Consider the following 126,026-nt stretch of genomic DNA (forward strand, 5'->3'; position numbering starts at 1 on the left):
ATCTAAAAGTTCAAGTCTTTCTTATATTCACACGATGCAGACAAGATTTTAAAAATAAACATTGAGCATAAAACAAAAGTAAAATAAATAATTACCCAATATGCATAGTATTGTATGTACTTTATTTTACACAAAAACCATGTAAAAATCGTTAAAAATCACATATCGTTACATTTGTCTAGAGAGAGAAAACGGCTATATCCAATTTTTTTCTTTACAATAATAAATTGTTATAAAAATTCGTGGGTTATATTATAATATAATTGTATCAAAATATACTATTACATTTACATATGTTAATATGAAAATAGCGTGAGACAAGCGAGAACAAACTATATTTCGGTAACTTGTTTAAAACACATAATACAATGTATAATTGTTGTTATGGACACAAACTTTTGTAAACGTTTATATAATCATTTTCAAAATATACTGAACATATCGAATCATCGTCATCATACACACTTCTGCACGGTTTTAAGCTGGCAAATGGATTGTTATAACAGCGATTTTCTAGTGCGTTACCTAACTCAGTATTTATTATCTGATCTAAATTATTCTTTCGTGAGTAACATAAAAGAAAAGGACAATTGTGTTGAGCTATATGCTTAAGAGATGATTTCCATATAGATTGAAGTGTTTCGTAATAATCGTCATAAAAAGTATTATTATAAAATCTTATAACTAAATCTGGTCTTTTAAAAGTCGGAGCCTTTTGTACATAATCTGCGTACGATGAATTGCGCCACTCTACCATATATATTTTTTTACTTCGGTTACAAATATCACAAACCTCTTGTTTTTTCAAAAACGTAACGTGTGGTCCTATCAGGACAAGTTTTAAATATTTTAGTTTGGGAAATACGTGGTGTAGAATTTCCCACTCTTCCAAATATCTTAATTCATTAATATGCGCAGCAATAATATGAATAACTAATTCTGTCTTATTTTCCTTATACATCGGAATATAATCTAATACGCGCATTCCGTATACTATTGTCAATGGTTTGGTGAGACGAGCTGATAGGTCAATTTCAAAGAACTCAGGAGATATTTCAGGAGAGAATTCTTCCGTTTGAATATCTTTTATACCACCATAAATACTAATAAACTCCTTTATGTTAAAAAATTCCTTTTCGTAAGAAGGAACTTTCATATAAGCGCTGGTTAGAAGTGAAGTTAGCTTAACACGTAATACGTCAGTTAAGCAGCACAATCGCAGAAGGCCACAACTGTTACTATCGTGATTGTGTTGTGCACATAACCACACAGCCACGCATTCCGAACATCGTAGTAATTCATTTCTTTTGTAGCAAACTATACACATCCTTGAATATTTAAACATCTGTACTTCGTACAATTGTAAACGACGTCCCAATTTGTCCGTCACCATCTGTTTTAAAAACTCCATCATATATGGTCCTGTAAGTGCGGATAATTCACTCTTGTATGTTTCATTTACATGTTGTATAGCTTTGCATAAATCTTTATGTTTTGGCCAGTGTTCTTTCTGATGATTGCGATCACAATAGAAGATCATTTTGCATCCGCTACACTGTTTCAAATCGTTATCACCAAGTGTCTTGCAGACGTGACACGTAGTTGAATAGAAAAATTCATTTAACTCTATTGCCAACGAATAAAATTTGGAGAACATTGACAGATAATCCATTTTTGTATATTTTTACGTACACACGTGTCTGATGTTTTGCAAAAGATTAATGTTTTCAGAGGAAAACTGCGCGATAAGATATACTTGTTCTTCTACAAACGTGTCGAGCTAGCTAACAGCTATCAAAAGACAGTAGAAGAAGGTGTGCAAAGTCCGTTATTCGTTACCCCAACAAGAATGATGATATTTCAAATATCGTCGTATCTTTTCAGTATGCCAATTGACTATTAAATAGGGAATTTTAGAGCTTCAAAATTCTCTATTTAATAGCACGTATAAAAACGTGTTTTATTGTACAAATATAACGTTTAGATAATGTGTCAGTTAAGAAAAGTACCATGCAAGTAAATGAATACACGTAATCCGAAAAAAATCGAAGACAATTGTAGCGACATAATAAATTTATATCGAAGTATTTACTACAAGTATTTTAAAGAATAAATAGCGATTTGGAAGATAACTGCGACTAAAACAGCGTATTAGAAATTCCGCATTTATAAGTTACAGCACTTCATTTAAAATATAACATTAACGCTTCATTAAAAAATGTAAGAAGAAATGTATATTGCTGTAATGAACATAAATTGCTTTGTAATTTCGCATCAAGGATACAAAATTCCTATCCTAGATCATCATTCTGCATTCCGTTACACTGTTTCAAAACGATGTTATCACCGAATTTCTTGCAGATGTGACATACAGTTGCATAGAAAAATTTATTTAAGTAGCATCGGCATTGTTTACCGAAGTATTCATTTGTTTTTAATATGATTACATGTGTACAGGGTGTCTGACATTTAGTGTAAAATCTCTCGTAGGCAGGTAGAAGGAGTAAAATCGAGTCGAAAAGTTCTGAACCATTTTTTTCTATTACATATAATAAAGGAGTAATAATTGAATAAATCAAGCCAATGAGTGCCGGCCTTTAGCCGAACGCACGTCAGTGAACCACGTGATTTTCGTGTTTTTCGTTCATAACAGCATAATTGAAAAATTTTTAGAATCGTGAAAATGATCTCATAGGGTAGTTCGACGCGTCTTGACGAGCTCTATAAGTAACCAGTTTTACTTTTTTTGATATTTCGCTTAAAACTTATCGATTTTCGCGTTCAAAAGTGTGTGCTTGTACATTTTCGGCTTTAGTGGCTAAGATGTAATTGTAATACAGCCTATATAAGGCGATTTTTGGCGATCGTATGGTGTACGTATACCAAAGTGTACCAAACTATAGTTCGAGTGACTTCAAATTATAGTTTGGTACACTTTGGTATATGTACCATACGATCGCCAAAAATCGCCTATAGACTTCGTTCCGATGTTAACTGGGGTACGTTCCAAAAATCCTACCTTAGTAATTAAAACCTATAATACACGTGACGTAAAATATAGCATTTTAATCAAGGTAGTATTTTGGGACGTAATCCCGTCAGTACTAAAAATCTATAGCACGTGTGACGTGAAATATAGATTTTTAGTACTGACGGTGAATATCGGGTCACAGCCCTATTAAAGAGAAAGTCAGTACATCGGGGTGATTATATTTTTGTATATTTGTCTATTCACTTCAAGCCAATTATTTTTTTGCTGTGAAAAGTGCACAATAAAATTTATAAACCTCAGAGATGGAGTAATCTCTGAGCTCTTATGTGACGCTAAAATGAATCGCATCCTATAGGATGACCGCAACTGTTGTGTGTAACTGTTGTTTGAGGTTAAGGTTCTAAGAGAAACTGTCAGATCGAGGAAGGTCTTCGTCTATTTGACATTTCAAGAAGCTGACGGATTACGCGATAAAAAGAAACGATGGCGGGTTCAGCTCTCAGACGACTGATGGCAGAATATAAACGTAAAATTCGACTTTTTTTTTATGAGTTTCTCAGTACATTACGGTAGCGTATTAGTTTGCTTAGCGATATTATTACATAAAGTTTTCCTTGTTTTTTGTGACATCTTTCCTGTGGATTATTAATATCTGGTCTATATACTTGGTCATATGTCATGAACTTGCAGAGCTAACCTTGAATCCACCTGAGGGTATTATAGCCGGCCCGATTAACGAAGAAAACTTCTTTGAATGGGAGGCTCTCATTACGTGAGTTGTTAATATTGTTTCTTCAGAATATTTTGATTGTGTGATGTGCTATTTGTTGTGCCTCATTTTGGTGCATAATTTTATTAATCTAAGAGACTTAAATACATACATATTGTTTACATTTCAATGCAATGTAATGTTACATGATAATGAATAAACAACACTTGTTTATACGGTTGAGACGAAACTTGTAGTAATTTACCAATGATTGTTTAAATCCCAGTCTTGATATTGATGTTGAATTTTTAGTGGACCAGAAGGAACATGTTTTGAGGGTGGAGTGTTCCCAGCAAAGTTAATATTTCCTCCAGATTATCCATTGAGTCCTCCAAAGATGCAGTTCACCTGTGAGATGTTTCATCCTAACAGTAAGATTTTACACGATAAAATTTAGAAGAGACCTCTGGTTAAATTGATTCAATTTTCTGATTGTGTTCTTTCTACCTAGTATATGCAGATGGAAGAGTTTGTATAAGTATATTACATGCTCCTGGTGATGATCCAATGGGTTACGAAAGCAGTGCGGAAAGATGGAGTCCGGTACAAAGTGTGGAGAAGATATTGTTGAGTGTGGTAAGTATGTTGGCAGAGCCGAATGACGAAAGTGGAGCCAATGTAGATGCGGCTAAAATGTGGCGAGAAGATCGCAGCGAATTTGAGAGAATAGCACAGAAGCTAGTGAGAAAGACTCTGGGTATTCCGCCTTAGAGCAAAGTGATAAAATAAATTTATTAAATAAGAGAAGGAAGAAAAAAATATGACAACTGTTACGTTTATGCGACTGAGTAGCGCTTTCCTGTGTAAAGTAATAAAATTTTTATCTGTGTGTAGCACATCACAATCTTGTTAATTATTATTTCTCCTTCAACATATTTTGTTGATTATTTATATTAAATATTAAACTTAGAAGAGATTCTCTGATTCTTTCTTTGGTGTTTTCGAGCGTTACAAAAATCAGCGGATGTTAATCTCAAAAAATGTATTTTAGTTTCAACATTGCAGTACAAACATGGGTAATCAAATACGTATGCTGTTACCTCATACGCTTACATATACCATTCCATCGTGACAAACCGATAACGAAGGACAGGATTCACTTCTTATGTTTGGATGCGTGATTGACGCGTTTAAGTGTTAGCACTTAAAATTACCAACTGATCCCACGAATTACTCTACAGCGATGTTAAAGTAATTATCACATTTTTTTCGCAGGTGTTGTGTGGTTTTTACGTTATATAACCGCGTTGTAAATTTACATCGGTGAGAAACTTAATACTAATTAATCGACTAATATATTTGAATATATATCCTTTCTCTGTGAAAAGAGGATATAAAAATTAAAAATAATGATATTTATATAATATTTTACAAAGATGTGTGTATTACGCGTGTGTGTTTACAAAATAACAAGCGGAGCAGTTATTTGTATTCTCTCACTGAAAATGTTTGTCAGAAAACTCATGATTTTTATTAACACAAAACAAAAGAAAACGAGCTAAACTCGCAGTCTGTTACTCCTACTGTTATTTCTACAGAATGATGAGCGTCGATCGAGAGAAATATCGACGCGCGATTGCAGTAGAAATTCCGGAACGTATATAAATTTGTCGCATTATATGTACAAAATCAAAACATCCACAGCAGACGTCTGATTATCGTGCACATTCCACTCTGATAACAATCGAACTTGGTGACAAAAATGCGGGGTATCTCGCCTAAAGCGACGTAATTCAAAGCGATCAAACGATTTAGTTGAAAAGAAAGCGATTGGATTTTTAAGAAAGTTTTAAGAATAAAATTCTTTTCGAGAAGATTTTTCACGCAGTGAATTTAACTCGCATTCTCTCAGATACTGGCGTCAAAAATTGCTTTGCGCAAAACACCCCGCACGTTAGACTAGAATAAATCAATTAATACACTTTATATTATCGTATACGATAATTGATCATTGCGATCGAATTGTGGATCTGACATCAAGGATCAAACAAGTCTATGTTTTAAAGTGATTATAGATTTTATTGAGTCCGTTCGTGTCTAGATTATACGCACAAGAAGCACAACTGAAGAGGTTTTTTTTTTTTTTGCCAATTCGGCAGAACTTGAATCAGTGACAAAACTTCATCTTTTTTTTTTTTTTTTCGCTCTCTCCTTTCGCACTCAAAACTTTAAAAAGTACACTCGCTTGTTCCTTGCTCACTTCCCTGTTCACTTTCTTCCTTTGTTCTTGGATCAAAAACGTTAGAATAAATAGAAAAAACTTCGCATGGTAATTGATATTTTATTAGTAAACAATACTGAAGTCCAACTAAAAAGAAAATGCGGTATTTGTGACTAGCATTCAGCAATTATTCATAAATAAGATTTTTTTTATGTTAACTGGGGTTTGTACAGCCGAAGTACAACATCTCGTGAGTTTCTCTATCAAGTTTTTCAATCTCCTTGACCAACGTTACTCCGTAAAACAATTTTGTTTTCTTTCGCAAACTTCGAATATTTCTATCTAAACGGGGAACACACAAAAATTCGTACACGATACTAAACTTGTGTGTGAATTAAAAAAAAAAAAAAAAAAAAAAAACAGTTACAACAATAAAAAACTTTGTACGTTCGACGCGAGATCGCACAGATGTTGTACTCTGGATACAGCTGCATATACTTTGGCATACGAGAGAGGATGCAAATTTTGTTGCATTTACATTCTGTGCCAAGCGATTGTATCACCGATCTCTGGATCCAACTTGGATCTCTCGATCGGATATCGGAACGAATTTTTACAAGCATTTCTCACAACCAGAATCGGAAAGCTTCTCGTTTTTTTTTTCTTTCGCGCTTATAATTATCCCGCAGATTTAAGCATTAAATATTTTATTACTAGTTTAGTCGGAGAACTTAGAGCACAAGATTTATATACGCGCGCAACAGAGAGTGTCGGGATATATTCCTTACGCGAACATTCGATTCGTCTTAAAAAGTTTGTAAATGTGTTTCGCTCGACGCGAGACTGATTTTTAATCACTCGCACGTCCGTCCGTTTATCAGTAATATCACATTTCGCTGAAAGAAGTGTACATTCAAAAGCAATCGCACCTCGCCAGTGCCGACGATCACAAATGTTACAAATATACAAAAACATTTGACACGTACACTTCCCTAATTCACACGCAGTATTTGTGATCGACAATAACGAAGACGGGGATTTGAGCTACTTGGACGAGTCTCGCTCGGACTGCGAACGTGTCGCTAATTACGTTTAACGAATGCGAGAATTCGAAGTTTCTTATCTCATTTCAATGCCGATTGTTTTAGTCTCAAAAATAGCACGCTTCGATTTTGCTGCACGGTTTGCGTGCTTGTCACGCGAGTTCGTACTTGACAAAGACGAATATTCTCTTCAGTCTTGGACACGTCGCAGCCTTCGAGGGCTCCCGCTTGGCGCAGAACGCTGTCTGTTCTTACAATTAATTTTTTAGAGCCAGTTGCACCAACTCTGGTTAACATCCGATCGTAGCGTTTATCTGCGATTAAATAAACATTCTTTATTTACACATTATTGGCTAGGGCTACTATATTTGTAAGCAATTAACCAAGATATTAATTTGAACTAAACGTTAAAGATCTAAAATTGCACTAACATTAGCTTTACCGGTTCTTGATTAAAACCTATTTTGTAAAATATATAATTCTAATTGATCAATTTAATAAACAAATAAGAGTTACCTTACTTAAAATACTTAATACTAATTAAATTACTTAAAATTTAAACATATTTTAACATAATTGATTTGAATAACGTAAGTTAATTAACATTTATTAAATTTAATGGAAACTTTTTTTCTATTTCTACTTCTATCAATTAACCAAGTCTGTTAATGCAACTGACTCTTAAAACATAATCTTATTAAATAAGACACGCTCCATTATATAACAACTAGAATTTTTTCACAGACGAGGACGCAAGTCTCTCTCGCTCTCTCTTTCACACATATGCGCTCTTTCTTTCTCCCTGTGTTTATTTTGTGTGTGTCTATGTGTTGTGCGCCCAACTTTTATATATATATATATACACATATATTTATATATATGTATATATATATATATATATATATATGTATGTATATGCCCACGTAAATATGTTCATTATAAAACCTTACTAATTCTGCTTTATATGTATATATATACCTCCTTCTGTGACTATGAGGTATTGTGCCATTATTAACTATATGCACATGCCTTACACATTCCACGAAGGACTTTCCCTGGACGATCTCGTTAATATTAATAGTAATCGTGTAATTGTAAAATCTACCTGGTGGATATAAAATTTGTCCATGTACGCGTATACATGCGTTTTTGTGTAGTGCATGCGTATGTATGTGTGTATGTATGTGTGCGTGTCACTTTACCAAAGCGCAAAAATCCGAATTCCAAACGACACACTTTCTGATTAAACCTACTTATATCCGTATATCATATATATATATATATATATCTCAAAAACTCAGTTAACAAACCACTTCTCGATGTCAATGTAATATATACGAAAAAGAAAGCAGAAACAAAAATTAAAATAAAAACAGAGGACTTTTACGTAAAACATATCTTCTCTCACGACACTCGGCTACAAATTGCGAGAGGAAAAACTTGCTTTTTGGAAAAGATCCAATATACTAATGCCACGTTATTTAAGCTCTAGGAAATATTGAAGGATGAAAATTGGTCGGAGTAAATTTCTCGACTTCTCCAAAAAAAGTTTTGGAAAATTTATGTCACTTTTTCAGTTTTCCCTCGAGAAAACATACATAGAAATAAAACAATAAAATTATTCGTAAGAAATTACAATGAAAATACAAAAATAATTATTCGATTCTGATATTTTCCCTACGGCCCGATTGATTTCTCGACGAGTGTCTTGTTTGACTTGAAACCTCAAGTATAAAACCACGAATACTCTAAATGAAAAGTTATTATTGTAATATTCAATTTCACATAGCACCAGTCACTAATACGTTTCACTAGTTCCCGCGTTCAATTAAATATTAATTAGTTTTAAAATTAGCTAGTCAAACGAACAAGAAATCAATGCAATGCTGAAAATTGTGCATTACATATTTTTTTTTTTTTTTATTATTTTTTTTTTATTTTTTTTTATAGCTAAACCCTTTACATATTGCCAGAATTCCCTTTGGTTATATATATGTACATGTAAGAGCTTTTGTAATGGAGAGACCACTTTCACTAATTTCACATGATCGATTCGTAAAAGCAGACCAAAAATTCTCGCAAAAATGTGTGTATGGCACACGCACTCTTTTCAAATTTGTAGTATGATTAAGCAACGCAAGTTCCACAATACAAATCTTATTCTTGTTCAGAAAGGAGATACAAATATTTTGTAAGTGTCGCAAACAACATTTAGGCAATTCGCTAGTTCTGTCGGAAAGCGCGAAAAAATCGATTGTTCTTTTTTTCGATTAAATTAGGTAATTTGAAATACACACACGAACAATGATATTGCAGCTCTAGATATACGGTACACACTAAATTTTCCTATTTTGTTTTTTTGTTTTTTTTTTTTTTTTGCATTGACATTTAACAATATTTGTTTTACGAATCGATACGCGTCGTCAAAATCAAAATCACAGCAAAATTGTTAACTTTATATTATGTTATGTTGACGCAAGTAAAAGCTTAATTACGTCAAAAAATCAAAGTTTTAATAAAATGTAAGTAAAACTTCCATAAAAAATTTAATTGATGCGAGTTACTGCAATAATTAATTAAACCATTGATTATGTAACGAACAAATAACAAAATTAAATTGTTGCACGATAGATAAAACTTTGATTATACAATGTGTACAAGTATAATAAAAAGATTCTCGTACTTAAGCAAAATAATAATTATATTATGAAAATAAATTATTGCACGCGTCAGTCATCCAAAGTCACAAAGACAAAATTCCGCGTTCAAGCAGAACTTTGCTCAAGTAACTATTGAATTCTTGAGCGTCAACAAGTTTAAGTTGAACAAAAACTTATGTTTTGTTGAAAATTCAATTAACCTGTGAGTTAAATTCGCGCTAAAGTCGGTGCCGGCGTTCAACGCGAGTGTCTGTACAGGGAGCAGATTGGAGGAAAACAATCACACAGCTGTGCCTCACGAGAGGCCTTGCGGTGTGAAGCAGATCTTTTCGAGTTCACCGGTCGACGAACTGACCGGTGACTCGGCTCGGTCGTCTTGCTCGGCCGCGAGTTGCTCGCTGTAGTAATGCGGCGTGCTTAGATAGTCAATAAGCCGGCGAGGTAGCGGCAATGTCGGTATCAAATCCCTACGCACCATTTTCAGAATAACAAATCTGCAGGTGTGCTGCAAACTTTGCACTTGCTTGAAACGCGATACTGGATGGAGCAGTTGCACTCGCATTGGACCCAAGACCGGTCGGCGGTGCAGGAAGAAGAGGTAGCGACCGCTACGTGAGTGCTCGACCGCGTTCTCAATGAAATCAACAATCGTGTGTGACTTGAACTTGGTGCAACTGCCAAAGCTGAAATTACCTGCCATCGAAAGAAATCAATTTAAAATGAACGTATTTAGAACACCGGCTTTGAAAACAAAATTTTGCACGTAATAAAACTTACCCTGATCATGTTCTATTCTTACGTGTCGCACGCAACTGTTGAGTCTGAACGACAAAGAGAAGATATAGTGATCATCGCTACTGTCCCGTACGATGAACGAGCCGTCCGGCTCATTGGACAATATTTTCTCCGCTGCTTCGCCGGATATGGGTCCCCAGTACCATCCGTACTATATTAAAAAAGAAATATTACTTAAAAATAAAATATATATGAATGTTTTCGACACTCAAGTGCTCTATAAGAAAGAAAATCTTACATCCTTCACTTTCTCAATACTGGCGGCAAAGTCCATACTGGTATCCTCTACGGTCTCCTCTTCGGGTCGCGCGATGGACGGCGGGACTTGTTGTTGCACCGAGCTCGGAGACTCGCACTTGGGCGCCATTGCCGTGAGGGCTTCCTCCGCCTGTTCTACGCCCACTTGACTGTTACTCTTCGGTAGAGGTGGCAAGGCGCGTTTGAAGAACGGCAACTTCTGCGCGGACGGCTCCGTCTCAGACGTAGCGGTATTGTTGTTGTTCGCATGTTGATCGGAATCGACGCTCTCCTCCTCCTCGACGATCTCTCCTTGCACGATGCTGTTACGTTTCTCCACAAAGTGATCCGGCGACCCCAGCCGTCGAAATCGAAAGATGTTGCAAAGCGTCTGTTTGAGATTCAATGAGAAATTACGCTGGCTCTTCTTCATTTTTTCCCGCTCGGATTCGCTCTTTTCCTTGTGCGATTCGTCGCGGGCTTTTTTGTGCCTGATACCGACGAACGCGTTCCTCTTGTGCTTTTTCGCATTATTGGAATTATTGTTGTGATTGTTATTATTGTTGTGATGATGAATCATCAGCCCGTTGCTGGTGCTCTTGTTGGACACCGGCGTGTCCGTGGACGAGTCTATGTGCGCGTTATTATTATACCTATTTATTAAATATCTCATTAGAGATTATTTATAGATATATAGATTATTTATAAATATACTGTTAAATCGCTATTTTAACATCAATTTAGCAATAATGGAAAATCTATATTGAAACGTAAAATTTAACCGTAAAACCTGATTATGACTTTTGTAGAATAATAAGCAAATTATTTTTCTCCAAACAAGAAGAAAATAATATACTTTTCTTAAAAAGCTTTTGCACCCACCTATTATTATTATTTACACTAAGAGGTTTGGGTGTAGCAGCCAGATGCACCGGTGTATGACCTAGCATCGGTGCTTTGTCTCGCTTGATCTTGTTCTCGCTGGAATCGCTCGAGCTCGAGTACAGCGTCTGCAGGTACTGTCGCACCTCGTGCAACGTCATGTGAATCGGCTCGCCGATATTGTGAGCGTGACCGTTCGATGTTCTGACACTGTGACGACCAGAAGTACCCGGCACACTGTGCCGTTTGCCACCGCCGCTCCCGCCAGTGCCACCGCCGCCACCACCGCCACTATTACCGATACCGGGATTGCCCTCGTTGCAGCACACGTCAGCCAGCAAACGCTGCGATTTAATCACATGCGTGATGGCACGGGACTTGCCGCAATAATGGCGCGCTTGCTGGATGTGCGCTTCCAGCTCGCTCTGCGAACTCGCGGAAACATTTCGCCGTCTTTTGCGATGATGCCGATGCCGTTTAGGCCGTTGCGGGGTCCGCAAATCGTGCAACGGTCGCACCACGTCAATCGGCACCGTGTAGATGTCCGAATCAAACGGCACGTTGTACATGTCGCTGATCTCGCTGGTAGTCAATACGTCGTGCGACATTGCGGACGTGATAAAGCTACTGTCATCGACTTTGTGACCGAGTCCGGTAGTGTTGATAGAATTGTGCGAGCTGGACAACCGCGAGGAGGCCAGGGAGCACCGTGAGTTCGGTCGGTTTAGCGTGTTGTACGGAGTGATGGTGATGGTAGCGGCACTTTGACACACCGGCGGCGTTATCAAGTCCCACATACGCTTAGGATTGGTCTGTTGGACCCGCGTCACTACTGGAATCGCGATTGTCGCTTGTGCAATTCTTCCCTCAGGCCAAGAGATACGGCAAGAAATAGCTAATGCTTCTTCCACTATTGACTGCATCAGATTTTCAGCGTAATCGTCGATCCAACTTGGCGTTTTGCGTCTCATCAGACGTGCGTAGCTAAGAATCGGCGCCGATAGAGACTCCGAGTCCGGTGGCGATGGACTATCCTGAAATTCTGGTGGGGGTTTGATCGCAACATCAACCACTTCAACCTCCAACTTGCCGTCTCCGTCGCCCCAACCTGGGCCTTTCTTCAGAGTGTTGAAGTTCTCGCCGCACATGCCGTCTGAATAATCAAAGGAATCTTGCGATAGAGATTTACTCTCTATGTCACTTTCCTGCATCTGAAATAAATTTTTATCATTACATTTTCGTATTGTTCGCGATGTTGTTTTCGCGTGTTATGAAAATTTTGATGACATTTGAAAATTTTCCAAAATCCGAAGCAATCAAAACTACCTCCATCACAAGATGCGCTCGAACGGAATCACTGGAAATTGAACCCCCCAAACCACTGCTACCAAGATCACTGAGAGGCCCAGCGCTTAGTGAACATGACGGTGGGGAGTCCATCTCAGATTTCGTTTGGCTTAACTGCGCACTGAAAAGTTTACAGCAGACGCAAGTCTTTATATTTCCATATCGCTCCCTGCAAATTTACAACATGAATGTTAATTTTTTTTTTTTTTTTTTTTACATTTTCTTCATCTTTCAGATTTACGCTGTAGATACTTAACCTGGAACAAGATGCTATAGGCGATAAACGACTGCTTTGCGATATCCATATTCATACATTCACTTGTACTTCTTGCATGGTCCATTATTAAGGAAACCCGGCAATAATATAAATTATTTCAAAATTAACACAGTCGACAAACCTACAATCATACAAAACAAGATAAAATGCATTTTGTAAGTTCTCAATGACGCACGTGTGTATATACCGCAGATTAAATCCTTATATAAATGCGTGCAACTACAGATATGAATCATAACAATTGATCCTTTTAAATCATTTTGTCCTTGATCACAGCAGCACATTGAAGGTCTCAATAAAAGAGTCAGACATATCAAAAAAAAAAAAAAAATCCACCAATTAAACAAACTTTCCGGTGTTGCACATTACGTGCGAATCGCACTCTATCGAACAGGCTCCGGATCTGTTAATAAATTAACTGGAATTTTTGGCATATATTAACATTTTTACTCGACAGCTAACCAAAACTGCGGATTCGATGACGTGAGACCGCCGAATGAGACCAAACTCGCGTGTGGATGTCGACGTCGAGAGACAGTTCGGGACGACCGAGGAAGACGAAGACACGAGGAGAAAGAAAGAGAACGTGGGAACGTGGCGTTTTTTAGCCACGTTAAATCTGAAATATCTCTGTCGACGAGAAATCGTTCGGCGAACGGCGGCTGAAACTTGCGCCCGGCGAACGGGAATTTGATTCCGCGTTTGATATAAAATCGCGTCGCGCTCTCGTCGAGAGATAGACGTCGGTGTCGTTTCAGGTTCGACACGGAGACAGAAGTGAGGCGGGTGCCTCGGCGACGTCGTAGCGCTTACCTCCGCGCTAAATTGGCCGCCACGGCACGCTCGCGAGTCCAGGACCTTCGTCGTAAATTTGTCGCGCAAGGGTATTGCCGCTCATGATCGCCGCATGACGCGCGCGGACCCACGCCGGGCTCCAATCGATATCTGCGAGACAACACGGAGCACCCTCACGTTTCGCCTCGCACCATGTTCGGTTCGGTCCGGTTCGCCGTGTTCCGGAGCGTCACGCCTAGGCAACCGGCGTTACCAACCCTCGATTCGCCAGAAAGAGACCGAGGGGTATTTTAACGGTCACCCTCCAAACACATAACCTCGAACTCTCGTTTTCCTCTTCTCTCTCCCGTTCTCTCCGCACACTCGGCTAGCTGCAAAAAAAGGGAGAACGAGAAGGACGACAGATCGAGATATCTCGAGAGAGAGAGAGAGAGAGAGAGAAAGCGACCCTTTTAAAATCCCTCGATCTCCCGACACGCCGTACCAATATCGCCGCGCAAAATGTCCTGCCAACGTTCTTTCCTCGGGTTTACCATCGATCTGTAATACAGAACTCTACGTGAACCCCGTTTGGTAAAAACACAACACCGTTCAATAATTCGCACATTCATCGTGAATGTAAAAAAAAAAAAAAAGGGTATAAGGTGAGAGCAAGGTCGGGTGGAAGAAGGGGAGTGGGAATCGGTAGGAGGCAATATAACATATGTGTTTTTTTCACGCAGGTGGAGTGAAGGAAGGAGCGCAGAGAAGAGAATGAGGGTGGAAGAAGGAGACCCCGGGTAAAAGCGACACCAATGTGGTATTTGGTCTCTCGTCGAGCTCGGAGGAGGCAATGTGCGGAGCTCGCGCGACACGAGTGTACACGTTCTCAAAGACGGACCGAAAGAGATTTGGCAAGTTTAGCTCGGCGGTGAAACGTGACTGATTGCACAAGCGCGGTGAGATAATAGACAGAGCAAAAGACCTTTTGAACTCTTTGATTGATTTTGTGTCGTGCTTGACAGGTGTCAAGCGAGTTTCGCGCCTCGCTCTTGGAATAAATAATCCAAATACAAATAGGATGACGTAAAACAGAACAATATTATATTGAGTCGAATGTACATATGTAAAGAGTGTATTAGAAGTTAAAAAAAAAAAAAAAAGAAACAAATCAAAGAAAATTACACAACGATGACGTTGCTGCGACAGTTTGCGGATTTGCTGAGTTTGATAACAATAGCTATGTGCTTCGTGCTGAAAATTCCGCAAATATTGAAATTAATTTCCGTGAAATCGACCGACGGAATTTCCATGACGGGACTGATTTTGGAACTGACGAGGTAATTTTTCAATAATTCTTTGTTAATTTTTTATTTTGCTTTTGTTTTTTTTTAATTTAGTCCTTTCTCGAGAGAAAGGAGAATAAATAATCAACTTGACTCTCTCTTTCGTCTCCAGTTACACCGTGATGACCGGTTACAATTACACTAATGGATATTCGGTACTGTCTTACTTGGAATATCCGATAATATTGGCGCAGGAATACGTACTGATATTTTTCGTACTGAAGTATAAGAACAAGCTCAACATGTGGTCTCTCGCGTGCGCCGTAATATACTTTCAATTAACTGGCTGTTTGTTGTTGAAAATTATCCCAAAAATTGTACTTACGTTTTTGGCGGTCAGTATGAGAACAATTAAAAAAAAAAAAAAAAAAAACGTCCCGCTAATACCGTTCGCGAGACGTAATTTTAACGAAGAATGCAATTGAATTTTTTAGCCGATGTGCACTCCAATTTCCGCTTCCAGTAAAATGGTCCAGCTGCTAGCGATACTCAGAGCCAAAAACGCGGACTCGGTATCGCCTCTTACGTGGTTCATATCTACCTTCACAAACTTAAGTAAGTTTTTGATTTTTTTTTTTTTTTTTGAAGAACATGATGATGATAAGACAAAAAATAAATATCACACAGTACTCAAAAAAAAAAAAAAATTAAATTAATTTACTAATTTCCAGCGAGGGTGTTTACGATATGGATGGACTCGGCCGACGTGCTCTTGCTGGGAAACTTCGTTATCTCGGTGCTTCTGAGTTCCAGCATCATGTTCTCCGCGATTTATTACAGAAACCGCGCGGTGAAACAGGATTGAACGAGCGGAAAATTGCGCGACACTGTTTTCTAGTCAGAAACGTACGATCTATTGAAATTTATCAAATACATATATATTTTATCTTATCCGCATTCTGTCTCGCGCGCAAATTTTTTGTCCTCGATTTTGTTCCCACGTTCCCCCCTTTCCCCCCATCGCCTCCTCGAGAAAGAGATATTTCGAGAGATTTGTAAAAATTATGCGCACGATTGTTTAAAATATTTATCTTATATTTTTTTTTTAGATTAAATTGTCAAATACGACAAAGTAATTTGCAAGAGAAAAAAAACTGAGATTTTTTTTTACTCGAAAGACGATCGTCGCTCAATGTCGCTTTTGTATCTGACAGATCGATCTAAGCTGCGAGATAATCATTTGAAACCCGCTAACAAGATTCTATTCTGTGAGTATATTATGCACATCCGTGTGTGTATACGAAGAATGCCATGTGGTCTCCATCTACACGGACTATTCCTTCCAAATCAGTGATCTTCAAAGTTTCGCTTCGATCGCATTAATTTCAATCAGAAAATAACAAGCAATGTAGAGGTAAATTGCACACAAAAAATGTTTACATTTGTTTTAAAAACAATATTTAAAACTTGTGTGTAAATCGCACAAAAGTATGTGTAATCTTTGTTTGTGCGACAATTATTTGTAAACAGTTGTCATTTGGGGAAAAATATTTAAAAAAAATGTACATAAAAGCGCGTAAGCATATACGCGTGAAAATATTGTGATAAAGTTTGATCTGTCACCTTTCTATTTGTTTTCAATTTTTAATTTATCTCTCTTTCAAAAACCTGTTTGAACGAAACAATACAGGGTGTTTGAGCTGCGGTCCAAGGGAGTCTCGTGATCCGGCTTGAAGACCACTGATCTGTTCCGCCCCCACCGAGCCTTCTCCTTCTCATCTCGACGGCGTTGGGTGAATTCCTCGGTCGGGACAGTCGACACCGAAAAGGCGTGCTGGCATCATCGCCTCTCTCACGATAGAAAAAGAGAGTGAGAGAGGGACGGAGAGGCGGAGAACGTGGAGTGAAGAGAAGAAGAAGAAGAAGAAGAGAAAAAAAAGGAACAGTGAAGCATATAAATTTTTCGAGGAAAAAGTAGCTGTGTCGAACTTCCTTCTGACGGTCAGAATGCAGTTACCGGCAATTCTTGCCGGTGTTCTGCTCGTCGTTCGACTGTCCGGCGGTGAGATCCTGACGCCGCCATACTTCAATCTGGCCGAGGGCAAGGAGATCGTCGCCTCGGCTACGTGCGGCGTCGACACCCCTGGACCAGAACTCTACTGCAAGCTTGTCGGCGCGAACGCCGATCAGGACGAGAATATCAATCTGATTCAGGGTCAGGTGAGCGCGCGAGCGACATGTGTACCTGAAAAAAAAAAAAAACAAAAAAAAACAGCCGGTGTTTCAAAAAAATTTTATGTAGAATCATTTGTTGAATTATATATTATAAATTTTGGAGTACTCGTCAAACTTTCCATCGAAATTTAAATTAATCAAATCTGCATAATTTTCTTAAATGTGTGAGAATGTTAAACTAAAACAGATTGTTTATATTAAAAAAAAAAAAAAAAAAGAAACCAGACTTTCTTGCGCGCACGCGCTCTCCGAATTAATATTTGAGAATACAAGTGTGTTGTATGTTGATATTAAATTTTTACAACGTACAAATAACGCGCCGCGGTTTGATATGAATAATCGTGTGCCGCGGATAAGTCACACGATATTTTTGTCTTCATTATATATACGCGCCGAATTTTATCTACTATCATTAGATTCCGTGAGTCCAAGAGTTTATCAGTCCCGAGACATCGACCCGCTTTAACTTAAGTAATATACTTCCTTTTCTTATTCTTTTTCGTGTGTTAAGAAACTACATCTCATCGGAATGTGATACTCGTATAAACATTTATAAATATAACCGTGCGCTCTTTCTGTTTCTTTTTATCTCTCTTTCTGTCTCTCTCTGTCTCTCGGGAATTACGAGATGATAAGGAACAAGTAATTGCCTTTCTGTGCCCCTTGAGAAACGTGAATAAAATCATTCATGAAGAAGTCAAATCTCGTCACAATTTTGCACATGAGAAATTTTGACGATGAACAGTTTCGCCGTTTTGTCTCACACGTTACCTTTTCACCGGTTGAATGAAATAATTAACAATTAAGTGTTTGTTAGTTACAAAATTACGATACGCTCAATTCTCGTAAATATCATCTCACATTGTGCGTTTATGCGAGTTAGAGAAACCGACACACGAACCAGAAGCAGAATGTCCGATAAAGCGGAAGATAAGGGGATGACCCCTTAATGACTCGCGATCGTGCATTCGAAATTAGAGACTTTGTATGTTTCACGGATGACCTACATAAATCATATCTTATCTTTTGGTGATCATTCATTAAATATTATATTGTAGAAGATTAAAATTTTAAATAGATATTTTATTACAAAAGGAAGAATTAAATAATTGTATTAAATAATTTTCTCTCGCGCGCGCGCGCGCGAAAGAAATTTTTCTTACGCGAAGCTCTTATGTAAATTAGATATTTAAAATTACTTAGATTCGATTGATCTATCAGTCTTTAAACCTCATAAGAGACAATGAATTTTATATCTTGTGTTTTGAGAATGAAAAGATTTTTATCTTTTTAATAAATAAAATCTTCACAAAAAAAATATGTTGTTACGGCAAGTGCACAGGCAGCAATCGGCGAAGCGTTCGACGAACGTGGTAGGTCCGCTTTAATTAATCAATTTTTTGTGATTTTTCCGACAGGTGTGCGATTATTGCGATCCCGATAATCCCGAAAAGAAGCATCCGCCCGAATATGCGGTGGACGGCATGGAAACCTGGTGGCAGTCGCCACCTTTGTCCAGAGGAATGAAATATAACGAAGTGAATTTGACGATCAACCTGGGACAAGTGAGAGTTTTCGTTAAATATTATTATTTAGATTATTGTGTTTGACAAAAAAGAGCTCGTCTACCAAAGCGCGTTAAAAAAAGAATTTGTGTGATTTAGAGAGTAACCGTATGCATATATAGAAACTGCAGGAAACGATGAGACACGATGATTCTTTTATCGGCGACATAAACATTCTATCGCGTAGGTAGGCGTTTTCCTGCAAGTAGGAAGATTTATCGTCCGGTTGCTTCCGGAGAAACAATGAGAAATTTGCAGCCTGAAGACAAACTCTAGAAAATGAAACTTCGAACGATACGAGATGTTCTTTTCGTTGTCGAAAATTTTGTTTCGCAACGGTTTCTTCAACAATTTTCTCCCGCATCTTATCTACTTGTCAACAAAATATTGGTTTTTGTCAAACATTTGTTATTTGCGCGGAGAGAGATTGTTGTATAATTTATAACGATGATGCAAACACATTGTCTTGAACGCGTTGCAAATAGTACTGAAACTTTCTCAATATCGATCTTAATACCTGATGCAAAGCAAGCCGTCGAACGAAGAGTCGACAATGTTAGTCGCAGTCTGTTTCTCGCGGCGCACGACAAAAACGTCTGTTTTCCGCTAATCATCTTTCTAGGAAGAACTCATTTGCACTATCATTTCGCCGTGCGCGTAACTCTTTCTCTTCTCTCCGTCTCTCCTCTTCTCTTTCTTCTCCTCTTCCTTCTTCAATAACGTAATTGCAAACTTTTGTAAAATATCACGCATCTTCTTTTTCGTATTTTTTTCTACGATCCTTTCTCGTCTGTTTTTTCTTCCTATTAAGAAAAAAAAAAAACAGAGCAAAGAATGAAAAAATAATTGTTTCGATTAAAAATTACCGCAGGAGTTTCACGTCGCTTACGTTTACATACGGATGGGCAATGCGCCCCGTCCGGGGCTCTGGGTTCTGGAGAAGTCCAAGGATTACGGCAACACTTGGTCACCCTGGCAATATTTCTCAGATTCCGCCAGCGATTGTCTGACGTACTTCGGTGTGGACAGCCACACGCCGATCACACGTGACGACAGCGTGATCTGCACCACGGAGTACTCGCAAGTGGTTCCGCTCGAAGGCGGTGAGATTCCGATCTCGATTTTGAACAATCGGCCGTCGGCGAAGCACTACTTCAACTCGACCCTCCTGCAGGAATGGACGCGGGCGACCAACGTCCGCTTTCGCTTTCTCAGAACGAAGAATCTGTTGGGCCATTTGATGTCCGTCGCCCGTCAGGATCCAACTGTTACCAGAAGAGTAAGTGATACTGATACGCGATAAGAGCAACGTTATATTTGTCATTTGTTAACACGAGTCTTTGTTTGTTAGCGAGCGGAGGAAATTCGGTAAGCGCGTTTCGAGAGATACGATTTCTGTTCGATTTTTCGTTTTTTATTGAAATTTTATTGATGTATTCTTGTAGTTCAAGCCGATTCTTCACAAGCAAATCAATCTGTTCGCAGTATTTCTATTCGATCAAGGACATCAGTATCGGCGGTCGCTGCATGTGCAACGGACACGCGGACACTTGCGACATTCAGGATCCCAACATGCCGAAGAAGCTGGTCTGTCGCTGCCAGCACAACACATGCGGGCCTCAGTGCGCGACGTGTTGCAAGGGCTTCGAGCAGAAGAAATGGCGACAGTCCACGGCGTTCCAGAAATTCACGTGCGAACGTAAGAACAATTCGCTTCCTCATTGTCATCGAGAAGAAAGATTTCGCGCGCTCGTACGTATTAAAGAAACTGTCAAAAATCACTCTTTTGCAGCCTGTAACTGTTTTGGACATTCGGACGAGTGCGTCTACGATCCGGAAATCGACGAGAAACACTTGTCGCTGGACATTCACGGTAATTACGACGGCGGTGGGATCTGTAAGAATTGCAGACATAACACCGAGGGTATCAACTGCAACCGCTGCATGCCCAGGTTCTACAGGCCTCACGACAAACCGCTCAACGCAACTGACGTGTGTCAACGTAAGTTTGTTTCGAATTTGAACTCTTTCGATATTTCTCGAAACTTTTTTAAACATTTGTTTTCTCATTGAATCAGCTTGCAACTGCGACTTCTTTTATTCGACCGGGAATTGCGCCGATTCCACCGGGAAGTGCGAGTGCCGGAAAGAATTCACGCCGCCAAACTGCGACTCCTGCAACTACGGATACTTCGGCTATCCCGATTGCCGACCGTGCGAGTGCAATTTGCAAGGCACTGATGGTTATCACTGCGAAGCGACGGACGGCTACTGCCCTTGCAAGCTAAATTACGCCGGTCATTACTGCAACCTCTGCGCGGAGGGATATTACAACTTCCCCGACTGCTTACGTGAGTTCAATTTTTATCTCGAGATAAAAGATCGAAAAATAATGTTATAACCGTTTTTTTTTGCTTTGCATTTCAGCTTGCAATTGCAATCCTCTGGGTGCTTTGAGCGACGTCTGCGACGTTGTGTCGGGCAACTGCACGTGCAAGAACAACTACGGAGACAGAACATGCGACATTTGCGAGGATGGTTACTTCAATTATCCACTTTGCACATGTACGAAAATATTTGATATCTGTTGGTATTTATATCTTGAGAAAATGCAGCGTATTGGAATATCACCGTTTGATCGAGATTGCATGTGACTTAAAAAACGAAACTAAACAAACAAACGTATCGTTAAATCTATGTTTTATCCGATAACAGACACATGGTGTTTTTGTACAGTTTGTAATTGCGATGCGCGTGGAACAGAACCCGGTATTTGTGACAAGAGAGATGGCGTTTGTCTGTGCAAGGAGGGATACGGCGGCAGCAGATGCGACCAATGCATTCCTGGCTACTACGGTTATCCCAATTGCAGACCGTGCAACTGCAGCACCGTTGGCTCGTCATCTGTCAGCTGTGACGCCACGGGCAAGTGCTCGTGTCTCGCCAGCTTCGCCGGGAGAACGTGCAATCAGTGCAGTCCAGGATACTACAAATATCCGGAATGCATCGGTGCGTGATGTACATCAATTACATTCCTCTTGTTGGAATGTCTCCAGCTGAATCGTATTTTTACAACAACATTTGTGTTTTTTCCTGTTTATCTTTTCTTCTTCCTTTTGAGTGTAGCTTGCAATTGCGATAGTCACGGCTCGATTGGTGTGTCCTGTGACGGCGAGGGCAAATGCCAGTGCCGCGAGAATTTCGACGGTATCAGATGCGAACAGTGTAAAGAAGGCTATTACAATTTCCCCACTTGCGAAGGTTGCAATTGCGATCCGGCTGGTATAGTCGCGACCTTTCAAGGTTGCGGCTCTCTGCCACCCGGCGAGCTTTGCCAGTGCAAGGATCGGGTTGAGGGCAGGATATGCAATCAGTGCAAACCGCTCTATTGGAATCTGCAACCTTACAATCCAGACGGTTGCGAAGGTTGGAAATTATTAATATGTACATTTCGTGACGTACTTTTTTATGTGAGGAATGATCGTTTTTTTTCTATCATAAAGCATTATTTGTATTCAAGAGTGCCAGTGCAATATTCCCGGAGTTATCGGCGGCATCGGTGAGTGCGATACGAAGAGTGGACAATGCATATGCAAACCTGGTGTGACCGACAGAGGATGCACACGGTGCATCGATGGAACATATAATCTTCAGGAAAACAATCTCTTCGGCTGTTCCGGTAAGTTACAGTGTCGTACGAATCTTAAGTTACGTTCAATATTATACTTTTAACAGCGCTGTGATCTTTTGATGCAGATTGCGCTTGCGACGTCGGAGGTTCTGTGAATTCAATATGCGACAAGCAGACCGGTCAGTGTCCTTGCCAACCGCGAGTAACCGGACTGACGTGCAAAGAACCCCTGAAAGCGCATTACTTCCCTACTCTTCATCAATATCAGTACGAAGCTGAGGACGGCAGAACTCCCAGCGGTAGCGCCGTACGTTATGATTTCGCGGAAGACCTGTTTCCGGACTTCAGTTGGAAAGGTTACGCCGTGTTCGACTCGACTTTGCAAAACAAAATCGTACTGGGTGTGGACATCAGCAAGTCCTCGCTTTACCGTATGGTCTTGCGCTACGTGAATCCCAATAACGAGCCGATTCTCGGCACCATCACTATCATTCCCGACAATCCGTCTGAAGTGGAGCAAGTGTTTAAAGTGAACTTCAAACCTTCGACTAAACGACCGTCGTTTGTAACCGTTGCCGGAGCGCATGGAAACCATCCGTCACCCATGGTCATGAATCCTGGACACTGGTCCATCAACATTGCCACAGAGAAGAGTTTATTCCTCGATTATTTTGTTCTACTGCCGTCGGAATATTATGAAGGTGGCATACTTACGCAAGATGTGAACGTGCCCTGCGAAATCGGTTATAAGGGACTTTGCAGACACTACGGATATCCGAATCTGATGCGGTTTGACTCAGTCCACGGCGACGGTGGCTTCCTTAACGAGAACAATGCTCGAATTCCGTTAAGCGAGTACTTCACTGATCGCGAGACCTTGCAAGAAATCGGCGAGGACGAGGTACCGCTTATCAACGATCAACAAGAGGAAATCCACTTCGATCTGAGGATTAGCAAGCCCGGTCCCCATGTTCTTGTGGTGACTTATATTACTCCGAAATATGAGGAAACTACGTCGGTGTTACTGATTGAGGCCAATACTATTGGCAAAGGCAAAGTTACCTTGAATCCTTGTAGGTATACCAGCCTATGCCGACAAGTTGTCACCGATACTTATGGCAAAGTGGCCGTTATGAACTTCTTATCGAATTACATCAGCCTTGTACTGACCGGCGAGCCAATCGCGAATGTTGCGATTGATTCGATAGTGGCGATTCCCTATCATGAGTGGTCGCTCGATTATGTGAAGCCTAAATCCGTTTGTGTGAGGAAAGACGGCAAATGTGTGCAGGGACACTTCCCCGATGCCGCTGATGCCAAGAAGATTGAGTTTGAAACATCCAGTGGTGTTCCTGAATCAGAATATCGTCCTTCTGGTATTTATGATAACGCTACTAAGTTGATTTACTTGAAGGACGGCGATACAATGGTGGATATTCATGCGAAAGTGTCTCAGCCGGGAGACTACGTCTTTGTGATACAGTATTATCAGCCAGATTATCCTGAATTTGAACTTGACGTGTTAGTTCAAAACGGAAAATTTTACGAAGCGAAGATTCCGGTTCCTCATTGTCCCAGTAATAGCGGCTGCCGTAGCATTGTACGTCAGATCGATGGCGGTAGTACCATATTTCAGCTGATCGAGAACTTTATGTTAACTCTGAAGGAACCCAGCGATGGACGCGGTATCTGGTTGGATTATGTTTTAGTGATTCCTGCTGATCTGTACAACGAAAAGATTCTCAGCAAGGTGCAGTTTGATCAGACCAAGGAGTTCATCAAGCGTTGCGGCAATAATCATTTCCGTATTAACATCACAGAAGACGGTTTTTGTCGCGATTCCAGTTTTTCTCTGACAACCAATTACAATAACGGAGCGTTGCCCTGTAATTGCGACGTCGAGGGCTCTACCAGTTTCGAGTGCGACAAGTTCGGTGGCCAGTGTCCCTGTCGGCCAAATATTATCGGTAGACGATGCGAAATCTGCAAGACTGGCTTCTACGGGTTCCCTAGATGCAGACCGTGTAACTGTCCCGCTCTTTGTGAACCGGATACCGGCAGATGTATTTGTCCGCCTCGCGTAACGGGTGAACGGTGTGATCAGTGCGAGGTCGGCACCTATGGTTTCCATCAGATTATCGGCTGCGAGGAGTGCAACTGCTCGCCCTTAGGTGTTATAGACGGTGATTTGCAGTGTCACTTGCAAGACGGCAGCTGCCGTTGCAAGGAAAACGTGGTGGGCCGTCAGTGCGATCGCTGCCGTGCCGGTTATTCGCAATTTCCGCATTGCGAGCGCTGCGATTGCGATTTGCGCGGTACTACCAATGAAATTTGCGATCAGTACACGGCCGAATGCTTCTGCAAAGCAAACGTGCAGGGCCAGGCGTGCGACGTATGCCGCGAGGGCACCTTCGACATTCAGGCCGCGAACGAGGACGGCTGTACCAAGTGTTTCTGCTTCGGCAAAACTACCAGATGCGCCTCTGCGAATCTCTACTGGACTTACCTCATAGACATGGTCAACTGGGAAATGGTCGTGCCCATTGACAAGAACGGCAATTTTACCACTATGTCAATCTATCCGGAAGGAAATGATACTGCAACAGAAATAAATCTTACCACCGACGACGAAAACGTCAATTCGTTGGTTTATTTCTCGGCGCCTGACACGTATCTCAACAAGAAGTTAACTTCCTACGGCGGATATTTCAACTTCACTATCCATTACATCACGGGACCCTTCGGTAAGGCTATCAGCGCCGCTGACGTTGTTCTTCAGGGGGCCGATACCACATTATTTTACTATTCCGATGAGCAACCGCCATCCTTCGTAAACTACAAGTTATCCGTTCGTCTCGTCGAGACCAATTTTCTGACTAGCAATCGACTTAGTGCAACGAGAGAACAAATTATGGTTGTTCTTGAAGATCTACGTGGAATATACGTTCGTGCTACGTACTGGGATCCTACATTCAGGGCTTCATTGTCATATGTAACTTTGGACGTCACAACGGAACAATACTCGGCTCAGTACAGCGTCCCGGCTAGCAGCGTGGAGCAGTGTCAGTGTCCGCCCAATTATCAAGGTCTTTCGTGCGAGGAGTGCGCTCCGGGATACTACAGAGTTCAGTCAGGACCTTACGGAGGATATTGCGCGCCCTGTCAGTGCAACGGTCACGCGACCACATGTGACGTGAATACCGGGATCTGTGAGGATTGCAAGAACGGCACTACCGGCGACCACTGCGAGTTCTGCGAGCAAGGCTACTACGGCAACGCCACTGTAGGCACACCGACGGACTGTCTGATCTGTGCGTGTCCGTTACCAATTGCCTCAAACAACTTCGCCACCGGTTGCGAGGTGAACGAGGAAGGTAACAAGATCAGCTGTGACTGCCTGCCTGGATATTACGGTGCTCGTTGCGAAGCTTGTGCCGCTGGCTATTACGGTACTCCCGAGACGTATGGCGAATATTGCAAACCGTGCGAATGTTCCGGCAATATCGACACCAATCAGATCGGCTCGTGTGACAGTATAACCGGTGAGTGTCTACAATGTTTGAACAACACCTACGGCGAAGCGTGCAACTTGTGCGCACCCGGCTACTTCGGCGATGCCGTGGAACGGAAGGATTGCCGTAGTTGTACGTGTGACGACTGCGGAATGGAACGCTGCGACAGCTACAGCGGTCAGTGCTTCTGTCAGGAGAATGTAATCGGTGAGCATTGCGATAGTTGTGAACCCTATCATTACGGTTTCAACAGCTGCGAGGGTTGCAAACCCTGTGATTGCGGATTGGCCTCTGAAAGCAGTCAGTGCGACGACGAGACTGGACAATGTAAATGCATGCCGGGTGTCACCGGTCGCAGATGCGATCAATGCATTCCGGGTTATTGGGACTACGGGCCGGACGGATGTACATCGTGCGAATGTCACACCGGTTACTCCGTCGGTGTATCGTGCAACACAACCACCGGCCAGTGCACTTGTCTGCCAGGTGTGATTGGCGAAAAGTGCGATCACTGTCCGTATCGACATGTGCTAATTCCAGCACAAGGTTGTTTTGCCTGTGATTCTTGCACGGGAAATCTTCTGGATGTCACGGACGATCTAGCACGTTCATTAGAACCTGTTTTAAGCGAGTACAGTACGGTTGCGGAAAGTTACTTTACAAATCAACGACTCAAGTTTATCAACGACATGGTCAATGAGCTTCATCCGAAAGTTCAATTGTTGGATCCAAACCGAGTAAATCTGTTGCCGTTGCAAGAAAAATTGGAACGATTAAATTACGAAGTAGACAGTCAGAAGCGGCAGATTGATTTCACGTCCGAGGACAGCGTTAAAACGAGAGATAATGCCGAAAACACGCTGCAAAATATGATCAATCTGGAAGAGGATGTGATGAATGAGATCAATCTGGTTAACTTGATTGTCTCGGAGGTGCAGTCGCTAGCGCAGAATATCGAGTTGGGAACGGGCGCGAAGGTTGAAAATGCTCTAAAAGAAGCAAAAGATATTCTGAAGAGAATCAAGGACGTATCCTTTGTCGACTTTCGAGACAAGGCTGTGGATCAAGCGGATCAGGCTAACATTCTAGTCTCTGAAATGCAGGAGTACAATTTTCCGGTCAGCAACTTGAGCTTAGCCACCGCTCAGCTCAGCGATAAGATCAAAAACGCCAGCGCTAAGATGGACGATATGTTGGACTTGGCGCAAGAAGCTCAAGAAGTGGCTGGCACGGTAGACAGACTGAATCGAGAGAATAGAATCGCGGCTCAAACCGGTAACTTAGACATAGTGAAAAACTCTACGGCCGAGGCGAAAGAAGACTTAAATGTCGGAGAAGAGCTCAATAAAAACGCCAGCCAATTTCTTGAGGACGCGAAGGCCAACATCGCTACTTTGCAAGACAACATTAGCAACGGCACATTTGCTCAACAAACGCTAAACAATACCATTGTCCAGAACGATCAGATGTTAATCGATCTCGACGATCCGGTGCGAAAAGCCCATAATCACGCGGCATATTTATATAATCGTTCGCTCGAGTTGGACAGTCTTCTAACTGATACTCGTAACACCAACGCCGTAAGAGCTGTTTCGGCATATAGAGATATCGAAGCCGCCATTCAAGCCGCGATGAACGCTACCGAACATGCCATAATAGCTGCGGACAATGCAACGGCGCTCTCTGATGGAATTGAACAGAAATTGTCGGATTTCCAAGAGGAGTGCGTTAAATTGTTGCGCGTCGCGCAACTCACTTTGGGAAAGACGACAGGACAGCCTGAGAACGATTTGCGTGACGCAAGAATTAACGCGACTCTGATTGACAACCAAAATAAACGCAACAAAGAAACTCTCGATACTATCGACAAGATTCTTGCTAATATTCCCTCACAATCGTCTTCATCAGTTGCGCATGACGCCATGAATCAGACGGTAAATGTCGAGCGTAACATCAAAACCGCTATCGACGACTTGAATGGTATTGTGGATCAGATTCCGGCTGATCTGCAGGAGGCGAAACAACTTTCGAAATACATGTCGGAGTCGATTCGCAACATTTCGCAGGCAAACAAGCAACTCGACATTGTGGATAAAATCTTGCCGAACATCACCAATCTGTTGAACAATCTGAACAACAATCAGAAATCGATCGACGCGACCGGGAACGACTTGCAGAGCAGACTCGAGGCTTTGAGAAACAAAATCGCGAACGCTCGTGAACTGGCGAACCGATTCAAGACCGGTTTGACTTTTTACAGAAACACCACTCTGGAATTGAAGAATCCAGAAAGTTTACCACTTCTGGCCACGTCCACTAAGATTTCCCTGTATTTCAGAACCAACAAGACAAATGGCTTTTTGTTGTATCTTGGCAATGAGGAAAAGATGAAACTACCGCGCTCCAAGACTCATGACTTTATGGCGTTACTGATAGAGAGCGGATATCCCGTGCTTATAGTCGACCTGGGATCCGGACCTGAAAAGATTATTCATGACAAATTTGTATCCGATAATGTGTGGCGGCAGATCATCATTGACAGAACCGGCAAGAACGTCAAATTGATTGTTCGCGAAGACATCGGTGATGGTCAGGACAGTTTATACGAAAAGGAGCGAGTCTTGTCGGGCACCTATTATATATTTAATGTAGATCCGGACTATACGAAACTATTTGTCGGTGGCTATCCGTCGTCCTTCCACATCCAAGATGCCGTGACCGCGTCTTCGTTCGAAGGCGAGATGGAAGAGCTCGTGATAGGCGATATACCGGTGTCTTTCTGGAATTTCGTCGACGGCGAAAACAATTGGAAGAGCGCGCTCGAGCGCGACAAACTTATCAACTTCGCGCCGAGTACCGGATATCGCTTCGATCGAAATGGCTACGCAATTCTCAACAAGAAGAACTCGCAGATCTTGACGGACACGAAGAAGTTCAGCATCAAACTATCGTTCAGAACTTTCGCGGATGACGGATTGATCTACTTAATGGGCAAAAACAAACAGTTCTTGTCGTTGGAGTTGAGTAACGGTCAGTTGTTGTATCAGTTCGATCTTGGCGAAGGTACGATCGCCTTGAGATCTTCGGACAAATACAACGATGGTACGTGGCACGTCGTAGAAGCTCTTAGACAGGAAAGAAAGGGCTTGCTCAAGGTTGATGGCCATATCGTCGCGTCGCAAGAGGGAGAAGGGACTTCCAAAACCTTGGCTTCGTCGGATTATATCTACTTCGGCGGTTATCCACCCAACGTGAAGCATCCTTACCAGTCGGTCAGCAATAGCGGCTTTGATGGTTGCATTGACAACGTCATCATTCGTGATACTTCGATAGATCTGACTCACAACGTCCAGGCGTTTGGAGTCATGCCTGGTTGTCCAGTTAGGTTCGCCAGCCTTGTTTCCTTCGAGAAGAATATGCCTGGCTATGTGAGATGGCGCAATTGGGAAGAGAATTTGCCGTACTTGGTAAACGAATTGCAGGTGAATCTGAAGTTCAAAACCTCAGCGAGCGACGGCCTAATCTTTTACGCGACGAACGATGACCAGCCTAGTCCGTCTACCTCCTACCTGTCGTTAGTGGACGGCCAGCTCGTGTTCAATAGTCAGGGCAAGGAACTCACCACTAGTTCATCGGATGTAAAGTTCAACGACGACGAATGGCATGTGGTGACCGCTACTCACAATCAATCGGTTCTCAGTCTCGATATCGATGACGCGAAGAGTTACAGCATCGACTCGGCATTGCCGTTGAACTTCCTTCAAGGCAATCTATACATCGGTGGATTGCCGTCCAGTTTAGATCTCGACAATAGATTCGTGCCTTTCGTCGGGTGTATCGGCGACGCGACTTTCAACGGAAGAATCATCAACTTCGCCAGCACGTCTCACGACGATCGACCGCACGCGTTCTTAGAAAAGTGCAAGAGAGGCGATCACATACAACCCTCGCAACCAGAAGTTTTGATACCATTGATACCATCAGATATTCCAGATGATAGTTCAGTAGAAATGACGACTCAAATCAGCGTCGTAAATGTGACCTCAGATGAGGAAGAAATCGACGATAGTGGACCAGGTCTGGAAGGACGAATTCACATTAGCAAAGAGCACGATATCACAACCACTACCACTGCGCAAAGTCCAACTCAGCAGCCTCAAACTGTCGACGATTGTCACTTGCCCTATTACCCGGCTACGGATCCTGATCTCGAGAACGCTTATCGATTTGGTATCGCGAGGAACAGTAGATTAGAATACAGAACAGTCAAAGGAAGATATAAGGATGATTACGATTTCCAAATTGATATACAAACAGCAGAGGACGAGGGAATTATATTTTACACTTCCGATCTCAATAAGCGGGACTTGATCGCCGTGTACGTCCTCAACGGAACGATTCATTACAAATTCGACTGCGGAAGCGGACCGGCGTTGCTGATAAGCGACAAGAAGATCAACGACAACCAATGGCACATGATTACTTTTAAGAGACAAGGTAACTACGGAAAGCTGATCGTGGACGACGAAAATCCAGTGACGGATTATTCGCAAGGAGACGAAATCACCATCGACGTCAATCCGCCATTCTTCGTGGGCGGTGTTTTACCAGAATTATCTAAAGCTGTGGACACGGAAATTGTAAGATTGAAGATCTTTAATTTTTTTTTTTATATAGCACAATTAGGTATGCAGACTTATGAGAGACGCGTCTTTGCATTTCTCTTTCCAGGGTTTCAATAAGACGTTTAGCGGTTGTTTAGGAAATTTAATGATAAATGGACAACTGGTCGGAGAACCGTCTGAGAAAATAGGCGTGATACCGTGCTCGAAGAAGGTCGAACCCGGTCTCTTCTTCTTCCCCAGTTCCGGAAACGTCAGTAACATATTCAAACCAGGTGAGAAGGATCTGATCGAAAAATAAAACCTGTTCTCAAAAAGATAAGACGTTGAACAGTAATGAATATAAATTTCTATATTGCGCAGAGACGCAACTTTTTATAAGTATCAAAAGTACATACCGCCAGTAAAATAATAAAAACCTCAACTTTAGTTGAAGAGAATAATTTTACTGTTATTTTATTTTATTTTTTTTCAGTTGATCGATTCAATGTGGATCGTCAGATCGACATCGAAATGGATATAAAGCCGCGATCGACATCCGGACATTTGTTTTCGGTGCACGGTAGAAGAGATTATATCGTGCTTGAAATGGTCAACAACACCATCAGATTCCTTGTGGCCACCCACAAAGGCTCGATCGAAACCTCGTTTGAGCCGACCAAACCAAATTCGTTGTGCGATGGTCATTGGCACAATATCCGAGGTACGTAATATTAATAATTTGAACTGTAAATGATCTTAAAAATTATGGCGCACATTCTCTTGTTTTGAACAGCTTCCAAATCGAAGAACGCGGTTTTGCTGTCGGTCGATCACAAACCAGCGACGCCTGGAATCGGCAACAAAAATATAGCCAGAGTGTTGTCGAGGCACCCAATTTACATCGGCGGCCATCCACTGCTGAGTACGTTGCGGGGCAGCACCTCGAAAGCTCAATTTGTCGGCTGTATCAGCAATATATACATTAATATGAGGCCTGTTAGAATCAGGCCCGAGCGAGCCTTCGGTCAAGTTCTCGCTGGTGTATGTCCGACTATTTAAAATATTGAAATTATCTTAACACGCACAACCACGAATTTAAATTTAATATTTAATCACTTTTTTCTCCTTAATTGTCGTATTGTAACTTTCGATGCTCAAATTTGAAAGATAAGAGAAAAACAGATGAGAAATAAATCTGTACAAAAAAAAAAAAAAAAAAAAAAAAAGACTGCACTTACAAAGCTATAAATATTTCCGCGGAAAAAAACGTTTTCTCAATTTTACCAGATGCAAAAAACGGCTATGAAAATCTAGTTGAGATAAAAGAAAAAACTCGTCTACAACCAAAGATAACAACAAAGCGCACAAAGTGTATGAATTATACTCGGACAAAAAAGTTGGTTTTTTAATATTACAGAGAAGGAGATAAGTTAAAAACCACAATAAAATACTTGTAAAAGTTATAAGCGTTTTTATTTTTTTGTGAATATATATATATATATATATGTATACGTAATATGTAATAATTGTGCGTCATCGCACTGTCTACATCTTGTAAATAAATCGAAATTCTCATATGATAAATTCTCAAAAATGTCTTATGCGTTTTTTTTTTTTTTTTTTTTTTTTTTTGATTCAGTCTTGATATTGTTTTGTGTGACTGATGCGCGAAAATCATTGTTCTCTCAAATAATCGCCTGCTCCTCCTCGTCAAAATGCGCGCAATCGTTGTTGTTTCGTTATAGTGATCAAAATTTAAACAATTTACGTTTCTATCATTCGGAAGTGTTCGAAAACTTCAAACGAAATTTGTGACAAACAAATTATTTACTTGATTTGCATGAACGCAAATGTGTTGGAAACTATTACGCTGCAGCGAAAAACAAAATAATGCGACTGTTAGTTGAACACACACACACACACACACACATACACAAGTATTACGTGAAGTGAAAGAGTGCAATCGTGAAAACTATGTGCAAATGAAAAATTACGTTTAACTTAGTAAAAGTAAATCGTTCTGCGCAAAAATGATCAAAAATGATAAGCGTTAAAATTGAAACTTGGAAAATGTGTGCGTGAAATGTTTTTCTTCTTTTTTTTAACTCAAAAGAATTATGGAACATTTTTATTGTAAACAATGATATTACCGATTATTTATTGATTATTGACCGATACACTTGATACTTCGTATTGCGAACGAGAATAAAAGAAAATAGTTTTTACCGATTGTGTGTTGCGTTTAAAGTAAAAAAAAAAAAAAAAAAGTATTAAAATTTAACTGTTGCAATTACATCTCATTTACATCGTACACATAATCCTGCACGGAATTTGCGGATTGCATAACTCGTTTGGAGTGAGAGAGAAAAAGAGAGAGAAAAAAATAAAAATACAAAGTGTATATCGAAAATTCATCTATAATATGCGTAAATAAACATCTGGTTTATTAGCATTAATATGTATGCATACGTATATACATATGATCAATCTATTATTATGCTGAATTGTTTTACAATTGTTTGTTTTCTTTTTTACGTATACAACACATTATGTGTTTAAAACTCTAATTTACTTACAAGTTTATGTTACTTCGTGATTTTTTTTAGTGGCGTTTGTCGAGAGTGTTATTTTTTTTTTCTTTTTTTTTGTTTTGAACGAAAAAAGAGATATAAAAGATATCAAATACGATTCTCTTGTGTTCTTAATATTCTCCGGGTTATTTTCTGTGGCTTTCTTCAATATATATGACTTTTCTCGAAGATCTCTTAAACGTAAATTAAAGCACGATATCTAATGCATTGACAGGGCATTACAAGATCATTTTTTTGTCGAGAGAGAAACGATTCTTATCTTGACATACAAATAGCTTTTTCATTGCTTTTTTATTACGCGTTTACAAACTTGGATCACTCGATTGTCGTCGACAAAAAAAAAAAAAAAAAAGTGTTGCGCTTTGTGATCTTGACTTACATCTGCTGGGTCTATTGTGTACATATATGTTATACCGTAGAAAAAATACTATACGAAGAAAAAAAAAGTCATATTTTGACGTTACACAATTCGCAAACCGTAAATCAATGATGTGTGCAATAAAACTAATTCGGCTACTACAATAATAATGAAATTGATTGGTGTGTTAAATAATACGGAACTTCGCAGATATTTTCAACTGAATACTTCTTTCAGAGCAAAAAGATACAATAAGACATCTCAGCATGATATGATACAACAAGCAAGTAAAACGTGCTATCAACTAAGAGCAACAAATATTTGCGACATATATTACTAGAATTTATAAACAAAGACAATAATTGACAACAATTCGTAGGGAGTGCTTTAAGTAGGTCTGGTGGCTTATGGAGGACTTACTTATGACGTACACAAATGTATAATAGATGAAAACTTTACAAAAGTAAAGAAATTTAAGAAAGAACAAAATAAATCGCAGAGAAGTGAAAAAGTTTGTCAGAAGAAAAAACGCGGCTTCTGAGACACACACGTGTAAAAATGTTTAAAAACGGATCACAGTGATAACGAATCTATTTCCCCCATTATTCGAGATCTCATGTTTGCATTATCGAGTCACAATGTGGATTTTTGTTTTTCTCTTCGATCATCTCTCGCTTAATCTTCTAAAATATTATATTTAGACACTCACAGACTTCTAGGTATCCATAAACGATCCTGAAATGAATACGATAAACGGACTGCCGGTGAAAAGAAAAATGCACTATTCGTTTGATCGACTGGTCGATCGAGAATGGTCATTTATCACGCACCTTTAAAGTAGGTTTCTCACCGACGTGGAATATCACAGTGTAACAATCCAGACACTCGATTGAGTTTTTCTGCGAAGATTCGGTCAAGGTAACCGATAATGGCAAGCCGAACCTATTATGACAAGAAATGTGTTCTGATTTTTTTTTTTTAGAGCAGATTTGATCGCACACTACTCCGCATTGATGCACATTAAAGATCGCGTTACGTAAAGTCGTACGTAAAAAGTTGTTCAAATGCAAAAGCATAAATCAAAACGTTCGATGTGTGTTATATCATTATATTATTTAGAACGTATTATATAATATGTATTTGTTGTTGTTTTTTTTTTTTTTTTTTATATAAATATACAACATACATATGAACACTTTTGAACACTTTCTCGGTCAAAGTAGCTATACGTTATATATGCTTTTGTACTCAGATAACTTATAATAGCTTCTGGCAGGCTTCAATGTGGGGTTCAGCAGAGTAGTGCAAGTGATCTGCACTGCTTAGAGAATTTCTTGCGTCAATTACAATAAATGTCCTGATCGACCCTGTATGTGCAATCGTGCCTGTAGAATTGCGTATCACAAAGGGCGACAGTGTGTGCATCATTGTTTTTAAATGTATGCAAAGGCTCTTGCAATCTTACGATTCCAGCCATAAACGAGACGAATGTATCCCGGAATATTTTTCCAAATAAATCTTGACGCGTTCGGTCGAGTCAATCCTGAGTGGGGATCCAGAACCATCCATGTCAGTTCGCAAATGATGGAAGAACAAATTTCAATATTCATTCTTCAATATTCACTCTTTGTAATTTGCAAAGCGACATCGATGATCCTGGTTCCATAGTGAAATGTTCAATAAAAAAGTCATATTCACATACGACTCTCAACGATTCTACTCAATGCCATGAGCGAAGATCATTACTAGCCCCGGTTCAACCATCATGTCTTCCGGCATATGCGTGTTATCACAATGTAGTACCAGCACAGCTTGCTTGCCAGGTACTCGCTTGCATACATAATTGTCGTACTGCCGTCGCGAGTTCTGTCTGGTCTCGAGGGAATTTAAGCCCGGCGGCCACTTTCTCTCGTGGCAGTTCTCCATCAGCTCATCGATCACATGCGGTGGACAATTGTACTCCGACAGGGTTCTCTTTATCATTGTCTGCAAACGACAAAGACGCAATCTCGTGGTGAGCACAATGATTGAAATGTCGCTTGACTCTGCAATTAATAGGATTAATTAATTGCAAATTAACAAATCATCGCACCTGCAACAATTCATCCGGAGTGGAGATCATGCCGCCCCACCTGGTGACCCTGGCGCGAGGTAAGGACGCGGACCATCTGACAACTTCGTCCCGTTCCATCTGGTCGGCGATCGCTCGCATCGCTGGATTCGACACTCTGAGAGCGCGCATAAAATCCTTCAACAGATGTATCTCGCGCTTGTGTTGATTGATCTGCAGCTGCTGCTCGCCGAGCTCGCGTTTCATGTCGGCCAGTTTCTGTTGCTGCGACTGTATCAGATTGCGAAGTTCTCGCACGCAATTGTGATCCTTGAGCTCGTTTTTAGGGATGATCAGACTGCAACCTTGCTCGCACAACATTGGTCTCTTCGGATTGTATTCGCACTGCTCCAAGTGAGACGCCAAGCTGTCCAGTTTGACGATCGTGTTGCAGCCGTACACAATATTGTCGCAATTGATGCACAAACGTGCGAGAAGGTTCCTCAAGATTCTGGGAACTGCTCTAAGCTGAGCTGATGTGATGGGTGTGCGATCCAAGGGACAGGTAGGCTGACGATTTATCCACTCATTGATACAGGTACGACAAAAGGCATGCTCGCATACTGGTGCCTGCAACATATTAGGACTTATCTGCAAGTCCTCATAAAATACTAATTGGCAACTTACTAGCACAATATAAAGATATGTGAGGTTTTTTTTTCAAAGAAGAGTAGGCAATAGAGAATAGACATTTATCCGCAAGTAGTTTATCTTGCAAAAAAAAATAGAATATTTTACTCAATTATAATTTATTTTATTAATATCTTTATTATTAGTAGAATAATTTTGCTCGAGAACGAAAAGACCAAATATTAAAGAAACAAACGCATGTTAGAGAGCAGAGTTAAGAAAAAAGAAGTATTAGATTATTTTGCAAGTGAAATTATAGAAAGTACTGAATCATTGTCGGCTGAAACATTTTTCTATTTAGATCAACTTTCATTCGCAATTGCTCGATTGAGTGTTGAAAACGGTGCGAGCTCCTCGCAGATGCAAATAAGGTCAACAAGAATATATACATGTGTGTGTGCGTGTGTAGCACAACATTAAAAGGATACGAAAAGCTAACCTATTCGCGCGAGATGCAAGATTTGCGATCAATTTGCAAATCCGAGCAAAGACGAGAGAAGAAATTTGCTAAGCAAATCGAAGCGTTAAAATCTCTCAGGCGGAACAATCGTACGATTATTCGAAAACGCGCGTCGCGCGATACGCAAAATTGCAAAATCTCGCTCGAGATCACCGTCACCTTTCTTATCTCGCAATCGAACGTGTGATAAAATACACGGATTCGCAATGTTCCGAGAACCTTCATTGATTTTCTTTCTCGGATTTGGAATATTTTCTTTCACATAAGTGCGTTGTTGTTGTTGTTGTTTCTCTTCGAATTGTCCCCCCCGTTGAACTTAAATTTGTCGCGCACGAGTACAGGAATCGAGGTTAAGCGGACAGGGTGGGTCAGAGAAGAAAATGTGCGAGAGATGAAATTCTTCCGGACGGGACACACACGTGCGTCTCCTACCTGGACGGGATCCTCAAGCACACCGGAACATATCGGACACACGAGTTCTTCGTCCACGTCGCCCTGAAAGCGATTCACGTCGAACCCCATCGCTCGCGAATAGCGTGTGTGTTTTAACCTCCTCGTCTCTCGCTCTCTCGCGTACACTCCACACACTTATCTCACGATCGTAAGTCTGGAACGGTCTGCGAGAAGAGGGGAGAGGAAGGAGACACAGACGACGCGCACGCACACACGAGGATTTTATCAAACAAAAAAAAATGAGTGTCTCTCGACTCCCGTATAGTTTTCACGAACTTTCCCTCGGGGCTTGGAAACTTCTATTTAAAAAAAAAAAATGCAAATGTATTTCCAAATACGCGCGTGTGTATGTGTGAGCAATTTTAAAACACAAACAAATATGAACAAGGTAAAAAAATATGACACGGAGAGAGAAACGTTCGTTAAATCGTTGCGAGTTTTAAGTTGTTCTTCCTATGACCGCGATGTGTGCAAAAAAAAAAAAAACGAGATAGAGAGCAGAAAAGCAAAGCAATTGTTTCATTACGGATTTTGCCACTAACAAATTTCAATTGGCGGAGAGTCGCGTTTTTTACCGTCGCGAAAAAACACATAGTTGTCGGATTTGTTTTTTTTTTTTTTTTTTTTTTTTTTATAAAAACGTATATATTTTTTTTTTTTTTTTTTTTTTTTTTTTTTTTTTTTTTTTGGAAAACACTTGTTCGATCGAATTTGTCGACTACAGTTTCCCGTGAAATTTGTCAACGAGTACGAGAAGACAGCACCGAGAAGAGGACCTTGATCTCTTCCGCGAAGGAGTTCCAGTTTCGTTACTGCTGGACGGCGACAATTTTACCGTTATATACCGCGAGTCCGATCCGTCCTGTTCTTCGTGCTAATCGGTTCGCTGCTCCCGAAACGCACAATCGAAATTAACCCGCTCGTCGCTTCACCATTAACGAACGAATTCGGCAATTTCTCTTTCGCGATCTCGTCGCGGAGATTTGTCAAATTTCTTTTACGGGAATATTACAAAGAACGTATCGAAATAGACCTATTGTATATATATATATATAATATATATTACGCATATCTTATGTGTACATACAGACGCTAATAAGCAATACAGTGTATCCACATCGCTATTTTGAGTTAAATTACGCGTTAAGATTAAAAAAAAAGATGTATATATTTTTTTTGAGATGTTTGTGTAATTTGGATATATAAAAACATTTAAGTTTTTAAAAACACTATTGAAAAACGTTTTTTCATAGTTAAAGAAGCACACTACATAAATATCTTAATATTTTTTGTGGGTTCACATTGTGTGCATTGCTTATTAGCGTCCATATGTTTTTTTTTTTAACAATAATTTTTGTCAGCGCACAAAAACCGACTATTAAATTATTTATTAAATTACCTTGAAAGTTAATGTCTTAACAATAGAAATTATAACACAAAGACTTATCGTCATTGATAATCTGGTGTGACTGCAATTTCCGTGCGCGCAGGCTAGGTACGTGCGTGTTCGGCGAAAGAATTACGTTTCTCACACAACGTTGAGGTAAAAATTGAAAACTTCTCTAAGTTCAATCGATACTCTTAATAATAACCTGCTCTTATATTCGACCGATTACCCCACCTCGATTGCGGTTTCCGTATAATTTTTATCAATAATTAAAATCGATTGTGATGTTAATTAACAGACGATACTCTATCTCGTCAATTGTATGTGATTATGTTTTTTTACATAGATTAATAATTTACAATTAACGTTGCGTTTGTTTTAATCTACAGTTATTACTATATATATGTATATATATGTATGCTGCGATTGCGGTCGCTCTGGGCGCTTACGCGTTTTACACAAGTGTCGGTTCGTCTTTGTTGCTCTTTAAATGTGGAGCAAAGATAAACCGACAGAGTCAAAGCGCATGAGCGCCCAAAGCAAAATCGCATCTTACGTACACATACGTTATTGAATATTAATGCGACAATTCTCACAACGAAAGCTTTATCTGTCGAAGAACATAATATGAAAGTTGTGTGTGCGAACACACAATACTAAATTCCATTGAATCGATATCGATTGATTTTATCGTGCAATCGCGTACGTACGTATTTCGCATCCCGGATGCTCACTTGCGCCACTAATATTGTTCCGTTTTTTTTTTTTTTTTAAACGGCTTCTGACCTTCAATTCTTTTATCTTATAAACAAGATATCGCGCTTGTCACTGACCACATACTGCGCACACTCACAAGCAGGTACACGAGCTGTATGTTACAAAAACTCGATGTCAGTTTCACACAACTGTACCCGTTGCAACATGTCGAGTTAGTGACAAAACAAAGAAAAGGAAGAAGATTGTGTTTTTTTTTTTTTATGACATAGGATCTATATAAAAGAAATATAATTTATATGTTGTACGAATTTCTTTTGTTTGTACTAAGCTCTACACGACACGTCTAAGCCGAAGATCTCTCAAGATTGTGACAATATGCAAAACAAGAGGTAGACGAAGTCGAAGGTCGAGTTTGAATCTCTGTAAGTATTGTAATCTCTCTTTTGTACTTTTATGGAGACACTTCTCAGGATTTCTAGATAAAAAGCGTCGGTTCAAAGACCCCTAACGAAATTTATAAGATAAAGACAAAAAAGAGATCTCTTCCCGGATTACAGATTTAAAAAAGAAATGCAAATAAGCGCATGTCAACGAAAAGATGAAATTTTAGTATTATTAATTATTTTTTACGTAAAATTTTAGTATTATTATGTTACTTTTTTAAATTTTTCTGTAAATGTTATCTGTGTAATATATGAAAAAAACTATATATTTTTATGAGGGAAGGTGAATAAAAGAGAGAGAGAGAGAGAGAGAGAGAAAATGTGTGTAAATCTTGTCTTTTTAAAGTGACGTCAATAAAATTCTTGCGGAATTTGATGCATTTGAAAAATACGTAATACTGAACACAAAAACATGTTGTTTCAGTATTCTATATCATGAGCAATAGATTTGCTAAGAGAAAGCGGCCTTCATCATCGTCATCATCACGAGATCTTATTCTTTGCTAATTGTAAAAATAGATCGCAAGATATATATAAAAACTGTGAACACGCGCCAATAATTTTCTCGTCGACAATTTTGACAGCACGTATTTTAACGTAAGTAAATACGAACTAACAAAATTAGAAATTGAGAAAATTGCTCAACACTTATTGCGTGCAAGTCGAAGTAAAAATGAGATGATTTTCTGTCTTCACGCGATACGTGCGAATGACAGTAAGTGAGTCTCAAATTAGATCTCACGGATCAGGTCCAACTCTTTGGAACGGGAATTTGTTGTGCTCAGTTATAGGTCAAAGATAGTCACATGATTTTTATACACATATCATGACTCGCTGCCTCTCTCTCTCTCTCTCTCTCTCTCTCTCTTTCACAACCTCTAGTAGTTTTTAATTGATTTTAAAACGTCAACTTATTTGCGTAATTCAAAGACTTACTTATGTACGTCTTATTTTTTACGACTCAATCTCTAGTGTATCACATTAAGCTATTGTGATATTCATACTTGCAGATATCTCGCAAACATTTGATTAAAACATGTGTTTGTTTGCATTGACTCTCGAAGTGACGATATTTCCTGTGTGTTTGCGACATGTTTTTGAACATCCGTATCGATAACACGTAACATTTATCTTTCGCGAGATTTCTCATATCTAAGATTTTCTACGATCAACATGAACGGATGAAGATCAATGACAATAAATTCGTCGTCAAAAATGAGAAATCTGCTGCTTTTGTTTGCGAAAAAAAAAAAAACTGTTCGTTGAAAATTGTGGAACTTTCCAAGAAGGAAACTTCTGTAAAAATTTTCCTCACGAAAATTACATATTCATGATTTGTTTGCTTCGTGCTATTTTTGGTCAAAACAGCAGGTCTCTCAATTTAATTTGCGCTCGACTACGCACGTCTATATATATATATATATATATATATATACGGACGATAAGCATCTCGCGTGATATCAACATCTAATGATGCTTAAGCGCGATTTAAATCTATCACGAGTGCGGCCGCTCGTAAGCCTCGATGTCACGTGCGTGCGCTCCGGTGTTATCGCACGCGTTACGACGATACGCACAGCGATGAATAAAAAAAAGTTCGGTTTGACGTTCGTCTTTATCAGCCGTGTGAATAAATTCGTGCTTGTTCTTTATTTCGTCTATTTCGCAACGTGACGCTTCAACACACGACGCGACGTATCCTCGGTTACAACACATCCTTTTCCTTCGCGTTGTTCAATTCTCCTTCGCGTATTTCAGCTAAAAATGATCAACTAAAATTATTATTAGAATTTTTTTTATTCTCTCACAACGTGAGAGAGTCAACAAAATTTTTCGCGCAATGCAAAATGCCGAAAGCGCAGAAAGCACGCACCGCAAAATATCCTTTTCCGTGTAGTGTTACGCTCGAAGAGGCGCATTTGATATTGCTGATTGTTGCACATCGATCACGTTCTCTCCTGGCTCGAAAACGCGCGCGTTAATAGCGCGTTTCTCTCTTATTATAGCTCCCCTTGCCAATTTAGACGCTTTTTAATAACGACTTCTTTCCTGTTTCCAATTTATCATAACGATCTAGGATCGGGATCGACCTTCAGAATTGGCTTCCATTCTCCAGAACAGAAATTTCTCTCTGTCAATTAAAAAAACTAACAATTATAACAGTTTTACTGAGAGCGCGGCAACAAGTTCGTCACCTGAAACAACATAGACGTTCTCTTGAAAAACAAGGCTCTCCCTCTCGTTTTGTGATAAAAAAAAAAAAGAAAGAAAGGTGCGCGTCTGGCCGGAACTGAATCGAATTTCCGAAACGATTAATGACATGGTTCTGGTAAACGAAGCGATGCGACCGGTCGATCGTCAAATTGACGTCATCGAACGCTCCGGGAGCGATTCAAACCCGGCACCGCTCGAAAACGTTTATTGTGTTCAAAGTTTACTTTTTTTTTACACATTTGTACCTCTCACCTGTAACGCTTTCGTTCTTTACGCCTTTTTATTGGCGCGTCGTCATTTTAATAATTTCTTTACAGCTTTGTACGTACCGTCTCGAAATCGATTCGAAAAACAAATTCGCACAAACGTGTCTCTCCGCCAAACACGTGTCTCGTTTGCATTGAATTTCGGCAAGTCATAACGCGCAACGATCGGCCAATTAGATTTCACGGTGTGGGATATTCGCGAAATCTGATTGGTCAACATTCGCAGGAAACCGTCGTCGTCGTCGTCGTCCATCTGGCGGCGAACTGTTCAAAATCAGTCGCATTATCCGAGGTGACTCCGTCGTTCTCACATCCCCGTTTTTCATATCATCGTCGCGTTCTCCCTCGCCGCTGCGGATATCGTCGTGGTGACTGCATCGTCGTTCGGTTCGGGTGAGCTCGGGAATTAGTGCGCCGCTTGCTGTTGTGCCTGACGCTTGGAGGACTTCAACGCGGATATTCTGTATTACAATACGATTATGTCGAGACCCGCGAGATACGCTATACTACGGCTGCCGCAGGCATTCGTTAAGTAACGCGAGTGGAAAGGTGTTATATATACAGCGAAAGAGAGCGAAAGAGAGGAAGAGCACACAGCGGATCTGTTGCAGCGAGAATCGAGATCTTCTTCGCGTTGTAAGTAAGAATTTTGTTACATCCCGTCGCCTCGTTACGAAAGTTAATTTCGTCAGAAACCGCGTGGCGAAACATCCGCTCGAGCGAGCGGAGCGGAGCGGAAATTCGCCATCCAGGAATACGTATTCGAAAACAATTTTGTTGTTGCTTTTTGGACCGGAGTTGATTCTTATCCGGTGATCGTTGGCTGTATCGGAGGTGTCGTCCCGCGACACCAAAGAGCTCGGGGAGATCTAGACTCGCGAAATTCTAGATCGGGATCGTCGACGTTTTGCCGATGAGACGACTCATGCCCAGTCTTCTTTGCACGTTCAATCACGTGTAAACGCGGTAATTTTTCGCCCATAAAGTTTTTCTCCCAATTGGAAAAGAACGTTCTCGTTCTTTGCAAAAAAAAAAGGACGCGCACGTGCACACGACGACGACATTTCTCTTGAACATTGCCCGTCCGATTTTTATCGTTCTTCCGGGAACAAACTTTCCCCACGCACGTTCTTTCGCTCGAACGACGCAATTGTTGTACGCGATGTTCTTTGTACTCGCGCGTGTTTTGCCGTCGCGTGCCTGAAAAAAATGTCGCGAGGAAACATCTGTTCCCATCGGCGTTTGCGATCGCGGGTTTTCTCGATCGACGTGTTATCACCGCTGTGTGACACGTCGCTTGCGATGACGTTACGTCAATCAAGCGTCGATTCTCTTCTCTCGTTGGAGCAACAATTTCAAGCTAGAAAAATCCGTGCGATTTAGGTTTTTTAATATGAAAAATATTCGCGACAACTCCCGCTCATGTCCCCGGTGGACGGAAAAGTCGCGGATTCCGACCACCACCAGTCTAGCGACTCCGTTACATGAAAGTCAAAGCAGATCTCGCGAGAGAGCAGAATTATAAAATTCTGTTCGCGGCTCCCTGTCGAGCTGCGCTACACGCGGATCTTACTCATCGGTAGACTTTGTTCGCAATCTGTCGTCAATCTGTCTGCTGTCTGATAGCGGCTAAACACTTGTCACCGCAAAAAAAAAAAAAAAAACGTAAGCGGCACCGATTCTGATACCAAGTTTCCGATCGAACTTGTGGTTCTTTTCCATCGTTTGCTTCCTGGATTAAAATTCATAAAGCAAATTTATACATTATATTGAACACATTAAAATAAAAAAACTACATAATTAAAAAAATAAATGATTATGTATTATTATGTGAATTATTTAAAACACATTTGCGACTTTGATACAATTTATTCTAGAAGTTTTTCCCTTAGAGAGAGATAATAATATTACGACATTTCTCCGTATCGTGTTATTCTGCGCGTATATGTGCGCATGTTACGTACTGCTTTGTGCACATGTGGTTTGCTTAATTACTAACTGTATATGAAATTATTTAGATCCTTGCAGAGAGAGAGAGAGTAAAAATCTAATTATATGATGTGGCAATCCAATTCTCCAATCACGTCAAACGTTTAATCGAATAGACGCGGTATTTGAAGATTTAGAAAAAAATAAATTTAATATTCTCGCCTTCTCAATGGAATCAGATGGATTTTTGTAGATTTTAGGGTGCTACGTGCGAATCTGATCTCAGAATTTTGTTATCACATCAAGATTTTTAAAGATAATGAGATAAAATTATCTCGTGGCCCAAATCTAAAAAGATCACTTCTCTTTATTAAAAAATTATAAAAAATACACAAGGTATATATATACAAAATATGCAAATATGCAAAAATATATATTGTGCAGTGTAATTTTAAAATATTTATGCAACCTGTACGATAAATTAATAAGTAGAAAAAAATTTCACATAATTGACTTAACATATCATTTAATTAGGAAAAAATTTCAATTAACATTATTATTACTTTTACCTACAATTAACATTATTATAACTCATAACAGTTACAGTACTTACATGTTAATTACTTAATAATAACAATATAAAAAGAAACTTAGAGAAACATTAAGAGATAAAAGAACATTAAAAACCCCATAAGAAAAACAAAACAATAAATAAACAATTAAAATTCTTGAAATATCTCATAAACAATTATAAAAGGAAAAAGAGATAAGTTGATAATGTATGACGAATGTAGTTTTTAGAGGAGAGGACAAGAAGACTTTTTCAAACACAGATGCACACGTGTAACATCATCAAGGTGGAAAACGTAGAGAATTCAGATATGAGAGGGTCTAAAAGAGACTGGATTTTTAGGGTCCAGGTAATTTTGAAAACGCTATAGTTTTCACCTTAATAGTTTTTAATAAGTATTTCAATCATTTTTAATAAAGAATCAAATATTTTATAATATGATTTACCTTTATGATTTAAAAGGTGCCTAATCTGGAGAAAAATGAGGTTGTTTACGTCGTTGGGAATCTGCCTGAATTGGGTGCTTGGAATCACAATCAAGCCATTCTGATGTCGCAGGAACATGTCAGTCGAAGAGAGTCTCCTATGCTGTTCGATAGTAACAGCAGTAGCGACTTTTACAGCGACGATGGCAACGCAACTAATGGCATGTGTGATGGCGAAGAAAAGTAAGTATGTGCATACATGATTATGAAGGAACAAAGTTTATTTTTATCACAAAAAAGTTTTTATATCGCTTTTTTTTATAAATAAAAATAAATTTTTTATTAAAAAAAACACGCAAATGCGTTTCAGGAATGTGCGAATATTCTCGCAAAAGGTTGCTCTTCCCATCGATGCTGATATTGAGTTCCGATATTTTATAGCCGTTATTTGTCAGTCAAACGGTACTAAAAATTCGGCCAAAACTTTGATCATCCGCAAATGGGAAACTCACATGACACCACGACAAATTAGAAAAAATAGTATGTAGTTCTTATCAAACAGTGTTTATCTTAATAATTTATAACTAAAATATATCGCAATCATTATTTACATGTAGCTTCGCAAATATATTACCTTCTCTGAAAGGACATTCTCTGGTTTTTTTGACAAACAGAAATTGAATTTTAATTTGTATATTTTTTTAAATTTATATACATAAAATTAATTCCCTGTCTTTTGCAGCACCAAGCAATTTTGATAATGATACATTGCCAGATCCCGACATATTTAGCTATCACAATAATTATCGCAAAGTCGAACGAGGCTGGCTAACAGATGAAACTGTGATACAATTTAAGGTTTTTAACAATCCTATTAAACTTTGGAAACACCGATTACAAAACAAAGAAGTCCATATTAAGGTACAATATAAATAATATTATATACGTTATATATTTTTACTTTCTAGCGTTTTTCAATTTGTTTTAAGTCGCAATTTTCAAAGGAAGGATTAATTAATCGCGTATTTACAGATGACGCCTGTAAATCTAGTTAGGCACAATTCCTTAGAACTGCAACAGTTTGGGGGCGACTGTGTAGACGACAGTCTCTCTATGGATACACAGGATATTGTTGATCAACCTGCTTTTACCAGTATTACAGAAATTGCTGTGAGTATAAATTTTTAAAGATATCTTCTAAAACGTCTAACTGTCGAGTAAAATCCTAACTAAAAAACGCAATCGTACATGCATTTCTAGGTGATGAATGACGAAGAGGCTACGTTCAAAGTCCAAGAGCAATTCGGTCGTCCTTACAATGCAGACGAATTTGTTATCTTCAGTGTTGCTGTTCGGTATCCCGAAACAATCGTAAGTTTCCACGTAAAGAATCTCATCGAGGCATCATGTACTATACACACGATTATGTGAAAAACCATTGGCTGGAATTTATTGCTTGCATCGCTTGCAATTTTTTCATAATAAGTAATTGGAGTGTGTGATGTATTATACATTGATTGATTCGTGCGTTCAGAAATATCACATTGCTTCTCCTGGTACTCACGTAACCTGATATTCTGAGAATTCACAATGAAATAAAAATTTATATCAACGTTCTGTCGACTTAGTTCTTCGAAATGTTGAAAGTGAAATTGGTTTTCACTTATGTTTAACTCTTTTCGGGGGGAACTCGGTGAGGTAACAACTGGAAAAGAAGGAAAGACAAAAGAATCGTTGGTGTGGCAGAGCAATAAATGATCAGTTTAATGGTGATTCACAAAAACGAGCTGAGCACACTAAGAATACGCATTGACCATATCATGTGAGTTTTCAGTAGACCACGAGTAGGCCGGCCACGTCTTCTCGCGCACCTTGTTCGATTATTTGGTAAAAGATAATTAAACTTGTCCAGCAGTTATCTTCCTCCTCGGAAATGCCAGCAGCGACGTACTTGCGCGGTGTCCGGTCTCGAGCAACCTGAAGACGACGTGTTCGACTTGTACAAAAGCAAGACTGGTGCAAATGATGATGCTATTGCAATGATGTATCGATGCTAAGCATCGTCTACCACTTTACATCTGTGTCACACGACATCACACAGAGATATGATGGTTTTGATCGTCGTTCACCCTACCAGACCCATCCTTCGGCTGACCTTTCGTAAATCGATTATTTTTCTTTCAAAAGTAACAATCGATTATAAAAGAACAAGTTGTTCGTTTAAATTAAAGTCTCCCAAAAAAAAAAAAAACTAAACCTCGTCTCATATTAATTTGTTTGGTTTTATTTGTCCGTTGATTTGTTGATTTATGTGGGTCACAGCCAGTCCGTAAATTCCTAAAAATTTTGCGATATCAACGCTATCACATCTCATATCCATCTGTGTGCGTCGAAAATGGTGAGATTCCCATCACTCCTACTTCCTTTTAGTATACTACTAATATTTTCTAGCTCTGATCGACTTCTTCTGTACCGTACGTGTCACCGCTGCGCTGCCAGAATCTATGCTGTCAGAATCTTCTGAATCCGAATTGCACATTGTTGCTGACTTGCTCTGTTCAATCTATTTATCTTCACTATCTCGAAATTTAATTACTAAGTGATATCTCGGCAGGTGTTGCGGAATACGCGTCCATCAGGCAGTGTACAACATTTTAATAATTTATTGATCCGGCTAGATAATACCAGAAATTTGTTGCTCTTGCCTACCAACGATTCGACAGATTTCAAAATTTTTGTATTGCTGCGAAGCGTAACGGAAGCTTCAAGGCAATAATTGTTTAGTTTATTTAATTTCGATATATGATCAAGAAATTTATCTTGTATATCGGAACAGTTCTATATCAATCATACTTTTGAATTATTTTAAAATTTATACAGATCGTTTGTTGTGGTAAAGAAACAAAATTCTTTCATTTTTACAAACATATTGCTGAAGTATTATCGCTTTTTTTTTTTTTGCATTCGCCTGTTCTTGATCATGGGACGAGGTTATAATACTGAAGCAAACACAAAAAATGGATGAGCTAAAATTTTGTATTTGAGAGAAAAACATTGGTGTTGTTTAAAATACTAAAGTTTCTTCCGATGAAGTATTAAGTAGACTCATTTTCCAGGCGTACTTAGTGGACTACTATGTGTACAGCTCAAGGTGTTTCCCAGGAGAACCACCAAATCACATTGGTTTTAGCTACATCTTGCCTAGTACTTTACAACCCAGCGTCGGACTTTTGACCGTTCCAATCACTAGTACAAAACACAGACCCATCGGTGAGTCACAGGTGTCTGTATAATAAATTTGTTTTTATATAAAAAATAACGCTTCCGCTGCAATGAACATTCTTATTATTAGGACAATTGACAGTGGAATACGTCGTCATAAAACCAATTCCGGATTATCCATGGGACATGAGTATCTCGTACGCGAAACACTGGGAACAGCGATGGTCAGGCTTGGACGTAGGACACAGAGGACTCGGCACTTCTTTTAAATTTGAAACGAAGAAGTAAGTTAACACGGATCACATTTCAGAGTTACATCCGTATTTAAAAACTAATTTTAAATGTAATTTTTACAACGTATCACGTGATCACACACATGATCTCTTAAATATACAAAAATAAAATTTTTATTATCAAGGTTTTTTCGCAGAAAATATCATGTTGCAACGATATCTTTACAGCTGCGCTAACGTACGCGAGAACACGATCGCCTCGTTAAAAACCGCGTCGTATCACGGTGCCGACATGGTTGAGTTTGATGTTCAGCTATCGAAAGATTTCATTCCTGTAATCTACCACGACTTTTACGTGTCGATCTCTTTGAAACGTAAGAAGCAGATAGATGCTATGGACATGTTGGAAATACCGGTTAAAGATCTTACCTTGGAGCAACTGCATCTGCTGAAGGTACAAATTAATCGAAATAACGTTCACATGTTTTTATATCATGCATTTTTGTTTTTTGCATTTTATATATTTTTATATATTTGTAACTGATTTGTCAAGTATTTTATATCAACTCTCTTTAATTACAATTTATGAATGTATTTAATGATATATTTCTATTTTTTGTGTCAAATATTTTTTCTATTTTATTCTATGTTTGACAATGCGAACACGTTTAACATTTTTATAAAAGAAGATTTTATGTTAAATTATTTTTAGAAGATAACACTACATAAAACTGTGTGTTTAATTGAGCGGCCGAAAGACACGAGTCGTACCTTTACAGATTGTTAAAAAAAGAGAGTATCATTATATATCAAAAGATCATTATAAAAGTATCAATATCATATCGATTGTTTAAAAAACTGTTAAGAAAATACACTTTATTAGTCTTTAGATCTTATACAACTTATGATTACAATATCTTTTAATCTAGATTATTTTCTATTTGTATCTATTTACTGATTTTACTGATTTTCCGCTTGCTTAATTAACACACTCGTTATAATTAATCATATGATAACAGTAAAATATGGGAATGCTTCGCGGTGTCAGTGTTTCGCTTTCAATGTCCTTTTGTCAAAATAAAGAAGGAATATATTACTTTGGAAGGAGAATATGCCGCGTATGTAAAAACGCTCATCAATTCATACCTAAACCTGACGAAATGACGCTCTCTCGTATTTGTTTGTTTTTTTTAATATTCAACAGGATTATTGTTACCCGGGAGACTCGTTGGGTAAGGTGCTCTATTTCGTTGATAAAGCTGAGCAGGGGGTTAACAGACTGGTGAGCTTTCATATCCCGCTTGGGTCGGCTAACGTCGCTAAAAACCGTATAAATTTTATTCGACTTGCATGCTTTTTTTCCCAAAAGCTACCAAACAATAAGCAATCAAGTCTATCAATATTTCAATTACTGTTGCTATTGCGAAAAAAAAAACGATCTCCTTTCTCACAACTATACGAATTATGTACTGCAGTATTTTGCTTTTTTTAGAAGCTGAAAAACTGAATATTCGCCTGTACGATAAATTTGTCTTTTTGAAAGCAATTTTCTTTCTGGTAAAACTTTTCATTCTTGCCGGACGTTTGTGACTACGATTTTTTGTTTGAGATATTTGAGAGAGACCGACTTTCCGCACTAAAATATTTCGATAAACGAATCTAAGCCGAGCGTCGCAATGAGTTTTATTATCAAAAATTGCTCTCAGAGACGCAAAGTATTCTGTTCAGTGAATATTCAATCTTAACAGCTTGTAGCAAATCATAAAATTTGTTCAGTAAGAAATCATTATGCAACGACGAAATGTAACTAACGGTAACATTCACGAAAATGCTTCCAACGTTTCAAACATATCCTTAACAAAGTTGTCAGTCACCAGTTTTCACCCCCTCAATGATTATCATGTAAATGCTCACACATAAATTGAAGTTCATACATGAAAAAGAAAGAGAAATAAAGACAGAATTGCTCAGGACTTGGAAAAGTTATGAACAGAAAAAAAAGCATCATTCTTATAGTTCTAAAAAAGTTGTATTTTATTCGTATTGAAGCTGTAAAAGAAGTATTGTCATAGGTGTGTACCCTCACACACCTATGACCAATACTTCATTTGTTTTCTGTAATTCTCTTGCAGCTCCTGCAATGTTTCCGATACATCCTGTGCAATTGTATAAATCATAGCATGCGACTAATCACAAACGGCACGACATTACAAGATATCTTCGCATACAATCAATGCGATTGTTCTGTCTTGCTTTTAACGTTTGTCATATCAACGGCGATGTAATCTTGTACTCTTGCGACTTGAAGGTCATTATGCGCACAATATCACGTACATATTTTGTTTATTAACGGGAATTTTCTTGCAGGTTTATCACGTGGCCGAAGGTCGAGAGAAAAATCAAAGATTCTTTGACGAGGACTTGGAGGATCATCAGCCCTTTCCCACGCTGCAGACCGCGCTTCAGGAACTAGAACGACATGTTGGATGTAACATCGAAATCAAATGGACCATGCAATTGAAGGTAAGGATTTTGTTTTTCAACTACTACTTTGTAACATATTTCTTTTTAATACCGAAAATAATAAAAAAAAATGTATCTTTTATCGCCAGGATGGTACATTTGAACTCAATCATCCGTTCGATCTCAACATGTATCTTGATATTATTCTAAAAGTGGTGTTAGAATACGGAGGTGATCGAAAAATAGTATTTTCCTCTTTTAATCCGGACATCTGCGCGATGATACGTCTCAAACAGAACAAGTATCCGGTAGTATTTCTAACGCAAGGCATCACAACGAGGTATCCCACGTATCATGATCCGAGATGTCAATCGGTACCTATGGCAATTAGACACGCATTGGCTGCGGATATCTTGGGAATTAACGTTCACAGCGAAGATATTCTTCGAGATCCGTCTCAGGTCAAGTTGGTGAGAGATGCTGGATTGATCATCTTTTGCTGGGGCGACGATAACAATGATAAAGCTACTATACAACATCTGAAACAACTTGGCTTGCATGCAGTTATATACGACAAGTAAGCGACAAATAACATAGTAAAACGAGATATTAATAATCAAATAAAATTAGGAATAAAAAACATAATTATTTTGACGTAAACTATATTTGTTTTTTTTTTTTAATATGTTGTTTACAGGATCGACGAATATAATCCAAAAGAAAAGAAGGAAAGCATATTTTTAGTTGATGCCAGAGAAAGTCAGAAGGAGCTGATAGCCGTGGCGCAGTGCAGTCAAACACCACAGACACAGATTTCTACTCCCGTGAACGCGGAAAAAGTAATTATAGTATAATTGTATTATAATTTTAAAATTTTTCTCAGGAATTTTATTCTCTTCTAATTATTTTAAAAAAAGTTTTAATACGCATTAAGATTATTAAGTTTTTAAATAAGTAAGCGGTTTTATCGAATAAACGAGATTTATATGATGTGATTTAAACTTTAAAGGAATAATATTAATCTAGGAATATTATTTGGATCGACCGTCGACAACTACGTCATCGCTCGGAACCAGTAACATGAGCAGTGATAGTATATATTCCATGCCGACGTTAATGTTGTCGTCCAACTGCGAGAATAATCGAGAAATCAATGAGATGACCAAGGATTTTAGTGTCTGCGCAAATACCTTCGGTCATTCGGTAAAGACAAAAAGCAACAATTTGGCATGCGGTCAGCCGAACGTTATGCCTGAAGTTTATGGAGAGGATGATGCGGCAAAGGATTGCCTTTGATGCTTTTCCTTCAAAAAGCCTTTCTTCTCGTGGTTTTAAGGAGACATGTCATCAAGAGGGACCCTAGCGCGCGACGATAGCGAGAACTTTTTTTTATAATTTATGATATATTACACTTTACTTAGATGATAAGTCCAAATACCGAGGATTAGTTTCTAAGATCATAGAGAATATTGAAACTGGATCGTTATACAGGCTGTACATAACCAACTCGGATTTAAAACGATCAATGTTATTCTGTAATTTTAAAACTTGCCAGAAAACGGATTTTGCTTTATTGGTTTATAACCTGTATTCAAAAGTTCTAATATGGACGTATAATTTGCTCAATTGTGTTACTTTTTTTTTTTTTTTTTTTAATAAACAAATTCAAGACTACATACAATCACGTCTTTATATATGCTATGAGATATATTGTGCGAAATTAAAAACAAAAATGTTAATTACAGGCTTCAGTGAATCTTGTTTGTAAACAATAGAGAATAACATTGATTAATGTTGTAAAATAGTAATATAACACAATAGTATGCGAAGAAAAAAAGAACGTCCGATTTACTCCACTTCGAATACACACCATTCTCCTACAATTGGTCAGTTTTCTCACGCATTGTACAGTGTGTGTCGGAAATAGAGTATGGCCGGATACGTGAAAAGGAAAGGAATGGTTTTTTTTGCGCTTAGAATATTACGGTTTTGTTGAAGTCTCCTTACACCATTCGGTTTTGCAATAAAATTAATTGAACATTAAGTAATGGTAGTTAATTATTTATTATTTTTTTCACATCTTTTTAACTAAAAGTCAATACGTTTCAATCTAAATGTCAGAGACGTCAAAAATTTGATGTCTAAACAACGATGAAATCTCGTATGAGTGCAAAGTTATAAAAGTTTGTTTCTAAATGTTTAGCGAACACTGAAGCATAGACACGTAAATAATTAAGGGAATTTACGAATTTAACTTTTATTTATTACTATAGTTCAGCTTGTTATCTCACACATAAACACGCAATAGTTTGTCAATTAATCGCTAAATTTTTTTTACAAATAAAACTTGAAAACTAATGTATATTTTATTAGCTACCGGCATAACACTTCCACGCCGGTTGTGTAAATATATAGTAGCACATTCTACTCGTGTACATTTCGAACTCTGTAAATCCGACGCAGGCTGTAGAGAAACTGATTCTAATTTCCGCGAGTTCGAGCGGCGAACTAGCGCGGGAGTTACGTTTTTTAGTACAAATATCTTCAGGTATTTTTATTGTTTAGAATCTGAAAAAAAAAAAAAAAAACATTAGAGCTTCTTCTATATCTCCTTCGCTATCGATTTGGATATTACGATACGAATGAGTAATGAAAAAAAAAACAAAACAAAAACAGGAAAAACACCGAAAGATGTTACTTGTACGCATACAATACACGATGCAATTAATTAATATATTTTTAATATATTTTTAATATATTAAAAAAATATATTAATAATATATTAGTAATATATTAATATAATATATTTAATATATTTTTTACAAGCTGTCAAACAAATTTCGCCACGCAAAGGCGAGAAAAGAAAAAAAGCTTGTGAGTAATCACAATACACCACGAATTGCCTTTCTGACAGCTGTATTTTAAGTTTTGACGGTAATTGTAAGGTGAACTTTTTTCAGTAGTGATGTAGGAATCATGACCACTTGTTTATATATCACCTGAAACGAGACAATGTATACATTATTCGATCGGCGCAAACACGATCGAAAAAATACATATACAAATTGCTGAAAAAGATAAATAAAATTTTTTTTTAATTTTTTTATTTTGCATATGTATTTTTTTATTTTGCATTATTGTAACACTTATAAGTTGGCAGTCAGTTTTGTTCATTCTTAGTAGTTTTTTACAATATGATTGCGAAATACCTTGCGATCTTCTCTGGTGTACGTCGGACGTATGATGTTCACAGTTCGCGTGCGTGTCCGAAATCATTGAAAATCGTTTTTACTAAGATTTCAAGTTGACCTCTCACACTTAGTAGTCGAATAAGAAAAGGAATTTTATCCGCTTTATAGGAACAATCTATTGAACGCACCATGTTCCTTTAGGGCAAATAAAATAATAAAACCCTTCAACCGATAGCATTTGTCTATCTTACAGTGACACAAACGAGCCGAGCTCGTTGTACCGTCCGCTTCGGATTTTGATATCACAACAATTTGCAGTCTTTTTCATTAAAGATAAACGACGTTTCGCTGTGTGCAAGTAAAAAACCAACGCTTAGCAACATTGCGCTCACAATGAATTTTTTTCACGATCAAGCTTGTAACGAAATCAAGATCAAGTTGTGAAATATTTATCTGTCAAACGTTGTATCAAATTCATGCTCGAAATTTACATAGAAAACTTGAGCGATAATAACTTGGGAAAAAAAAATAGAATTGGATAAATTTAGATTATTTGTTAAATTATTGGATAAAATGAAATTAAATTATTGCTTACAATACTTGATTTTGTGTCACTGCATATAAGTTAAACAAAATAAATCACTGAAGAATTCAATGAGATCGAGTTATCATGAGATATCTTTTTGTTAAATGATATCGCGAAAATGTGACGATATACGAGTTCTTAAAATATATAAAAAGAATGGAATTCCTTATATATGTATATGTATAATTAGTATGATAATGATGAGTTGATTATTACGATAATTTAATATTACACATTGTTGTAAAAAATTATATTACGCTACATGATACTGTTACATATTTAATTATTATAACACGGTAGATTGTCGAAATGACGCAACTAAAGGTTGACTTCACAGCGCAAAGAGTTGATGACCTACCTACCGGATGAAGGGTTAATGAAAATATAGGTGCTTATATAAATGAGACGATTTTGAAATTTTTCACGGTGAAAGATAAAAAGAGAAAGAAATATGTATATATATATATAATGAAAAAAAAAATATATATATATATATACACATATATATATAAAATATATATGTATGTAAAATGTGTACCGCATTATGGTAGTAAAGCTGTATGTATATGGCTACACAGAACGATTGTATCAATCGACGAGACTCTGGCAATGTACAGTATATTTGTTGGGGAAAAATTAGCAAATACACTACTTGCATTGTTATAGAATTAAATCACTGCGCTATGTATATACATGCAGTGGTTATTTATTTTGTCTTTTTGTTTTTTTAAGTCGTTTTTACAAAAAAGCTGCGCATTTTGTTGACTCCTTGCGTCCAACGAAAGCAAATCGCAGAGACATTACCGGAGAGAATTACGTTACCGTGTTCTCCGTTTATTTAACAAAAATCACGCCGATAAATTAGAAAGGCTGGAACATGAACATGGCGAATAAATTGAAAGAATAATTAAATTTTATTATTGAATATAACAATAAGTTTTTTTTTTTTTCTAGTAAACACGGCAATAATATTGAGTGTATTAACATATATTGTAGCGCATTAATATTTAGCATAAGCGGCAAAGAGTTAATTCGGAAGAGAGACTTGGGAACTTGAATAGTGTGATTTTCGGATGAAAATATCAATATGAGAAAAACATATACGTGTGAAAAATTTATAATGTAACAAGTATCGAATTAAAAAAAATCTATGAGATAAAAAAGATGTTTTGTATTTTAAAAAAATATGAACAATTGTGTTGAAAATTTTAATACAATTAATATTTTAACAACGCGTATCTACGATAAAAATAAGACAATAAATTTTGACCACACGCTATTTAAGTTCCGAGTAATTTTCTTGCGCACACGCGAGTTAGTGATCTCTTTTGCAAGATTTAAAATATTGTGTATTGCAGATTGACTTCGTTCGATCTTCGAACTTCGGTCAGTCGGCAAACTTGAAGCGTACATAGTTAAGATTTCTATAATAACACAATTTATCCATTTCCACTTCTACTTTGTTTACGTTATACAACAACGAGGAAAGAATGGAAATAATAATTTATTCTTGCCGAGATAATAAAACATTTGTATTGCCAGACTGGATAATTTCACGACTGTATGCATTTTATCCCGACGATTACCTTTCGCTCATCCGTAGAAATTTTCGAGGAAATCGAGTGTTTTTATTTTTTTATAATAAATTGTATCATAAAATAACTATCAATAATCGTCATGAATAATTTTATCTCGTTTTTGTTTTTTTATGTTTGAAGTATATCTTTGTGGCGCAAATCGAAATTAAGACAAGAATCTGAGGAATGCGTCAGTATTGTTTTTTTTCTCGCACGAGATGTAAAGTGTAATATTTTTTACTTTTTTTTTTTTAATTTATAAAATAAAATTAATTCTTATGGTAAGAACATGGTATAGCAAATTTGTTCGCGTAAAATATGTATTTATAAAACTATTTTTATATTTATTTATGTTAATTTTATAAATGTATATATGTATTCTCTGGTAATTTAGTGCAAATGACACAGACTTATTCTGTCTCTTTCTTTATTTTGTGCTGCGTGTCTCACTTTTGTTTCACTTGTTCAAACGACGGAGGCGCTGGTAATCTTCATTACATCATGAAGATACTGATCTAGTAGTCCATGATTATATATACATATATACAACATATGTATAATATGATGTATGTATACGTATATATGTGTATATATATAGCGTCCATCTGATCGACAGAGGGCGCTCGTAATTTTCGAGTTGGAGGATAAAAAAGATGGCGGATGCAGTACGCGCAGCGATTGTGTGTTTTCTTCAGGCGCGTTGACATCCGTGACGAGGAGCGTCGTGCAGCCGCCCGGACAGCGCGAGTGATAGCTGTCGCGAACAAGCACGAACGAGCGTGTGTGCGTGCGTGTGTGTATATGTGTGTGTGTGTGTAAGCGCGATTACGCGATTCCGTCGCACGCGTGCGTGAATGCGTGTGTATCTCCCCATCTTCGTGACTAACGCGAGGGACTACGTTTTCCAACGAGTGCCACGAAATATGTCAGAGGCTCCGGAAGCATGAGTGAGGGAGCGGATTCGGGGACAGTGCAGATTAGCGAGGATTCGTGTAAATCCACGAAGAATGACGGCAAACATGATGCAACGGCCGCGACGACAACGCCGTCGTCGTCGTCGTCGTCGTCGCTGCCATCAGCACCACCACCATCATCAGCACCGCCGTCGCAGCCGCAGCTATCGGCAAGAACAAGCACCGGCAGGAGGCCGCGCTTCGGTACCGGTGGTCCACCGCCGTCGCCCTATATGTGGATTGATGGCCGTCAGCTGCGCAGCGCTCTGGCCTGGACTAAGAAGTCGCTACCGCGACGTGTCAGCTTCCCCTCGAGCGACAATCATCTGGTGACAGGCTACTTAGAACCTGCCAACCCCTGGCGACATGGTGAGCAGTATGGTCGTGTATATCATCTTTCTGCGATATATGTGTGGGTGTGTGTGTGCGTGGGTATGTGTGTGCGTGTGTGTGCGTGTGTGTGTGTGCGCAGTATTCTCTTTATTTGATCGTAACAGGTTGAGCATTCATTCATTGCACTTAAGAATATATTTTAAGATACATACACCTGTCTGTTAATTTAAATTTATTGTGACATATTGGTGAGATATTGTGATTTATACTGTTTCACAATGGACAGTTGGTTTAGGTTGAGTAGCTCTGGTTAGTAGTTTATTGTTGACCTTTATGACACAGACAGAAGAAGATAATATAACAGGATTAATACCGACAGAACTTGATGCAACCAGTTTATGGATGTTATAGGATCTAAAAGAACATGTTCTGTACACAAAAAGATGAAGCATGATCTAAGTTTGCTCGTGTGATGTACTCGGACTCCAGATTTATTCCAAAAAAAAAAAAAAAACAAAAATTTTCAATAATTTTCTTCATTTTATACTGCTTTTTGTTGAATGAGTTTCTGACATTTTAATGTAGATAATAAGTACTGCTTGTTTGTTTAAATTTTTTTTTTTTTTTTTTTTTTTTTTTAATTATTTTAAGCACTAATACGCATATTTATTTATTCAATTTGATTGTACTGATTTGTCTCTGGTCTTTTATAATTTGGTTGTGCATTTTGTTACTATACTATCAGGTTTTTTTATAGACTGTGTCTTTCAAGTAGAAGATTTTGCAATATAACACTATATAAATATAATGTACTAATTATAAGTTTGATGTGTTGGACAGATTGAAGTCTGTCTCTCGCACAGCGTACAATAAAAAAAAACTTTAACAATAATGGTTATTACATGCAAATGTAAATTTACTATTTGTTATTGTGTGGTGTACAAAATAATAATTTTCAATAAAACATATAAATACTTGTAGAAATCTTAACAAATGTTATTAATGTTTTTCTTTATTTTTATAATCTGTTTTTTGTTTAATACAATTTTATCATGCGTGTAATATGTTATTATACTCCTTTTGTACTATATCATGTGCGTCAGTTACTCATCAAGATCATCCAAGTATTAGAGAAATTGAATATTTGAAATAATTGTTTTTTTTTTTTTAACATATTTGAAACATGATACGAAGATTTTTTTAAAGTTTCAAAATTTAAAAGAAATTTCGCATTTACACTTGCAAATGTAAGTATCTATATAATTTATATATATACACACACACGTATACATAGTAACATTAGTAATATACGTATGTCATATAAACTAAAGTCATCAATAATTGTTCTCAGCTGAAAATGTGAATCGTGAGGATTTAATCTTCGCTTACAAGGAGTCCTGTGCACGTCACAATACTGAACCTTTACAAAATGTTTTAGTTCAGTTAGAGGTAAATGTGCAATTTATTTTTCTTCATTATACTCTATTATTCTTACATATTACGATTATATTATTAGATGCTTTTTGTTATGCATGAAAATTACAAGAGATATGAAAGTTGAATGCGCATGTAATGATAAAACGAAAGAAGAACTTGGGCTTGCGAGAACTGGGCTTTTGTGCATAAATATGTTCAACTTGGTTGCTGACGCTAAACTAGTTTAGATAAAAATGTTTATCTTTTTTACTCTCTTTTTTTTTTACCGCGTTATTGTTTGAACATGCTGATTTTTAATAGCAGGATTTTTTAAATGCGGCTTCACTCATTTGCAGTCATTTGCTGCTTCAAAGAATGCATTTGATTCTAACCGAAGTTTAACGTTTGGCTAACTATGCGGAGAAGAAAAAAGGTTTTTAGTTTATTTGATATATGTATATATATATATGTTCTTTATTTTTTCTTGTTGCGTAGAATCTGGATATAACTCAAGATCGTTACGAAGAGTTGAATTTAAAAGGAGAAAAATTGAATCAGGACAATTCTGAACCGTTAGAAGAGATACTGAAGAGAGTGCAATTTAAGAAAATTAATTTAGAAGGAACATCTCTGAACGAAGAGGTAGTTGTCCGCAGAACACATGAATTGTTTCTTTTATTTTACTGTCAAGTGTTATTTGATATGCGCATAATTGACATAACAATAAGTAATTATTATTGCAGAGTGCTACAATAATATTTGATATGTTGGAATATTACGAATCTGCGAGATACTTAAATGTTTCGTCTAATCCAGAAATCGGAGTACGTGGCTGGCAAGCGTGCTCGCATATGATTAAGAAGGTACACACATACATGTATTTTCAGTGATGAAAAATTCGTTATGAAAATGTTTTTTTTTTTATACGTACATATCAATCTTTTCTAGTTTCGTTTTTTTTTTATTTTTCAACAAATACAACTTAGTTGAGAGATACGTGTTAAGATAATGTAACTAATGCAGTTCTTATTTATTCTTATTCGTTTTTAGACTCAGTGTTTAGAGCAGCTTGAAGCGAGAGACATAATGTTTAACGAACAAAACATGAACATTTTAACCCGTGCGTTGCGATTAGTTAGTCATCTACATGTTCTTAAATTGGAAAATTGTGGACTATCGGGAAGAGCAATCGTTAGCCTTGGTATTTATCATGTTGATGTTTAATGTTTTTTTCTTATATATATATATTTATTAGAATATATTACATATTGCATCTATACATGTATTTTTCTTAGTCTTAGATAACTCACCACATATTGATTGTAATAAAAATAGTGATATTTATATATAATTTACGATATAGCGAGAAACAAATATGTTTGAGAAACATTAGTGTGACAAAATCTTTGAGAATTTTTGTTACAATATTGTTTTTTTACACGTAAATTTATAACTCATTTGTTTTCGCAACAGTTACAGCTCTAAAAATGAATAGCGGCATACGGGAACTATATTTAGCCGATAACGGGCTCAATTTTCACGATGCTATACAGCTTGGATCTCTCTTGAGAATGAACAATCACTTGCAACTGCTCGATATTAGGTATTTACTACTTGATAATTAGAAATTGGCAAATATTTTTCTACTAAATTTTGTCTTGCAAAGATGCTCAAATATTTCTCTGTATTTAGTGATGTTTTTTTTTTTTTATTTTTATTTATTTATTTTTTTTTTTAATTTAAATCTTATAGATTTCTCTGCGAACTTCTCTTTGTAAGTTTAGTTTTAATAATAGAAAGCAGTTTATACTTGCACATTGAATTGCGTGCACACATTTGCTTTTCATCATTTTCAAACTCGCGCATATTGTGTACAAACGAGTAACGATATTAGTACATTCGTGTTTTTTTTTTTTTTTTCTGAAACTGTTTCTTCAGTAATAATAACGTCCAGGACGACGGTGTGCGTGATATATTAGAAGGTTTGATCAATCAAGTGAACGAAGATAAAACTGGCAAAGGGCTCAGTATCCTGATATTATGGAATAATCGCCTGACCAAGAAATCATCATCCTACCTTTCAAGGATTCTAGTATGTACTACAAACATCTTGTGAATTATATGTTGTCTTTATCTGCCAATTTTTGCACTTGTTTCATGCATAGCGACTATGTTTGCGGCTTGTATAAATCATATAACACGTATGATCTAATCCTTTGATATTAACATGAAAGGAACTATATAGGAGATAATCCATGGTTTTGATTATTTTGCTAGTAGATTTTATATTCGGCAAGATTAACTTCAATTAATCGAAATGTTCACCGCTATTTTTATACTTCTAATATTTTTTATCACATTATGTGTATATTGTGCTATTAACATACACATAGTTTTGAAAAAACTCGATCGAAAGAAAAAATAAAAAATAAGCGATCGAAAAAAAAAAAGCGGCTTCAGACAGCTTGAATATATTTTACCCGCAAAACGTTTTTTAAATGATAAAAATCTAAAAATATCTTAAGTATCTCAGACAGAGTAAAGAGTGAGACAAATAAAGCAATAAAAAGTATGCTGTTTGTAGCGTAAGGCGTTTGCTGCCCTATTATGCCCACAATAATTATGTTCAGGCATTATCGAAAACATTGGAGACTCTGAATATCGGTCAGAACATGCTGACGGATGAGACATTGAGCACCGTTAACGAGTCACTGAAGAAGAATCGTGTTCTTTTGCAATTGGGCATGCAATCAACGGAACTCACATGCGACGGAATAATCACACTCGCTGACATAATGGAGACAAATCAAGTTCTGCAAGTAAGTACCTTTCATATTGTTGGTTTTTTAAAATTAATCTTGATGTTTTTTTGTATTCATCGCTCACATATTATCTTTTTGTCATTTATACAGAGAATAGATTTACGAGACAATACTATTCAAATGCGCGGTATGAATGCTCTCGTGAACATTATGAAAAAAAACAAGACTATTACGCAAATCGACTTGGACGATAAGCCACGAATAAAGATAGTGAGTATCAATGCTTGTTACATGCCGAAAATGCGATAATGAAAGACATTCTTCGCGTTATTTTTATCCGATACTCATGTACAATATTATTTTCGTTTTTACTTCTGAACAAAGGATGGCCCTTTACATGAGTATACCAGAATGGTTGCGGAGATTCGCAGTTGCTGCGGTAGAAACGAAGAGCGTCGCCTGCTGGAGGAGTCAACCGAGGACACGGAGAGTCCACAGAATGCGAACTCCCGTAAGATTTCGCTTACCTGTCAGACACTGCCAACTCCACCATCACGATCTGCGACGTCGTTGGTCGCTGACGAGCCGACGGCGCGCGCCATGCTGGAGCCGAAGCGTACTAGCGGAGGCCGTTTACGCTCTCCGGCCCCCAGTCCCATCCCTTCCCCTGTAGCTAGTCCGATCCCCAGCCCGTCCCGAAATCGCTTTGTCGTGTGTCGCGTACCGGAAGCATCGTTGCGCTCTACCGACTCCTCAGCGTCCTCCTCACCGGTTACCCCACCGTCCCTTGGTTCGTCCCCGTGTTTTTTCCACAACGCTAACAGCGGCTCGTCGCGATTTCGCGTATCAGTTGTTGAATCGACAGGAGGCCGCTCGTCGCCACAGTCGGTCGTTGCTTCCTCCAGAAGCTCAGTCACTATCGGCTTTAATGTCACGGTTCATTCGAACGATTCCGACAATGTTGACAGCTCAACCAATAAAGCGATCAAAGCTGATCGCAATGACACAGCTGTGTCTGTAAACACGTTTAATGTAGCCTCAATAACGGAAAAAACATCATCAAATCAGGATGTTGCAAGGAATAAAGATTGTTGCGAAAAAAAGACGATAAACGAAAAAACGCAATCGAATGAACGCGTCGATGCGACGATGTTGCCCAGAACAAATGAGATCGTGACGTGCGAAAACGAACGTCATCAAAAAACCGGAGAGAAAGAAGAGATATCAGCGCGGAACAACGTTATCGGGACATTGCAGTCTGGAGGAGACGTAAACATTACAGCAAAATGTGAGAATTTTCGCAACAATGTGACTAATCAGAGCAACGTTACAAAAGATCTCGGGAGCGTTGCGACGACTGACAAATCGATTAAGGATGATTGCATTAAGTATACGAGTACAAAAGAACTACAGGTACCTGCTTATCCGAATAAGGACACAACTTCGACGAAGATTATGGTACTCGGGGATGAGAATCCGAAAAGCGGGATAATATCGCCCTTAAACAAAGAGTCAGAATTGTGTCTTGATCAAAGAACTTCGGGAAAGTTGTCTACTTGTGTTGAGGAATCTTCTGAAACGAGCACTGCGGAAACGTCTTTGACTCACGCGACAGAGTCACACACGCAAGAACAGGTTAGCACGTCTGTACAGAAACACAAGTCCAATCTGGAGAAGCTTCTGTCGTTGTTTCAGCATCCGGGTCATTTGTTCTCGAACGACGCCGCAGACACGAGAAACTCTTTGCAGGAGAACGTGAGCAGCGTGATGACGTTGGGTGACAAATTGCAACAGTATCTGAAGGAGACTCGGGCCAAAGTCAGTACCGACAATTCCTCGTGGCATTCCTCGGAGCACGAATCTCCGTCGAAGAGTAAATCAATGAAACTAAATGTACAGCAGCTACAGAATTTTACTGGCATATTTACGTCTTTCAAACTCGAACCTCACGCGAATCTTGTCGAGCAGGGCACCAAGCTTTTCGGTCAGATCAAGAATCAAGGGGCGAATGTAAAAGAGAAGGATTACGAAAGATCGACAAAATTTGACGTCGCTAAAGTGGACGAAAACCTCTTATTTGATCAGGAAAAAAATCAAATTATGAGAAACAATGGCGCGAATAACAATGACACGGAAAACAGTCAAATGACGAAAAATGACGAGAGTAATTTGTTCGATGAGGAGCAAAATCAGATTGAGAGAAACGATGAGACGGATTTGACCAGCAAAGAGGGGAATCAGATTGTCAGAAATGATGAAAACAATTTAGTCGATCAAAACACCAATCAAGTTTTGAACAATGAGAAAAACTTGATTGATCAGGCGGGGATACAGGTTGTGAGAATTGATGAGAAGGATTTGGGAAATCAGAAGAAGAAACAGACCGACGAGAACGTGAACGAGAGTTTTGAGATTGAGGATAAAAATCGAATTGTTCAAGAAATCACTGAAAGTGAAAATTTATCGGGTGGGAGGCAAAATAAGATTGCAACTGACGACGAGCACGATTTAAACAATTGGAAAATGGTATCTGATGCAGAACACAACCGAGATTCGGAAGATTGTAGTAAAGAAATTAGGATTAGGAAAAATAACAAATATTCCATAAACACGCAAGATGTAAACGTTAGTGAGGATGTATGTAGCGTAAATAACTTACAATGTACACAATTTAATCTTAGTAATCGACCGTTACCTGACAGTGTGCAATCAAAGGACAATTTTGCTGATAATGTAGTATTAGACGGCGGCTGTATCGCGACGAATGCAGCGTCATCGTTTATTAGCGAAGACACTTATAAGTCCGTTGCGTGTATAGATTTAAAGTTAGCGAATAAATATAAATATAAACATTGTGCTTTAGAATTAAGTAAGACTGATAAAGCAGGGTGTAAAAACGCAAGGTGTTGCGAAAATTTTGTTAGTGACGATGAGGATAAGGGAGAGCGCAACATTACGCAGGATTCGAAAATGGTAGAGCATAATTATGCCGAACGCTTGAAACGCGATAACTCAGAGATTTTAGATAATAATGACAATGCAAAGTGTTCGGAACGTAACGACACAATTGGGGAAGCGAATGTTTTAACGGTGAAAAGGACATGTGATACTTCGACGGACAGTATTAATCAGACTAGTGATAGTAGTTTTTTGATTTATAATATAGCACATAATAGAAAAGCTGTAAATAATAGCGTAAGTATTGCTAGCACGTCGATGTGTGCCACGGCGGATGACGATGCCATGATTCAATCTACGCCGGATAAAAATGAGACATCGTCGGTGGACGATGTCGAGACGTTGTCGACCGCATTGAAGGATGTTGATGTGAACGACCACTTAAGGGAAGAAATGACCGGTAACACATGTCGCATAATCGATCAAGATCAACGATGCGACTTCACGACGGAGGAGACGAAGGAGGGCCCGGCAGAAATCCTCGACGATGCTTGCCGCGATACCCGTCATCGTAGAAGTACAAGTGTAAATATTAAGATAGAACCGCACGAGTCTGAATATCTGACAAGTTCAGATATTCAGGAGACATCGGAGAGGCACTGCGAGCGGCAACCGAATATGCCAAATAACGTCAATATACATCGAACCAAGGAGGAGATCGAAACCTATTCGGAGAACTCAACTGACGACGACAAGCGGATCGATCCGACCATCCTTGTTACGCCGTACGAGGCGTCCGCGACTCTAGACAGATCTGATGCTGAGGAACTAATTTTTTGCATGACCGACATATCCACGGACGGCACGTCCATGGAGGACGAGCTGTCACCGAGTATCATATCCAGGAATTCGCCGAATGACGTCGTTAAAGCGGCAGAATCGTTCTTCGAACTGCCAGCTTTGAGGACCACATCAACGGCCACGCTGCTGATCGAGAATTCTGAGGACATACACAGGAATAGTCAGGATTCGGGAATCGAAGAGGCCATTCTTGCGATCGTCGATGCTGTCGAGACGGTGGACGCGCATCCGTTGCCGCTGCCACGTAGCAGTCTTCAGGAGAGCGTGGACTCCGGAATCGAATCGGAGTGTTCGTCGTTATGCGTCAAGGTGGAGTCAGCTGCCGAACGAACGTCCGAGTCCGTCGCAGTCTCCAAGAAAATCTCGCGCGACTACAATATCGCTCGTGATCGAGACGACGATGATGCGGGAGACGACGGCGACGATGACGACGACGACGACGACGACGACGACGACGATGAGGACAACGACGATGGTGGTGATGACAACGATGTCAACGACGAATTCGAGGAATTCACATCAGATTTTCTCGCGAGAGAGACACGATTGGTAGATAATGACAACGTGAACGACGACATTGCACACTCGTATCTCAACAGTATCAAGTATACAGTCGTCAACGCGGCGAGGTCCATCGCTGAAAGTGCACCGTTAGGAGTCGCAGCCACCGTTGACAAAGACAACGTCGCTCATTCGGCAACATCGGTGGTCGCGCATTCTCCTACAATCGTGCACGACACCAGGTGAGTATATCACCTATAGATATATTGGATGCTTTCTTTCTTTACAGCTTTATAATCTCGTTGCAAGAACATAAAATACGTTGCAAACTCCACTCGGCGTGCTGCTATTTTATTACGTATATAAATTTTCTCTGTCGATCTATCTTTTCAAATAAAAATTTATTCTTATCTTTATGCTTTATTTCTTTTACATAATTTTCTGTTTTTTTCCTCATTTTTGTGTATGTTTATTATCATTATCAATCATTATTATCAATCATTATTACATTTATCCCTTCTGTCTCCTGGTGGTGTATGATTATTTCAAAACACCTTTGTGTGTGTGTACGTGTACACATGTCACTTTTTATAAAGTTTACAACATCAAAATTACAAACAACTCACATACACACAAACACATTTTGGTTTATTATTGTTAATAAACTCAATTATACATCTGTCTCGTTCTTTTCTCTCTCTCTTGCTTTTTTCTGAAAAAACTTTTGCTCAGTTTTTTCTTTAAAAAAATTGCACACAGCTTTTATTTTTTCTTCCCCGAGCGTGCAAATATATATCACACTATTTAGAATATAAGAACAATGCTCTCTGTTTTTGCAGTCCAAAATAATAAAATGGAAATGAGAAAAAAGGAGGATAACAGCAGCAAAGAGAATGTGCTAAATGCAACGGAATATGACGATGACGAAATCGACGAATTTGAAGAGGTGATGAAGCAGCTCGAGCCAAAATATCGACGGTATGCCAACTGGCGAATCTGAATACTACGCAAAATTGTTTATCATTAATTTGGAAGGTAATACAAAACAAACACATGTTTGACTTCAAGGCTATAGGCTCGTTTACATCAAGTCTATAGATAGCGACAATTGTATATTGTATTTTTCATAGCCGTGTATGTAAATTCTTGATTCTTTAAATAATTTGTGAGCGATATTAAGGATCCTCGCTTTGTGAGTTCTATCGTTTTATATTTTTGAAATCAAACATTTTTTTGTATAGAACTCTGTTTTTCTTTTTTTTTCAAAAATTTATAGATCTTTCGAGCTGTAAGATGAGACAATGTAAACAAAACACATTTTGACGTGGTTTTTAACGACTCCCTGGTAGAGGAAAGTACGCATATATACATATAATATATAATTAGTAATTATTGTAAACTTAATTTTTAAATCGTAATAGATAAAAATAGTGTCTTATATATTAGTTAGATTTTGTCGGCCATTTTTTTATTTTTCGGAAAGAGGAAAGGAATAATAAAGCTGCCGGGAAGCAGGGAAAGATAAAAAATGTATAGCAGACGATCGATTCTAGTCTCGAAGACAGTCGATCTGTCAAGAAAAACTGTAAACTTAATATGCAACACTGTCTCTCGCCGCGCTATGAAACACACTGGCAGTGATCAATAATGCCAGTGCTTCTTAAACTTACAAGACGAGACATCAAAGAATGGAATTTGTAGTTTGTTTTGCGTGTGTGTGTGTGTATGTGTGCGCGTGTGTTTGTTTGTTCGTCGTGTATACGCCTCGAATTTCTAGACAAACTTTTTTTTTTTTTGCGAAAAAAAAACTTTTATTACAGATAAAATAGTTAAATATATAACAAAAAGATAAATATATCTGTCACAATTAACGTACTAATCAACGTAGAATTATCAGTTATCAATTTCTGTCGAAAATAGTTTAAGGAACACTGACTTAAAGAACATGGCAATTACCTTAAACGAAATACTTTAACGAAGTATTACTTAAATATACATCACTGTTAACTATATCTGAAAAACCTTCCTGAATGCCTTGCATGTACAGTATGTCGTAGAAAATATGGAAATCAGTGATAGATTACGCTTGTGAAAAAAGATTTTAAATCGATTTATATTGAAAGAGAAAAATCATCTAATAAATATAAGTTTATATTTTTATTTCGGTATCGTATATTGTATAATATATTAAGTTCTCTAAAAGAAAAAAACGTAACTCAACTTTCAACTTTCAAAGATGTAAATAGATATTGGAGTTACAAAATTTGTGTAGATTTTATTTTATCAAAGCTAATAGATTATCGAAACATTTAATGTTGAAGATTAAATCATTGTTTAGAAGTTTTGAACATTTATTAAGCAATATCGAAGCTACATAACAGCTTCATTGAAGATATATGGTTCTTGTTACTGATTATCATGTTCTCTGAGATGTTCTATATATATTTATATATGTATTTGTATGTGTGTGAATAGATTTGTAGCGTCTCGTATGTATGGTAATAATGAATGTGTCGATGAGAACGCGATCTAGAAATATGTTCGCAGTTTAAACGATCGTGTTTTACATCACAGACGATAAGTTTCGGTGACGACTCAAATCTGCATGATTTTGTGAAAATCTATAAAGCTCGAATGATATAAATGTTTAATATTTATACTATTTTCGACGATATAAACAAAATAAAGATGCTATTTATTTTCTACAAATTTATATTTTATATGATAGAAAAATTGAACGCCGTGCGTGACTTCTCTGATTCGAATTTATCTTCGAAGAAGATCAAATTTGTGTTGATTTTCTCGCTGTAAGAAGTAATAACTGTTTTGACAATTTTTTATGCGAGAGTAACAAAATTATTTTATATTTTGTATAAAATTAAGATTTTTCTAGAGAGAGAAAAGAGATTGTTTGTTTTTTTTTTTTTTTTTTATAAGTTATGTTGTTTTTATTAATATTGTGATTTTTTTAAATTATTTGTTTTTAAATTATTTGTTTTTAAATTATTTGTTTTTAAATTATTAATTTTTGTGAAGTAACAGTATACTTTGATACGATATTTATAAATGTTCTTTTGTTCTCACATGTCTTTCTATTGTATCGTCTATATGCAGATTCGAGTCTCCTCGAGAGTATTATCGAAATCATATTTACGTGTAGCTCGCAGTTTTCTGAAAAAAAAAACAAAAAAAAAAAACAAAACACTAAGAGAGATCTATTATTATATTATTATTAAATTATATATATATATATATATCTCGTTTATTGTTATTTACTTACATACAAATCTCGTTACAAATGTAAATATATATATCTATATATACATGTATGTATAAGTATACATGCATAAAATATAAGTATGTGTATGTATATGTATATGTACAGATAAATATATACTTGCCACGTTGCTAGTGGCTAATGTTGTGTAGAAATAAGATTGTCACGGTGTTAAGACGATACAACTGTAAAACATTCTTGTACCTGTCTCTTACTGAGCAATAATTGCACGTGCAATTATGGCATTTTTACTCCGCGTTTGACAATTTCATCAAGCAGTGAATATCAACATCCACACAAAAGTTTTTTGATATATTACCCCGACAATATATAAGTAACAAAGAATTGCTAAACTTTTTACTGTTTCTTTGCGCGTTTGGTCAAAAGAATAGTACGTTGAATGATAAATACGAAACATAAAACAAGAATAATCTCATTTATTCGCAAATTTCGCATCGTTATTATATAAATGTATTTCGTAAATATCGAAATGATAATGAGTCATTAATAATAAGTACATATGTACACATATATATATATATTTGACAACTTAATTTCTAACGAAAGGTCACGGTTGAAAGAAAGATATCAGTTGTGTGTGTTGCGCGTGCAATTAAAGCACATGTCCTATCTTGTAACACGTACAACTTCCGTGCTATCGAAAAAAAAAAAAAAAAAAAAAAACTACCGCAATAATTTTATAAAGTTGCAGTTGCACGCGCACTTATTTCCCAGTGAAAAAAAAAATGCGAATTATTAATCCTAGATTTTTGCCGTGCTCCAAAGTCGCGATCTGATAAACTGATTGCGAATTATTGTAACTCAAAAATTGTACAAAGCGTAAAAACGTACAAAGAAGAAGGACGATCTTTTTGCCCTGTCGTTCCCAAAATATTAATACGTTTAAATATTAGACAATGTTTGAAGCTTGTAAAAAATTTTTGTAATGGTTTCTCTATTTAAGTGTGTATTTTATATAATACGGTTTTACACCCCACTCCCTCTTCTTCCCCCCTTACCCCCAAAAATGAAGGATCAAGATTTAGGTTTTGTCTATTCTCGCGTAACGAATCTCTTATCCACTCTGCAACAAATTCAATCTTTTAACGAAAAAACGTGGTTTTAAAGTTAAGTTTTAGTTAAAGTTGAGAGAGACAGAGAGAGAAAGAGAGAGAATTTGAAAGAAAACCATATGCGCGCATGTGTGTGTGTATGTGTGTGTGAAATTCGCGAAAATCTTCGAAACAGCAATTAGCGATTTCGCACGATTTATTGTTGCTTGTTCGCACACTCGCGAAGAAAAAACATTTGGAGAGAAGAAACTCAAACTTAACTTTTGTAATGATTTCGTAAAGAACAAATAACATTTATTAATAAAAATAAACGGATGTAATTTTATTAGAGCGATAAGAGACGTTTTTTCTTACAACGTTTTATCACTTACGACGAGCTGCCTTTTATGTGTATATATATATAATATGTTTTTTAAAGATAAGAATCTATTTGGAAGATTTTCTCTTAAACCGATATAACTCTTTTTGCGAGTGTTTCTTCTTGTTCAATCGTAAAGAAGAAAGATCAAAGTTTTTAAAGAAAGAGAGAGCGAGAGAGAAAGAAAGCTCTGGAAAGAAAACTAACAATTAGTTTTCCTAGGTTGCTTTATATATATATACATACATATGTGTGTATGCATGTGTGCGTGTTGTGCACATGAACAAATGTGAATACATTGAATGTATGCGACATTCTTAATGTATGTGTGTAAATAACTTGCGGAACGGCACATTCTAAAAGCGTCCTGAGAATAGTAAGTAATTATAATGAAAGAGAATTCTTATGTAATATCGAGAGATATAAATTGAGTTTGAGAGATTTTACCGAATTGACGTATATGCGAAAGAATAAAAGATGGATTTAATTATACAATTGCGCGATCTCATGTTTTTTTTTTTTTTTCACCCACCGTTCCTTATATTCCACATTTTAAAAGACAATCCTCTTCTGGTTTTAGAACTCGTACAATGTACAATCTGAGAAATGTATGAGTAATCGAACAAAGTAGAGTCAGCAAAAAAAAAAAAAAAAAAAAAAAAAAAAAAAAAAAAAAAAAAAAAAAAAAACAAGCGTCAGAAAAATAAGATACGACACGGACGATTTATCATCAAGGAGAGAGTTACAATAACAATTCCAACAAGAACCTTCGATTTTTCATATGTTACGTTTATTAAAGCTTCTGCAATACAATTTACTAATAATTGTTTGCACAACCTTACGTTTTCCCATCGTGTGTGGTACGAGTTTCAAAAGAATATAAATCGCACACACTCTCTCTCGTACCTCGAAAGTTCGCTGTATTTTCTTGTTTTTGTTTCACAACCTTTACTGTTTTTTTTTTGTTTTTTTTGTTTTTTTTTTCGTTACAATTTTTCCTCGGCTACACGAATCCCGTTGTTTCCTCGTTATTCGCACGACGCAATACCAACATACATTGGAATATCAACGCTCTCTTTGCTATCGACGCGACACGCGATATACATATATATATATATATAATAATTATATATAAAATAGAATATTTCGAAAATAAACGCTCAGATCTGTACAACCGAAAAATGATATACACTTACCGTATTTATGTATATACGTAATTTTTTATATATGTATACAATACATATATCTTTCTATGTATATAAATGTACACAATATCGATGCTTCTGTGTACTTCTTTAGTACTATATAAATATAAATATACTTATGTATATTTGTATTTATATTTACGTACGCTCTCGTGTGGAGCAACATGATCGAGTGTTAAGCGATGAATGAACAAAGCGAAATCGTCGCGAATTGCAATCGATCGCGTGATCTAAATTTTCACAATAAAAAAAAATAAAATAAAAACTAAAAAAAAAAAATTACCTTCAAACTCCCGTCTATCTTTCTCTCTCTCTCTCTAAATGGTCTTCTTCGATTCCATAAAAGATCTTCAAAATCACGCATGGAAGAGTTCTCGAGATATATGTAAATTTTGAGAAGGAACTTTGAATTTTTCAACACGCTTTACGTACTTTCGAGCGATAATATATATGGAAAAGTGAAGGAGATTAATATATACATTGGCGAGTAAGAGAAGCCGACAGGAGAGAGACAGGGACTGATATAGATAGTATCAGGTAAATCTCTGAAGAATAAAATAACAACAAAAGTCGAATTGCGTTCCGAGCAATGACTTGTGTGTGTGTGTGTGTGACAAGAAAAATACTCTGAGATTCAACAGATTGGTCGGTTTCTAACACGTCAATGTGTTTGCTTAATAATTAATCAACGAATATTATCTCTGTTCTATTCGAGGAACGCTCACGAATTCTTTGAACTAATTGATGACATGTATATTATGTGTAAAGGTATCTAAGCCGTTGCTTCACGCACATGCCTCGTTTATGCAATATAACAACAAGAAAACTCATGCGCATAAAAGAGGCCTTAGATCTTCAACCCGTTACGTAGCGTCGTTAGTTTAATCTATTTGGAAAATTAAAGCACACAAGAATGAGGTACGTTGCGTGACTGTTTTCATTCTCGCGGTCTTCCTTTACACGGTTTATCTTTTAAGATGAATCATATAAAACTGCCTCGTGCTATCCCATTTTCATACTTTTTGCAAAAATGTTCACTAAACATGTTAAATATTACGCTTGTATTACCTTTCCGTTTTTTTTTTTTTTTCTGGTTTTTGTTTTGTTTTTCTGATTAATACAATAGTCTCATCTAATCGTAAAGTATTTCTCGAGCAATGTACTCATTAATACGGTATATGCGCGTCGCACGTTACATCTCATTTTTTTCGAAGTAAAACGTTTCGCTCTTATGTACATACATATATGCTTACGATAAATAATATATTATATAGTAGAACGTTCTTTTTTTTTTTTTTTTTTTTCGCACACAACAATCGATTCTAATCGGTTTGGCATAGGAACCTTAAACATTACACATTGTCGAGCTCCATCGTCTTTAGTTAGAGATTCTAATACTGTTCAAATGATACGAATTCTGCGCGAGAAATAGAATTCTCTTCCTTCGGGAAGGAAAACCCATGAGTATATATTCCATGACGCGAAATCGTTTCGTTAAATGCTTACGAATGTGTCGACATATAAATTACAAATCGTTATATGTGTATACGTGTATATATATAACGACATATGTATATATACAAATCTTATTACAGTCTCGTCATGGAATGGTACGACAACACATAACGCGTGTAGATCAAAAATTTTATCTTACAATCGCTTCTCGTAGCTGCTACGCGGCACTCGACTTCTAATTAAAAAAAAAAAGAAAAAAAAACAAATAAAACAGTTTTGTGACTTTGTATTCACGGATTTGCAACACAAGATTTTTGTACGCGCGAATATTAAAATCTCTTTACACGTAGTACAGAATTTTCCAAGAATTTATGAAAAACTTGTAGTTTTATACGTAGTACAGTTTTTTTTTTTTTTTTTTTTCTAAATCAACGAACAGAATATATTTCACGCATATTCAACGCTCGCTTTGGCCAAAAGTAAAGAGAAGCATCTTAGCGGACCAATTCGCGTGGTACGACTCGGCTAACAGATCCCGATGTTATTCCGTAGAGTCGGAGAAACGACTCGTTGACGAGAAATATCTTCTCAGGTCGATTTATTCGTTCGGCTAACCGAGAACATTTGTCGCAACGATTTGACCAACTCGGAGGCTCACTCGCATATCGTGCACGCAAGACATACTCCAGAGAGATGCGTTCGATAACACATGAAATATATCCTGTACAACATGTACATCCTGGATTTACCGAATCTTAATATCACAAATCCTTATTTACATATTTAAATATTGCGTGACTTCATTTTTCACACGTTTTTACGGGAACCTTGGTTTCGAAGGTTCTGAAGAATCTGGAACGGATCCACTTGTGTCTTGTTTTATACATGTCACAACAAAAGTGTGTTTGTGAATTAAGTTCACCCATCTATCGGTTATTCCTCCTTGCTTTTACCGCAACGTATGTAATAAAAATTTCTGTAAAATTTTAAAATCGTAATAAATACACTTTTTAATATCTCTTTGTGCGCGCGCGCGCGCGCGCACGTTCTCGCATGTCGTGTGGATTTGTTATTTTACAGAAAAATTGAATTTGAAAATTTTTTTTTTTTTTTTGTTAGCCGGGCTAACACGCGACGTAAAAATCAACAAGGAATAGTTTTTATAGATAAATCACTGTACAAGGATAATAATGCGAGTTTACATCCTCGGGCTTGTAAATAGTAAATCCAAGATAACAAGTGCAAATATAAATACATGTATACGGACTCTCGAGAAATCGAGGTTTTTGAATAAAAAAAAAAAAAAAACCAGTATAATACGGGACGATGATGTGAACATTAATTGAGCATAAATTGCAACTTTTTTCATTCGAATTAAAATCGCAATTCGAACTCTTCGCATCGGTTTGCAAATTCCGAATGTACGAAGACTCTTAAAACTTTCTTGCTCTCTTTCTCTTGTGATTTTTTTATCAGAGTCACACTGCGAAAAATAACACCGCAAATCTTCAGTATCTCAGTGCACAGCAACGAGAAGATTAAACGGCACATGGAAATAGCAAAAATATTTAGTAGTAAAATTTATAAATTACACAGACGATCGTTATCAGAGATCTACCGATATCGTCCCGAGGTAATTTAACTTTAGAAACAATCGTGTTGAAAAAAATTCTAAAAAGGAAAATTGTTCGTTTGCAAATTCGAATGTGAATATTTTTTCAGATTAATCTGTTAATCCGTGTTCAAACATCGGAGCTCGTCGTCGACGATGTTCCGGAGAAATTGTACGGGAGAACCATTGGTGTGGAACTCGAAAATTGTCGAGATCGAGATTCCACCGTAACGCGGGTTCAGTTCGATGCGTGGCTATTTCTACGTCTTAGGAACACTCTGCTATTCACTGGATAAACCCGGGTCAAGAGTATGAGCGAGCTGCCTAAGGCGAGTTTGACAGGTGCTTGACGTCCACCAGGTAATCTGATAAACACTGTCGCCACTGCTGCTACGCCATCGTCAGTGGGCTCGACAGCAACGGGTCTCACGTCAGTGTGAAAGCTCACGTGCTTGCCGCGCCTGCCCTTACGTTGCGGCGAGGTTGGGCTACACTCGCCGCCATCCCGATCGTAGAGTATCGTTGCGGAAGCGAACGGCCGTTTCGCCATGTGCAGCATCTCAACAACGTGACGACGACGTGCGCGACGCATGTCCGCCGCTTGTTTCGTCTTCCACAGTACTACGCATAGCGCTAGAAGTAAGAAGAAGCAAGAGAAGAAGCACGAGAAGAAGACGAACAAGTCGATATGCAACTGATCCTGTCGAAAGAAGACCAATCCGTAGGCAGCGTGGTCGGTTAATTCCGCATTTGTCGGTTCGATCGCCCGTAACGCGATATGAAACTTCGTCTGGCCCAGTTCATGTCGATCTTGCGGCAGGGTTAACACCAGCCGATTTGTCAGATTGCGGACCACCAAGAATGTGTTTCGCTGTTCGATCGTTAGAAAAGTAGCTAGATTTTCTGCATAATATTCCATTACGTAGAATTGTAGCTTGGCATTCGAAGTCGACTCGGTTGTGGAGCCGTTCGCCGTGTTGCCGTGAGGATCGAACTCGACGATACGGAAGTTGCAGTTGGAGTGCTTCTCCATCAACCAATCGGATTGTGACTTGAATCTATTGTCTAACTCGACCTGCAAATATCGATATTTCACTTAGACACTATTTTAACATGTATTTTATAAGAATTAAAATCCTTCCTATATTAAAAAAGGCATTTGGACCGAGAAGTGCGCGTTTGGAGTCGAATATATCGCACCTATTGTTGCCTCTTTTCCGCGTTGCCGATTGGTTGATTGATCGAGTCGAATCGAATCGGTAAGATCGAGAGAGTAAATAATGAAAAGCGATTTTGAGACAGTTCGTCGTATATGTAGAGAAAATTAAAAACGCGCGCGTAACTAAAGTCACGTAACAGGAAAGAGTAGAAGAACAACACGTGAAAATAACGTGACTGTAATTTATATTATAACATTAAATAATACACACACATATAATTTGTTATATATTTATAATATTATACTTTATATTGTATTATATGTATTATATATATACTACAGTAATGTCACTGACCTCCGCCGCGCGGCCTTGGCGGGGTCACTGACCTCGGCCGCGCGGCCTTGACGGGGGCATTGACCTCGGCCGCGCGGCCTTGGTGGGGGGGGGGGTCAATGACCTCGGTCACGCGACTGCGGTGGAGTCACTGACCTCGGCCGCGCGACCGCGGCGGTGTTACTGACTTCGGTCACGTGATTACGGTATATATATATATACACATTTACGCGTATGTGTGTGTATTATATATAGATATAGAATATTACATATAATATATATAATATTCTCTTTTTTACCCTTTTCCCTGTCACGTGTTGTTTTTCCACTTTTCTCTTTCACTATTTTTTGAGTTTGATTTTCATGCGTTATTTCTGACATTTCTCATATGTGTATTATATGGTTTATAAGACGTATATACTATCTGTCATCGCGGTGACAGGTTGTGTTCACCGACAACACGTTAAATAAAAATAACAATAGCGTGCGCCTGTGTTGTGCTAGTTATAAAAAAAAAACTAAAAGTGGACGAATATTATATAAAATTATGAAAAACTTGAAATATCTTACATCCTGGTATCCAGTTGACGAGTTCAGAGTAACAACAAAAGAGTCGTCTCTGGGACTTAAAAACAGATCCAAAGCGCCTTGAGTGACATCTACTACAACTCTGATATCCACGTTCATAAATCGTGGTTGCACCATATAGAAGACAGTTTGACCAGGTTTCAAAGGTTTCGGTTTTGCTTTGCATTCATCTGGAACAGAATAACAGCGCAATTTTATTATTACGCACGAAAATTAGCGCACGTAAGATATTCGACGTATTTAGAACGAAAAGAGAAAGAGGCTACAAAATGTTTTCACACGAAACGTTTCAGACTACACGTTGAGAGGAATTTGTTTCTTTGCGAGATTGTATTATTTTTCGATTGAAACTTACCTATTAATTTTGAGTCGAAACACATTTTGTTGTCAACTGTAACAGTCTTGTAACATTGATGACCCATTGTCGGGGTGCCTGCGTAATTTTCCCTACACTTGCTGCACTGCACCATCCAGCATGGCGTGCCAGCAATATTCGTGCCTTTTATAGGACCGCTAATGCAGGACGGTTCGCTTTCTGTGTTATTGCCGCAGTTGCACTTCTCTCCGGTCACGGGATCGCAGGTGAAACCATGACCGTGACATTCGCACGGTCGACACACGTCTCGGAGATCTTCCGTTCCCCGAAAATAACCGGTCATGCATTCGCCGCATTTGTCACCCTTCGTGTTGTTGCCGCAATTGATGCACGTTGCTTTAGCCACTGGTCCTTCCACCAGTTCCGCCATTAAACGATCCAACGACATCTCGTCCACCTTCTTTGGATCTTCCACGCGAAACGAGCTGCCGTTGAGACAAATCCGAGTGTGTCCGTTGCAATACTCAAGACACGGCACACACTGACCGTTGTCGGCAGGATTGCCGACATACAGAGGCAAACATTTCTCGCATTGCGGTCCCATTGTGTTATTGTGACATTTCAAGCAGACATCGAGCTTATCCGGACCAGCGCAGTTGCTGTGTCCGTTGCACTGACACTGGATGGAACAATTGGCGCCGACGTAACCGAAATCACAACGGCACACATTGGGCTCAACACACGTACCTCTTACGCAACCTTGCGTACACATGGGCACGCAGATTTTTCTCCCGAACTCGTTTCCCCACGTAGTCTCGGTCTTGTATCCGTCTCCGCACTTACACTCGAATCCTACTTCCAGATCGAAACATTTCTCACTTTTCGGCGAACAGGTGTGATGTCCGTTTACGCATTCATTTTCCGGAGGACAGCGGACGTAATGCCACGAGAACTCTGGTTTCATTATCACGTTGGACAATAGCATCGTAACGTTGTCCTGTGACTCTAAGATATCCGTTTGAAGTGAGTTCAGTGTTACAGTAGTTGTTTCAATTTCCGGAAAATGTTGATGGTAAAACATTTCACAGGTACCGCCTGCCGGATGATCGGTTGGCGCTTCGAGCGATCCTTCCGTACATATTCCTTGTCCGGTTATATTGGCAGAATCCAGAGAGCACCAGCCGCAATGCGAGTGTTTCAGGCAGGTGCTGCACTGTTTGAAAACTGAACACGGTTCCGGGCAGTGATCCACATCCGTGTTACGCAATACTAATCCGCAGACACCACCAGCGCAATAGAGCGGTTGATAAGACGGAGAAATACATTCGTGCAATTGCGTGGACCATCTGCATTCGCTCCATCCTCCCTCGGCACCGGTACCCTTCAAACAGCTCCTGCAGTCCTTGTGATCGGAGCATCTTTTTTCGCACTGGGTGCTGCTCATTTTAATGCTGGACCGTTCGAAAATATAATTTGGAACGCAGTTCCAATCGTATACCGGTTCGCCCGTTAACGTCGCTCCAATCTCGTTCGTTTTCAACACTTGCCTCGTCCACGCGCAACCGCTTAGATTGTTGCATCTCTCGCAATCACTTGCCGGACACAAACGTTCCCAGCATTGATTCACATTAATGACCGACGTGCTGCATTTGTTCTCTCCTGGTATTTGTTCGTCACAGTTTTTGTCTGCAGAAATGCATCTGGGATGTGAACACTTGGTGCACCACTTGCAAACTGGCTTCTCATCTTTATAATACGGCCATTCCGCCAAACATTCCGTGCAAGTTTTGAAACTCTGACACTTTCTGCCTGCCATCCAATCCAAATTGCAAAATATTCCATTCGATCGTTGCGCTTGGGCGACGTTCTTGTCACATCTGTCGTCTCGGTTGCTCGACACTTCGTTTGAAAAACAGAAAGAAGTATTGACGCCTGTGATGGTGGTGATAGCGCAGAATGAGCAACCAAAGTACTTTCTGCATGTGGTCTTATCTGTCCACAGACTACACAGATCCTCCGGTACATTGATTAAGGTGACGTGACTCTTGATGCCACCGTCAAATCCGCCAACGACGTAAACGGCATTCGATTCTGGATCGGCGTGAGTCATCGCGTGGGCATACGCTGGCGGCGGTGGATTGCCGATCGTTTCCATGTCTTTTGTTATCAAACGTATCCATAGATTGCACGAGTATTTGTATGCTATCAGAGAGTCCGAGGTATTGTGAGGATTCTGTCGGCCGCCAAATATCACCATGTATTCATCTGTTGTAACCGCGGAATGAAGAAATCTAGCTTGTGGCAAACTGTTCCCATCGGTGACATCGTCTTCAAATGGTGGCAGCACGGACCACGTTCGTGTCTTGTAATCCAAGGCGTACAGTTTGTTCGAGATAAACGTTTTGTTTATCGCATAGGTGTAGCCACCGAAAACGTAGAAGCTATCCGACTTGCTGTGATATACCGTGGAGTGACCGTACACGCCCACGGGTCCGTTCCCGACAGTGCGCACTGTGTCCCAGGTTTCCGTTTCAAGATTAAATTCCCAAACCGTGTCCAAATAGCCGTACTTCGGACTGAAACCACCGATCAAAATCAGACTTTCCGATTCTCCATCTCTACGCAAGGTTAACGTGTGTCCAGCCAAAGGTAATGGTTCTTTCTTCGATTCATCTTGCAAAATTTGGCTCCACCGCTGGTTCTGCAAACTAAATTTCCAAAAATCGCTCAGAGTGTTGTTTGACAGTCCTTGTATCTCTTCATCCTTCATCGACAGACCACCGTAAACGTAAATCTGCTGTCTGCTGTGAACAATCTCGGCGGCATGGAAATAGCGTCCCTGCGGCATGGACGCTTCTGAGGTGGACTCGACTGTTACCGGCATCCACGTGTTGTTCTTCGTGTCGAAAAGTCTAATATCGTTCAAGGGTCCGTGACTCAGTGAGTAACCGCCGAACATCCACAGACTACCGCGTCGATCGGCTACGAGACTGTGTCCGAAGCGAGGAAGCGTCTTTCTCAAGTGATCCAGATGATCGGCTAAATACTCCGAATTGAACAATTCTGTGAAGATTAGTTGATGATTCTCGAGCTGGACGGAACAATCGCGACCACCGTAATCCTTCTCGCAGATGCAACGACCGTAACCCTTGTCGCAGACGCCGCGTTTTTTGGAGGCGGTGCAATTATTCGGACAAATCTCGACATCGCAATTAATACCGACGTAACCAGGTTTGCAAAGGCAATTGCCGTTGCGACACTCGCGATTGCCTACACAGTTGTTGCACGTCATCACAACATAACTCGCGTTGAAACCTTCGACCTCGTCCAGTTGCTTGTAGTGTACTGTCAAAAATCCAGATTTGGCCTCCACCGTAACCGGATAGTTTGTGCTTTCCGTGCAGTATACTCCAAGCAACTGGCTCTGATGACCGGTGGATGAGACGAATTCTGGTAGACCGTCGTAAACGTATACGCTGTTCTCCTGGCAGCTCACATTAATGTCGTCATGGATGGTGAACTGTATTATACTCTGAACTATTGGAGTGGTCAAGTCCGAGGAGAGATCCGTCTCCGGGCTAACGATCCACAAACACTCCCTAGTTGGCGAATCGCTCAAGTGACTGTCCCAGAGTGAGGACTGCGAGTGTCGACTACCAAGGCCCTGCTTCCCGTTCCCCACGCCGCCCAGCATACCCCGTGACATACAGCCGTAGTAGCACATTCCACCGTTTCGTGGGTCTCCGTAGTAACCTCGCTTACAACGTTGACACTTATCACCTTCGGTGTTATCGCGACAAAAACATACGCCGGTCTGTCGATCGCATACGCCGAGCTCTACGTCGCCATGGCCGTTGCAGTCACATTCGCGGCAGCCTAACGGCGTAGTCGCGTTACCATAGCTTCCCGCTTTGCACTCCTCGCAGTACTGTCCGGTCGTCCAATCCAGACACTTATCGCAAATGCCCGGTCCCTAAAGTATCAAAAAATTGAAAAATATTTACTTGACGTTAATCATTGATTAAAATAATCTTTGCGCTTGCCTGTATGCACGTGGAGTGATTGTAGCAACCGCAGTTGGTTCGGCAGTCTGGTCCGGTCCAACCTAAGTTGCACTTGCATTTGTACTTCGGTGCTCCGCTACAATATCCGTTGACGCACTTCTCGTAACAAGTCTTGGTACAGTTCTCCTTGCCGTCGCCGTTGAAGCCGCGCTTACACTGACAACTGAAACTACCGTGAGTGTTAGTGCAAACCGCGTCAGGATGACAGTCGTGCAAACCGAGATCGCATTCATCCACATCCGGACACTGTGCATACGCCCAGCCAGATTCGTTGACCTTCAGACTACTGTTCCGATACTCGTTGATGACTGTGCTACAATTAACGTGGGGTTGATTAAAATCACCCTGTACACATACACCGGTGATGGGATTCTCCAAGCTGTAGCACCAGCCGCAACTGAGGGAGTGCAGACAGCTGGAGCAGTTGGTGTGTCGACTGCAGCTCTTGCACTGATCGTTACCGGTGAGCAACGAACCGCTGCGCGACGTGACGCCCATCAGACCCGCCTGATCCATCCATTCTCGACACAAACCGAATTGATATTCTGATGTGTAGACAGAAAAAGAGAAACATTCCCGCGTAGCCTCGCACCATACACATCTACCGCGCTCGTCTAAACATTGAGTACAATTGGATCGCTGCCGACACGGGATTGGACACTGATCCAAACTCACTACGGCGTTCGGTAGACGACCGATTCGCGCGCATCTTGCCTCTTCCGTCCACCACTCGCATAGATTAGTGCCCACGCATGATTCGCAAGAAATATAGTTGGAGCAGTTGGCGCACGCTGACGGTGTAATTGTCAAGTAATGCCATTCGCGTATTGTCTCCTCGCCCCATTCTACATCCGCCACACAGCTCTCGGTCTCGTTCGTAGAGCGCGATAAACATTGATTAGTAATATCGCACCAACCGCACGAGGAATCCGTTAAGCAATGCAGGCAGTTACGATATTGGTGACAAGAGCCGTTTTGATACGGCTCCAGATATTCAAACGTGAAGACCTTTGGATTTTCCGTCTTCCTATTGTGAGTGATCTCCATCTTGCTCGCGTAAGCGTAGCTCGCGGTAACCATTCTTTTCGATTCGAAATCCAGCAAATAGCGGCCCGACGGTTCCAATTTCATTGGATTACCGTCAGGCCATTTAGTTGGCACACACTGCGACGTTTCCGCGGTTAGATTAGCGACCAATTCCTGAATAACACAATTACATATTTATATTACATATATTTATATATTTGTTTACGCACAGATTAAGTAAACATCAACTTTACCAATTTATCGGGCTTATCGTTTCGAGACACATGGAGCATCGCGCTGTTGTAACTGACGCATATTTTCAGCTGTTCCTCCGTACTTTCCCAAAAAGAGTGCGGTCTGAGAAAACCAGTCAATCTGGCAATCATCTCGCCCCCCAACGCCGATTCTGTTTTCGCACCCTGCATGGACGGCACATTGAAATCGACCGTTGTCGCGTTTACTATGGTAACTGAGTCTGGTTGAGTAAAGTTGACCGGTGGCTTGTACTTGAGAAAAGTCAAGCCCGGTCTCTTGTCCATCTCTCGGCACTCTTCAACCTTAGTGATCTCCGTACCCTTGGAACCCCACCAACCAGGTATCTGTGAGAGCGTGTCGTCTCGTAGACCGCACACTCCGTAATTGTCGTCTTTGTGATGACAACGGGCGTTCTGTACACACCACGTGCACGTGCCCAGATTCAATTTGTTGGAGACGGACTTTTTGCCACGAAAACTCGTGCCCCAGCCACCTCCGGGCTGGCCGTGTATCAAGCAGGAATGACAGTCGCCCAGGGCAGGACAAACTCCAGGACATCGGGTTGTTTGCAAATTTGTCGTGCAGTTACTGCCTATTGTCCGACCGTAGCATATCTAAAACATACAGAAATCGGAAAGTTTTTTTTATAAATAGAAAAAACTAGAGAGATTTAGGAACATCATACTTAAAGGATCATGCAATACATACTTCATCTGCGGAACACCATCCACATTCGGGATTTGCGGCGCACTCCATTAGGCTTTTGTGCCTCGAGCAAATTTGTTCCGGTTCGACAAGATCTTTATCTCCGGGTGCTAACATTGGCGGTAGAGTGTACGCCAGGAGATCTGCATTTACATTACCGTGATATCCGCCAACGAGCAGCAAGGTGTTTCCATTGCGTACATCCGCCGCGTGAGCGAACACACCTTGCTGTTTGGGATAACGAGAATCTGAAGAGCGAAAACGAGAAAAGAGAGAAGTAAAGATCTCGCTTAATAAAAACTTTATATAAACACGATAACTTTGCGTAACATAATTCGCCTCACCCTTATCATTCAAACCCAGCACATCGTGGCTCACCCAAGCGTGGCAACCAAGATGATAAAGATACATCTGATTGTCATAACAGATCTCTTCTTTATTGTGTCGGTGAGAATATCCGCCGAAGACAACCAGATAGTTTCCTATGATATTACACGTGTGAAACGCACGTTCTCTCGGTACGTATGTGTCTCGCAAATGAGCTCTGGGATAATGAATCTCAGACCAGACTTTTCTGTCCAGTTGGAAAACAAACATTCGATCTGATAATTTGCTGAAGCGAGCGACACTGGCAACCACGCCGCCGTACACCAATAGAGAATTGGTAGCGCGATGATAAACAGTCGAGTGTGCCACCACGCGCACGTCAAGTTCCTTGCCGCCCCTAGGTCGCACTTCCGTCCATCTTTCAGTAGTCGCCGTAGGATCCGCTAGATTACATTAACATTTTTTTTATTACCCCCCAGTAATGCCAATATACGTTACGCACACGTACAAATGCACCAAAGCGCTTAACTCACATAAATTTAATTTGATTTTGTACAGACTGGACGAAAATTCCCCATCAACAGTGCTGCCTCCGAACAAATAGACATAATCATCTGCCAAAGTTAGCGTGTGCCTTGTAAGTCTGGGCGGATAGAAAGGCGAGTTTTTAGCACGTAAAGTCCACACGCGCTTATTCACATTATAGTGCCACAGTTCGTTCGACAGCGAGCCGTCTTGTACTTTTCCTCCGTAAATCACGAAACCGTCTGAAAATACAAAGATTCTGTTTGCATCATACCGGTGAGAAAGTTGGTTTCAAGATCTATAAATTTTACAATTAAGATTCGAATTCTCTGTTGTAAACAACATTATTTACATACGCACGAACCTTGATATTTGCACGCAGCGTGACCGTATCGAGGATTCGGTTTAGGTAGTTCGTCAACGGTTGATTCTACAATTTCTTCCTTCAACGAGTCGTTTTTCGTTACTTTCGAATCCACGAATTCCTGCATAAAGATATCATCTTCCGCGGATCCCTCTATCATATGCTCTTCCCATTTTGTTTCATCGGTCTGCATACCCGACGCGTGCTGTTCTCCATATAAATTTTCCAAGTTTCTCCGATATCTTTAAAACAGAAATCATATTTAAAACAATAATTCGAGCTCAACATTAAAAAGTGACGTGCTATGCAAATATCTCAAAAAAATAAATAAATAAATAAAATATCTTAAATTTAAGTATAAAAACAACGCTCTTGCGTTTCAATGTTTTTACACAAATTCTTTCATATTAAATTTTTTTAAAAAAGTGTAAAATTTATCACTTACTACCTTATTTGCGCATATCGCGATCTTATGTTTCGCGGATGCTTTCTTCTGAAATCATTGTTCCTATTGATTCTAATGGTGCTTCTGCTCTTTTCGTTTTCTTTCGCCATATTTCTGAATTCCCGAACACCGTGCTGACTACCGTTAGCGGTTCGATCCAGCAGACTGAACGTGTTGTTATCTTTGATGCCGGCAAGCAACTTCCAAAATAAAGACGATGTCGGTAGACCGTATATCTCCTTCGCATTCGGATTGCGTTGTAATTCATTAGCGATTAACATCGGATCCAGATATTCGGCAGATGCGGCGCCTTCTGTGAAATTGCAAAACAAATACAAGTTGGAACAAGCATTGTGTATATCGCTTGATAAAAAAAAAAAAATTATAAAATTCACACACATTTTTGTGTGCGCACATACGAAGTGTGTCACTTATCGACTTACCTAACGTATTTCCATATTCGTCTTCCCATTGACTTGTGTTAAACCTATACACTTCTAAATCGCTGAGTATATAATTGAGATCGTATCCACCAAAGACGTAAAGTGAATCCGTCTCTTGAATATAAACTGCCGTGTGAGCTGCGCGCGGTCTTAGCCCACCTTCCGAATGTGAAAGCCAATGCCATCTAAACAAAAACAATTACATTACTGTGTAAATGTTTCGCTTTTTTTTTTATAACAAATATATTTTAATAGACACCGTTTAAGTTTTATAATTTTATTGTTACATAAAGCTACACAAGTTCAAAGATCTAAGTAGACAAAAAACATACCGGTTTCCTTCTGGATGTGTCTTATGTAAGGAACAAGACTGGCCGGAGTATCCGTCGTTACATTCGCATCTCTTCACTCCGCAGTCACCGCTGTAACTGCAATTGTTCGGACACAGAGCTCGTGAACAATCTTTGCCGCCCCAGTCGTTTTCGCAAAAGCAGGTGTTATTAATACACTTTCCGTGATGGGTACAATTGTTTGGGCAATCGGTAACTGAAAATTCTGCATGAAAACCATCCAGGACGTAATTTGTATCGCTATATAATAATATCAACATCTGTAAAACAAAAAAAAAAATATGTGAATATACAATTTCCCTTAGAATCTTACATTAGTTAGAATCTTCCAGTAGTTTTTTTTTCGTATATTTAATTGTAAACAATTTTTTTCCTAAACTTTGTTTCATATAAAATATCAACAATTATCAAGACAGAAGATAATAATCAAGAGGAATGCAAATCTGTGATATCTCATTTGAAAATCAGCAATATTGCAATATTGCTTACATAACCGGATGATGATGTCACTTGTTGCGGTTCTGTTTTGCCACTGAAGCTACCTAGAAGCGGAGACCGAAAGGAATCCCCATCGTAAACAAACACGTAATCGTAACTGCATTCTGTGCCCATTGTACGAAAACTTAATGTGATAAATTGACGACTGTGATTGGCTGCGGCGAGAAAAGCGGCAAGGATAAAAATATGCAAGAGTAAACATTTATATACATATATACAAATCTGTAAATAGTTTTTCATTACCTTTAATGAGCCATTCGCAATGAGAATCTTGAGTGTAATTTGAGCCCATAGGTCCATCACTGATAACTCCCCATGAGTCTGTGAAGACTTTTCTTGTTTTATCACATGGTACCTGCTTTGGAGAAGCCTGTGGAGCTAAATCAAAACCCCGAAGCAGGCAACTCCATATAATGATCCGTGCTGTGGTGGATGTTACCCACCCCATCACAGCTTGTGCACTTTACTATTGCTTGGCGGTATACAGATCATCATCCATATACATCAGAATCTTTCTTGAGCAATTACACAACGCAGAATATGCAGAAAAAGTCATATCTGAAAAAATATAACAACTCACATTAATTTGATTGTTTATCTGTGTCTGTTGAGTAATTGAAAGTATTTTTAAAGATATTATTATTGATATAAATTGTCGTCTCTCTCTCTCTCTTCTTTCACGCTCGTCACACGACAACACGAAGGCAAAAAGTTACACAAGCAAAAAAATCCACAATCTACTCAAGGATAAACAATCATTTAACAAACACACTGATCGCGAAACATAAATAAAACGCGTTTCTCTCACGCGTAAGAGACACATGTTGTAAAACGTGTATTAAAAGCCACACACACCAGCATATATTACGCGAGAACGCAAGGTTCTCTCTCTCTCCTGCTCCTGATCAATTTGCAAATAAGCATAAATAAGCAAATGACATACACGCACGTACGCTCCTACATGTGTGCACATTCGCGCGCACTCACTCACACACTTTACACACCACACACACACACTACGTAATATACATGTCCATGATTTTTTCGCACCCGTCACGACGACGATGATTGTGATGCGCGCAGCGCATAAACGTTCGCGAAATTACACCGTAATTTTCGCTAGAGTCCTAACAGAACTCGAATCGCATAAATTCTGCGAACTATCACGTTGTCTCCGACGAACGAGAGGGAAATGCGAATTACATCCGACTAAAAAAAAAAAAAAAAATAAAAAAAAATAAAACGAAGAGCGAAGAAAAAACGTGTACGTGCGAAAAGTAAAATTGGCGAGCTGGCGATAATATTATAAAGCACACTGAAAATATTTTCGACGACAAATCTCAAAAATTGTGTCACAATCAAAAAACAATGCGCGTTACAGTACTTCGCGAGCACGTAAGGAGGAACAAACGCGCGTTAATAAATAACGCGTTGGAAAAACGTGTCAATCTCGACGCGACGCCTTGCCTCTCGTTGACACCTCTGACACCTCGACTTGCTGCCCCGCTATATCCGCGCTATATCACTATATATATATAAATAATATATACAGCAGCATAACTTTCGGTCGGCATCTTTGATGTCGGCACGGCTAAGCGAAATGCTAGGTGTGCGAAATAAATCAGTAATCTCTATAACGCCCTCTACCGTATAGTATCAACAATACCTTCTCGTATACGACATCTCCGGGGGGGGGGTACGTTCCAAAATCTTATTTTGGTAACCGAAAACTATAGTACACGTGACGCAAAATATAGCATTTTATTTAACCAAGGTAGAGGATTTTGGAACGTACGCCTGGCTGAGAGGTAAAATTGACCAATCACGCTGGTCGATTGGCTGATACGATTCAATACGATTAGTCAAATTCTACCAGAACCTGTTCCTTGCGTTTGCGCTTGCGATCAATGTAGAACGGACTTAAGACGCGGCAACCAGCTTGTTAATTGCTGCACGGGCCTTTGAACACAAGGCCTGTGTCACCCCGACTTGATACAACATCGTCGCGCGTGCGTGCTGGTACTGTGGACTTCAATTGACAGACGACAATATCGTTTGACAGATTTTACATCAAGGGTGTCCACCATAGACCATATGTACGTGTCCACACGGAATTGCGCTATGTTTATATTGTATAATTGAAATTGAAGATAATGAACATACTATGTAAACTGAAACGTGTCGGTGTGTCAACAGGGTGGTTTTCTTCAAATAGAAACAAGCGCAAAATCGAGCATTGACTTCTGAGAAAGAATCATTGTGCCGATCACTTATAATGTACGTAATACATTTGTATTATTATAGTCACTTGATTGCGATCAAAATTATTGTTGATTGTAAGTTCTGTTACGTTTTTTTTTTTTTGGAGAGATTTACGTGCTTTCACAGCACTTCAATTTATTTGACTTTTTGTTTACATTTTAAAGAGCCATAAAGACAGACTTAATATATAATGACTTGCGTAGACAGAACGTGTCATCGCGTTGACCTTGGAACAACGCAACAACTAATCAGTATTTTGATTTTGTGGAAAACCAAAATATTGATTGGCTATCGCGTCGATATTTGATCAAGCGTAACGCGTTCTGTGTGTTTGCAGACGTCATATCACGAGAACAAACATCTTTCAAGTACGGTTGCGCTCATATAAATTGTCAAACTGTATATAATTTATTAGTAGTTGCGACACGTGCAGTAGTGAAAAAAAAAAAACAACGCTTGTTTTTATTTTATGTTAAGCAAAATACAAAAACTCAGTTTACTAGTAAGTTTTATATATTGCGCATCTCTTTTATATATTTGATTGACAATAATTGAAATTGAATTGATTTTCCTCTTTCAGTAACTTCAATGGAGACGCGACGTTCTTTGGGATTAATTACCGCATTGATGCTTCTTGTCGCTGTGCAGGCTGTGCCATTATTATTCTCATCCTTTTCCCCTATTGTTATTCAAGCAAACTACAGTACACTTTATCGAGACACTATAAATTCCACCGTTGAATATGTGTTTTTATATTCTGTCAGCAATGTAAGTTTTTAACAAAGTTATCTTTTTTTTCTATCTTATATTTTAACGATTCTTGTAAAAAGAAAGTAAATTAACATAACTGTGCAGATATCGTTGGAAACCGCAAGAATAAATATAGAAAGCAATGCAACTCGTAGCTTGCCGTTGATAATTGTAGTGCGTCAGACAACAGGTATTTTGTCTTGGCAAATACCTTTGCTAGTCGAGAGCAGAGACTTGGGTTCTGTGATATATAATAAAACAAGTCGGAATCTGTGCTCAACCAAATACGATCAGTTTGCGCCAAATGATGATTTTATTATTGTTGGTATCTCCACGGCCAGTCGTGAGAATATTTTGTTTAACGTCAATTTAACGGAAGTAACGGATTTTTATATAAAGTGCGTACAGGTGTTGTAACAAACAAAAATTCTTATTAAAAAAATTGTCATTTTTTTGTGTTCACTTGACTTTGCATTTTACTGTTATTGGTTTTACAGTTTAGGAGATGAACGAACAGTGCAAATCTCTCCGTCTGAGCCTATTTATTATGGCTACATATTCCCTCAACAAACCGAGAATTCCACTGTTATTGTTCGCGTAGAATCAGGCAACGACACCTGTATGACCGTGTCTGTGCAAAATACATCGGTAAGTTACAGTAATAACTCGCAAGAAATACAGAGTTGCCTAATTTCGTTTTCTGATTTTGTTTAGTGTCCTGTATTCGATTTGGAACGAAATATTGAATTTTCCGGACGCTGGCAGACAGTATCTAGAAGAGGAGCTATCACAGTACCAGTGAGTACAGTTTAGCGTATTTTTTTCTAAGTAATTAACATAATTTTTTGTGCATGTAAAATAAAATACTGATATATATATAAAATTAATATTCCAGAGAGAGGCTTTCCCGTTAGGATTTTTTGTCGTGCTTGTTGTTAAAGGAGATGATACGGACTGTCTTGGACCATCATCGATTGGCAGTTCTGTCAGCAATTCTCGTACCAAAACTGTCACGTTGTCCATACATCCCGCCATTACCAAACAGGATTATGTCGTCGCAACGGTATCAACAGCGTTAATTGTACTTCTCTTCTGTATTTTTTATGTAATAGCTACAATATTATTCAATATCAAAGAGGGCAGAAAACACGAACGTGAACTCTTGAACGACGAAAGTCAGAATGTTATTGATCAAGTACCGAGTCCTTCGACGGTGGAGGAGGTAATAAGTAATTTTTATTAAAACATAAATTATATCTATCACGCGTTTATGCGATATCAAAATGTTCCATCAGGTCGGTCCGAAACAATGGGATTCCGTGGAAGAAGACTCGTCTCTGGATGAGGACGATATAGATCTGATGGAGGATGCTCTTTCCGACAAAGATGTGATACGAACAAAGATCGTGCTCTCGGTCAGTGATCTCGCACGCAAGGAACCGAGAATACTGCGACACAAGTCTCGTTTGTATCTGTATTATTTGGCAACCGTCGCCGTGTTCTACGCGCTACCGGTCGTACAATTGGCGGTGACATATCAGCGCGTGTTCCACACAACGGGAAATCAAGATATGTGTTATTACAATTTCTTGTGCGCTCATCCTCAATTTTTTGTGATTCTGTTGTCCGACTTCAATCACGTGTATTCGAATTTCGGATACGTTCTGTTGGGTTTGTTGTTCATATTTCTAACTTATTCACGGGAACACAACGAGTCGGATAACGATAAAACGAAAGGTTACGGAATACCGCAACATTACGGTTTGTTTTACGCAATGGGCACTGCGTTAATAATGGAAGGTGTAATGTCAGCGTGTTATCACGTGTGTCCCAGCCATAGTAACTTCCAGTTTGGTAAGTAGTAGCAATGATCTACGACCACACGACCGCGTCTCATCTCTCTGTTCACTAATCGATTTTTTTTTTTTTTTTTTTATCCGCAACTAGACACAAGTTTCATGTACATAATTTCGGTTCTCTGTATGATCAAGATCTATCAAAATCGTCATCCCGATATAAACGCCAGAGCGCCGGTAACGTTCGGAATTCTGGCTCTTATAATATTCATAGGACTGATAGGAGTTTTGAACGGAACCACGTATTTTTGGATAACGTTTATCGTTCTGCATCTATTGACATGCTTCATTTTAACCGTACAAGTATATTACATGGGTCGATGCAAATTCAACAGAGGCGTTTGCAGAAGGGTAATACAGGTATGTTATGTATTAACGTTGTATTCGCAAGATGAATAGCTGTTGATCGCGCGCGGTAACTCGCGCCAAATGCATCTTCTTCAATTATCGTACATTTAGATATACTCTAATGGAGACTATTATCTCGTAGACATTCAGGCATGACGCGCGCTGCGGCATGCGGCATCTGTTAAGGCCACTTTATCCCGCAAGATTCACGATGCTCGTACTAGCTAACTTATCTAATATCGCGCTTGCGATATTCGGAAACATGTATCACGAGGACAATTTCGCTACGGTTTTATTACTTATATTAATGGCTAATTTAATTTTGTACACTTTGTTTTACATAGTGATGAAGGTACGCTACGCTTTGATCTTTCTCTTTTTTGCGAGTCTTTGAGAAGTAAAAAAAAAAAAACAAAAAATCTAACTTTGGTTTTTTTTTTCTCAGATTTGCTACAAGGAACGGATTCTTCTCACACCCGGAGTTTACATCGTTTTGGCCTGTCTGGTTTGGAGTGCGGCTTTGTATTTCTTTTTGAACGGAACGATATCGTGGGCGCTCACACCGGCCCAGTCCCGTTTGCGCAACAGACCGTGCGAAACTCTGTTCAACTTCTTTGATTCTCACGACATCTGGCATTTTCTTTCGGCATTTGCGATGTTTTTTTCATTCATGGTATTACTCACTCTAGACGATGACTTGGTTGACGTTCATCGCACACAAATACCCGTTTTTTAAAGAACTATAAATAGATTTGAATTGTTTATATAATTTGAAAGCTTTTACACAAGGTTACCCGAATGTATATTTATGATGATGTACAATGCGGACAAGAGGGGTTACCAAAGTTGTAATCGCTATCAAAATAACATATTAAATTATACATTATAGACTTAGTAATTAATTCATCATGTGATAAAAAAAATCGCGTCATTTTACATGTCGCAAAAAGAGTGAGTGTAAATATCGCATCGGCGAGTGCGCGATTTTGTGAAGTTCTTTCTATGTGTTACAAGTATTACTTCGTTTACTTCCAGAGAACACCTTTTACAAATATGCGTAAAGAAAAAAAAAACAAACATCTCACAAAATGCGAAAAATATTGTGCTGTCATTGCGTTGCGGTATAAAATTAATTAACTTAAATGTGGCAGTTGCGCGCAATATCAGTCGTTCAAAAGTATTTCGTACGTGTGCGCATTTTTATAAACGGTGTTGCGCTACAAAGAAAAGAAAGAACTTAAAAAAAAATGGATCCTGTAGAAAGGAAATTCACAAGAAGAAAATGAAACAGAAATAGATCGGTGTACACAGAGTGATGAAGAAATAAATGCTTTGGACGAGCACATGCGCGAAGCTAATAAACGAGAGGAATATTCGGATGAAGATTTCGATGAAGACTATGATGAACGTGCAAACATGTGGCGCTATGACGTAGCAACTGAAGAACCCTCGTTGCTTCTTGAAGAAAAAAATAAATTATGTATTTTACATGCTCGCGCACACGTACGTGTAGTTTATGTACAAAGAAACATGCCAAATCTTTTGTAGCATGTCCTTTCAGATACATGAAATTTTAAATTATATGCGAAAAATTAGTGAGAGATGGCGTAGTGTAAATAAAAAAGTGCTTATTTTTTATATAAATGTGTTTTTCTTTTTTACGATTAAGTCATTTTTCTTTTTTATTTATGATCAATGGTCATAAAGAGCAGCTTTTTTCTAAAATGCTTTGTTTTCAAGATGTTTCAAAATATTCTAAAAACTATTTTTTCGCAGAGAAAAGCCTTAAGAAATACTTAATTTGTTTTGGTAAATCTGCACCTGAAGGAACATGCAACATGTTCGAGAGACAAATTTACACTATACACATACACACATACACAAGACACACTCGCATGCACGCACGCGCGCGCACACACGTCATATTCTTACATATTTCGTACATAGGCTCGTCACGAATTGGCAGTGACGCACTTCTTTTCATTTCCTTACATATTGTACATATTTTTTCGAATATATAGAGTATTTCGTAAAACCGGTATCTCGGGAATTTTAAACAACGAGCATTCAACAAATTCAATCTTTTTTTTTTTTCGAATTTCTTCCGTATCTCCGTGTGGCAGAACTCGCGTTCAAGAGCTCTGTTGAGATTCTTTTCTTATTTTTCACGACAAAAAAATTATTATTGTGCTTAAATTTGTCAAAATTTGCAGTCTTGTATCTCGTTTTAAATACTCTATTTATTCGAAATTTATCTCCTCACCAATTTCTTAACTAGGATATCTTTGCATTCGTATAAATAATTAAAAAAAATAATTGTCTCTTTGATGAATTGTACTATTGACGTGTGGTGTTTGATAGTAGGATTAAAAATCTTGGAATGAATAGCGTAGAGAGCGGGTACGAATGTACTCAGGACGAAGCGTCCGAATCCTTGTGATGTTCCTGCCCCGTTGTTTCTAATTGCGACAAAGTTCTTTGCAATTCCGCTCGCTCGGCCGGTTGCAATCTGTGCGCTATTTCCAACACCGCGTTCAATTTTATTTCCGGATAGACTTCCAAGGCGTCCTTGATGCTCGTTACTACCGCGTCTCTCTTCACGCACGTTATATTACGCGAGATGACACTATTGTCGGTTTTACGTTGCGCCTCTAGCCAATAGGTCGCAGCTTCATCCTGATCCCACAGATACGATTCCGTCGCTCCTTTATCCTCGATAAACCAGCGTCGTAACATCGCCTCTACTTGTCTGACATCGAGATCGTGTTGCGTCGATAAGATTTCGTCCTTAATTTCTTCCTCCAAGAGTCTTCGTCGCAATCGCCAGTAAAACAGCTTCCGTGCCCTCTTCCACGGTATTATCTCACTGATTGTATTTTTCTCAAACATTCTCCCCGGGGTATCGTGCAAATCAGCGAAGTGAATCGCAACTTGATGATACATAGGCTCCAAAATCTTCTCCCGTTTGCGAATTTGCGTTTCGAGCTCGACTCGTTCCTCCGCCGTGTTCACGTTCGACATTTTCTCCTAAAAACACACACACACACAGGTTTACACATAATTTGTTAGAAAATTTATATTTGAGTATTTTATTATTTTACTTTTAGCTTATGGACAACTGGATCGTTTCGATGCATGGTCTTCAGAATGTCCTTCATTCGATATTTGATTTCTACAATACCACCGGCTTCCAGAACGCCACCTCTACTGGTGTCGTCGGCGAACATCTCTATAAAACGAGGATTTATCAAAGGATCCAAGACCGCCCAAGCGCCGCCTCTGAGTTCCGCATTCGGTGGAATATAAACGAATATCGGTTTGCTATAGTGTCGCAATCCGTCCACAATGTAAGCGCCGAACTTGACAACTTGCTCGTACATGTCTGCCAATCGAAAACAAAACAAATAATCTTGCTGTGGATGTAAAGTATATATAAATGATCAATCAAATGATCGTTTCTTACCCTTCATTCCGCCGGAAAAGCCTCTCCAATTAGCGAAGATAAACAACGGCAGTTCTTCCTTGCCAAAATCTTGAATAGCCTGCGCGGTTTTATAGGCGCTGTCCGGGAACCAAACTTGTCCCGCTTGGGATATAGTTTTTGCTTCCGAATCGAAATTAGCGGGATCGGCTGGCAAATGCAATTCAACGGTTCTCGTCTCGACGGCAATAACGCCGCACGGTATGCCGCCAAGTCTGGCTCGACCCGTCACCACAGTTTGCGCCCATGGTCTCATTATTTCCTATTCAAAAAAAAAAAAAAAAAAAAGAAACATTGACACGATACAGTTTGTCATTAGAATTCACCAAAATTGTTAATAGAAGAGAAAAAAGATATAAAAAAAAACTTACGTGCCACGAGCCTCGATCGAAAAAGCCGCTTTCCCAGGCATTTGTTTCGATACAATTTCTACCCTCTAACATCCATCTTGGATCGTAGGGTGTTTTTGTAGGCACGTAAGTAATCTCTCGATCGATTGGATCGGTGATCGGCAAAAGTATCGGTAACGAGGAGCCTTTGCTTTTGGGAAAGTAAGTGAGCCATTTCAATGCGGTCGCAACTCCATCCAAATCTCGATCGTCAGTCGCGTGGGATACTCCGTTATTGTACATAATTTGCGTACCGCCCAACTGATCGTTACTTGCGTAAACCTCGCGACCCAGCACAGCGTTCAACGCTTTGTAACCGGTCAGAATAATGTGAGAATTTTCTATCTGGATCACTCTTTGGCCAAGCCGCACTATGTAAGCGCCAATACCGATCGCACGGCACGACACTATGGAAATCGTGATTATTTCCTCGTAAGCCCTCGATGTTTCCCCCGCTATCAGACCGGCGTACTTCAAGTTCTCCACTCCCAGACCGTCTTCCTTGCCGATAATGTCTGTGATTTTGTAACGGGATTCTCCCGCGGGATCCTCGATCAACGAGGCTTTCACCGAATTGAAGGGTGCCAAGCGCGCGTAATCGTCGGGCGTGAGATATATGTACTTGAAACCTTTCTCCGGCTCGTTTTCGTCTTCCCATGCGATCTTGAAGGCAGCTTTCACCTCCTCGGCCAGACCAATGCGAGCTCCGGAATTGGTCGCGAAATATATCCGCGCACATCCGAGCTTCCTCGCCTTCTCGGACGCTTTGCAAAACACCATGTCTTCGCGCATCCCGAACGAGCCCATAATGTGCGTTAAATCGTTAGCGATAAGAATAACATCTCTACCGGATACACATTCCGGAGTGTACAGAGTTAACCGCCACGCAACCATGCCGACGTCGTTCTCTCCGGGTAGACGCTTCTGCTCGACCAACTGGTCTCCGTCTAACACCAATTCCACAACATCCATCACCGGATTAGGAATCGGATTTGGACTATTGCCGCTTAGCGGTCTCTCTTCGAAGTATCTTTGCCATAATTTTTCAACCTGTTGCCGAAACATGTCCGGCAAATCGTAGACGTAAGTCGTGCCGGCGCTCTGCGCCTGGAATCTCTTTGCTTGAAGATAATCTTTGGTCAGATACGGTGTAGAGATCGGAAGTCCGTGCATAGGTCCCGGCCTCCAATTGGCCGCGTTCGCCGCTGTAGGCGGATAAGACTCGAAACGGATGATACCCGTCTTGGGATCGGTGATTTCCGTATAAAGATGCAAATCGATACTGTATCCGCTGTCGTTAGCGATACAGAGACGTACGTTCGAGGTTGGTTTTCCCGGCGCGGGCCGAATTGTCATTTTGATCTCCGCCTGTCGGACGTGCAACTTCCACAGTCTCGGTCCGTATCGCAGCACCATGCTGGTAACGCTCTCTTCTATCCTGCTAGGATCCATGATGACCGTAGGTACGAAATTCAAGAAGATGTGATTGCACTCGGTGCGCTTCGCGAGAGGATGCGAGAACGCGACCTCCAATTCGTCCATGGCTTCGAGCAGAACTCGCTCACCCTCGTTGTGAAGATAATCAAAGCTGGCTTCTTTCGTGATGAGATCGGAATGACGTATGATCGAGCGAATGAAGAAGCGATAATCCGTAACTTGCTGGCCTTTGGCGACCTTAGCCTGTCCGAGATAAAGATGCATCTTCTGATTGGACGTCGGTAGGGCCTCGAGGTCGTAAGTTCTCATGCGATTCAGTTCCAAGTGGAAGGCGCAACCGGGTTCGAGATGACGGTAGATCCTGTCCTCGACGAAACCGTCTCGCTGACGGAAGGTGAAGAACTTGGGCACTTGTCTCTTCTTGAGCGCGGCGAACGTCATTCTGCGAATGCCGCGTGATGTCAACTCGTCTTTGTTCTTCGTGCACCAATCCGCGAACATTCTAGCCATAGTGGCGTCGTCCTCGGTGCCATTTTCCTTAACCGCGATGCTCAGTATGTGTACCGGCTCGGTGGATTTGTCACTTGGCGCCGCACCTGTCGCCGCCGATGTTTCCGCCGCGCTCAACGACACGTTTATCGATGTGCTGTGCCGTGACTCGCTACCAACGGAGTCCATCGCCTCCAACAGTTTCGCGGATACCACAGGCGTAGGACTCGACAAATCCTCCAAAAGATCCAAGATCTCGTCCGCGTATTGGCTGAAGTGGTCGAGATTTTCAAAGGCCACCATTGCGCCGGTTCTGTGATCTACCAGAGATTCGTTCTGACGATTCGGATGATTGCTGGGCAAAACAAATTGGAAATATATCAACGGAATCTCGCCCGAAAGTTCCAGATGTTGCAAACACGTGACCTCGTAACTGATGTAAGCCCGTCTCACATAGACTTCCAAAGCCGCGTTACACACCGCGCGATTTGAATGATAGAAGAAATCGTGAAGTATGTCGAAGATGGACGTCTCCGAGAGAATGAGTTTCTGAAGATTTTCCGGATGGAAGTCGTGCCCGTACATATCCACCGCCGAGAGGAATATCGATTCCATCTGATTGTATCTGAGTTCATAAGCGGGTTGATGAGCGGCGATCAATATCTGTCTGGCTCTCAGAGCGACGCGGCTGTGTTCTGTGCGATTCAAGCTCGTCAGTTCTGTTAACGTGCTCGAGAGCTCGTCGGTAAGACCAGGCTCGTTTGCCCACAGATGATCGATCAGCATAGTGACCAGGACGTTCTTTTTCGTCACTTGATTGTGACTGAAAATCATATTGGTCACCATGGTCGCATCGTCCTTGTACTTCTCGATCAGCGCCGAAACACACTTGTCGTAATGACCCTGTTGGAACTGGCTCTCGACCGTGTAGTATTGTCGAAGAAGTTCGTGCACCGCGGTCTTCATTCGGCCGCGTATGCCGTTCCGATATCTTTGCACCAATTGCACGATAGCCTGAGTAGTTAGGAAGAACACATCTCGTTCGGCCCTCTTGGACAATGTTGCCGCGTGTCCGTCAATCACGGCTGCGATCTGTTGACTCGGGAACTGAGCCAAGATCGACGTGATATTTCGCTCGTACAGAGACATCAACTTGCGTATCTTCTTCTCGACCAAAACGGGAATTCTACCGGATATCGTTGCGATCACCTCTTGCAGTTCCAACAACGGTAAATTAGGATCGCGCAATGAACACATGAATTTTTCGATCAGCTCTCGCAAACGTGGCAAGTGATGCGGATCCGGCAGACAGTAGCCGGCTAGTGTATTTTCCAAGGCGTTTCGGTACTTAGCGTGAAGTTGATTCAGTTTCTCCGGTACAACGGGCGCCGGCGCGGCAGTGAACTGTCCCGTGTATACTTGCGCCTTCGTCACTAACGACGGATCGTCCAGCTCGAGATGGGCGATCAATGTACCGGCCTCCAAAATAGCTCCGGGTCTCTTCACGTAAAACACACTACCCGCTTCGCTCGCGGTAACAGACATAACCATTTTCATCACTTCGATTTCAGCGTACGCCTTGCCGGCGTCAACGTGACCGCCATCTTCGACCAAAAAATTGATCAACTTGCCGGCTGACGGTGATCTGAGTAAGGATGGATCGTTGTCTTTTTCAAAAATACACGTTTGATTTCCAATGATGATTCTATAACGATCTACTTCTTCCCGCATGTAAGTTGTGAAACTTGCACCGTCCAGCGAGAGCAACAATCCTCCGTCCGACATGCGATGGACTTCTATCTCCTTGAAAGATCCGTTCATTATGAGAAAATAGTTATTGGGACCGGTTTTGACAGCTTGTACTTTATATTTGTATCCATCGTTAATAAGTTCCACCTGTAACAACATATGGTGTAATAAATGATCTTTGAAGAAAATATACAATGCACGAAGCAGAAACTTACATCAACAACGTTGTCCAGGTCGTTGCTAGCTTGAATCTGACCCTTCTCCAAGGCCGTTTGAAATCCGGTGAAAGCGGATGTGATTGTTCTGTCGGCGATATGAAGCGCTCCGCAGGTGACGGCCAGCAAAACATCCGGTTTGTCGCTTCGAATACGTTCGGCGATCAGCAAGTCGAGCCAAGCGGTATCTATATTGTTCTGTTGGAAAGCCTCGGTTTCCAACAAAGTAATGAGATATTCGACCGTTGTCCTAAAGTCGCCTCTGATGCTTAGTTCTTTCAGAGCTATAACTAAATTCTCTCTAGCTTGATTGCGATCTTCACCCCAGGAGAAACAATGACCGAATTGTGAGTCTGCGAACTCGTGAAGCCCACCGGATGCTCCAACCGAGAAATAACCCCATACGTTTTTAGACGATCGAAAATTTAACTCCTGCACCGTGCCGGAACTCGGTTTGAAGCCTGAAAAAGAGCCAAAGTTCGAATTTGTTGTGTTAACAAGACGTTAATTCTCCGCGACGGAGAAAACACACTCTCACCTTCGTCAGGATTTTCGCTGGTGATTCTAGCCGCGATAACGTGACCCCATGGTTGAGGCTTGTGACGCGGCTGATCGAAATCAATCGCATTCTCGCCCCAGGGACTTTCGCCGTATAAAAGACGTATATCTTTGATATGATGCAGCGGTAAACCCATCGCTATCTGCAGTTGAGCTGCAGGTAGATTTACATCTGACACCATCTCGGTGCAAGGATGTTCTACTTGAAGACGGGGATTGAGCTCCAAGAAATAATATCTGCCAGCTGTGTCGTAAAGATATTCCACAGTACCCGCGCTAACGTATCCCACCATTTTTGCTAATCTCACAGCAGCCTGTCGTTCAATAGCAAATAGTTAAACATAAACCGATTGACAGATCGCAGAGAGAGAGAGAGAGAGAGTATATGCTTGTTTTAGTCACTCACTCTTTCCATCTCTTCGAAAACTTCCGACTTGGCGATGACAGCCGGAGCCTCTTCGATAATCTTCTGATGTCTTCTTTGGATGGAACAGTCGCGTCCGAACAACGATATCGCGTTACCGTAATTATCAGCTAATAATTGTACCTCCAAGTGACGAGCACACTTGGCCAGCTTCATGATAAATATTGGCGAGCCGGGTATTTCCATCTGCACTTGCCTAAACGTGAGAAATCCTTGCAATAGAAATAAATTACCCGGCAACATTATTATCGAACAAAATTAACTTGTTCACGATGAGACTTTCGAATTACCTAAACAGAGCGGGCAATTCCTCAGGATTTTCAACCTTTCTGATGCCTTTACCGCCGCCACCTTCACTTGCTTTTATCATAATCGGAAAACCAATTTTGTTAGATGCCGCTAGACACTCTTCCACGGTAGCGACGCAGCCTTTTTTGAACAGTTCCGATGATATTTTGATCTTCTTTCCGCTGTACTGAGCTTTCAGTTCCGATCCTGACCAAGGAAGAGTCGGCACGTCCGCGGTTTGAGCAACTATGCTGGAAGCGATTTTGTCACCTAACGCCCACATGGCCCTTTCGGATGGTCCTGTCGGAGAGAGAATAAAAGTGTAGAAATACACAAGTAAATATAAATTATAAAACTTGTCGCGCGACGTTACGCGTCTTGTCAAACGACATCGACAGCAATCGAGGAAACGAAAATTTTGCTCGTATCTCTCTCTTTTTATAATTTGTTAATCCCATTTTTTTGTGTCATATTTTTTGTACCGATAAAGCAGATGTTATTTTTGTGAAGTAGTTCAGGAAGTTTTGGATTTTCCGAAGCGTGACCCCAGCCGGCCCAAACTGCTTGGACCTGAGTACGTATCGCGATATCCACGATCAGTTCCACATTAGCGTAATTGTTGTTGTTGGTCCCACCCGGTACAGGCACGTACTGATCTGCCATTTTGATGTATTCCGCGTTCGCCTTCAGATCTTCCGGGGTGACCATCACCACAAAACGTACGGCTCTTTCGTTTTTAAACATCTCGTAGGACCAGCGTCGAACCGATCGCATGCATTTAACTGCTGCGATCCCATTGTTGGCGATTAACACCTAAAACAACGTAAAAAATGTCGCAATGTCAAATCTCGCGAGCCTAACGTGCAATTATTTTCTCTTCTACGCTGTTTTAATAATTAGCGACTGTGTGTATAAACTATTTATATTTATTACCTTGTTGATAACTCGGGTACCTCCGAAACGATGGACAAACTCTTCGGGAGTCGCGATGGTGAAGTCCTTCTCTTGGAGCCGATTTTGCGCCTGAATCATCACCGTACCCTGCGACATGCTGGGCCTGTCAAACGACATGTGTCCGTTCATATAGATGTGTATACACGCACACTGAATATATTTTAATTTATTGTTAATCTATATATAATATTTTAGTTAGATTTATATAAATTCTGTGCGCATAAAAGTATTTCATATATATATATATCATATACATTGAGATGTATCGTATTCGTTACGAGCAAAAACATCTTGCATCTCGTCAACCCGGTCGCAGAAAAACACAGATTGAGAAAAAAAAAAAAAAACGTTCAAAACAGTCGTTTGAATAATTTTGTATTTGTGCCAGCGGTTTATAATCGCTCGTAAATATTACTTATTCAGTTTTTTGTCTGATTTGTTTTCTGCCGCTACAACGACGCCGCGATCTCTTTTTATTTCAAAATCTCGCTTCCGTCAGTTTTTTTTTTTTTTTTTTTATTTTTCTCTCTTAAAGTAGCGGCGACATTGCGTTTGAATATGCATCGTTTGCGCGATTCTGTGTGTGCTCGCGAAGTAACATACAATTATGTTAATTGTAAAGTTGACAGATATCTCGTTCGTTTACACTCGTTCGTGTTTTCTTCTCTGTTTCCGTCGTTTTTCTCGCGCACATTTCGAAGACGAATGTGCGACGACACATTCTCACAGAAAACTTATGAACTCTGTCTTCTCTCTATTCCCACTTGATTCAAGAAGAATCTTTTCACTCGCTTCTCGATATAAGAAACCCACGAGGCTGTCCTGTGTGTTTTCGCAAAACCTCCGATATGATAAAAATGTTCGAACGTACGTAGTTTCATGTGTTACCGTTGTTCACAAAAACAACAAGCCTGGAACTGCCACATTAGAAACTTCACATCATGCTCAACATCGCAACATTTTTTTTTTTTTTATCACCATTACATCTTTGCTCAGTCGTGTCTTGACGCGAAACAAGAGAGAAGCGCATGGATGTGCGCGCTTACATCCATGCGTGGTCTTTGGTCTTGGTGCGTAATCGAACAGTTGTGCTTTACATACGCGTTAAACACTACAACAACGATCAATTATGATGGTAAAGAAACGTTCTTCTGTTTACTGTGTCGCGCGTTTATGCGCGACAATTATTGAAAAAAGCGAAATATAATACTGATCTCACTCAGATTAAAGGTGCTCGCTAACTAGTGTCCGCTACTCGACTACTACGACTACGACTATTTAACGGGCTACCCAAATAACTGTCCAACACGCAAACACACACACACACACACACACACAGATCCCTTTCTTTTTACATGTCGTATATTACATTCAAATTAAATTTATTTAATCACTTCAGCCATACATATCGTATACTAAAGAAACCAAAGAAACATTAATAATGTCAAGATGTTCTTTTAAAAACTCTATAAAAGAAACAGATATTCTTGGTATATGTAATAATTAATTTGCATGTAAAACCATCATGACAAAAAAATTGCAGAGAGAGAATGATCAAAAGTTAAAGGTCAAAAGATGAAGTTTGCAAATAAATTGGTATTAAGGTTTATTTTTAATATTAATTTGATTATGATTAATAACGGAAATAGGATTATCATCAATTCTCTATCTCTTCTCTCTTTTTTCTATACTTAGTTTTCTCTTTCACAGAACGAGTCAAAATACATTAAAATGATTGTGATTTATTTACAGAACATCTATTTCAAGAATCACATTATCTTTTTGTCTATACAAATAGATTTGTAATCATATTTCACAATACTAAAAAACAAACAAAATATAAAAAAACCAAAAAGATACGTAGAATGTCGTGATTGCGCGAAGGATTATTACCTAATTCGATAATTTTGCTCGATATTCGTTTGTTTTTTTTTGTTTTTTTTTCGATAATCTTAGTTCTTTTTATAGCTTTTTATTGAGATACTGAAATATTGCGCGCGATAAATGAAATTTGAGGCTTACATGAAAAATAAAAAAAAAAAAACAGTGCAATAACTTTACGCGATATATCAATCAGTACCGCTGATATAGATGTTATTGTGCGACATGTCGAAACTTGCTTATCAAGCCTAATTCGCATACCATTAAAAAAAAGCAGTTGTCATCGATTAATGAAGAATTTGAAGGCCTCTAGTTTCGTCACAAGTACAATCTTTTTTTTTTTGTTTTTCCCCCTACAAAAGCCAATTGCGACGCGTTACGCGATGTTCGCGAAGTAAATAAATATCTAGTGATAAAGAAAACTAACAACTAACGCGATATCTATAGACTGATAAACAACAATAGAAATATGTGCATAGATAATCCGCGCGCTTGTGTATCTCAAAAACCTAAAATTCAATGTAAAACATAAATTTTCATAATTCTTTTTCATAATTTCATAAACTTTTTCTATTTATTACCACGCGCATATATTATTATTACATAATCTTCGATGTCGATCGTTAATATTATATATCGCTTTGAAGATTAAAAGCGACAACTTTTAATTCAGTTTCTTGTTGTTTTTTTTTTTACGAAAAGAAACACATCGATAAGTGCACTTGCATCGTCGCATAAATGCATTATTTATAAACTTGTGTAAATACTTATGTAGTGCTCAATCATGTATAAGCTGCGTGGAATAGATTAGAGAAAAAAAACACAGAAAGCAATCCACGCTTTCTCTCTTCCTCCCGCGTTATCAGTTCTCTTTGAAGTATCACGCGAGACGATAACCGTTTTTTTTTTTTAAATAAATTGTCGCATTATAAATTTTCGAAATATTTATATAATGTACTACCGAAGATGTGGCACCGCAGAAGAATAATCGGATAGACGATGATCAAAAACTAATTTACATACGCACAGAACAGTGCTAATTAAGAAGTAATTATATAATTAATTAATATATAATTTGAGTTAAAATAAACTGTGTGCAATAATCGCGATAGTGCGTGAATTCGAAAATCATTTTAAACAGCCATTCTTTGGTTGAAGTCCAATGGAATATTCAAATATTCATTGTTATAAAGTCGCAAAGGTGAAAAAAAGGTCGTATAGCCAAAGAGTGAGATATTCACACATCCCTCTTTTTTTTTTTTTTTTTCTCTGTTATCTAAATGCAAAGTTCGCATTACGTAAAGGTTGAATTTTATCTAATTTCAATTAACGTCGTTGCGAATTGGATAATTTCACATCGGACGATCGCGAGCGACACAGATCGCAATTTCGACGACGTCTATAAACACGCGATGAAATAACTCGCAAAATAAACACCGAAAGTGTGCTTCCTCTCTTAATCCGATGGGGTCGATTGGATTCAAAGCTGTTTTTGCTCGTTATTACTGACGGTGATGGAGAACGCAGAGAGAATCACCTGAGACGCTTACGACGTTCCGCCAGTCCCGGCGCGATACTCGTCTGCGCCTGCAGATTTGTGGCGCTATCGCCATTATCGCTCGGGAAGCTGTCCTCGATTTCCAGAATTTCGCTAGGGTCGGAACCGGAACCGTGATCGGATTCGGGCTCGTGCTCCTGCTCGGGCTCGCCGACGACAAAACTCACCGGTGCCTCCGACATCTCGTAAACGGATCTGGACGAATCAACGGGACGTACGACTTCCTCGCTAGGTCCCGTCGAAGAATCGAGCGTACTCTCCGAGGGCTCGACGTTACCTTCAAAAATATATTCGGATATACGATCCGGATAATCGTTTTTCATCGCTGTCGATCGAAAAAACAAAGAGACGTTTAAGAAGAGAAAAGCAACACACGTGTTTAAATGTTAATAATTTTTAAGATATATATACGGCGATCTCTCTTGGACGGAGATACAAATTACCAAGATGTTCGCAGGTGTTCAAACACACAGTTTGTTACTCACCCAGAAACGCGTCCTACCAGGAGGATCGCCGTGCGTAAAAGCACTCTTCGGCCGGCCACTGGCAGCGAAGAAATCGCTCTCGCGCAAAAAGAGAGCTCGTTCGTGAGGAGGAGAAAGAAGAAAAGAGAAAAACTCGCAACTCTCAGTAAAGTGGTAGTACGAGTAGATAGGTAGATAGGTAGGTAGTAGTACACACGGAGCGATCAAGTTTCAGAACAGAAGATACAATAAATGTATATATATACACAAGAGTGAAGAAGAAGTCACGTGATTTTTTTTATGTGATATAAAAGTTTAACAGAAAATACCGAACGTGGTGAGAAAATCCAGAAGACGACGTAGCATACCATCAGCTACGCGCGTTTCCCTCACTTTGGCACACCTATCCTCCTCCTCCTCCTCTTTCTGCACCGGGAGGTGTCACACGCGGCGATGAAAACCGCGTAAGACCACGTTCTTTCGTCGACTGAGTTAAGAGATCCCCCAACTAAGGAGTATATTAAAGACGATTACTGGATCACACGCGCGCGCGCTTGCACACTGGCTCGCACCAGAGACCGTGTAAGCGAGAATTACGTCGGTCCCACGTGGAATACACATCACTTGCGAGTGAACATGAAGCTCGGCGCGAGTTCAGAGGGTCATCGCGTTATGTATGAAAAAATGCCGATGACGTCTCTCCGGCCGGAGTCTTCCTCAATTTGTTGTGGATTATGTTTTTTTTTTTCATTCATACACCGCGTGCGGTTTGAAATTCGGTGAATAATCGTCGAACAATCGGGTCGCGCGCACACCTCTATGCCATCATCCCTCTTCTTCTCTTTGCGCTCAAACGCCGAGTTATTTACAGCTGATTGTTCTCTCAAATTGTATCCTTTCTCTCTGTCTCTCCATCTATCTATCTCTCTCTTCGAGTTTCAATCCTTTAATTACACAAAACGAAGCATTAATTTCGATTTTTTGTTACATTCGTAACGCACGAATCGCACAAAACCGATGCATTTATTATTGGACGTTGTTAGATGAAAAAACAATCGGTCGCGCGTAATAATGACGTGTAAATACATTAGACTGTTTACACGTGTACTTTGTTTTCAAGAATCTAAATGTCCTTGAGGAAACGTTTAACTGTTCTCTAATATTTAAATTATCACGAAAGAATTATGCGCAAGTTCATGCATATGTTACATAAAGTGCGTGCTGCGAAGATTAAAATATTGCGAATATGCGACAAGAGTTTTTTTTTTTTTTTTGTTTAAATTGGGATTCTGGTAATTTGTAAAACTCTCTCTCTCTCTCTCTCGCTTTGTTCCAGAAGAAATAGATGAAATTGTTTATTCGCACACACGCTCTCGTAACATTGCCAATCGAGATAAATCCATAAATGAAAATTAAAATGAACACGATACAATCACGATACAAATCTCCGCACAGACGAACGTTTATCTTCCATTAACGAAATTCGAGAGTTCGCAAGTTACTCAAGAGACAAGTCTTTTATGCCATTTATTTTTCTTACACACACACACTCACACACATGCATACCCTATAACAATATCCATTTGCGTTCACGCTAAGAGCGCGCTTAGCTTCTTTTTCATTTCGGTTTTGAGATTTTCGGATTTTACACAAATTTTCATTTTCGTTCCTTCGCGAAGAGACAAAATAAAAAGAAACATATCTAATTCTGGAAATAAAAATGTCTAAAATTTAAATCAAGAATAGATTTCGTTCTCCGTTGTGTCACCGATTACCGTTTCATTTATTATCGCTCTCTGGATTTTTCTTTGTAAAAAAAAAACAAAAAAAAACAAAAAAAACATCCACAAACTTCTCGAACGCGTGCACAGATCGCGCATCGTGAAACAGATTTTCACATATGAGATTATCGAAACTAAAACAAAAAAAAAACACCCGAACAGACAACAACGATTGGTCGAGCGGGATGTCAGGCGACGCACGGCCGACGGCGATTGGTTCGCGCGGCGCGCGCCACGGCTCGCGTCCGCTCGTCGCATGCCGCCCGAATCACCGGGCCTTTGATAACACACGATGCGATTCTCTTTTTTTTTTTTTTCTACTCGCGGGGTCGTGACACGATTGCGATTGACGGTCGCGATCGCGCAACGACTTTCGTTCTCCCGCGGGGAGTGGGAAACAAACGTTCGCGCGACTCGCCAACTTTGCACAGTACGCAGCAACTCACCGGTGACGAATTTTGCGCGGCGGAGTGGCTCGCTCGCTCCCGAGGTTAGGATCGTCCCTGTGTTCCTGGTCTGTCATTCGAGACGTTTTCACGTATCGCGTGTTCTCCGTCAAAAAAGAAAAAAACTCGGTCTCAATCTCGCACAAAGCGGCGTCTGCTGTTTTTTTTTTTCTGTCTGTTTTTCGCGAACGTGATTCGCGATTGTCAAGTCGAGATTCGATGTCACCGCGCGATCATAGGTACTTCCTATTTCTCGGCCGCGCGATCACTCACTGATCTCCGTTGTCATCTGTCGTGAGGTTCCGCACGTCGCGAAACGTAATGATCTTAATTCTCTCTGCCATGCGTCTCCGCACTCTACTCTCCGATCAGGTGACCAATAATAATGGAAATCTCGTTTTTATCGGTCTAGTCTAGACGGTCTTATCGGCGCGCTCCAGGTGGAAATAGCAAAAACAGTACACGCCATCGGTACAGCTGGCAGAGGTCAGGAGAGTCACAACAATCGTGTACCAATCGCATTTTTCGAGCGAGAATCGCAAATGCGCGGTCGACTCAAGTCGGCGGCAATTTTCAATTTTCTCTCGACAAACGAAGTATTTACGTGGATATTTATTTTGCGAGGCTTTTGATACATCAACTTGTTGCAGAAAGGAGAGTGTTCGACGACGAGTTCGATAAAGATGCAAGACACGAACGCGAGTCAGCAAGTCGCGTGCGACGATCACGCGCTCGACAAGGATTGCTCGAAATTTTGCCGTCTCCTGAGCGTCACGCTGAGCAATATTATCAAGCACAGTGTGAACGGTGAGTTTCGAAGCGATTGTTTCAGAACGTTGAAGACCGACAACTCGTTCGGCGCGCAAACGACTCTCGCCTCTGGTTTGTCGGCGATTGTGGCGCGCGATAAAAAAGATCGCGTCGCTCAAAAGAGGACGGACAATGGAAACGACGGGAAAAGTGACTGAAACAATGTCAGTGAGGTGCAATTGTCAAAAGAAAAACAAAACTCAGTCACGCAAACAATGCCGAAAAAATTTGCGTGACGAAAAACTACACAACAATCGTCACTTCGCAATTTTGTTTTTGTTTCCGCAATTGGTTTCGTCAAATCAAACACAAGGATTTTAATTAAACATTTTCGACATAATTTTATTTGTAAGGATTACACTTGGGATTTGTTCTTTACAATTTTTATTGTAAGGATCAGAAGGAATTAATAAGGTTTTTTTTTCTTTTTATATTAAATGTAGAGCGTAATGAGAGAGAGTGACACATTGTTCGGTCTATATAATACTATTATTTTTTTTTTCGTTATATTTCATGACTCTTTGATACATACAAAGCAGTTCAATTATTATATATTTGCTAGTGTAACAGTACAAAGAATACGAGTAAATATAAAAATCCAAGAATAATAATAATAATAATAATAATAATAATAATTACAAAGAATTGTTATTAAAGCTTCTCTAACAATAATAAAATTAATATATCTCTTTCTTCGTGTGTTCGTATATAATAAATTAACAACGAACTTTAAAAATCTTTCGTTACAATTCAGCTAAAGATAATCGACGAGATAGGAGAGACAAAGATGAAGTAACTTGGAGAAATAAAGAAATAAATTTGTTTCATGTCGTCATCTTTGTCGCGTGATCTGTGTTTTTTTTTTTTTTTTTGTTCGATATTGAATCCTTCGCGATGAGATTCAAGTGAAAAAAAACAATAGCAAACAGATCGAATAGAAAACAAAAACAAAAGATATAAAAACATTTTAGCGGAATTGCATAAATAATGGTAATAATCGTCGTCAAATGCAACATCGTATAATCCGCTCGTAAAGTAGTACAAATAAGCCCAAAAAGTATATAGCGTATACAACACGAATCAATATATGTATAAATATATTATGAAAACTAGACGAGAGTGTTGAGATTTTTAATGTAACAAAGTCTATATATATATATATATATATATCGCTATCGTTTTGTTTAGTTTTGTTGTTTTTTTTTTTTTTTTTTTTTTTTAGATACCTGTTTGTTCGATGTTCCATTCTAATTATTAGTTGCCCTGTTGTATATAATAATTCAGTGTTTTCAGAAACCGAAAAGATGCAAAACTGCGAGATAGGACACGCGAGAGGGAGATCAATCAATTCAAGTAACTGTGTTCTACAATTTTACACTTTGCTCTAAAATGCAGATTGAATACTGAATAATCGCGTTTGTTTGTTTGTTTGTTTTTTTTTTTTTTTTGCGCCATTAATACAACTCTCTATTACAGAACTTATTTATACTACTGCAGAGAGCAAACCTTTGAAGAGATCAAAAAACTTTATCAATGAAGAGACGGTCGCGAAGCTCTCTGTTTTAATCTGGTCAGTAACGCCTGCTCGCCGTCGTCTTCCGTTTTCGACGAGACTCCGCGAAAGCTTTCCGATCGATATTTGTCCCTCAAGAACGTCCTTCTCTCCTCTTTGTACTTTTCGATTCTCTCCCGACACTGCGGATCTCCCAGATCCAGACCGCCGAGATTTTTCAGCTGGATCTTTTCGCTGGAACCGCTCGTGCAAGTGCTGGACCCGCTGCCGACATTGGGCGTTGAGCAGTGCTGCGCGTCCTCCGAGATTTGTTTCACCGACAACGGGATCTCTCCCGTTATCCGATTGAACTTGGCCTCGTCCAGGGATCGACTCAGTACCGCCCGGGTCGCCCTAGCGTGACGCGCTCGCAAACACGGCGGCAAGTGTTGCGACACCTCTTCAGACTTACCTCTCGCACAGTCCAATTCCTGCTTCATTTTTCTCTCCCTAACAATTTCTCTGCCGATCTCCGAATCGAAGCTTCTGCGATCTCTGATCGTTTCGGTCTCGTACTTCCTCCTCGTGGAAACTTCCCCCACCGCGCCTCCCGATAATCTCTGCAGAGCCAACTCCTGCAGAATGGCTGCGGTATCTCGCAGCACAACCGCGTTGTTATCGATAGTCGGAGACGAGACGTTCGAAAATGTATCCGACGAATCCAACGTACGTTCCATCAATTCGGACGTACCTTCAGGAGCGTGGGCTACCTCGCAGGGCTCGGCCGCGTTCTCCGATGGAATTCTCACGTCGATGTCGCCTAATTGATTGCCCTGCAAGTTGCCGCACTTGTGACCATCGTCGGTACGTTTGGAAGCGCATTTGTACAACTGTTGCGTGTTCGCTTGCTGTTTCTGCGAATTATTGTACCCGAAATTTTGGCACTTTTTCGACAATCCGTTCGAGCAACGGTCGTTGTCGTGATCGTCCCGCGACGTAACGGGAACGTTCGTTTCCTGATCTCCTTCGAATTTATCTGAGAATCTCGATGGGTTTATGACGTGCAAGGAACGCGACAAACCTCGATGCTGCACGCTCGTGGTACCTCTCGGCAAACGCTGATAATTCTCAAGCGTCTCCGTTTCCCTGAACACCTCCTTTTGTTCGCAGACCTCGTTCTGATTCGTACCGAATACGTTCGCGTTGTCCGCCTCGATGTAACACGCATGAACCTGCTGCTCCCTCGTGTTGGATTCCTGACTCGAATTAACATCAGCCGTCGCGCAAGTATATTGATTGCCGTTCTCCTGATCGCGTAGCCGCGATTCGTCCATGAGATTACGTTCGTTTATGAGATCAAAGCTCGCACGCGAATCGCTCCCCTCCTCTTCTTCGTGACTCGTCTTTTCTGTGAGACTGTCATGCTCGAGTATCATATCTTCGCTTTCCTGCGTCGGCACGCAACCTCTCGTCGAGTCGCTAACTTCGACACAAAACGCATCCGCGGTTGAAGTTAACGTAATCTCTAACGAGGTCCCCGAAACATTTTCCAGCGCTGTTGGATTTGCACCTCCTTCCAAAAAGGGATCGTTCGAACTGATCGATTCGCTGATCGACGTTGAGACAAGACAGGTCGCAGGTTTTCCGATGATCACCCAATCCTCGGAATCGTTGGTGGTGCCGGTTGCGCGCTGATTTTCCGTATTGTTGAACACTTTGTCGGAGTTATCACAAATTACAAATCCAGACTCCTGTAATTCCTGCAGCGTCTGTTCGCACGACATCGGCGAGTCGAGATCGGTCATATTGGACGACGACGGCAATCTCAACAAATCGGCCACAGCGGTAAGGTTATTCGACGAATCTGTGGATTTGTCGCATCCTTTCGTCGCGTCGCTCGCGTCTTCCTTCTCGTCGTACGACTTAGACGAGATTTCCACGGAGAAAGAGCTCAGTCGTCCGTCCGTTTCGTCCTTGCGAGACGCAGCAATCCCGTCGGATTCGATTCCCTCGCACGGTAAGGACAATCTGTTGGAAAACGTTAACTCCGTGTCGTTGAAAACCGAAGCTACCGCGCTCGATCGAATCACGGATTGATTTTCAATGTCTGTAAGCGACGAAGTTGCGCTTTTGTCGCATAATTTCGCGTGATCGCAAGTTCTGGTCTTCTCACGCGACTCCAGCCCCCTATCTCGGTTTTCTAGATTTGCAGACAATCTATAACCAGGCTCTGAAGACTTATCCGAGGACAACGCGCTGGTTTCTTTCAACTTGTTCGCGTTATTTTCTTCGTGTTCGTCGCCGATCTCCAATGGCAGAGTGAAACTTCGGAAACTTATTCTCGGACTGTTAGCTGGTATCGGCGATGCGGAGTGAGATGTGCCTTGCAGCGTGGCGGGTGTGAGCGGTGTGGAAGCCTCCGATAAAAGCGGTAGGTAGCCCGGCGTCGGTAACGGAGACGGTGTGTCGATACTGTGAATATCCGCGCTCGTCATAACCTGAAATATTTAAAATATTAGACACAATGTGCGCGTGAAGGAATTAGCAATTTTGACTAGTTCGATTTTGAATTTACCTGATCGGGACTTTGGCTATCTATGAAACGCAACTCGACGTCGCACTGCAGTCTTTCCTCTAAACGGGATCGTTTTCTCTTGGATCCACCAGTGACGACGGTGCATTGATTCCCTTCAGCTCTCTGTCGACGCGGTGACGCCTCCACGGACGCCGTTCCGCCGTTACCTTCCTCTTCCGAGAGCATTCTCATTTCTCGTTCTTCCAAATCGAAATTGAGCTGTATTTCCGAGAGATCCAACGGTGAGGACGCGTTGGGCGCATCGGCCAGGTGATCGAAGTACGAGTCGTGAGAAACAGATCGACTGTGACCGCAGGTTCTGGTCGGAGGTGGTCCACCCAGAAGAGGACCTAAACTATCCTCGCCGTCCAAACTGTCAGCACTCTTGACTGGTCTCAGTCTTCGCAAGGAATTTAAGGAACTCGGTACCGTTTCTGCCTGAGGTGGCGTACCAATCTGTCTCGGTTTTCCCACGGCCGCTCTGCCGAATAACGCGCGCCAATTCAGCGAGGGCGATCGTTTCGAGCCGTTTCTTTTGCGCGGCAGTTCTATGACCGTATGGTAACGCAGCGGCAAACCGGCCGGACCCGCTCCTACTTCTATGTAATCCGGTTCACCTCTGATGCTTCTGTTGCGCGCCTCCTCTAAAGTAAGCAATCGCGCCGATGTGGTAATCGCGAGAGACTTTGGTCTACCGACGGGGCCGTCGCCGAATATGAGTTCCGCGTAGCAGACTAGAAATTCCGTCACAACTGCTTGGACGCCGACGCCCTGAAGCGCTGCTACTCCGCCCACCTCCAACTCCTTGCATCTCAGAAGATTCGGCGCCCAAACAATGGCCACGTTGCGCGGAGTCATGCCTGTTTCCGTACCACGCGCGGCTACTCTCACCAAATGACGCATCAGATATTCCAGTGTCCTGCATATGCGTATAATATGTATATATAATAATAAACATTGATAAAAAAAAATTAAAAGTTTTGATAAGAGAAATTGCAACACACACAGATTGAAAATAAACGAAGGAATCTACCTGTAATGAGGCGGCGGTAATTTCCTAACCGCGTCTCTCATACGTCTCAATCTCTCGGCGTCGCTGCCAGCTTGAACCGCGTTTACGAACGTAGAATACAGTTGGTAAGTGCACAATGGATTCGGCAATTCTCTAAAGTACATCTTCAACAACGACGCTACAGAATGAATATCCTGTAAAATACTCTCATCGGAATGCAACGCTGGAACCCGATCCTCGTCAAATGCGTTTCGCAGTTTTTGAATGTTGGACGTTACACCGCTGAGGCGATATATACCATCGACTAGACCATGTTTCTCTATGAATTCCGCGCAGCACGTCAGAACCGTAGGTACTGCAACAGAAATAATTCACAGTAAATTGCTTTTTTTTTTTCTTATATATAAAATTTCCAACTAAGTCGGAACATCTAATTCAAAAAGTGTGCGATTAAAAAATTTTACCGTCTTGACCAGAATTTAACAGATGTTCCCCCAGGTCGCAGCCGAAAACGCGCTCTTTCAATATGCCCGATTGCTTCAATCTTCTTCTGGAAGGCCGATTTAATATGAAGGATCTAAAAAAGGCGATTAACTTGCCGTGCTTTCGAAGCACGGGTTTTACTGGTAATCTCGATCTGACTGTCGTCGAAACTGTCAAGTGACGCGGCACTTTATCTCCTATCACCGCAACGCATTCAGCCGGAAAGAATCCAACTGCGAATCCGTGCTTTCCACGCCACCATGTACTTTCTCCCGGTGGGGGCATGTCAATAACGGATATCATGTCGCCTACCTGTCACACACACACACACACAAGAGACAACTTTGATCAGTTCTCTTGCACCAAGTCTCATGAGAATTCATTTAGTTTGACGTTCTTCAATTGTTAATTTTACCTGAAAGGAAATTTCGTCCTGCGCTTGAGCTGTGTAAGGCCTCACCGCGTACGCCGCCGCGACAGCTGGGGTGTTTATAGGACAGGAATCCGATTCGGGCACCAAAATTCTCCTCCCTCTATTATCAAGTTGCAACCAATTTAATACTGGACCGCAATTTAGGCCTTCGTGATTCAATTGCGAGAATCGGCTCAGGTAATCTTTTAATATATCACAGGCATTTTTTGGCCGAACGTCTGGAAGCTTCGTTAACGAGGAAAATTTTCTGTCGAATATGCAACGATGCAATTGCTTGTCAAACATTACGAAGTTGTCGTAGGATCTCTGTAGTGTCCAGCACGCGTCTCCCGATGTTATTCGAACGACGTAACTCTCCGAGTCGTTGGAACCTTCGTTGACCGACACCTGAAAGAAACACACACACTGCAACTTTTCAAACGAATCCCTTCCGTATCTTCAATTTGACGTACCTCCAGATTACCAAGCTCAACGTGTTCGTAATGAAAATGGGCGCATTCGTCTAATTTTGGAAAACGCGCGATGCTGCTCATGTTGCTGCCAGAACTGACAGGTGTGCTGAAATCATCTGTCCGATTGCCGCTCAAGCCCTGCACAAGTCGATTTCCAGTAAGCATCTTTAAAGTATATTTCAAGTAAAATCGAATCAAAATTGTGTGTGAGCAATTTATTAACCTTCATTGTCTGAGATTCGAGATCGGTGAGCCGATGAGCGCGAGGTCTCTCTTGAGCCGATGGTCCGGGCATCGTTCGGTAAGTTTTTTCGGTGTACAAAGACGATGATCTTAGGCCTTCGATTTGGACAGCGCATCAAGGTGTGACGGCAGAATTTTATGTTCCTCTTAATCGAGCCATTTTACTTCAGTTTTTCTCACACAGTTTCTCTGCACAGACGTTCAGAACTCTCCCCGTTAGAGAATATAGAATCTATTTATCTCCAGCAAAAACACACACACACACACATATCCAATCGCAATTTGACACTCGATTATTTGTGTCTACCGTGTACAAATTTTCTCCCTTGCATCCAAGTGTATTTCGTTTTATTTCGTAGAAAATCGATAAGAATTTTGAACGTCTACGAACGAAACGTATATAAACCGAGCGAACGCATTGACCAATGGGTAAGAGAAGACGAGTCTATTGTATGTACGAGTGTGAGTGTTGAGTACTTGTATTGCGCATAAGTGCGCCAATAGCAATTCGCGAGTATATATGTACTTTGTATATTCGGAAACTCTTCTTCCAATAATTTTGGGCCGAAGGTCGGGGTCGGTCTAGAGGTTGTCAGACAAGTTGGTTACAGCCCATATGCTGGGATATTGGAAAGGTTGCGAGAGAAACCGCGATAAAACCGGGCGGCACGGACTCGCGCGCGTATATTTACATCGCGGATGTTGCACCGCGCGCCAACCCTTAGGGCGGCGATATCGAATCTTTGCGCACCGGCGAACCGTTCGCGCAAAGGCTCGATGCCGAACAGCTGGGTTTCCGCAACTCCCCCCCCCCTCCTCTCGCACTCGCCTTCGCTCGCCACTGTGCGGACTAAATCTTCGCACGGGGGAAATAACGGAGCTATTATGTCACGAGCGGTTTCTCTCTCTCTCTCTTTTTCTCTCTCGTACACACACACACACACCTGCACACATCCAACGCCTCGTCGCGCACGCTCGGACGAGGACAAAACTCAGAAAAAGGATAGGCCGGCGCGACGCAACGCAGCGCGCTATAAACGGGGCCACGCATTCGCATTCACGTCGCGGCACGCACTCACGCTCGCTTTTAAATTCTCCTCTCTCGCGCACGGTATAATATGCGGTATGTAAAAAACGCATATTATACACGTACGTGTATACGCGCGCATTAACACACAACGTTTTTTTTTTTAACGCCGCTCGGATTTTAGAGCCCAATCGATTTCGCGATACCGCGAGAAAAATCCGGCACGGGGCGGGGGGGGGGAGAGAATTCGAAAACGCGAGATTTATACCTACACTCTGTGTGCGAGAATCATTGCCGCCACTCCCGGGTTTGAGAATCACTGTCGTCAGCCGGATATTTCCAAGCCGCCGAGCGTAAGAAAAACGTATATACGAGCGCTCGCGTCGCGTGTTTGTCTTCCATTTGCTTTGTTGCGGCGTGTGTCGTTTCACCCCCGAACGAGACCGACGTGGTGTGACGACGAGAACAACAACGCGCGACGCTCACGCGACGACGATGTCGAGGTCGCGTCGTCGCAATCCGGTGGGACGGTTCGAGTGGAGGGAACAACACGACGCGACGCGACAGTGGTGGTGGTGGTGATGATGACGACGATGACGACGACGACGACGACGACGGTCTCGTTTAAGCGAGGTTCCACCCTCGCTCGTTAACTCTCTCCGTCGCTCCTCATCACCGTCGCGCGCGCGAATTAACGACAGTCGCCGAGTTTGCCAACACGCGTCGATCGGCTTGTCCGCGCGATATCAAAAGACGCTCCTTTCGCGACGCGATTCTCCGCCGCGTCGTTGCCGCCCGTCACCCGCAGCCCACCCGACCTACCTTATCCTGAGTTGTTACCGTAACCTAACCCCATCCCGATGCGATTTGACGGAAAAATGATGGAATTCCTTGATTTTGCACGATGTATCTTTTTTTGATTGTTATCAAACCAGCTTGAGCGAATCTCTCACGCGCGTTTTTATCACCTTCCGCGCGAATTTTTCCTTCAGCTTGCACTTGACTTCGTCAAAGTCAAGCAGAAGGAGATCAGATGTCGCGGATCTTCTGCTGCGACATATTTGATGTAAATCTCGTGCGCAAGACGTGTGTTTTTATAACAAGATCTGTTACACCGCACCACACAGTAAAAAATTTTCTAATTTTTGCGTACGTGATGAACACCGAGAGACGACGAGAGTAGAAAAGGTTTTGTATAAATTTTATCTCCGGTGATACTGGTGGAACGCCGAAGAGAGAGGACTTGAACTCGACTGTCGTTAACTGTCGGTAATAACGACAGTGACAAATGTTGCAGCCGGTCACGTGGTGGTGATCGGACGTTTAGTTACACGCTGTAGATAAAAAAGTCTTAGATTAATTCTATCCTTTCTATTTTTTCGTACAATGTTCAATGAGAACAAGTTTTTTATTTTTCTTTTTTTTTTTTTAAATTGCCTCTTATCAACTTTTCTTCTTTTGTTCATTTACACAAATCTTTTACGCAAATTGTGATTTTTTATTAATTGCCACATATCGATATCGAATAAATAAAATTCTGTATACGGTTTTTATATAAATTGTCGTGTAATTTTTTATAAAAAGTAACGATTTAAATAGCTACTCGTTTCTTCCCTCTTGCGAGCACTTTTATTAAATTTATACAGTTCTGATTAGAGCGAGTTGAGAGAGAAAGAGAGAGAGAGAGAGAGAGACAAATGATTGTTGACAAGCGGCATTTTTAAATCAAAGAGAAACAATTCTGAAGAGAATAAAGTTATTATTTCGGGAAAGGGGGAGGTGTGTGTGGAAGAGAAACGATTTTTTCCTTTGCAATTGGTAACACGATTGAAGAACAAGAACGTACTTAACAAATACGCACAAATGATATGTATCATCATGTCAAAATCATTTAATCGCATCGCACATACGCTTCTTTAAACTTCCTTCACTTTCGAGCGACGACGCGAAACCAAGTGTGTGTTAGCCATCAAGTCCGGTCCCTTCCTGTCATCAAGTACCTCGACTGCTTTCGAGGCGAGCCCCTTCCTCTTTCTCTCTCTCTTTCTTTCTCTCTCTCTCTCTCTCTCTCTCTCTCTCTCGACATGTAAAGAACCTTTAGTCTTTACTTCTTTAAACGCCGTGATAAAGTGGATGGGGTGCTACTTCTCGAGAGCGATGGCGGAAGAGGCGCGAGGGCCTCGCATAAGGGGACAAGGGCGAAAGAGAGAGCGCGCCCGCGCTTTTATCTCGTAGAACGAGGACCACTCGAGAGGCCAGGAAGCAGCCAAGGTGGAGGGCGACTCCGTGACTATCGTCGGATCTACCGTGGCAATTATTTTTAAACACACTGTGCAGATAGGGATCTCGACCGTAAGCGCCGAGGAAGAGTAGGTGGCTCCGCACACTTTTGTGTTCCGCGTGTAAATAGCCCAATAACCGGCGCATGAAGCGCGGAAACACCTTGTAGTGCGGCGGCAGTAGTGCCGAAACCGCGATCGCGAAAGACCACGTACGATATATATGAAATAACTAACACGTGGCGAAGCGAAATAACATACGCGCGGCATTTTCGTAGAGCGCGGGGGGGGGGGGGAACTTATTCACCCTCCGCGCCTCTCTCTCGTCTGTTGCTTCACGTCTCCTCTTTCTCGCCTCCTTCTCGAGCGACGCGCGCTTTCAACGGTGCGCAAATCAAATCAGAACACCCCCGCGCAGGGTCGACGACAATGTTATTTGTTAGCGGAAGCGTCGTAGTAATCGGAGGTTGAAACGAGGCCAGATTGCCCGCCGTGATCGAGTTAAGCGGCACGTGGGCAGTAACGCCGTTGTCTCCGCAATCGCGTGTCTTCTTCTTTCATTATTCTTCCCCAGAATATATGTCTCTTTCTCACAAGATAATTTCCGCTACGACCGCGCGGAAAATTGCAACACGCAACGAGGATTTTTTTTTTTTTTTTTTTTTTTTTTTTTGGAAAACCCCAAAAAACCAAATGGAAACAAAATATATATATATATATATATATATATATATATATATGCATAGGCAACTCGCGTTGCGTAGGCCGACGGCTGAAGGTTTTAGGCGGGCTTTATTTCGGGGATCGGTTGGAGAGCCGCGGATTGACACGCGTCGACGTCTTGACAGCTTGTTAGGCTAACGATTCACCCCTCACGCTCGGTGCCAGCCTCTTTGGTTACTCTTCCATCCACGATTCGCTCTCTTTTCTCCCCTTTCCGACCTTTCGCTTTTCAACAGATTAAGTCTTTGGGAGTTTCGCGCGCGCCGCCGCCGCCGCGACCGATGTATGTACATACATCTCCATGTGTATGTTTGATAAATTCGCAAATTACCGTCGTCGTCTGTTAATTGACTTTGCGTCGATTTGCGCGCAAAAATGCGCTAACTCGCAGGTAAACCCGCCTGCCTACGTGCGCCGCTGCACACATCAGGGTTACATTCGGGCTACATCGATACCTACCGAACACTCCGGCGACTGAAAATAATGAAAGTAATGGGAACACGCCCACTGCATTTAACTAAAGCGAGCCTCGCTCTGTACCCCCTTGTGTTGCAACCCCTTCCAACGCGCGCGCGAGGCTCGCGCTTGCCGCCCGCTGGCGCCTTGTTCGTTCTCGCTCTCGTCCTACGCTCTATTGGCCATTGTACCTGTCACTTCATTGTCCTTTATTTCATTATTTTCGCCGCATTCCGCTCTCCGTCGAACGTGGGGTGAGCAAGCGCGCGCGCGCGCGCGCGTTCCCGGATTCTCCCCCTTTATTTATGTACTGTAATAATAGACGTCTTAACGGAATCTAATAAACGCTCATAAATGGCCCCCGCGTGATGTCATTAGCCTACGACCAGGACTTACCTGGGCGTTTATTTTTTTTTTCTTTCTTCCTTCGAACAAGAACGCGATCGTAATCATCTTGCGCGCGTCAAAGGACCCCTCTTTTCTTTCACGCCTTTCATAACTCCCGCACGTTTCATTATACGCACAACAGTTATTACATCGATTGTTATCTCTGATTATTACGCCCGTCGAGTGTCGTGCATTCCGAAAACAAAAAATGAGAGCATTCTTCTTTTTTTTTTTTTTCTGCAAAACATGAGAGAACGTATAACGCCGAGATATATATATATATATATATGTATAAACTCGAACTCTCGCTCGTCGTGTCGGAAGTGGATGAATCTTGTGCGCATCGGTCGCGCACGTCACGAGATGCGCGGATATATATCCGTTCGATGTATATCCGAGAATGTACCCCGTGATTTCGTCCCGATAACACAATTACGATCCTCTCTTCGTCCTCTTTCTCCACTCCTGCGAATCCTGGCAGTGAGAAGGGAAAATAGAGGGAAAGAGAGAAGAGGAGAGAAGCGTGGTGCCAACCCTCTTCCTATCTCTCCCTCTTTTCCTCTCTCTCTCTCTCTCTCTCTCTTTCTCTCTCTCTCTCTCTCTGTCTCTCTATTTCTCTTTCATCCCCTGTGCTCTGTACACGTCCCGCTGGCCCGAACCGACAGCCGACAGAGTAGCTTCGCTCGCTCTGATCCCTCGCAATTACTTCCCATTATCTAGGTATTAGGATTCACCCCAACTGGAAGCACGACGTGCCCCGCAGACGCCGCTTATACAACGAGCGCGCTCGCGCGCGCTCGTTGGAAAATCTACCATCTCTTCTCTGCAATATCGTTTCTTTTCTTAACAGATATACGGCCGATCTTGCCAATCTGACGTACGTCCCGCAACAGGTAGTAAAACCGGTAGCGCACTATCATTATAACCGCGTAATTATGCGGCACAGAGCGGAGCCAAATTTGTTTTTCCTCGTCACACAGTGTAGCTGTAATTACGAATTGATTACGGATTTTAATCGGGAAAACGTTACAACAATCGTAATCATCACGACGTTCTTAATGAGGGCGCGAGATAATTCGCAAATAGAACACGCGCCGCGCGCAGTATCGCGCGCGGGACGGGACTTTTATATATATTATCTTCGCCGGCTCGTTAGTTCTCGTCGAAATGTCTCCGGTCGCCGAAATGTCACATCGACGATTAACGAAGTGATTACGCGGAAAGAGATCTCGCGTTTATGACCCACGACGCAATTAAATGTCATTGCTAAACGCAAGTCCTTCTCGTCGTTTTCGTCGAGAGTCAATTTTCCAAAATCCTCTGGAGTTTCCTACAGTGAAACAGACACTCCGCGGTAGACGATCTTCTTCACGAATAGATATAGTAGTTGAACACAATCGTTGAATTTCGCGAGATAAAGAACATCTTCTTCTAGAGGAACCGCGGAGAGGAGTTGTCTATAAATCACACAGGCGCTGTAAATTCATTTTACGTCATGAGATTTATTTAAAAAGAAAGTTTTATAAGATTTTTAGAGACACAATCAGCTTTTATATGCATTAATTACGTATATATAATATATAACAATAAAAAAAAAAAAAAAGAGAAAGAATAAAATAATAACAAGTATAAAAATAATAACACAAAATAAGTTATACCGCTAACACATATAATAGCAATAATCTGGAGTTCGTCAACTTATTTAATAAATCCTCATGTCGCCAATCATCCCTGAGGTGAAACAAAAAATAATGGGTTTTTCTTCAAATCTCTCTCGCAAATTCTCGAATTAACGCTCCAATATGAACGTCACCCGGCACGTCACCCCGGAAAACCAAAGAAAAATTTTAATGAGATGATTCTTTCTTCTATTACGTTTTAAAATTTCTTACAAAATTTTATGTACGTGTGTGATATATGTGTGTGTATGAAGAATTACTGTATATTAACACATGTTTTTTTTGTTTTTTTTTTTTTTTTGTTTTTTTGGAATCTTAGCAATCTGGTGATAGATGTAAAGCTCTTCTGTGCTAAAATGCCAAAGTAGCATTCGATCTGTACAACTGTTCACGATTGAAACGAACGATATATTGGCAAAATAGGCTTTGTTAATTATTTTCTTTTATGTTTTTTAAATTAAACCGCATTCTGAATGGAGATTCAGAGCAGAAATATGATAAGTGTGTATGTTCGTGTTTCTATCTAGCGGGAAAGACTCATTGGATTGGCCGAGTAATTTCGAAGTGGTTATCGCATCGAAGAACGCGTATAATATTTTTCGTAATCTACTCGTTGTTCCTAAACCGCAACGTCTTCTCGAAAACGTATCTCTGTGTGTCGTCGATTTCTTTTTCCGCACGATCCGACGTCGACAAATGTCCAAACCTTTACTCTATACGTTCACTATGTAATGCCAATAGTGTATGACAGAGAGGAAAAACAAAATACTTCTCTTTGCCGATGAAACAACAATTTTGCTACTGACACTAATTTTCGCGGAACGAAATTCTAAATTTTCTCCACGTTTATCGGTTCCGTCTCGTCATGTGTGTGTGCAAGTTATTTTCAATTAATCAATTTCCGAACGTAAATCAAATTACCGTTATAATATATATGAACATTAGAAAATTAGTAAACGCGCGTACCTTAAGCCGTTGCTTTTCAATGTGTTTTATTGGATCTTTGTGTGTGTGTGTGTGTGTGTGTGTGTGAAGTTTAAATCAACATATAATATCGCACGGGGTGAAAGGCAAATTCTCTTCAGTGTTTTACGTACTTACATATGTAGTTCGCTTAAGGCAGGTCTATTAATTCGGTAACGTTCATAGTATTAAATTATTATAGTTCATTGTGTTCACATTATTTGTTTGATCTCTTTCATTATGTGACGTGTAATAAATACCTCTTGAAGAAGCAAATCGTTTCTTGTTTCTCGATCTTGAGCGCGAGACATTCCGGTATTCCTTGCGTTACACGGCAGACTTAAGGAAGAGAGTTTCTTCACTAAATTGGAAAAATTATATTTATATATGTTACATAATAAAACCGAATCGCTCTGCGTGAATCCGATCGTTATACGGATACTACAAAATAGTTATCCCATAGTGTATGTATGTACGTGTGCATGTGCGTGCGTGCGTGCGCGCGCGCGTGTGTGTGTGTATGAGACAAAAGATAAATTTCTCGTCTTTCGTCCGTAATTAATTAATATTCTGATTTTGTGAGGGAGAACGAGCGATTCAATTTTATTACAACATATCTCAGCGATGTTGACGCTGAACGGAATGCTGGCCGTGTTGCGACTGATGATGGTGCAGACCGACGGTGTGCGGATGATGCGGGGGATGCGAGTGCGGCGGCTGCTGCGGATGAATCGTCGTGTGAAGAATTCTCGGTGGCGTGTCGCGTTTCGACAGAGGTAGGGTTCCGCTTCGCGTCGATGTCGCCGTCAGTGCCGTCGACGTTGACGTCGACACCGGCATTGGCATCGCCGGTATCGGCGTCGCCGTCGGCGTCGGTATCGGGGTTGCCGTTGGCGTCGGTATTGGAGACGGTGTCTCGCCGCCAAGCACGTCGATCTCGTCGTCGTCCTCGTCGTCGGAATCCGCGGGAGCGTCGCTGCTCGCGCGGGAGTCGCGGCCGCCGCTCAGCGAAAAATCAACCGGGCGCTCTGTAAACAAATAAACGGATAATCAATATAAATATTGGAAAAAAGTAATATAGGGTAGACCGAGGCGAATCGGATCACAGGGCGAATCGGATCAAAATAAAGATTGAGATTATATTTATTACATTTTGACAGAATAAGATGTTCTGTCACATGTGTTACTTTGTTCCCCTTCTCTCGCGTCTAAAACAATTGCCAGTGCATGGATATCGCTCGTACTTTGTTGTTTGTTCACGTCGTAAGAAGAAACGACACAAAAGCTCGGTGAAATTTTGGCGAAAATCTAAAATATAATCACTGTTATATCTTGTATATAATAAAAAGGTAAGTTAAAATTGATATGTGAGTATTATTGTTGCTTTGCATAGTATGCTATAGTAATGTTTTGGATATTTTAAAGTAAAATAGTATAACATGTTTGTTAAAAATCTACTAATTGTATAATCCATATACATGGGGCTAATCGGATCACGTTTTTCGGGGCGAGCCGGATCATGTTTTTTCTTCTTTCTTAGTAATTATTTGATTCTAATAACGTAATAATTGATTTATAGATGGTTCGTACATATGTAAGAAAATCAAATGACAAATCATGGTGTCAAGAAAAAATGAACGAAGCAGTAAAGAAAGTAAAATCCGGAGAAATGACTTTGCGTCAGGCTTCAGATATTTTTAATGTTCCATATACAACCTTGCAGAGGCGAGTAACATGTCAAGACGTTATTAAACGCCGTGGTGGACAGCCAATTATGAATACAGTAGCTGAAAAACTATTTGCTAAACGCTTAATTTATTTAGCAACTCGGGGATTCGGGATTACACCTAAGAACGTCCGCAAGTACGCTTTTGATTTTGTAATTCGCCATAATTTAAAACATAATTTTAACACAAATGCAAAGATGGCAGGTGAAGACTGGTTTCATAGATTTATGCAGAGAAACAAAGAAATTACAATTAGAAAACCAGAAAGTTTATCTCGAGCCAGATGTAATGGCATGCAAGAAGAAAAAGTGAGAGATTTTTACAAGATGTTGGAGAAAGTTATTGATGATAACAATCTGTGGGACAGACCGGAATGTATATACAATCAAGATGAAACAGGGCTGCCTCTGAACAATCGTCCTCCCAATATCATTGCGGCAAAAGGAAGTAAAGATGTGATAAGTATGACTAGTGTTGAGCGGGGCGAAAACGTGACAGTTTTAGCATGCATGAACGCTGCAGGACAATTCATACCTCCATTCGTTCTTTTTAAAGGTGTGCGTAAACGAGATGATTTTATGATTGGTATGCCTTCTGGAACCGAGATTGTTATGACAGAAAAAGGTTGGATAACTGAAGATGCATTTAAGATGTGGTTGGATCATTTTAATCGCTACCGCACAAAAGGAAAAGTGATTTTAATTTTAGATGGTCACTTATCACACACAAACTTGGCAGTAGTAGATTTGTGTGAAGCTTCCGAAATTGAGCTCGTACTCATTCCACCACACACATCTCATGCTCTTCAACCACTTGATGTCTCTTTTTTTAAGCCATTAAAAACTTATTATCACCAACAAGCGACCACATGGCAACATTCTAACACAGGCAAAGGAATCAGCAAGATTGTTTTTGGAGGCTTATTAAAGCAGGCTTGGAATTTATCGGCAACGGTTGGAAATGCTACAAAAGGTTTTGAGAAGACAGGAATTTATCCATTAAATCTCAATGCCATACCGGCTCACAAGTTTGTCGGAGATAATACCACAAATAGTATCCACTTCATTGAGATGCCTTTAATGAGTAATGATACACAACTTTCTAGTGCTAGCAGTGAAATTGCCAACACCATAAAGGAGCTTCTTCCTCTACCGAAAAAAACAACTGTAAAAAGAACTAAAGCAGCCACAAAACCGATTTTGCATTTGACATCTCCTGAAAATAAAATACGACTTCTTCAAAAACTTAAAAAAAAA

At 40.0% G+C, this 126,026-nt stretch overlaps 12 protein-coding genes and 1 long non-coding RNA gene across 39 annotated transcripts in view; 7 read left to right on the forward strand and 6 right to left on the reverse strand.

Moving 5' to 3' along the window:
• The first annotated feature begins 3,096 nt into the window (after positions 1–3,096).
• LOC109858957 (ubiquitin-conjugating enzyme E2 G2) lies at positions 3,097–4,597 on the forward strand. Its single transcript, XM_020436704.1, has 4 exons — positions 3,097–3,518; positions 3,683–3,764; positions 4,014–4,132; positions 4,213–4,597. Exons 1-4 carry the CDS (start codon positions 3,476–3,478, stop codon positions 4,470–4,472), a joined length of 504 nt encoding a protein of 167 aa, XP_020292293.1. The 5' UTR covers positions 3,097–3,475; the 3' UTR covers positions 4,473–4,597.
• A 4,919-nt stretch (positions 4,598–9,516) lies between these two features.
• Positions 9,517–14,144, reverse strand: LOC109858975. 2 transcript variants are annotated; one of them, XM_020436745.1, is made up of 7 exons: positions 13,977–14,144; positions 13,144–13,284; positions 12,866–13,055; positions 11,540–12,750; positions 10,659–11,310; positions 10,403–10,571; positions 9,517–10,318 (listed from the first exon to the last, which is right to left on the reverse strand). In XM_020436745.1, the coding sequence occupies exons 3-7, from the start codon at positions 12,977–12,979 to the stop codon at positions 9,921–9,923; spliced, it is 2,544 nt and encodes an 847-aa protein (XP_020292334.1). In that variant the 5' UTR covers positions 12,980–13,055; positions 13,144–13,284; positions 13,977–14,144; the 3' UTR covers positions 9,517–9,920. The 2 variants fall into 2 exon arrangements, with proteins under 2 accessions (XP_020292334.1, XP_020292335.1); XM_020436746.1 differs by lacking the exon at positions 13,977–14,144 and adding an exon at positions 13,626–13,642.
• Positions 14,145–14,583: 439 nt separating this feature from the next.
• LOC109858974 (PQ-loop repeat-containing protein 3) lies at positions 14,584–16,570 on the forward strand. Of its 4 annotated transcripts, none has more exons than XM_020436742.1 (5): positions 14,584–14,602; positions 14,681–15,277; positions 15,396–15,618; positions 15,718–15,838; positions 15,955–16,174. In XM_020436742.1, exons 2-5 carry the CDS (start codon positions 15,129–15,131, stop codon positions 16,086–16,088), a joined length of 627 nt encoding a protein of 208 aa, XP_020292331.1. In that variant the 5' UTR covers positions 14,584–14,602; positions 14,681–15,128; the 3' UTR covers positions 16,089–16,174. The 4 variants fall into 4 exon arrangements, with proteins under 4 accessions (XP_020292331.1, XP_020292332.1, XP_020292333.1 ...); XM_020436743.1 differs by lacking the exon at positions 14,584–14,602 and adding an exon at positions 16,333–16,570 and having other exon boundaries at positions 14,650–15,277; positions 15,955–16,129; XM_020436744.1 differs by lacking the exon at positions 14,584–14,602 and having other exon boundaries at positions 14,650–14,896; positions 14,963–15,277.
• Positions 16,571–16,982: 412 nt separating this feature from the next.
• On the forward strand, positions 16,983–31,996 carry LOC109858972 (laminin subunit alpha). Its single transcript, XM_020436734.1, has 14 exons — positions 16,983–17,443; positions 18,877–19,023; positions 19,895–20,302; positions 20,509–20,722; positions 20,816–21,025; positions 21,102–21,374; positions 21,451–21,588; positions 21,760–22,032; positions 22,150–22,449; positions 22,544–22,702; positions 22,780–30,806; positions 30,898–31,063; positions 31,264–31,491; positions 31,564–31,996. The coding sequence occupies exons 1-14, from the start codon at positions 17,231–17,233 to the stop codon at positions 31,827–31,829; spliced, it is 11,022 nt and encodes a 3,673-aa protein (XP_020292323.1). The 5' UTR covers positions 16,983–17,230; the 3' UTR covers positions 31,830–31,996.
• A 379-nt stretch (positions 31,997–32,375) lies between these two features.
• LOC109858973 (E3 ubiquitin-protein ligase NRDP1) lies at positions 32,376–37,963 on the reverse strand. 6 transcript variants are annotated; one of them, XR_002250659.1, is made up of 4 exons: positions 37,352–37,960; positions 35,812–36,420; positions 34,550–35,705; positions 32,376–34,454 (listed from the first exon to the last, which is right to left on the reverse strand). XR_002250659.1 is itself a non-coding variant. In XM_020436736.1 (4 exons), the coding sequence occupies exons 1-3, from the start codon at positions 37,439–37,441 to the stop codon at positions 35,436–35,438; spliced, it is 969 nt and encodes a 322-aa protein (XP_020292325.1). In that variant the 5' UTR covers positions 37,442–37,961; the 3' UTR covers positions 32,376–34,661; positions 35,422–35,435. The 6 variants fall into 6 exon arrangements, 5 of the variants coding, with proteins under 5 accessions (XP_020292325.1, XP_020292324.1, XP_020292326.1 ...); XM_020436736.1 differs by having other exon boundaries at positions 32,376–34,661; positions 35,422–35,705; positions 37,352–37,961; XM_020436735.1 differs by having other exon boundaries at positions 32,376–35,705.
• A 1,568-nt stretch (positions 37,964–39,531) lies between these two features.
• Positions 39,532–53,909, forward strand: LOC109858983 (glycerophosphocholine phosphodiesterase GPCPD1). 3 transcript variants are annotated; one of them, XM_020436764.1, is made up of 14 exons: positions 39,532–39,898; positions 45,123–45,248; positions 45,362–45,567; positions 45,695–45,864; positions 46,067–46,245; positions 46,357–46,494; positions 46,585–46,695; positions 48,441–48,594; positions 48,677–48,830; positions 49,008–49,233; positions 51,147–51,302; positions 51,392–51,819; positions 51,940–52,081; positions 52,269–53,909. In XM_020436764.1, the coding sequence occupies exons 2-14, from the start codon at positions 45,162–45,164 to the stop codon at positions 52,536–52,538; spliced, it is 2,421 nt and encodes an 806-aa protein (XP_020292353.1). In that variant the 5' UTR covers positions 39,532–39,898; positions 45,123–45,161; the 3' UTR covers positions 52,539–53,909. The 3 variants fall into 3 exon arrangements, with proteins under 3 accessions (XP_020292353.1, XP_020292354.1, XP_020292352.1); XM_020436765.1 differs by lacking the exon at positions 39,532–39,898 and adding an exon at positions 42,762–43,035 and having other exon boundaries at positions 52,252–52,340; XM_020436763.1 differs by lacking the exon at positions 39,532–39,898 and adding an exon at positions 42,764–43,035.
• Positions 53,910–57,274: 3,365 nt separating this feature from the next.
• LOC109858955 (protein phosphatase 1 regulatory subunit 37) lies at positions 57,275–68,136 on the forward strand. Of its 2 annotated transcripts, XM_020436701.1 has the most exons (12): positions 57,275–57,918; positions 59,234–59,331; positions 59,794–59,940; positions 60,042–60,161; positions 60,349–60,499; positions 60,772–60,901; positions 61,237–61,390; positions 61,929–62,117; positions 62,211–62,330; positions 62,445–62,571; positions 65,227–66,562; positions 67,160–68,136. In XM_020436701.1, exons 1-12 carry the CDS (start codon positions 57,540–57,542, stop codon positions 67,167–67,169), a joined length of 2,961 nt encoding a protein of 986 aa, XP_020292290.1. In that variant the 5' UTR covers positions 57,275–57,539; the 3' UTR covers positions 67,170–68,136. The 2 variants fall into 2 exon arrangements, with proteins under 2 accessions (XP_020292290.1, XP_020292289.1); XM_020436700.1 differs by having other exon boundaries at positions 62,445–66,562.
• A 6,593-nt stretch (positions 68,137–74,729) lies between these two features.
• LOC109858985 (multiple epidermal growth factor-like domains protein 8) lies at positions 74,730–88,213 on the reverse strand. 4 transcript variants are annotated; one of them, XM_020436766.1, is made up of 15 exons: positions 87,750–88,213; positions 86,943–87,257; positions 86,691–86,854; positions 86,184–86,461; positions 85,852–86,036; positions 85,412–85,721; positions 84,964–85,205; positions 84,608–84,841; positions 84,092–84,517; positions 83,751–83,995; positions 83,042–83,656; positions 81,741–82,961; positions 77,737–81,670; positions 77,364–77,551; positions 74,730–76,375 (listed from the first exon to the last, which is right to left on the reverse strand). In XM_020436766.1, exons 2-15 carry the CDS (start codon positions 87,145–87,147, stop codon positions 75,539–75,541), a joined length of 9,084 nt encoding a protein of 3,027 aa, XP_020292355.1. In that variant the 5' UTR covers positions 87,148–87,257; positions 87,750–88,213; the 3' UTR covers positions 74,730–75,538. The 4 variants fall into 4 exon arrangements, with proteins under 4 accessions (XP_020292355.1, XP_020292356.1, XP_020292357.1 ...); XM_020436767.1 differs by lacking the exon at positions 87,750–88,213 and adding an exon at positions 87,555–87,723; XM_020436768.1 differs by lacking the exon at positions 87,750–88,213 and having other exon boundaries at positions 86,691–86,844; positions 86,943–86,994.
• A 458-nt stretch (positions 88,214–88,671) lies between these two features.
• Positions 88,672–92,988, forward strand: LOC109858980 (SID1 transmembrane family member 1-like). Of its 2 annotated transcripts, XM_020436759.1 has the most exons (11): positions 88,672–88,795; positions 88,896–88,976; positions 89,542–89,729; positions 89,817–90,109; positions 90,209–90,359; positions 90,426–90,509; positions 90,607–90,933; positions 91,007–91,565; positions 91,659–91,927; positions 92,058–92,267; positions 92,361–92,988. In XM_020436759.1, the coding sequence occupies exons 3-11, from the start codon at positions 89,550–89,552 to the stop codon at positions 92,649–92,651; spliced, it is 2,364 nt and encodes a 787-aa protein (XP_020292348.1). In that variant the 5' UTR covers positions 88,672–88,795; positions 88,896–88,976; positions 89,542–89,549; the 3' UTR covers positions 92,652–92,988. The 2 variants fall into 2 exon arrangements, with proteins under 2 accessions (XP_020292348.1, XP_020292349.1); XM_020436760.1 differs by lacking the exon at positions 88,896–88,976.
• A 116-nt stretch (positions 92,989–93,104) lies between these two features.
• Positions 93,105–108,128, reverse strand: LOC109858976 (acetyl-CoA carboxylase). Of its 7 annotated transcripts, none has more exons than XM_020436750.1 (12): positions 108,030–108,098; positions 105,318–105,615; positions 101,879–102,002; positions 101,428–101,758; positions 100,948–101,245; positions 100,640–100,853; positions 100,214–100,547; positions 99,676–100,136; positions 95,768–99,607; positions 95,379–95,658; positions 95,017–95,297; positions 93,105–94,942 (listed from the first exon to the last, which is right to left on the reverse strand). In XM_020436750.1, exons 2-12 carry the CDS (start codon positions 105,518–105,520, stop codon positions 94,328–94,330), a joined length of 6,981 nt encoding a protein of 2,326 aa, XP_020292339.1. In that variant the 5' UTR covers positions 105,521–105,615; positions 108,030–108,098; the 3' UTR covers positions 93,105–94,327. The 7 variants fall into 7 exon arrangements, with proteins under 7 accessions (XP_020292339.1, XP_020292338.1, XP_020292336.1 ...); XM_020436749.1 differs by lacking the exon at positions 108,030–108,098 and adding an exon at positions 106,171–106,746; XM_020436747.1 differs by lacking the exon at positions 108,030–108,098 and adding an exon at positions 106,132–106,746.
• A 129-nt stretch (positions 108,129–108,257) lies between these two features.
• Positions 108,258–110,297, forward strand: LOC109858981. Its single transcript, XR_002250661.1, has 3 exons — positions 108,258–108,347; positions 108,442–108,515; positions 108,680–110,297. It is a non-coding gene; the product is annotated as an uncharacterized LOC109858981 (long non-coding RNA).
• On the reverse strand, positions 110,036–117,782 carry LOC109858978 (rho GTPase-activating protein 32). Of its 5 annotated transcripts, none has more exons than XM_020436757.1 (8): positions 117,710–117,782; positions 115,510–115,718; positions 115,287–115,424; positions 114,817–115,221; positions 114,383–114,713; positions 113,940–114,273; positions 112,907–113,825; positions 110,036–112,829 (listed from the first exon to the last, which is right to left on the reverse strand). In XM_020436757.1, the coding sequence occupies exons 2-8, from the start codon at positions 115,579–115,581 to the stop codon at positions 110,370–110,372; spliced, it is 4,659 nt and encodes a 1,552-aa protein (XP_020292346.1). In that variant the 5' UTR covers positions 115,582–115,718; positions 117,710–117,782; the 3' UTR covers positions 110,036–110,369. The 5 variants fall into 5 exon arrangements, with proteins under 5 accessions (XP_020292346.1, XP_020292347.1, XP_020292343.1 ...); XM_020436758.1 differs by lacking the exon at positions 117,710–117,782 and adding an exon at positions 117,379–117,686; XM_020436754.1 differs by lacking the exon at positions 117,710–117,782 and adding an exon at positions 116,829–117,358.
• Positions 117,783–122,011: 4,229 nt separating this feature from the next.
• LOC109858956 (homeobox protein BarH-like 2) overlaps positions 122,012–126,026 on the reverse strand; it is a 12,964-nt gene continuing 8,949 nt past the window's right edge. Inside the window, exon 5 of the mRNA XM_020436702.1 lies at positions 122,012–124,071. Coding sequence (XP_020292291.1) covers positions 123,662–124,071 — 410 coding nt within the window. The 3' untranslated portion in view covers positions 122,012–123,661. The remainder of the gene's footprint in view (positions 124,072–126,026) is intronic.

Source organism: Pseudomyrmex gracilis, unplaced genomic scaffold (assembly GCF_002006095.1).
Source record: "Pseudomyrmex gracilis isolate BER0280 unplaced genomic scaffold, ASM200609v1 scaffold_231, whole genome shotgun sequence".
Taxonomy (NCBI): Eukaryota; Metazoa; Arthropoda; class Insecta; order Hymenoptera; family Formicidae; genus Pseudomyrmex; species Pseudomyrmex gracilis.

Bases quoted from the DNA above. Each gene is read 5' to 3' on its own strand.
- LOC109858957 (XM_020436704.1), top strand. From the start codon at position 3,476: ATGGCGGGTTCAGCTCTCAGACGACTGATGGCAGAATATAAAC. The intron at 3,519-3,682 runs GTAAAATTCGAC...ATGAACTTGCAG, and splicing joins ACTGATGGCAGAATATAAAC to AGCTAACCTTGAATCCACCT. The intron at 4,133-4,212 runs GTAAGATTTTAC...CTTTCTACCTAG, and splicing joins TGAGATGTTTCATCCTAACA to TATATGCAGATGGAAGAGTT.
- LOC109858975 (XM_020436745.1), bottom strand. From the start codon at position 12,979: ATGGACTCCCCACCGTCATGTTCACTAAGCGCTGGGCCTCTCAGTGAT. The intron at 12,751-12,865 runs GTAGTTTTGATT...AATTTATTTCAG, and splicing joins GAGCGCATCTTGTGATGGAG to ATGCAGGAAAGTGACATAGA. The intron at 11,311-11,539 runs GTGGGTGCAAAA...TTTAATAAATAG, and splicing joins AGTGTAAATAATAATAATAG to GTATAATAATAACGCGCACA.
- LOC109858974 (XM_020436742.1), top strand. From the start codon at position 15,129: ATGACGTTGCTGCGACAGTTTGCGGATTTGCTGAGTTTGATAACAATA. The intron at 15,278-15,395 runs GTAATTTTTCAA...TTTCGTCTCCAG, and splicing joins CTGATTTTGGAACTGACGAG to TTACACCGTGATGACCGGTT. The intron at 15,839-15,954 runs GTAAGTTTTTGA...ACTAATTTCCAG, and splicing joins ATCTACCTTCACAAACTTAA to CGAGGGTGTTTACGATATGG.
- LOC109858972 (XM_020436734.1), top strand. From the start codon at position 17,231: ATGCAGTTACCGGCAATTCTTGCCGGTGTTCTGCTCGTCGTTCGACTG. The intron at 21,375-21,450 runs GTGAGTTCAATT...TTTGCATTTCAG, and splicing joins CAACTTCCCCGACTGCTTAC to CTTGCAATTGCAATCCTCTG. The intron at 22,033-22,149 runs GTGCGTGATGTA...TTTTGAGTGTAG, and splicing joins CAAATATCCGGAATGCATCG to CTTGCAATTGCGATAGTCAC.
- LOC109858973 (XM_020436736.1), bottom strand. From the start codon at position 37,441: ATGGGGTTCGACGTGAATCGCTTTCAGGGCGACGTGGACGAAGAACTC. The intron at 36,421-37,351 runs GTAGGAGACGCA...GAGGACTTGCAG, and splicing joins TGCTTGAGGATCCCGTCCAG to ATAAGTCCTAATATGTTGCA. The intron at 35,706-35,811 runs GTGCGATGATTT...TGTCGTTTGCAG, and splicing joins CTCCGGATGAATTGTTGCAG to ACAATGATAAAGAGAACCCT.
- LOC109858983 (XM_020436764.1), top strand. From the start codon at position 45,162: ATGCACACGTGTAACATCATCAAGGTGGAAAACGTAGAGAATTCAGAT. The intron at 46,696-48,440 runs GTAAGTTTCCAC...CTCATTTTCCAG, and splicing joins TTCGGTATCCCGAAACAATC to GCGTACTTAGTGGACTACTA. The intron at 51,303-51,391 runs GTAAGGATTTTG...TTTTATCGCCAG, and splicing joins AATGGACCATGCAATTGAAG to GATGGTACATTTGAACTCAA.
- LOC109858955 (XM_020436700.1), top strand. From the start codon at position 57,540: ATGAGTGAGGGAGCGGATTCGGGGACAGTGCAGATTAGCGAGGATTCG. The intron at 60,162-60,348 runs GTACACACATAC...ATTCGTTTTTAG, and splicing joins GCTCGCATATGATTAAGAAG to ACTCAGTGTTTAGAGCAGCT. The intron at 62,331-62,444 runs GTGAGTATCAAT...TTCTGAACAAAG, and splicing joins ATAAGCCACGAATAAAGATA to GATGGCCCTTTACATGAGTA.
- LOC109858985 (XM_020436766.1), bottom strand. From the start codon at position 87,147: ATGGGGTGGGTAACATCCACCACAGCACGGATCATTATATGGAGTTGC. The intron at 85,722-85,851 runs GTAAGTCGATAA...GCAATTTCACAG, and splicing joins CGAATATGGAAATACGTTAG to AAGGCGCCGCATCTGCCGAA. The intron at 83,996-84,091 runs GTGAGGCGAATT...TTCGCTCTTCAG, and splicing joins GCTGGGTTTGAATGATAAGG to ATTCTCGTTATCCCAAACAG.
- LOC109858980 (XM_020436759.1), top strand. From the start codon at position 89,550: ATGGAGACGCGACGTTCTTTGGGATTAATTACCGCATTGATGCTTCTT. The intron at 90,110-90,208 runs GTGCGTACAGGT...TTGGTTTTACAG, and splicing joins GTAACGGATTTTTATATAAA to TTTAGGAGATGAACGAACAG. The intron at 91,928-92,057 runs GTATGTTATGTA...ATTATCTCGTAG, and splicing joins TTTGCAGAAGGGTAATACAG to ACATTCAGGCATGACGCGCG.
- LOC109858976 (XM_020436747.1), bottom strand. From the start codon at position 106,168: ATGCTACGTCGTCTTCTGGATTTTCTCACCACGTTCG. The intron at 100,854-100,947 runs GTAATTCGAAAG...TCTCACGTTTAG, and splicing joins GAATTGCCCGCTCTGTTTAG to GCAAGTGCAGATGGAAATAC. The intron at 100,137-100,213 runs GTGAGAGTGTGT...GCTCTTTTTCAG, and splicing joins CAGCGAAAATCCTGACGAAG to GCTTCAAACCGAGTTCCGGC.
- LOC109858978 (XM_020436757.1), bottom strand. From the start codon at position 115,581: ATGCCCGGACCATCGGCTCAAGAGAGACCTCGCGCTCATCGGCTCACC. The intron at 114,714-114,816 runs GTAAAATTAACA...TGTGTGTGACAG, and splicing joins AGGACGAAATTTCCTTTCAG to GTAGGCGACATGATATCCGT. The intron at 114,274-114,382 runs GTAAAATTTTTT...TTTCTGTTGCAG, and splicing joins GTTAAATTCTGGTCAAGACG to TACCTACGGTTCTGACGTGC.